At 53.8% G+C, this 116,636-nt stretch overlaps 1 protein-coding gene and 1 long non-coding RNA gene across 6 annotated transcripts; one reads left to right on the top strand and one right to left on the bottom strand.

Moving 5' to 3' along the window:
- The first annotated feature begins 8,418 nt into the window (after positions 1–8,418).
- LOC149125576 (uncharacterized) lies at positions 8,419–9,327 on the top strand. The gene is made up of 2 exons (XR_016210718.1): positions 8,419–8,687; positions 9,211–9,327. It is a non-coding gene; the product is annotated as an uncharacterized LOC149125576 (long non-coding RNA).
- Positions 9,328–47,283: 37,956 nt separating this feature from the next.
- On the bottom strand, positions 47,284–107,756 carry SYT6 (synaptotagmin 6). Of its 5 annotated transcripts, none has more exons than XR_007923500.3 (8): positions 107,438–107,756; positions 96,218–96,569; positions 93,945–94,503; positions 61,181–61,301; positions 56,313–56,484; positions 55,118–55,268; positions 51,449–51,517; positions 47,284–49,925 (listed from the first exon to the last, which is right to left on the bottom strand). XR_007923500.3 is itself a non-coding variant. In XM_051856141.3 (7 exons), exons 1-7 carry the CDS (start codon positions 107,598–107,600, stop codon positions 49,854–49,856), a joined length of 1,569 nt encoding a protein of 522 aa, XP_051712101.1. In that variant the 5' UTR covers positions 107,601–107,756; the 3' UTR covers positions 47,284–49,853. The 5 variants fall into 5 exon arrangements, 3 of the variants coding, with proteins under 3 accessions (XP_051712101.1, XP_051712100.1, XP_089193122.1); XR_007923501.3 differs by having other exon boundaries at positions 55,139–55,268; XM_051856141.3 differs by lacking the exon at positions 51,449–51,517 and having other exon boundaries at positions 55,139–55,268.
- Positions 107,757–116,636: the final 8,880 nt, after the last annotated feature.

Here is a 116,636-nt window from a genome sequence, read left to right as displayed (position 1 = left end):
CAGCCCATCTACCTTGTCTCGTCCTCTCGGGCTGTTCATGCTTCGGTTCATTTTGTCCACCTGGTTAGCATATATGGTTCCCCTCCAGGACTCAGCTCAAGCATTTTTCATGAGAAAGTTCCTGGCCAGCCTGCTCCCTGGGAAACTTGACTGCTCTTCCAGCACTGTCCTTGCCCTTCAGCCCGTCCGCTCAACACCGGGGCCGATGGACTCATTCCCTTGGTTTTTCTCTGTTTGAATTCCCTGGAGTGAGAACCACATTGACCCGTCTGATCCAGTTATGGGTTGGCAGCCAGCCTGAAGTCTGGCTGTCCTTGGGACAGGCACCTGTCCCTCACTCAACCCCCCAAGCACAGGGAGACGGGCAGGAGTGCGAGGTGCGAAGGGAGCCCCGGGAGGGGCAGCTTCAGCAGAGTGTGAGGCAGGGACGGTTTGGGTGGACTGTGAGCTAAGGGGAGTATCTTAGTCCACTGTGCTTCTATCACAGAGTGCCACGGACTGGGTTATTTGCAAACAGCAGGAGCTTATTTGGCCCACGGTCCTGGAGGCTGGGAAGTCCGAGATGGAGGGGCTCTTCTGGCGCGGGCCTTCTTGCTGTGCTGTAATGTAGCAGAAGGCGTTGCAGGTGAGAGTGAGAAGGAAGGGGACCGAACGCACGGCTTTTATCAGGAACTCAGTCCCGTAATACAGCATCCATCTGAATCTGTGAGCAGAGCCCTTGTGACCCCAGTGCCTCTTTTCAAAAAGATATATTTATCTATTTGAAAGGCAGAGTTACAGAATAAGAGAGAGAGAGAGAGAGAGAGAGAGAGAGAGAGAGAGAAAGAGATTGTCCATCTGCTTCCATCTGCTGGTTCCCTCCCCAAATGGCCACTGTGGCCAGGGTTGGGCCAGGAGCTTCCTCCAGGTCTTTCACGTGGGTGCAAGGGCCCAAGCACTTGGGCCATCTTCTGCTGCTTTCTCAGGTCATTAGCAGGGAGCTGGATTGGAAGTGGAGCATCTGGGACTTGAACCAAGGCTCATATGGGATGTCAATGCTAAAGGCAGAAGCTTTATCAGCTATGCCACAGTGCCAGCTGCCTCTCCCACCTCCACCTCTACATTGCTTCTTTTTTTTTTTTTTTAGATTTATTTTATTTATTTGAAAGACAGAATTACAGAGATAGGTAGAGACAGAGAGAGAGAGGTCTTCCATCCGCTGGTTCACTTCCCAGATGGCTGCAACAGCCAGAGCTGTGCCAGTCCGAAGCCAGGAGCCAGGAGCTTCTTCCAGGTCGCCCATGTGGGTGCAGGGACCCAAGCACTTGGGCCATCCTCCACTGCTATCCCAGGCCACAGCAGAGAGCTGGATTGGAAGAGGAGCAGCCAGGACTAGAACCGGTGCCCATATAGGATGCTTGTGCTTCAGGCCAGGGCTTTAACCCGCTGTGCCATAGCGCTGGCCCACTGCGTTGCCTCTTAAAGGACCTAGGAGCAACTGGGACAGAACCAGCGCCCCAACAGGGACTAGAACCCGGGGTGCCGGCGCCACAGGCGGAGGACTAGCCAAGTGAGCCGCGGCACCGGCCGGGGATTAAGTTTCTGACACATGGACTTCAGGGGATACATTCAAGCCACAGCAGAGGACCGATGGCAGACAGATGGCTTTGGACTCTGCGCCGGACAGCTGTGGGTGGCCCGCATCATATCTGCCTCTGATTTCAGTGCCCGTGGTGGTGGAAGGTTCAGTGCCCGAGAGGGTCCAGTCCACGCACACTCTGGCTCCCCTCCGTGGGATCTCGGCCACAGGAAATGCCGTGGGGACAGAGGGGATGGTTGGTGTCCTCCAGGACCACCTCATGCCCAGGAGGGACTGGAGCCGAGGCTGAACGTCCGGGTGACAACTCTGGAAGTGCTCCTGGCAGAGCCGAGCCCCCGCCGACCTCAGCAGTGGGGCCCCGGGGGACCACGCGGTGCTTCTTCTTCTGGCCTCTCTTCCCGCTCCTTGCTCCGGCTTTCTAGAAGACCTCATAAACTCCCTACACAGCGCTTCCAGGCTCTGCCCCTGCTCTCAGGGGAGCTCAGCCGAGATGTCCTCTGATTAAGACACAAACAAACTCTCCTGGACTTGAGGTACTCTGCAGAGCAGAGGGGCTGTTATGAACACGCCGCAGTCCCCGAACCCAGGGCACTTGTCGCCTCCTCCTCTTCCTATAAACTTTCCAGGGTGTTTTCCATCCCCTTATCTCACTTGGCCTTCTCAGGAACCTTTCCAGGGAGGTGGTGCAAACATCGTTATCCTCACCTCGCAGAAAAAGCAAGGGGGACACAGAAAGGTCAAAGCAGTTTACAAGGTCACACAGCGAGCCAGTGGCCTTTTAAGCAATTAAAATCTCTGCCTGAGTGTATGAATGATCTGGGTGACTCTGAGAAAGCCATGCTAAAAGCAATGCATTGGCAGTAATTTAAGTATTCGCTTGCTTTCATTATATTTTCTTTGCGTTCTCTGTTTTTCCTTGACTTTCCAAATATTGTACTGGCTTTTAATCAGTGCTCTATAATTTCTTCTGCGAAACTAGGTCAATGTACAACGTGTTAACATAGCTTTCCTTTCACAGTTTAAACACAATTTTAGTAAAACTGAACTCAGATGAAGGGGAAAAAAAAACCCTCTGCCTGCTATTGCATAATTATAAGCAGTGCGACAAGCGGTAAGATTTGCATTCTAGAATGAGCAGGAGTGTGGAGGAGAGACTGGGAGGGCAAGAGGCTATATCCCTCCCTAGTGTTCTAGTCCTCTTCCCGCCTTGAAATCGCATCCTTATGCGGGTCACTCATGCATTTCTATCTCCAGCCGCAACCTCTGTTCTGAGGTTGACTGGCATTGCCCGTCCCTGATCGACAGCTCCACGTGGGTGTCTCACAGGGCTCACACTTCACGTGGCCAGAATGAAACTCTTAAAAAGCCACATTTATTTATTTTGATTTGAAAGGCACAGCAGGAGAGAGAGAGAGAGAGAGAGAGAGAGAGAGAGAGAGAGAGAGAAACAGAGATTGAGAGAGAAAGAGAGAAATCTCCTGTCTGCTGGTTCACTCCCCAAATGTCTGCAATGGCCAAGGGTGGGCCAGGCTGAAGCCAGGAGCTGGAATCTCTGTCTGGGTCTCCTACATGGGTGACAGGGGTCCGAGGACGTGGGCCATCTTCAGCAGCTCTCCCAGGCGCATCAGCAGGGAGCTGGATTGAAGTGGAGCTCCTAGGACTCACCCAACGCTCCCAAATGGGATGCAGCTGCTGCAGGCAGCAGCGGCTTAACCCGCCTCACCACAAAGCCAGTCCCACAGTTTATGTCTTTCTAACAGGCCTCAGATCCATTGACTTCTGCGCGTCTGGCCAGCTCACAGTCAAACACCGTCATCTTCCTAACAGCACCCCACCCTCTCCTTCCACTCCTATTTCCTGTTGAGGCGGAGGTAGGGCTGAAGGGGCACATCTTACTTCTCTGTGTCTCCATGTTGCATGCGAGGCACCACCACTACATGAATAGCCCTGGCCTCTCTCCATGATGTGAGAGGTGAGGGCAGCAGCGGGAACACCGTGCATGGCTTATTATCCACGCACCTGTCCTCACAGTGGGATGCAGTCACCACACAGCGGCTTCAGACAACAGGCAGCTGTTATATCCCGATTTCTGTGTCAATAGTGCAGGCATGGTTGAGTTAGGAGTGCTGTGCAGTGTCTCACAAAGCTGTCACCAGGAGGCTCAGCTCGGGGAGAATCTGCTTCCAGGTTCCTTCAGGTTGTTGGATGACCGAGAGCCTGGCTTTGCTGGCCTTCAGCTGGGGTCCACCCTTGGGCCTCGGGGAAAGCTTGGAGTTCCTTTCATGTGGGCTTCCTCAAACCTGCTCAGACCCAGTCTGCAATGGCTGAGTCTCACATAAGGAATAGCCACGGGGCCAGCAGGCTGGCATTGTGGCACAGGGGGTGAAGCTACTGCCTGAGATGCCAGCTCCCTGGTAATGCACCCTGGGAAATCAATGGGTGATGGTCCAAATGCTTGGGCCCTGGAACCTATGCGGGAGACCTGGATGGGAGTTACAGCCTCCTGGCTTTGGCCTGGACCAGCCCAGACCACTGCAGCCCTTTGGGGAGTGAACCTACAGATGGAACCTACAGATCTCTCTTTGTCTTTCTGACACTCTGACTTTCAAATAAATACATAAGTTTTTTTTTTTTAAAGATAAGGAAATGTAGCCATGGGAATGATATCTTTTCCGTGTAGCATAACTTAACCAAGAGTGTGACATCCGTATTCGATTGATTAGAAGCAAGTCACAGATTTTGACTGGACTCAGTGGAAAGAAATTACATGAAAACATGGGCTCCGGGAGGTGAGAAGTCACTGGGAGTCCCCTTAGCATCTGATTGCTGCAGAGGCTTGTGCTGGGCTCTGCTCCTCCAGCCAGAGGTTTACAGGAATGCTCCCCCAGAAGGCACCGCTGCCATGCACCTGCTGCCTGTTCCTGTGTGTGTGTGTGTGTGTAACGGGGTGATAACTCTGTCAATTTCTGAGAATAAAGCATTAGAAAGCTCATTGCTGCTACACCTGAACCACATTCTCCCATCTAGCTTTTCTCAGTAATACAGATGCTATTTGTAGGTGTGGCTCCCGAGTCTCTCATAGAATTCTAACCTTGAGCTAATTACATCTATGGAACATAACCCCCACCATCCTTTCTCATCACTTCTATTCAGCACTGCACTGAAAGTTCTGGCCAGCATAATCAGACAAGAAAAAAAAGAAAGAGGTGTACAGATTGGAAAAGAAGTGAAAAATGCCTTTGTTGCCACATGATATGACGTCTGTGTAGCAAGTCGGATGGACTGTATAAAAAAGCTGCCAGAACTAATAAGTGAGTTTAGCAAAGTTGTCGGCTGCAAATATACAGAAATCAACTTTATTTCCATATATTATCAATGTACATTTGGAAAATGAAATTTATAAAAACAACATCATTTATAGTCACAAGAAAACACGGAATAGGGATAAATCTGAGAAGAGAGGTGCGAGCCCTTGTGGTGCTTAATTTCACACGTCAGCTCAACTGGGCTGAGGGGCGCCCAGGCAGCCGGCCGGGCACTCCTTCTAGCTGTGGGTGAGGGCGTTTCACGAGGAGACTAGCACTGAGCCAGGACACTGATCTAGGAGATGGCCCTCCCCAGTGAGAGCCAGCAGCATCCAGCTCACTGAGGGCCCAAGGAGACCCGAAGCGGGAGGGAGGGCCCATTCTCTTGGGTACTGGACCACACCGCCAGCTCTCCTGGTCCTCCAGCCGCAGACGGCGTGTGGTGACCTCCAGACCGTGTGAGCCCACCCCTTAAAAAGTCCCCTCGCACATGTCTGTCTGCTCATGTGTCCTGTTGGTCCGTCACTTTGGAGAGCCACAAGTAAGCACAGACCTGGACAACGGAAATTGCAAAAACGTTGTTGTGAGACGTTAAAGGAGGCCTAAAGAAAAACCTTGTTTGTGGAACAGTAAAAGCAACACCAATGGCCATTAGGAAAATTTAGTTAAAACCACAACAAGATACCGTTACTTGCTCAAGAGAATGACTATAATTAAAAAGACTGCCATACGATGTGTTGGCAAAGACATGGAAGAACTAGGACTTATTAACTACTGATGGGAACGCTAAATGTACAACAATTCTAGAAAAGAAGTTTGAGTTTCTTAGGAAGTAAACCTACACAGAGCACACGACCCAGCCATTCCACTCCTAGGTTTTTATTCAATAGAAGAAAAAGTGTGTGTCTGTGCAAATATGTGTATACGAAAGTTCAATTTTGTTATATAACCCCAAGCTGGGAACAGCCTAGATGTGTGATATAGCCACACAATGGAACAACACTCAGAAATGAAAAGGAATAAAATAGCAATAGTAGGACATGCACGAGTTTCAGAATGATTATGCCGAGTGAAGGAAACCCGGCAACGAGGGAATACATCCCATCTCGTGCCAGGCGTACACAGCTGTAGAGAAAGCAAACTACTTCCCAGCTGCAAGAGGGCAGAGCAGTAGTTGGGGAGGGGCTGTGGAAGGGAGAGTGGGGGAGAGACAGAAAGGAGAAATCGCGGAGTGGCACGAGGAAAACTCTGGGGGTGACAGGTAATTCCTCTATTCAATACTTTGATGGGTATATGCATATGAAAAAGTTATGAAATTGTGTACTGTAAATATGTACACTGAATTATATGCCAATTATTCCTCAATAAAGCTATTAAAAATAATCCTTCAATGGCTTTTCATTTTACTTTGAAAAAAATCCAAGAGGCAGACTCCTCACCATGCCCGTAATTTTCTTCCTATTTCACTCTCTGGCCTCGTCTGCATTTTCCTCCACCTGCCTCTAAGCTTTGGTCGCCCTTGTTCCTGTTGGTTGCTCAACACAGCTGGAGGCCTTGGCGTGGGCTGCATCTTTTCCGTGGACCCTGTGCTGCCCTTTGCCTCTGTCTCCTTTACATGACAGCCTGTGCCCCAGGCCTCTGTGGAGGGGCCTCCTTCGACGGAGAGAGCTCTCTGACCACCTCTTCTGGGTGGGTACCCCACTGCCCTCTTTCAAGAACCTCTGGCTGTCCTTCACGGCACTTACCACGGGGCGCAATTTCTGTCTCTATTTACCTGTTCGTTTTCTTTCTTCCTTGCACAACTTTGGGGGGGCCATGAAGGGAGGGACGGGTCTGATGGGTGGCACCTGCTCTGCACCTGTTGCAGCTGGAGCGTCAAGGCATGGCTTGTAGTTATCCAGGTGACAGCGGCGGTCTAAAGTAAAACCGTCGCAGTGGCAGTGGCGGGAGGCAGGAGGAGGGAGAGCTGTTGCACGAGAGAGCAGCAGTGGGGCCGAGGGTGAGCACGAGACAAAAAGGACTTCCGGTTTCTGAGTGAGGGCCCAGCCCTGGACCTGCAGTGCACGCCTATGCTTGCTTTCTGAGTGTCTTCCATTCCTTCTGGCAAATCTACTTGTATTTAGGAGTTCCTCCCTCACCCATTTTGTTACAAATGACTTTGGCTTAAATCGGAGCTTTATAGTTCCCTGTGAGTGATGGACTCAAGGTTGGGTGGGTGACCTGAGATTGCCAGGACAGAATGAACCTAAGAATTTCTTTCTTTTCTTTTCTTTTCTTTTCTTTTCTTTTCTTTTCTTTTCTTTTCTTTTCTTTTCTTTTCTTTTCTTTTCTTTTCTTTTCTTTTCTTTTCTTTTCTTTCTTTCTTTCTTTTTCTTTCTTTCTTTCTTTCTTTCTTTCTTTCTTTCTTTCTTTCTTTCTATTTATTTACTTGAAAGTCAGAGTTACAGAGAGAGAGAGAGAGAGAGAGAGAGAGAGATCTGAGTCCTAGTGACATCCTTTGAGCTCCTGGACCAGACTCTGGATGCTTCCAAACCACCTATGGTGCCTCCAGCGAATTGCTTTCCATTTCATGCACTGGGAGGGGTGCGCATTTGGCGCAGTGGTTACAGACAGCACATGGGAAGCCCGCATCCCAGATCAGAGAGTCCTGCTCCGAGTTCTGACTCCACTCCTGGTTCCAGCTTTGTGCTAACGTGCACCCTGGGAGTTGTGTCTCTGACACACATCTAGGAGACCCGGATTGAGTTCCTGGCTCCTGGCTTTGGCCTGGTCCAGCCTTGGCTGTTGTAGGCACTTGGAGAGTGAACCAGCGGATAGAAGATCAATCTCTGTCAAAAGCCCCCTTTTAGATCTTCTGTCATTTGTAACCAAACAGTATGTTTGGAGGCAATCTTGGTGGCAGTGTCAGGTGACAACTGGACACTGGATATGGGTCAGAAACTCAGGACGATCTGAGCTGGAGATGTAGACTTAGGAGCCAACAGTGTGTGAGTTGGAGCTGAAGCCAATGAACTGGATGCCCAGCAAGGAAGGGTGTGGCCTAGGAAGATGTGCACCCTGACAGGAGAGGAGAGTGACAGAACGAGTCTGGGTGCAGCAGCAGCCTGTATGAGCTGGGTGAGGAAGACAAACCCATGGAGGGGTGTCGCTCCCCCTCTTCGCAGAGGAACGACACAGGACCCTGCACTGTTCTTTTGTCTGCTCGGCCCTTCCCGGGTTTGCTGCTGGTTCTTCCCGGGTTGGCTACCGACCCTTCCACCTCCGTGGAAGGGCGGCTCCCCCTGCCACTTTCCCCACTTCCGCGGGGGAGCGGCACACTGCCGGCCGGCTCTCTTGGGGGCTGCTCAGATGTTCCCCTTAGATGTTCCTGGTGCATGTTGTCTCTCTCCTCCTTTATAGTCCTCTTCCACCAATCCCAACTCTGCTACCCACACGCCGAGTACGCTGCTCTCCTCCAATCAGGAGCAGGTCCTACAGTTTAGTGGTTGAACTGGAGGCAGCTGTGTAGAAGCTGTTTACTCCTCTCCCAGCGCCATATTGTGGGAGAGCAGATGCATAGAATAAGTCTTAATTCCAGTAACTTAGTCTAGTCCGAGTTGCTCCCCACAGAGGGGAGTAAGTAGTGCCGGCCAGAGAGGCAGGAGGAGGAGTGAGGGCATGGGCCGTGGGCTAAGGGAGCCAAGTGAGGACGGGGTGTTGGGAAGGACAAGAGCAATGGTCTCAGAGCTGCAGAGACTTCGGGGGTGGCAATGGAAGAGTCCATGCAGTTGACAGCTAGGAGGGCAAACGTGATCGTGGCGAAGGTCAGTGTCAGTAGAACGTGGGGACCGAGAGTCACGGGAAAGGAAGGTAGGAGGCCAGCGTGGAAGTGTTTGCAGAACGTTTGGTTGTGAAGTGAAGAGGAGGGCAGGTGGGGGAGGAAGGCAGGGGCTGCTCCCAGGCACACACCTTTGGAGATGGAATTTCTGGTTCTCCCAGAGATGCTGTGAGTTACCTAACAGTGGCAACTGATACTACAGCAGTTTTTCCTAGTTAACCCCCAGGATGTGATCCTTTTCAAACTAGGTTTTATGTCTTTTATTGGGGGGAGGGTACATCTACATCATTCTTTGAGCACTTTCTTACTTTTTGCAAAAATAAGTTGTCCTAGGCTTATCTTGTACATTGCCTTCCCCAGTCTTATGCTATGGACTGACCTGTGTCCCCCAAAATTTGTATGTTGAAGTCTTAACCCTCATGGAGCCTATATTTGGAGATAGGACTTGTAAGGAGATAATTAAATTTAAATGCTCTCTCTCTCTCTCTCTCTCTCTCTCTCTCTCTCAGGACAGTGAGAAGGCAGCTGTCTGCAGCCAAGAAGAGAGCCACTGAATCAGCCAACACCTTGATCTTGGGCTTGTAGCCTCCAGAACTGGGAGCAAGTAAATTGATGCCGTTGAAGCCACCCAGTCTGTGGTATTTTGTCAAGATGGCCTGAACGCCTAAGGCATCATGAAATTAGCCCGCTCTCTAAGGAGTCCTATTCGTTTTTACTTGAGAATGGAATTTAGACTGTCCTGTGTGTGTGCTGCAGGTGAGGCCTTGCTGCTTTCTCAGGGGGCAGAGTGGAGAAAACAGGTCCATGCTCACATGCACACAGGTGTGTGCTCACGCATTTAAGACACAGCTGCTGCTTCTCTATCAACTGTCTTATTTTGAAAACCACAGATGCACACCAGCACCTCCAATTCCAGTCTCAAAGCACAGTGTTCATTTCCGTCTGCCCCTTTTCCTATTTGTAACTCCTGTCTCCAGCAGCGAGAAGCTAGCACGTTATTCTGAATAGTGACTTACTTGCTTGATCCATTTCCTTGTTTGTTGCCATCTCCCATTGCTGCGCCCCCGTCAGGCTTTCTGACTTGAAACCTGCTGCAGCTGCCCTCTGTGGGATGGGCGCTTCACCATGGCCAGGCTCTGCAACTCCTCACTCCTACACCAAAACTGTCCTACCCTTTCACACTCTGATGTCCCCAGCCCCTTGTGAACATCCTTCTCCCTCCTCTACAGCCCCAACACCCTGCTCCTGGTCACCTCCATATGCAAATGCCCTTAGTCCTGCTCAGAGTCCGCCACCTGTGCTGGGCTGTCTCAGCACGGAAGAACATAGACTGGGGGATTTACCAGCAGACATTCATTTCTCACCGTTCCAGAGCCTGTGGAGCCCAAGACCACGGCACCTGCAGATCGGTGTCCAGTGAGAGTGGCCTGGTGTGCAGGTGGCTGTCATCTCACTGTGTCTTCAAGGCAGGCAGGAGGAAAGATAAAGAGAGAGCAGAAGGGGAGTGGGAGAGACAGATAGATGATAGACAAGATAGATAGGTAGATAGGTAGGTAGATAGACGATAGATAGATAGATAGATAAAAAGATCGATAATGCATGGATAGATTTCTGTGTCCTCTTTTTATAAGGTTGCTCACCCCAATAATGAGGTCTCCACCCTTAGGACCTAATTAACTCCTCAGTGCCTCACTTCTGAACACCATCACATGGAGGATCTAAGCTTCAACGTGTGAATGAACCTGGGGCGGATACAGCCATTCAGTTCCTAGCACAGGCCCTACTCCCCTACTCTCGTGCAGATTATGTTCAGACATATGAAGCTCCGAACACTGGACCAAATGAGGCTCTGACTCAAAAGTGAATAATGGGGTGGCCAATGCTGTGGTGCAGCGGGATAACACCCTAGCCTGAAGCACCGGCATCCCATATGGGCGCCGGTTCGAGACGTGGCTGCTCCACTTCTGATCCAGCTCTCTGCTGTGGCCTGGGAAAGCAGTGGAGGATGGCCCAAGTGCTTGGGCCCTGCACCCTTGTGGGATACCCAGAGAAAGCTCCTGACTGCTGGCTTCTGATCGGCACAGCTCCGGCTGTTGCAGCCAATTGGGGAGTGAACCAGCGGATGGAAGACCTCTCTCTCTCTCTTTCTCTCTGCCTCTCCTCTCTCTGTGTAACTCTGACTTTCAAATAAATAAATTGATTTTAAAAAAGTGAATGGTGGTAGAAATCAGAATCTACCTTTTGATGAGTGGAGCTTTTGGTTTTCCAGGGAAAGCAGTGGTGGGACTTCTTTTTAAGATTTATTTGAAAGGCATAGTTACAGGGAGGGGAGAGAGAGAGAGCTTCCATCCTCTGGTTAATTCCCCAAATGGCCCCCAGTGGCTGGGGCCACGCCAGGTTGAAGCCAGGAGCCTGGAACTCCACTGGGGTCTCCCATGTGGGTGCAAAGGGCCCAAGCACTTGGGCCATCTTCTGGTGCTTTCCCAGGTGCATTAGCTGGGAGCTGGATCAGAAGTGAAGCAGTGGGGCCTTGAATCTGTGCTCATATGGGATGCTGGTGTCACAGGTGGTGGCTTAAGCCACTGGGCCATTGCTGCTAATGGTGTAGCCTCTGAACCCATTCTCTGGCTTTACTCGAGACTCTGACTCATCTAATATTCTTTAATGACTTGATTTTCTGCTTAAACCAGCTAGCATAGATTCTGTCATCTGCAACTTAGAATGCTGATTTTACATCACATAGGAACCTATATAAGTATTTGTTTATATGTTACTTCTGAAAAAACTTCACTTTCACAAGGGCCTATATTTCTCTAGGCAATGCAGTAAACAAATACTTGTTAGACAAGGAATGTTTATTAACCAAGTCTGTTTAGTCAAACAAGCAAGCATTTATTTGTTAATGCACCCAACACGCCCACATTTAGAGGTAGGCTATATGAGGCCATCAGCATTGAAATGTTCTTGAAGAATATATCATACTTCAGCTGTGTTTTAAAATCTGGAGAATCTGTCGTTGTCACCAAGGAAGGCCCCTGACTGCCTGCTAAATGGCTGACACTGGGAAATTCACGTCTGGTAGGTTGCAGCTGGGGCTTAAGAAACTGTAAGAGTCGGCCGGCGCCGCGGCTCACTAGGCTAATCATCCGCCTGCAGCGCCGGCACACTGGGTTCTAGTCCCGGCCGGGGCGCCGGATTCTGTCCCGGTTGCCCCGGTTGCCCCTTTTCCAGGCCAGCTCTCTGCTGTGGCCCGGGAGTGCAGTGGAGGATGGCTCAAGTGCTTGGGCTCTGCACCCGCATGGGAGACCAGGAGAAGCTCCTGGCTTCGGATCAGCATGGTGCGCCGGCCTCAGTGCGCCAGCTGCGGCCGCCATTGGAGGATGAACCAACGGCAAAGGAAGACCTTTCTCTCTGTCTCTCTCTCTCACTGTCCACTCTGCCTGTCAAAAACAAACAAACAAAACTATAAGAGTCCCCCAGTTAATTCTGGGTGACCATGTCAGCTGAGCACAAGTGAGCAGCCCTCTGAGAACTTGGAAATGAGGCTGCCCCCCCCCCCCCCCCCCCCCAGTAAACAAACATAAACAGTTCTCAAGGGCTGTGGGTGAACATCTGTAGATATAAACTAAGAGCTTGTCCTCTGCATGCGACTGAACAACTCCGCTCTCGGTGTTCGGGGAGGAATCTCAGGGGACTGGAACCAAGCTGTGATTGTAACTTAGCGGTGACCTAGTGACAGGGCTGTAATCATTGCACCCATTTTTAAGAAAAACCTGTGCACACTGAGGAGGATTGACCAGGCTCAAACCTGAGCCCTGCTGGCCGCTCTGCATACAAGAAAACTCCCTCGAGAGCCTCTTGACTCAGGGAGCTCCCCGCCTAGGATGGCACCTGTCACTCACAGGGCTCTCCTGCTCCTTCCAGAACCCTCGACCCACAAGGCTCCTTCCTCTGCAGTTCTCTCAGCTGCTCTTCCCATCTGAGTCTCTCTCCTTTTCCTTGATTATGTTACCGATTTGATCATTAATAATCTGAAATATTAGTAAGCCTTATTGGTTCTTGCCATGAATCCAGAGAAGAATTCTGAATACTGGTACAAATAAGCCAGGCAGCATGATAAGTTTTTAAGCTTTTTATTCAGTGAGAGAAATGCATAGGGGAACGAGGGCCCTATCTAAGAGAGAAAGGGAAATCTGCATTCATACCAAGCACCAGGAGCAGCCACGGGGAGGAGCGTGCAGGCCGGGAAGCATGGGGCAGGTGGCCCGAAGGCTCAGGGCAGCAAGAAGATTCAGGGCAGCAAGGAAGAAGAAGGGCAAAGGGGGGGAAAAAGGGCAAAATAGGGGCAGGCCCACCGTGTTTCAGGCCTTTCATCCACTTCCAAAGGGGAGTGGTTAATTAGTCTGATTGGCGGGTGTGGTCAGGTAGGGGCGTGGTGAAGGCGTGGTCTCCCAGCTCACAAATCTAATCAATTTCATTCTCTATGCCTGCCTACATCAGTACCACACATTTTGCAGCAGAAGCCTGGTCAGCTTTTACCTTCTTTGTTCCACTCAGCCCCTAATCCCAACACTGAAGAGTAGAGAATTTTCCTGAGAAAGCAGAGGGAGGGGGAAGCCGGAATGCGTGAATCTCTTTGTCCTGATCTAAAATGCAAGGACTTCATTAGTTAAGGGTCTTTTGATACAAGTAGTCAAAACCAAGTCGAGCTAGTTTAGGCCAAAAGGGGGAATTTACTCAACAAACACATGGAATGAAAACAGAGCTGACTAATGGGGTGTCTGAAAGGGTGAGGATCTGGGGCAGCTCTCAGGCTGGGATCAGCTATCTGTGGGTGCTTCCTCCGGGATGGACAAATGTTTCACTGGGACCCACTGGCGAAGGGCAAAAACCCTGACACCTCTCAGTCATTCCCAACCTCCAGGGGCTCAACAACAACAAAGGTCCATGTGGCATGAGTTATCACTGTATTAATAAAATTGAAACGGGGGCCAGCGCCGCGGCTCAATAGGCTAATCCTCTGCCTGCGGCGCCGGCACACCAGGTTCTAGTCCCATTCGGGGCGCCAATTCTGTCCTGGTTGCTCCTCTTCCAGTCCAGCTCTCTGCTGTGGCCCGGCAGTGCAGTGGAGGATGGCCCAAGTGCTTGGGCCCTGCACCCGCATGGGAGACCAGGAGAAATACCTGGCTCCTGGCTTTGGATCAGCGCAGTGCGCCGGCGCAGCATGCAGGCTGCAGTGGCCATTGGGGGGTGAACCAACGGAAAAAGGAAGACCTTCCTCTCTCTCTCTCTCTCTCTCTCTCTCTGTCTCTCTCTCTCTCACTGTCCACTCTGCCTGTCCAAAAAAAAAAAAAAAATTGAAAGGGGGAACATGCACACATAGGCATGGATAGGGGTGTGATGATCCTTGTTTGAACTAATATAAAGATTTATTGATTTATTTGAAAGGCAGAGTTACAGACAGAGGGAGAGGCCCTGAGAGGTCTTCCATCCACTGGTTCACTCCCCAGATGGCTGCCACGGTCCGGCACTCCTTCCCAGGTGTGTTAGCAGGGAGCCTGATGAGAAGTGGAGCAGCTGGGACTCAGATCAGCACTTACATGGGATACCAGTGTCCAAGTCTGAGGCTTAACCCACTGCGCCACAACCCCGGCCTTTATAATGCATAGTTTTAAAGTGTAATTACCGAAAAAGTGTTGGCCCAAAAGATCACTACACACAACAGCCATAACAAACTGAACTGACAATTATAAAGCTAAATTAACTCTGAAGCCAAGTTTACAGAAATTTATAATCAATCAATGACCACTGTAATTAAGCTCTCAAAACCCACATTCAATTGAAGGCTCAGTGAGGAAGCACTGAGCTCCCAGGGCCATTAGGCCGGCTGCAGGAGCCCCGGCTCGCTGAGTGCCTGTGGGCTGAGCTCTGTGTCTCAGCGGTCAGCCTCCTTAGCAGAGCTTCGGATTAGCGTTCCCAGCGCACTTTGATGACGATCCTCTTGGCCTGCATATTCTAAATTTAGTAACCTAAACTGACCATTCAGTAGATGAGTAGAAAATAGGGGCTGTGTTGTGGCGCAGCGGGTTAAGCAGCCGCGTGCAATGTCAGCGTCCCATAGGAGAGCCGGTTCAAGTCCCAGCTGCTCCGCCTCCTATCTAGCTCCCTGCTAACTCACCTGGGAAGGTAGTGGAACATGGCCTCTCTGCTTGGACCCCTGCCACCCATGTGGGAGACCAGATGGTGTTCCGGGCTCCTGGTTTCAGCCTGGCCCAACCCTGGCCACTTGGGGAGTGAACTGCCAGATGGAAGATTCTCTCTCTCTCTCTCTCTGTAAATCTATCTTTCAAATAAATCTTTTTTTTTAAAGAAAATAGTCCTTCATGAAGTATAAATATATACAATATTTTATATTTTTTAAAATATTTTTTAAAAAATAAAAACATAGACATTTTCCAGGCGTGCTATATAAACTTCATTTGCACCGAGGACTTGGGACAGGGAGTTGCTGTCAGACTCCAGGAGTCACTGCTCTCGAAATCGCCAGGAGCCTGTGTCAGCACGCAGCAAGTCCAATCCCATGGTGGATGGAGATGGACCTGGCTTGTGCCAGAGGTTACCCTGGATCGATCACCCGTGAGTGGTGATGGTTTGTTTGCTGGGACTGCCCTGTGTGTGTGTGTGTGTGTGGTGGTGGTGGGGATCCCAAGAGAAGAAGGGCTCCACAGAGCACAGTTTCCACTCAAATAACAATGTCATTAGTACTCTACCAAGTCATACCATTACACCAGACTTTGGAAACCCAGAACTACCTGGAATCTTTATTTTGTCTCCAGTAGCAGGAAGAGAACCCTGGAAGCAGACGACAATGTAAACAGTGCCTCGAGGCAATGCTCGCCTCAGCTGCACCGTCTCCTTCCTCCCGCCCTCCTCCCCTGTACCCTGGAGAGAGGGCATGGTGTCCGGGGCTCTCCAGCTTGTTCCAAGTCCAGGTCACTGCATGCACGCTGAAACCAGCAGCTAGGGGGCCCTGGGACCTGGTGTCGGCTGGGGCTCAAGGCCTTGCTCTCCTCCCCGGCAGATTCTCTGAGGCTTGTCTGTGTCCTCCACCTGCCTCCCCAACCCTGGTAAGCATGATCTTCTAGGTGCTGGGACTCCAGGAAGGGTCTGGAACTGAGGGACAGCAAAGCGCACTAGATTCATTCTGCTTGGCCCCCCACCGTGGCTGTGCTTTGCCACGGGAGGTCTCTGTGGCCTTAGTGCTTTCTATCTTCTGGGTATTGCAGAAGCTCAGTTGCAACCGAGGAGTGTGTGTGTGTGTGTGTGTGTGTGTGTGTTTGGAGTGGGGGAGGGGAGCTTAGAGAGTATGCTATATATGTATGATGCATGTGAGTGTGGGGTGTGGTACTATATGCATGTATGCATATCTGGTATATGGCGTGTTGGTGTGGTAGCTGTGTGTGGTGTGATATATATGTGTATGTATGGTATAGCATGCATGATATATGTATTGGTATGTTGTATGTGATACATGTATGAATGGATAGGGTATGCATGGTGTATGAGATGTGTGTTTGTATGGTATATGGTATAGCTGTGATATGGGTACATGCGATATGTATGGTGTGTGTGTGTGAGAGAGAGAGAGAGGAGGAGAGAGAGAGATGAGGGTGAGTTTTTCTCCCTCTTTTTCTCACCTCCCTTCCCCACAATCCCTCAGCACTGCTGGAAAGGTTTCCTCCCTTGGCTCACAGCCCCATCTCCCACAGAGACAGCCCCACGGCTGCGCTGTTCTTGATGGGCTCCATGGGAAGACGGGAATTTGGAGATGAAAGCCTGATTTCATTGATTACTTCCTGCCTACCTCTGGGTGTTGCAGTGCTTGCTGTGTAGAAGAAATTCAATAAATATTTGTTGAATATATGCTTTCTGTGTATTAGCCTGTTATATAATTCCATAGCAATTCTCTAGGTAGGTGCCTTTATTCCTCCCATTTTACAGATAAGGGGATGAAGTCTTGGAGAAATTCGGTAACTTGCCGAAAGCCGTAGAACAGGTGACTGTCAGAACCTGGCTTCCTGGTGGATAGATACTGAGTCTGTCATTTTAGCCAACAGCCAATTCTGCCTCCCTCAAGATAACAGCCTGAATCTACAGATTCCTGCCTTTCTGAGAAAACTCATTTTAAGTATCAGTAGCAGACTATTAACTCCTTATTTCTTTTTGCATTGTTCTGTAACAACTTAATCTGTCCCTAGGCAGGTGGATGCTTGGAACCAGGTATCCAGCCAGGTTTGGTCGCATCCTCTGAAAGACGAGAGAAAAGCACAGGAATCATTTTTCTAAACACTGCCCTCTTTACAAGAATAGCAACAATAGTCAAATACTAATTGTTAGGTTAGGTAGGAAGCTAGAAGTCAGCCTCTGTGTGTGAGGGGGGCCTGAGGAAGCAGCACCCACAGACGCTCACTTGGAAGCCACCCAGTGTTTTACACTGCAGCCCTGCCCAGACCCTGAGACTTCTCAGGTGGCCTCAGCCCCTCCCCCAGGAAGCGCCCAGGACAGTCCTCCTCCCCAGCACCAAGTGGGTCACCTGGCCTGATAGCACCCAGCAATGCCACCCTCGCAGCCTCCTCCAGGGCGGGCACCCTGGGGCGGCTCCTCTGCCCATTGCCGGGGTGGGGGGGGAGTCTGACAGCACTGAGGAGTGACCCTTGGGAGGAGCTGCACCTGATTCACCCCCAGTGAACCCTTTGTCCTGGGGAGGGGGGGAGGAGGAGGGGGAGGAGAAATGGAGGGAAGAACTGGACCCCTTCCCTTATAAGCCCCGGTCTGAACACAGACCACACGTTCTGCACTCAGCTCTCTGCTGAGCCGCCCGCCTAGCCTGCAAGGTGTATTCTCACCATTTAACCCTGTAACCTTGCCCTCCCCAGTCTGGGTGACTGGGCCCTCTCTCTGGGATTCTGTCCCATGCGTTCTGACGGATGCCCTACCCCAATAAATCTTGCTCCCTTGCTTACCACTGTTTTCTGTCTCATGCCTGAATTCTTTCTCTCATGAAGATAAGAACCCCACTGATCTCTGCCAACATAATGATGTAGAAGCACACATCCAGGAGTGCACCGGGGCGAGCATGGATGGTGCCCAGGGAAGCACTATTCCGGAAGAGGCTGCAGATGTAGCAGGAGGGTCTCCTTGACAAGCCGCTTCCAGTGTGTTGAGAGGTTCCACGCTATTGACAAGACAATTAGAATCCCCTACAATGGCTAGGGGATCCACTGCTCAGTCAGGGACTCTCAGGCCATGTGGCCTCTCAAGTTTCTCATCTACAAGGGGAAGATGCCCTGATTAGACACACCCAGTGCTCTGGTCTATTTGACAGCTGGATTTCTATGGTAACCGAATTGACCGGCATCCTGCGAGCCTAAGCAATGCAAGGTGCCCTGGGAGAGGGCTGCTATTTCAGGGTCTGAACCAGCATGGCTGAGGACTAGACAGGGGGGTGCTGAACTGACCAAGACTAACACCTCTCACAGGAGGCCCCTGGACAGCCAGGCATTCTTCCTGATTTTTAAAATTGTATTTAAATAGAATTTAAAATAGGCAGAGAAACAGAGAGGGAGGAAGACAGACAGTGGGAGACACAGAGATTCCCGCTGCTGATTTACTTCCCAAATACCTGCAACAGCCAGGATGAAGCCAACTCAATCAAGGGCTCCTACATGGGTGGCAAGGACTCAAGTGCCCCGGTCATCACCCACTCCCTCCCAGGGTGCACATTAGCACAAAGCTGGGGTCAGAAACAGTTTGAACTCAACCCAGGCACTGGGATGACAGAGTTCACACTCCTGGGGGGCTTACACCCCAGTGGAGGGCAACAGATAGCAGGCTGACAAGTTAAGGGGTGATTTGTAGCAGCGAAGCATAACTTCCATCTCATTTTTACTGCCCATTTGAAGTATATTCGGTGCTGGTGATCTGCTTCCACCATGGAAACGCGGGCAGATCCCATGAGGGCTCTGTGCACACCTAGGTTATAGACAACCTTGTAGCTTCAAATTGTAAAAACAGCCTCAGTTCGGAAATGGGAATACCTGGTGCATCACCGTCATCCAAAGGCTGACCGAGCTCCTCTGGGGTGAGCCTGTAACTGATGCTTTCCTGACTCCAGGGAGGGTGTAGCTTCTGCCTTCTCTTTGATCTTCTCCCCCAGCTCATCTCTTCCTGGCTGGTATTTGGCATCTTTCACAAGGTGGTGGTTGGCTATGTGTTGGGAGGTGGTGAGAGTACGGGACAGTCCTCAGTAGACTGGGATATTTTGTGATGCTTGGGCCTGGCAGGTGGTTAAAATGGCCTCTTCCTTTGGTCCTGGTGGGAGCATCTGGATGGTGTGGGGTTGTTTGCTGTTCTTCCTCATCCTTTAGGGAGACTAGACCTTTACTTGCTGGGGATGCTGCATCCTCCAGCTGCACCTGCCCTGGGTAAAACTCAAGACGAGTCTTCTCTGTGTTTTCTCACGTGTTCCTCAAAATGCACGTGTTGGAAATTTTATCCCCAATGCATCAGTGTTGGGAGGAGATAGGGTTAATGCCACTGTAGAAAGGGCTTGTGGGACTGGGCTCTCTTTTTTTCTCTTTCTCCTGTGTGAGTAACCACGCCCCTCCCTGCAGAGGATGCAGTGTCCCAGGTGCCACCTTGGAAGCAGAGAATGGGCTTCTACCGGACAGCAGAGCCTGCTGGCGCCTTGATCCTGGACTGCAGAACTACGAGAAATGAATTTCTGCTCTTCATCCATGACCTAGGCTTGGGCATTCTGCTTGGCAGCACAGCCCAGAGCACGACCATCCACAGTGGTTCATGGAAAATACTTGAGCATCTCTCGACACAACAGGCCCCAGGAGTGCAGGCGGAAGCCAACATGGCAGCTTCCCTCCTGTCTTCCTAGTATGCCCCCTTCAGTTTCCTCAGGTGTGAGTCAGGCACAGTACAGTAGCTGACGTCCTCCTCCCGCCTCGCCAGCCTAGGCGGACACACAGCTCTGACCGCTGCTCTGAGGCCCTCTCTCAAGGAGGCAGCTCTCCCCACCTTGCCCCTTCCCTTGCATGGAAGCCATAGCCATTGCATGAGCGCCAACAATTCCTTCCCAAGAAAACTTCTAGAAACCCCTCCTCCTTCATCTCTTACCTCTTGTTTGTAAACTTGACCTTGCTGAAGGGTCCAGGTACCATGGAAAGGCCCCTGGCCATTTACGTCTGTAGATTTTCTGTAAGGTTAGCTGGCTTCGGGATTTCATGTTATCTCTCTGCGTGCTGGTGTGGGCTGCTTAACATCCTGCTGCACAGGCAAACAAATGGCAGAGCAGGCACTTTCGGATTGTGATAAGCTCCATGAAGCAATGCAAGCAGAGTGACTGACCGGGGCGGCCTGCAGGGACGAGCAGCTGCTTTAGCAAATGTGGCCAGGGAAGGAGTCTGTGGCCGAGGAGGTGGCGATCTGAGGAGATGGACCTCAGAGGCGGGACACGGGCTCTGCCAAGATCATCCTGTGTGTGTGTGTGCACACGTGCATGTGTGTGTGCGTGCGCACCTGTGTGTGTGGGGGGGAGTGGCTAAAAATAAAACATCCCAGGGAGTGGGAACAGCCACATGCAGAATCCCACATGGAAACAGGTTTGGGGTGTTTCAGGAAGGCTGCCCGGGCTGGGTTGTGTTGAGCTGGTGGTGATACAAAGTACAGGAGGGGTGGCCAGGGCCTAGGTTGTGTAGGTAATGGGTCTGGCTTTTCTTTCTCCTCCACTTCCTCTTCCACCTCCTTCTTCTTCTTCAGGGTTTTTTTTTTTTTTTTTTTGCTATATTCATTCATTTGTGTATTTATTTGAAAAGCAGAGCAACACAGAGAGAGAGACAAGAAAGAGACAAAGAGAGAGCTCTTCTTCTCTATGCTTGTTGAATCCCCAAATGTTTGCAATAGCCAGGGATGGGCCAGGCTGAAGCCAGGAGCCAGGAGCTCCATCCAGGTGTCCCGCATGGGTGGCAAGGACCCAAGGACCAGAGCCGTCATCTGCTGCCTCCCCGGACACATTAGCAGGAAGCTGGATCCGAAGCAGAGGTGGGCTCCATCCCAGGCACTCCAGATTGGGAGGCAGACATCCCAAGCAGCAGCTTAATCCCCTGTGCTGCAACAAACCTGATGCAGTCAATACTTAAAGGAAAACAATCAGTGTCATAAAAAGAGAGAGAAGACTGTTATAGAATAAAAAGAGCCATAAAGAGACATAATTAAACACTGTTTGGATTTTTATTCAAACAAGCTCCTTATAGAAAGAGATCCTTAGGGCAACCTGGGAAATTTTAATGTGGATTTGGTTTTAGATAATATTAAGTAACAATTCTGTATTTTGTTAAGTGTGATATTAGCATTATTCTCAGGTTAAAGGGTTTGTACAAGAGTACTTCAAAAAGGCTGTAGAAAAATGGAGTTAAAAGATGTTTATTTTGGTACCAAAAACTTGAAACACATGCATAGTATTTTATGATACATATTTCTGTGAACTTTTTAAAGATCCCTTGAATGAGCAAGTTTCACATTTTTGCACCAAAATCAACATCTTTTAATTCCATTTTCCATGAGCCTCTTGAAGCGCCCTTGTATTAGAAATGCATAATGAAGAAGCATTTAGGGGTGATATGTTATGACATCTAAGATTGCCTTGACATGTTCCAGAAAAAAATATTGTAGTATGCTTTCCACTTTGATGTATTTTTTAAAAGAATACCTATTAAAAATTGCAAGGAAAAGAGTCTGGCTGTTGTGTGGAGAAAGGATTGCAGGGAACGGGAATGGAAGCAAAGAGACCACTTAGGAGGGCTTTGCAGTAATCCAAGGAGAGGCAGAAGGAGGTGAGGCTGGCTTAGAGTGGCAGCAGCCGGGCTGGGGATCGAAACAACTAGAGCCACCAGAGCCTGCAGTTTGGTGTGAGCAAGCAGGAGCCGTCTGGATAGACTAACAAGAAAGGGACTTGGGAGACAATGTGGAAGACCCGTTTTCTGCACCAGGCTTTGCATTTTCAAATTAATCCCCACCAGACTGGGCATGAGAAAACATGCAATGTGAGGCTCTTCAAATGATTTATGTTTCAAGTGGAATTTATGTTCTTGCAATTGGGGCTTGGCTAAATTCAAATCAGCAGTGCAACATGGGGGAAGCTAGCTGGGAGGCAGGAGAAGCGGAGGCCTGGCCGAGAAGCCTGGACTAGCTGGCAATTCTGTAATTCTACTAAGTGGACAGCTGGAAGAAGAAATCATGTCCCACTAAAAATTGCCGGTCTCGATCTTCAGCTCCTGGTTTATCAGCTCCTGGAAGTTGTTGGTTCCTCCGCCACACCCACATTGGACTGTCCCCAGGTGCACTCCAGCAGAGTCCAGAAGCGCAGATCTTACATTTACTCTTTGCTAGATCAATTATGCAAACACACATGCAGTTGCTAGCACTGTTACGGCAGAGTTCAAGGGAGCATGGATTCAGCCACAAGTACTGGACCCAGCAAAGGAACTCACAGCTGTCTGATGTCTTTGCCCAGAGGCAAAGCTGTTTGCTGGTAGCTATTTGGTTTTGGTGTCTCTCCTTTCTGTTCCCTTCCCTACAACTGGCAATATAAATGGAGATGTGAATCTGTCCCTGTGGATCCGTCAGTGGGTTAGGTTATTTGAACATAATTGTATTTAATGGAGCTAGGTCTTTATTATTATTGTTGTTGTTAATTTATTTACTTGAGGTAGAGTTATAGACAGATAGAGGGAGAGACAGAGAGAAAGGTCTTCCATCCTCTGATTCACTCCCCAGATGGTTGCAACAGCCAAAGCGGGGCTAATACAAAGCCAGGAACCAGGAGCTTCTTCTGGGTCTCCCATGCGGGTGCAGGGGCCCGAGGACCTGGGCCATCTTCTACTGCTTTCCCAGGCCATAGCAGAGAGCTGGATCAGAAGAGGAACAGCTGGGACATGAACCTACACCCATATGGGATGCCGGCGCCATAGGCAGAGCCTTAACCCACTTTGCCATAGCGCCAGCCCCAATGTCTTTTTTTTTTTTTTTAACCTGAGTCTTTTTCCCCTATGTGTGAAGCATTTTTTAAAAAAGATTCATTTACTTGAAAGGCAGAGTTACAGACAGAGAGAGCAATGTTTCATCTGTTGATTCAGTCCCCAAATGGCCTCAATGGCCAGGGTTGGGCCAGGTTGAAGCCAGGAACCTGGAACTTCACCTGGTCTCCCACGTGAGTGCAGAGGTCCAAGGACTTGGGCCATCTTCCAAAGCTTTCCCAGGTGCAATAGCAGGGAGCTGGATCAGAAGTGGAGCAACTGGGACTTGACCCGGTGCCCAGGTGGGATCCTGGCACTGCAGGTAGTGGCTTAACCTGCTGTGCTACAACACTGGTCCCATTTTTAAGATTTATTTATTTATTTGAGAGAGTTACACAGAGAGAGAAGAGAGAGAGAGAGAGTCTTCCATCTGATGGTTCACTCCCTAGATGACCGCAACGGCCGGAGCTGTGCCAATCTGAAGCCAGGAGCCAGGAGCCTCTTCCAGGTCTCCCACGTGGGTGCAGGGGCCCAAGGAGTTGGGCCATCTTCTACTGCTTTCCCGGGCCATAGCAGAGAGCTGGATTGGAAGTGGAGCAGCCAGGTCTTGAACTGGTGCCCATATGGGATGCTGGTGCTTCAGGCCAGGGCGTTAACCCACTGCGCCACAGCCCCGGCCCCGAAACATTTTTTTTTTTTAATTGCTGAAGTGCTCTGATGTTCTGGCACCATAGTAACAATAACAACAACAATCACAAATTGTGTTCTTACTGATCATTGAGAGAAGAGACTTGGAACACAGCTGGGAGAGTGTCAGCTGGGAGCGTGGACTGCGTCCCTCTGAGGAGCACCTGTTTACCTGGTCCCGTGTTCTGTCATCTTCCTGACCCTTGATTTCCTCCCTCTGCCCGGACTACCTTGTCATGCTGTCCTCTGGAAAATCAGGTCACCCTGTACCTAACTTTTCCCTGGCCAGTGATTTTTAGCCACTTACTGAGCTTGTGTTGTGTCTAATCTTTACTCAGCCCAGCCTTTCGTGCTGTCATTAGGGACCATCGTAAATCACCACTTAAGGACCACAATATCCAGACACAAAGTCACCAGCCCTCCCTCGTGTTCAAGCGGCCGTTGCACACTCCTGGAATAGGTTCCCCATTGTCTTCCCAGCAGCCTCAGTATCTTCTGAGCCAGGGTCTCAACTCTTGCCGCTCACAGCACATTTTTTATTTAGAACATTCTTATTCTTGTGCTTTCTCTGCTACCAGAGACTGGCACCTGCTCCCCAGCTGTCACTTATAGATTTCCTCAACAGGAACCAGCCCTATCCACTTGCCATCAGGCAAGCCACTTAATATATGTAATCACATTCCCTTCTTAAGTAAATAAGACCAACATGCCTCCTGCTTTCTTGGCGTCGTGCCAGGGCTAGGAAGTCTTTGTGCAACGTTTGCTGGGATGCTCCAATGAGCTATGACTTGTGAATATTCTTCACGAAGCAGAAGATCCACACAGAGTTTATGAGTAGCACACACACACACACACACAGGTAAATGTGTCTTTTTTAATCCAACAAACTCATATTGTCATGTGTCAAGCACAACAATCAAAAGGACACAGCCCTTGCCTTGAAGGTACTTAAAATCTTATGCATACAGATAAGGAAATGCAGAGTGAGGAGAACTGTGGCATTGCTCAGTCCCTTATGAAAACAAAAACCCCACATCCAATGTAGAGTAAGGAAGGTCCCAGCAGGCCTCCTCGAGAGGTGTTAGGCTTGAGCAGAGCAAAGCTGAGGCAAAAGAGAGGCTTGGAAGTGTGACTCCTGGGAGCTCTAAGTTACTCAGGGCAGCTCTGTGTGGGTAAGACTGGAGGCTGGAGGCAGAAGCCAGATCAGGGAGGGTTTTGGATGCTGCAGCAACTGTTAAAAGGTTTTAAGCAAACAGTGACCTGATCAGATTTGTCTGAATGCCTTACTGAGAATGCGTTGGAAGGAGGAAAGGGAATGAGGGAGGAAGGTTGGAAGGTTACTGGGATGAACTGGTGATGAGGTTATAATAGCATGATCTAAGATAATGCTGGAGGGCTGAAGAGAAGAGGATGGATTCAAGAGGTATTCGGGAAGTAAAACTTGATGCTTAATTAGATATGGAAAATGGAGTAGAAGAGACAGTGAGAGTAACACCCGCGTTCTAGTTTGTAGAACTATATGGAGGGTGGCAGCATTCACTGAGATCAGAATCAAGGAAGCAGGAGAGAGTTGGGTAAGGAAAGGTGAAAATCTCAGCCTGTGTTATGATTCATTTTCAGGGACCACAGGCTCCATGTAGGGATGTGTGTGGCACTTGGATGTGCTGAGATTTGTGTTTCATGAGGCTTGGCAGCTCACAACTCCAGGAAGGGACAGGATTACAGATACAGGGTTCTCACAGGGTTTCCAGTGCTCACTGGACTAGGAGTAGGGGTCAGATCCGAAGGCAGCAAATACACTGGATGCCCAGTGGTTTTCCATGTGTGGTCTGGCTTGGACAAATGAGCTATGCCAACCAGATTCTGTGTCTGGAGAGTTTCAACCAACCAAACCACTGAGTACTGCCAGCCAGTAACTGACATTGGTGATAAAAGATTTTAATTCTGGGGCTGCCGTAGTCAGCAGGCCCCTGTGTAAGTTGCTAAGAGTGCAGTGATCTGGTGGTCCTCCATTGTGCTTTCAAGGGGCCCGAGAAGAGAACAGAACTGACACAAGTTGATGAGGAGCTGGGAGACTGTGCACCAGCCCTGAGTGAGGATGACACATAGACACAGCGGGGGCCCGTGCTGTGGGTTGAAGCACCACTTGTGATGCTGGCATCCAATTGGAACTCCATTTTGAGTCCTGGCTGCTCTGCTTCCAGAAATCTCTCTGCTGAGGCACCTGGGAAAACAGCTGATGATGTACCAAATAACTGGGCCCCTGCAACCCATGTAGGAGACTCGGATTGAGTTCTAGGCTCCTGGTTTTGGCCTGGTCCAGCTGCAGCTGAAAAAGCCATTTAGGAAGTGAACAGGCAGTTAGAAGATCTCTTTCTGTGTCTCCCTCTCTATATAAATCTGCCTTTCAAATAAATAAATTTTTTTTACAAAAAAGAGACAGAGAAATAAAAGATGTTTTTTGTAAATTCTAACTTTTCATTCCAGTTTCCTTGAGCTTGGCTGGCCTTATGTGCCCCCATGTGAGGGTATTTAGGTGTTAAATATCTAAATTTTTTTAACTGTAGTTCTTTTGAGTATGTAGCCAGAAATAGTGTAATCAGAATAGCAGTTGGCACCAGGAGTGGGATTCAAGTGGTAGAGCCTTAAAATGAGAGACCAGCTCTGGTATCATTGGGATGAGAAGTTTCAGACTGGGATTTTTGGTGGGGAACAACTAGTTCATTGTCACCTGTGATCCCTGGAGATTCAGACCACGTGCAACACAAAGGTGAAACCTTGGGAGGCTTGGTGATGGGATGTAAGCTTATGAAGAAGATTAACTGTTGCTTAGGTAAAGATCAGTAGCAAAGAGACAAATTTCTATCCAGAATGCCTGCTTATTAGCAAATCAGAAAACAGGGTGATTGTGTAACTCCAGTGCCTTCAGCTAGAGCCCTCTGAGTGCTGAGACCCAAGTTCAGAAACCAATGGGCCTTGCATGCTATGGGCTAGTCCTAATTTTCTGTCTCATTGAGTTTCTAGTGCTAAAGCTAAAACTGTGATTGACAGCACCAGACATTCAGGGCACTGTACAGGGATTACTGGAGAAGAGAAGGAGGTCCTGGAGAACATGACGCCCCATCAAGCTCCTCTAAGGCATTTTTGACTCTGCCTCCCCCCCCCCCCCGAAAAACAAGAAGACCCCTTTCCACTGAAGGCGATCCTCATTGCTGGGCTTGAAAGGTGGATAGGAAAGACAGATAACGAAAGATACACCTAGTGCCTTTGGCCACATCCCTTTTGTAAAATATTATATCGGCCGTTAAAAGAAGGACTGGCAGATCGAAGAAGCTGATCGTGGGTGCTAAGCGAAGGGAACTCTTGGGCCCCTCCTCCGGGGTCACTCAGCTATTGAGAACAGGAGGCCTGACAAGCACATTGGCCTAGCAGTGCCAGCCAGGACCCTCTGTAGGTTCAGGGTTTAACATGGACTTGAACAAGGGAGCTCTGATGTGTTCCTTTTTCTGGAGTTTTTTTTTTTTTCCTTCTATTTTCCTAAGTAAAAGATTTTTTCCCCCTGCTGTCTGTGTTTTTGCCCTGTGGTTGGATACTGGGAGCTGTGGTGGGTTAAATTTGCGATTTGGTTCAGAGATCGTAGGAAGGACATAAATCCAGAAGAGGAGTGGATACAGCCTGACCATCACGGGCCCTGACACGGCCTCATGACTCTCACCGACTCTGGATGCGGACTGGGAGATGACCCCAGGTGGTTTCCTCCGCGGAGAAGATGTGTGATGTGTGGTTGTGCAGGTGGCCACGTTAGATGTGAGCTCCTTTGGGAATGTCTGAACAGGGCCCAGGTTATGTAGGTCAGGCAGGTTAAGCAGTGGAAGTAAAAGGCAGCTTTCACCGTGTGTCCTGTCAGAGATGTTGGAGGGACAGCTCTGTACACAATCCCCTCTCTCTAGAGTGCCACAGCCCCCGGACCTGGCAGGGGCAACCAAGGCAGGGCAGCCAGTCCTGCGACTTCTCTCACCTGGGCTGAGTGGAGAGGCTCCATGAGCAAGCAGCAAGGAGACGTGGAGTCTGTTGGCATTTGGAGCGGGCTCTTGAGTCGGGTCCTACGAAGTGGGAGGATGAGTAGGCAGAGGAAGGTGGCAGGCTGCAGGAGAGAATGGAGAGACTGCTGCTCCCCAGGAGGGCGCTGCTTCTTCCCCAGTGGGCTCCCCTGGCTTCCAGTCCTCTGAGATCAGGCAAGACTTTTTTTTTTAAGATTTATTTGTTTATTTAAAAGGCAGACCTACAGAGAGGCAGAGGCAGAGAGATAGAGAGAGAGGTCTTCCATCCGCTGGTTCACTCCCCAAATGGCCACAACAGCCGGAGCTGGGCCAATCTGCAGCCAGGAGCCAGGAGCTTCTTCTGGGTCTCCCACGTGGCTGCAGGGGCCCAAGGACTTGGGCCATCTTCTACTGCTTTCCCAGGCCACAGCAGAGAGCTGGATCGGAAGTGGAGCAGCCGGGACCCGAACCAGCACTCATATGGGATGCTGGCACTGCAGACCACAGCGGCTTTACCCGCTACGCCACAGTGCCGGCACCAGACAAGGTCTTATTTTCCTGTCCTTAGAGCTCATTAGATTCTACTCACTTTGGATAAATCCCGAACTGTCACAGAAATTTGGGGCCCGGGAGAGTGTGTGGGTGGAGGTAAGTTTTCCAGATCCAGCCACGTTTCCATGGAATCATGACCCTGGCCGTGGCTGAAGTCACTCAAGGAAGATGCAGAGGAAAAGAGAAACGTGTTGTTACTCTGATCTTTATCAATGCCTTACACGACACAGTGCAGCACGGAAATGAAGAGTTTGCATATATTATTTTATTCACCCTTGTGAGCAAATCTGTGAGGTAGCTGATGTTATTGTCCTGATATTGCCAAAGGAGGAGATGAGATTTTAAAAAAGGGTTTGGGTCCGCACTGTGGCACAGCAGGTTAAACCACCACTTGGGACACCTATATCCAGTATCAGAATCCCGGCTGCTCTGCTTCTGATCCAGCTCCCTGCTAATGCACCTGGAAAAGCAGCAAAGATAGCCCAAGTGCTTGGGCTCCTGCACCCCTGTGGCAGACCCAAATGGAGTTCCAGACTTTTGGCTTCAGTCCTAGCTGTTCCAGCCATTATGGGAGTGAACAAGCCGGTATTAGATCTCTCTGTCTCTCTGTCTCTCTCTCTCTCTGTCTTCTGTCCCTCTCTCTCCCTCCCTCTCTGTTCATTTCTCAGTGTAACTCTGCCTTTCAACTTTAAATAAGATTTGTTCTTTAAAGAAAAAAAAAAGAGCTAAGTTGCTTTGCCCAGGGCAGCAGCTGTGATGATCTTGTCCATTTTCCAGTTCCATTAGGAACAGAAAGGACTCGGAATCCACAGGGCAGAGCTCCATGCCCTGGATCAGCATCTGGGGCACCACTTAGTCATCAAAAAGACCAGCGTTTTCTGATATTTGCAGAGAAGCCGGCCCAGGAGTAAACAAGTGGAGTAAAAGATGTGTGCCGCAGGGCCCTGCTTCCCTTTGTGGGTTTCCTCCCTGCCCACCCCCACAACTGGCCCTGCTGCTCTCAGCCCCGGGAGGGGGGGCTCCCTGCCCTGACTCCATGCAGACCCCTCCCCCTAGGGCCAATTCCCAGCCTCCGGGCTGTTTTTAATGTCCCCAAATTTCACTATTCAGAGTGGGTAGTAATAAGGGACAGTTAAGTGGCACTTTGTGGAAAGAGGGTTACATGGTTAGATGGTTTGGGAATGAGTTAAACAAACAAAAAGAGGTTTCTTGGTCACTGCTCTCAGGAAATGAACTGTGTTAGCAATAAGCATCTCGTGGATGAGCTTATTATAAGAATTTCCTCATGGGGCCAGCACTGTGGCGTAGTAGGCTAAGCCTCCGCCTCCGGTGCCGGCGTCCCATATGGGCACCAGTTCCTGTCCCAGCTGCTCCTCATCCAATCCAGCTCTTTGCTATGGGCTGGGGAAGCAGCGGAGGATGGCCCAAGTGCTTAGGTCCCTGCACCTGGAAGACCCTCTCGGCTCCTGGCTTCAGATCAGCCCAGCTCTGACTGTTATAGTCATTTGGGGTGTGAACCAATGGATGGAAGACCTCTCTCCCTCCCTCTCTCTGTCTGAAGTTCTACCTCTCAAATAAATAAATAAAATCTTTTAAAAAATGAATTTCCTCAGCTTTCTTGACCACAGAACAACTTCCTAATGTGGTGGTACCAGGCTACTTCAGAAAGTATGAAAAATGGAATTTAAAGATGTTTATTTTAGTGCAAAACATTTTGAAATCCGTGCACAAGTTACATTTTCCATGAACTTTTTGAAGACCTTTCATGTGCATGAGTGTCAATATTTTTTGCACCAAGTAAGCTTATTTTTAAGTTCCATTTCTATCTACTTTCTGATGTACCCTCAGACTTTAAGCTATAGAGGTGGGAAGTCTGAGATGATCTCAAATCCATCTCCAGGGTTAGCTGCCACTTACTCTGGATTCAGGAAGAAGCTGGCCTTGGCTGGGAATCTTACCCAAGTTAGGGTTGTGTGTGTGTGTGTGTGTGTGTGTAGCATGAGCAACTGTGTGTTTGTGTGTTCATGCACCCATGCGTAGAGGCACAATTCCTGGTTATCAGTGCAAAGGTAGGAGCAGGAGTGATTTGCATCACTTGGTTCTTAAGGTTTCTCATCCCCTGTATTTGCCCAGTTTTCTTTGGGGCCCACCTGTGGAGTGTGGCCTCCCCTGCCTCACAGAGGCTTGGGTTGCTTGTTGTGGTGGTGGGCGGTGGCGTGGGTGCTCATCATCACTCTTGCAGGTCTCGGGAGGAGGGAGGCCAGTTAAGAGCAGCTGGCATCCTGACTCCTTTGGAGGCCTCTCTCCCCGGCCTGCCCTGCCCACTGCGGGCACCTCGCAGGAGCCTGTGCACCCCAGTGCTCTCTGCCGAACACCCTCTGTTTATTTTTGCACCCCTAATTACCCTTTCAACTTGCTGTGGTTTATTTTTAGAGGTTTCCATCCACCTCATTAACCGCTAGTAAAGCTCCTGTCTCATATTTCTACCATTTATACCCTTAATTAAACACAGAGGCCTTTGTTATCTCAGCATAGGCCTTGTTAGAATCTAAAGGGGATGATTGGAAGCTGTTGCCTAACTGAGTTTTAAGCATTCCTTCCCGGGCCTCCTCCGATTCTTTTGTCTGCCCTGGGCTTGTCTGGAGCTCTGTTTCCCTGGGGTTGGTGTTGGGTTATTCTTTCGTAATCAAGGGCTGAAGCTGCAGGAGAAGGCTTGGGATTCTGGCTGTTCTGTTACTGGGGTGTCAGGGCTGGGGGTGGAAAGTTTGGGGATGGGGCAGGGCTTGGCCTCTCTCCTCCTCCTCATGGGGGTTTATGAGCCGAGAGGTTGGTTAGGAATGTGCAGGCTTTGTGAACAGAGCTGCGGTGCTGAATGAAACGCATACCAGGGTCAGTTCCCCGACTGACACCTGCTGATCCTCCCACCTAATTATCCGTTCCTGCCTCAGCCCGGTTTGTATTGGAGCCTTCAAAGTGGCTCTGGCCAAGACCTTGAAAGCATCAATCCTGAGGGTCGCCCGAGCCCCGGGACCACCTTGCAGAAGGAGGAAGGCTGGCATGGGGCAGAGGCAGCTTTTCAGTCTGGGGACACTCAGTGGCCTGGGTGCTAGTAATGTGGTGTGGTCTTATCTGTGGCACGATTTATGTCCTGGACACCATCCTAGGCTCTAGACCCCGCCTCCATTGGGAGAAGCCAGGTGACCAGATGGCCTAACCACAGGTGTCAGCTCCAGCCTCACCCTAATGGGAGTCACTGCTCCTACTTCCCTGCCTCTGTGTAACAAGACCTTCTTCCCACACTTCTACTCTCTTTCTCCTTCACCCCTCCCCGCCAGCCTGTCAGATTTCCCCCGTCAATAAACCCTTCCCCTTAACTCTGGCGTTTGGTGTGTTTTGTGCTGGCCTTACACTGGACCCAGGTTTCTAAGGCAGGCTGGGGGAGCCAGTGAGGGAAGCTGCACTTTGGCCAGGGCAGGGCAAGCCTCATCAATGGGCTGCCCTTTGTGGCCTGGGCCTAGTCTGCCTTGTAGGGCTCACAGCCTCCTTGGCAAGAGAGAACCCTGCTGTGTGTGCTGTGGGTTCACACTCAAGGGAACCAGGCTGGGGTGGTGCCCATGCCCACCAGAGACAGGACCAAGCCGTCAGGGCCAGGCTCACAGAGCTTGAATCTTAGTGTCTCCCCCTGGCCTTGGGCAAATTCCTGTACTTCTTTTTTTTTTTTTTTCATTTTCAATTCTCTTTATATACAGAAGATCAGTTTAGCATATAGTAAGTAAAAATTTCAGCAGTTTGCACCCACATAGAAACACAAAGTGAAAAATACTGTTTGAGTACTCGTTACAGCATTAAATCACAATGTACAGCACATTAAGGACAGAGATCCTACATGAGGAGTAAGTGCACAGTGACTCCTGTTGTTGACTTAACAAATTGACACTCTTGTTTATGGCATCAGTAATCACCCTAGGCTCTTGTCATGAGTCGCCAAGGCTATGGAAGCCTTTTGAGTTCACCAACTCTGATCATATTTAGACAAGGTCGTAGTCAAAGTGGAAGTTCTCTCCTCCCTTCAGAGAAAGGTACCTCCTTCTTTGATGACCTGTTCTTTTCACTGGGATCTCACTCGCGGAGATCTTTCATTTATTTTATTTTATTTTATTTTATTTTATTTTATTTTATTTTATTTTATTTTATTTTATTTTTTTGCCAGAGTGTTTTGGCTTTCCATGCCTGAAATACTCTCATGGGCTTTTCAGCCAGATCCACGTGCCTTAAGGGCTGATTCTGAGGCCAGAGTGCTGTTTAGGACATCTGCCATTCAATGGGTCTGCTGTGTATCTCACTTCCCATGTTGGATCGTTCTCTCCCTTTTTTATTCTATCAGCTAGTATTTGCAGACACTAGTCTTGTTTATGTGCTCCCTTTGGCTCTTAGTCCTATCATTATGATCAATTGTGAACAGAAATTGATCACCGGGACTAGTGAGATGGCATTGGTACATGCCACCTTGATGGGATTGAATTGGAATCCCCTGGTATGTTTCTAACTCTACCGTTTAAGGTAAGTCAGCTTAAGCATGTCCCGAATTGCACACCTCTTCCCTCTCTTACTCCCACTCTTATATTTAACAGCGATCACTTTTCAGTTAAGTTTCAACACTTGAGAATAACTGTGTATTGATTACAGTATTCAACCAAAAGTATTAAGTAGAACAAATAAAAAAAATATTAAGAAGGATAATGTATTAAGTTGTTCATCAACAGTCAGGGCAAGGGCTGATCAAGTCACCATTTCTCATAGTGTTCATTTCACTTTAACAGGTTTCCTTTTTGGTGCTCAGTTAGTTGTCACCAATCAGGGAGAACATATGGTATTTGTCCCTTTGGGACTGGCTTATTTCACTCAGCATAATGCTTTCCAGATTCCTAACAGGGATAACTTTTCAGTTTAAATTTAAACACCTAAGTTCCTGTACTTCTTACTTGTTTCCTCATCCATGCAATGAGAGAGTAGATAATATACATATATTGGCATATTGGCTGCCACAGATGATCAGAGTTCAAATATTGGAAGATGTCCTAGGTGGTACTTGGGACCACAGAGGCAGAGGGAGAACTCAGAGAATCTCTCAAAGTTGTATTCTTGTTTGTTTTTTAAAAATATTTTATTTATTTTAAGAGGTAGAGTTATCGACAGAGAGAGGAAGGTTCACTCTCCTAATGGCCACAGTGGCTGGAGCTGGGCCCATCAGAAGCCAGGAGCCAGGAGTTTCTTCCCAGTCTTCCATGTGGGTGCAAGGGCCCAAGGACTTGGGCCATCTTCTACTGTTTTCCTGGGCCATAGAAGAGAGCTGGATTGGAAGAGGAGCAGCCAGGACTCAAACCAGTGCCTATAAGGGATGTTGGCATCACAGACGGAGGCTTTAGCCCACCACGCCACAGTGCCAGCCCCAAAGTTGGATTCTTTCTAGCCAATTTCACCCTGAAATAACCCTGTTCTCTGTGGGAAGGGTAGGATAATCCTGCTGTTGTGATGGTCTTGATTTTAGCCCATAGGAGAGGGCATCTACTCCTTTGTTCACCTTTCTCCTCATCCAACAGACACTCACCATGCACCTAATGAGTGCCAGGCATGAGATGAAGTACCCTGGGGGACATCAACTCTTGTTGCTGGGCCAGAGTGAAGAGGGCCTGAACTAAGGTAGGGGACAGGCATGGCACTTTCTGTGTTGGAATGGACAGAATTGGATGAGTGACAGGGACCAAGGAGAGGGAGGAATAGCAAGGAAATGATTCAGAGGCTCTGGGCCTGGCATGAGAACATGAGTGGTGCCAAAACTAAGAGAAGTGACACTGGGGTGGGGGGGGTGGGGGAGGAGTCTGCAGGGGTGGATGCACTGAGCGTGAGCTCCTGGCAGCCATCTCTGTGAAGTACTCTCCTGGGAAAGTGGGGTTTGGGAGAGCAGTCGCTGCCCTGGGGGCAACTCAAGGCATTTCTTCCCTGGCAAGGAGAACGAGGCTCAGTTAACCTTCCATCCTGAGACCAGTGGTGGGACTAGTGCCCTCCCAGACCCCCTCTCCCCTTCTCTCTCTCCTTTTGCCCCAATCAGCCCTACAGCCTAGAGTCTGCTTCCCAAAATTCTGCATCTGCCCTCCAGAGCCTGGGCATTGCTCGGCGACTACCAAAGAAAAAGACTGGGTTAGGGTGAGGGCTGGGTAGAGGGGATCTGGGTGGAGGGCACGGCCTCCTGTCTCTGCTTGTCACCAGCCTGTGGCCAGCCTGGTTATAGCACAAGCTCTCAGTCACTGTCAGCTGTCTGCTTCTGCTTTTGCTCCGTGGAGTCAGAGGCAAGGCTGTGGTCACGGGAAGCAGATGGCTGGTCCTGCAGCCTGGGGGAGGGCATTACAATAGCACAGGCGGGGTGACTTCCAGGGCACTGGGCAGAGCTTCCAGGATGGGTGCTGACATCGCTGCTGTTCAAGCCAGCAGGGTGCTGCCCATGGAGCTCCCAGCCAGGTGCTTAGGGGAGCATAATCACACCGCAAGACCGTCTGTCATCAGACTGGGATAGACCTACGCTCCCTGGGACTGCCCTGCCAGGTGGAACTCAGAGCGCAATCCTGTGAGCTGGGTCTCAGTCAGGGTGAACTATCCCACTCCAGGGAAAGCCAGATCTCTGATCCTGAGACCCGATGGTCTTTAAAGTGTGGCCTAGACTTTCGGGTATCTCAATCCCCCGGCACCGGCTTGTTGAAATGCAGATTTCCGGGCTCCTGCTTGGATCTGGTGCATCGGTGTCTCTGTGGGTAGCATTCTATTCTTACCAAGCTTTCCAGGCGGTTGGAGCACACAGGCAAGCGGAGGCTGCTCTCAGTGACCTTGACGTTTGGTTTTCTAGAAACTTTTCTGAACCCCTGGTCTGATATTCTGAGTCTGCTTACCTGACCTTGGTCTCCACTCATGAATCCTCCCTCTCCCCTCCCACAGCAGGTGTCTCCTCTCTGACTGGCTCACCACCAGGGGGCACCTGCATGGGCAGAGCCTGGATTTTTTTTCTAAAGAAAAGAAGTTGGCAACTTAATCCACCCCTGGTATTTAGAGGTGACGCATCTAGGAAGAGATTAGGGTGGAAGTCCTTGGAGTGGCACCCCTGTGACAGAGTCCTGGGTCAGCTTCTGAGCAGAGGGAGAGGGACTCACAGCCACGCACTCACCCTCTCTCCCTCCCTGTGCCGCCCAGGAGCCTGCCAGCAGGAATGGAGGAAACCAGACAAGAAGACCAGTCTTGCTCAGTGATGGGGGATGGGAGAAATAACAAGACCTAAGCATCTAATAAGGGAGTGTGTCCAGCGCTGGGCCCAGGGGGTGGAAGAACTCATCCCCTGCAGGATTTGGGGATGCTTTTCAGGAAGAGGCCAGAGCTAGGCCCTAAGGAAGGAATGGGACTATGTTTCCTGAGGCCCAAGAAGGCATCCCGAGGGTGGAATCAGCAAATCAGAGCACAGTGAGAGGAAGGGATTGGGTTTGGTCCTAGATCTGGGTGGTAGAGATCCGTCAGGTGTATCTTGAACACCTGATGCATGCGTTGTCTGTTTCATACGAGACAGAGTCCTTGGTAAATTTTAAAGCTCTGTGTAAAGATCAGTCATTGCCGTCCCCTCTTGTGGCAAAAGCAAATGAGGAGTCATGGATGACACGCAAGGGAACAAGGCTGTGGAAAGCCCAGACGCCAAGGGAGCTGCTCTGAGAGAGGCCCCTTTTGGATAGGTTGGGTTGCATTTGCACAGACGCCTAGGGGCCTATGGACCACTGGCAGTTTGGGCCTGGTGCTCAGAGAGTAATGGAGCTGGGAACGGTGGCTCAGTATTGTCCTGAGGGCATGGGTGATGTGGAGGGGCAGGTGAGAGTACTTGCAGAGGTGGGGAGAGTTGGGCAGAGGCCAAGGACAGGGCCACATCCTCCTTCTTCTAGGCGGGTGTGTGAAAGTTGGGGTGGTAACCAAACTGGGAAGGAGGGAGAGGCTGAGCGCCTGTCAGAGGACCCATGGGAGTGCACTAGTCCAGTGTTGGCACTGTAACAAAATACCTGAGGCAGGCTACGCTAGAGAGAAAAGAGGCATAGTTGGGTTCATGGTTCTGGAGGTGCAAGGTCTAGGGGCCTCTCTGACAATGGTCTTCTTGCTGGCAGGCTCCTGGGCGGCACAGGGAGGGAGAGAGGGTGAGTGCGTGGCTGTGAGTCCCTCTCCCTCTGCTGAGAAGCTGACTCAGGACTCTGTCACAGGGGTGCCACTCCAAGGACTTCCACCCTAATCTCTTCCTAGATGTGTCACCTCTAAATACCAGGGGTGGATTAAGTTGCCAACTTCTTTAAAAAAATTGTTTATTTATTTAAAAGGCAGAGTGACAGAGAGAGAGAGAGAGAGGGAGAGAGACAGAGACAGAGAGACAGAGAGAGAGGTATCATCCATCCGTTGGTTCACCGTCCAAATGGCTGCAAAAGCCAGGGCTGAGACAGACCAAAGCCAGGAACCTGGAACTCCATCTGGGTCTCAAACATGAGTGCAGGGGCCCAAGCACTCAGGCCATCTTCTGCTGCTTTCCCAGGCACATTCTCAGGGCACAAGATTGGAAGTGGAGCAGCCTGGACTTAAACCAATGCTCATATGGGATGCTGGTGTTGCAGGCAGTGGCTTAACCCACTGCACCACAGCACCGGCCCAAAGTTTTAATATTGCACAGTGGGATTCAATTTCTTTTTTTAAGAGTTTGTTTACTCATACCAGGGGATTCCAATTCAATCCCATCAAGGTGGCATGTACCAATGCCATCTCACTAGTCCAAGTGATCAATTTCAGTTCACAATTGATCATAATGAAAGGACTAAGAGTCAAAGGGAGCACATAAACAAGTCTAGTACCTGCTAACACTAACCGATAGAATAAATAAAGGGGAGGAGAGTGATCCAACATGGGAAGCGAGATACTCAGCAGACTCATAGAATGGCAGATGTCCTAAACAGCACTCTGGCCTCAGAATCAGCCCTAAAGCCATTCGGATCTGGCTGAAAAGCCCATGAGAGTATTTCAGGCATAGAAAGCCAAGGCACTCTGACAAAACAAACAAACAAACAAAAAAAAACCAAAAAACAAAAAAAAAACAAAAACCTAAATGAAAGATCCCTGTGAGTGAGATCCCAGTGGAAAGAATAGGTCTTCAAAGAAGGAGGTACCTTTCTCTGAAGGGAGGAGAGAACCTCCACTTTGACTATGACCTTGTCTAAACAAAATAAGAGTTGGAGAACTCAGAGGGCTTCCATAGCCTTGGAAACTCATGACTGGAGCATAGGGAGATTACTGATGCCATAGACAGGAGTGTCAATTTGTAAAGTCAACAACAGGAGTCACTGTGCACTTACTCCTCATGTAGGATCTCTGTCCTTAATGTGCTGTACATTGAGATTTAATGCTATAACGAGTACTCAAACAGTATATTTCACTTTGTGTTCTATGGGGGTGCAAACTGTTAAAATCTTTACTTAATGTATACTAAACTGATCTTCTGTAAAAAAAAAAAAAAAGAAATTATCAATTCCCAACTTGACTCTCACTGGGATTAAACATGACAATAGGTCTGATCTGATTTCATCATCATTTAAAAAATTATCTATTTAAAAAAAAAGAGTTTGTTTACTTATTTTGTTTGAAAGACAAAGAGAAGGGAGGGAGGGAGGGAGAGAGAGAGAGAGAAATGGAGAGAGATCTCCTGTCTGCCTATTTACTTCTGCATGCTCACAACAGCCAGGACTGGGTCAGGCTGCAGCTGTGCCTGGAACTTTATTCGGGTCTCCCACATGGGTGGTGGGGGCCCAGGCACTTAAGCCGCCATCTGCTGCCTCCCAGGGAGTGCGTTAGCAGAAAACTGGACCAGAAGCAGAGGAGTCAGGACTGGGCCCAGGCACTCCAGTACAGCTGCAGGCAATCCAAAAGGCAACCATTGTGTCACAAGCCTGCCACAGGCCTCCATTTCAACATGTGAAGCCTTGGGGAGCACTCAAACCACATCCAGACCACAGCAGGGAGCCATGAAGGACATGGGCTGGGAATGCTGTCTTTGATAAGCCACTGGCTTTGCGTGCTTGTGAGAGGCAGTGGGACCGAGGGTCCCTGTGGTTTGGCTCTGTCTCCAAATACAATCATGTGCCTTTGGCTTGGCCCAAGGGGCTGGCATGGGCTTCCTGCACACCTGGCTGTAAACCGGACGGTGGCAGGGTGGCCTGCCCCCTGACATGTCACTGTGTACCCCTGGAGCAGCTGTGTGTGGCCAAGGCTGAGCTGTTAACAATTGTCCCCAGCTGCCTCTCCCTGCCCTTTCCCCAGGTGGCCAGGAACACCACGGCCCTTCTCTGTGCCTCAAGCCAGAAGTTGGGCTCTGGTAAATGAGCCGGCATAGGCGGGACTTTGAAATCAGCTGGGGCCACTTATGGCTCCATGCTGATTGAACAGCAGCCAGGTTTCTGTGTGGGCTGTAAGCCGTTTCCACCCTTGCAAGATTGAAGAGACCAGCAGCTCACTGGGGGCCGGAAGTGGCAAAGTGGGGTTGGGGGCATTTGGGGAGAAAGCCGTTCAGGGCTGCTTGGCTTCACATTCCCCCCCGGAGTGAGAAAGCAGCTGGTTTGTCCCCTGGTTTGCCTCCGAAGCAGTTTCTGGTATTTATAGAGGGCTGAACTAAGGGCCAATCAGCTCAGAATGGAAATTCCTGAGCCTGGAGTCTCTGGAACAGCCATCTCCCCACTTGCTTGCTCCTTGGAGTTCAGCTAAGGTTTTCTCTGGGAAACGCTTGAAGCTCCGAGAAGTTCAAAGAGGCACAAAAGGGGGCGTCACCACTGAGTCAGGGACTCTTCCTCTGGTGGCTGACGCCTTCTGTGCTTTGTAGAGCTGGTGGCAAGATGGGAGGAGACGGGCTCAGCGGGGCCCCAGGAGCAGCCGCAGCCGGGCACTGTCCCCCGCTCCTGCGTCTGGAATCCCGCACCTGCGCTGACCCGGCGGGCAGGAACCAGAGGTGCTGGTGGTGGTTAGCACAAACCTTCCAACTCCGAGGAAAAGGGTTTGTAAGATATCTGACATTTAAAACGACTACTGGAATGAGTGAGATATCGACTGACATTCATTAAATGTCACCACTTTTGTTTCTCTTCACTGCTCACTGCTTAAGTTATCCTAAATTAATTACACAGCCACTCAATTTATTCCTCCTCTCCTGCTCCCTGCTCCCTCCCACCCCCTCCAGCCTTCTTCCCTTTGTCCTGTAGTTACCTGGTAGTAAAAGGGGACCAGGGACTTCAGAGACAGAGACGACTGTCCAGTGCCTGCCCACCGTGTGTCTGACCATTGCCATCAGAGCCGCTCAGTGAAGCCAAACAAGCCAGCCAGGGTCCAGCTGAGGTCTAGGCCTGGGACCTGCAGCTGGGACAGATCACCAGGACTGGGTACACGATGAGCAAGGGAAGCTTATTTGGCTCACAGTTTTGGAGGCTGGGAACTGCAAGGACACAGGGCTGGCTGCTGGCAAGGGCTTTGTGCTGCATCAGAACATGGTGGAGAGAGAACTGTGTGTGTGTGTGTGTGTGTGTGTGAGAGAGAGAGAGAGAGAGAGAGAGAGAGAGAGAGAGAGAGAGAGAGAGAGAGAGAGGAAGAGAGGGAGAGAGGGAGGGAATCCATCCACTGCTTCATTCCCCAGATGGTCGCAATAGCCAGGGCTGGACCATGCCGAAGCCAAGCTTCGGGAGCTTCATCCAGGTCTCCCACGTGGGTTCAGGGGCCTGAGTACTGAGACCATCTTCCACAGCTTTTCCACGTTTATTAGCAAGCAGCTGGATCAGAAGTGAAGTAGCCGGAACTGGAACTGGTGCCCACATGGGATGCCGGCATCACAGGCAGTGGCTTTACCTGCTACACCACAATGCTGGCCCCTCAACATGGCTTTGGAGGGGGCATTCAAACTAAAGCAAGTGGAAAAGCTTAAGAGCCAGGAGTTGACCAAGCTCTGTCTCCGGGCTCCTGAGTCTACCAAATGTATTGGCGTCAAAGAGAGGACTCCATCTCCACGTGGCAACTCTGGTGAGACGGAGCATTGACCGTCAGCAGCCTCGGGGATGCAGCAGGCTGCAGAAGGGGTGAATTCCATGCCCAGCCTCACTGCAGCGGGAGGAGGTCCAGCTGTTTGATTTCACAATGCACTGTGTCCCGCAGGGGCTCGCTTCTCCAGGGAGATGACAGACGCGGGCACAAGGGGCCAAAGCCCTTGCAATTCTCAGGGATTCAAATTGTTCAAACGCGGAGCCCCAAGTTTTCCTTCCTTGGTGCCCCAGCCTGCAGGCTCTCCACTGCCAGGAGACGGCACAGCGGGAAGACACGCGCGCCTCTCAGGAGCGCCTGAGGCACCTGCCCACGCCGGCGCTCCTTGTCTCAGTGGATAGTCCTGATGTGTCACCACACTTCCCCAACCCGTGTGGAAAAAAGGACCACCTCAGGGAACAGAGCCACAGATTCCCGCCCCCATCTTCCCCCGGCACTAATTTACTGCGAGTGAGCAGTCCTCAGCCGTGATCCCCCGCAGGAGGAGGCGCACAGCTCCGCCCCTGAGAGCCCATGAGAGCCTAGAGGCGCGGGAAGACGGAGCCCGCGGGCCCCCTGGGAGCGTGCGTGGCTGCTGAGGTTCTCCGAGGCCTGTCTCTTGCCTGCCTCTCCCGGGACAGCACCCCAGTCTATGGGCTCAGCTTTTGCTTAGAGCTGCAGGTCATAGAGGGATGCGCGCTCTCGCCTTCACTGAGCTCAGCGCTGCTTTCTGGTCGAGTTACAGCCAGGCTTCCTCCTCTTGCGTTGCTCCTCGTCCCCTATGTTTGTGGGGTGACTGGCTGGGATTGGGTGGGGTGGGCGGATCCCACAACTCCTCAGCCGTTCCTGGAGGAGCAACCATGTGCGAGGATCAAATCAGTAAGCATAACTGATGGTGTTTAAAGAGGCCACGGCAGGGTCTTCGCACAAGAAGGGGTGAGGCTGGGTTTCAGGGGTACGCTTAGGGGTGCACCAAGAAGGGTGCATGCATAGATGTTGGGGCTAGGAAGTCCTTCTCTAGGATGTCTTCGATCTGTCTTTTGCATTGCTCCTGCCATGTTGTGGAACAATTTTCTATGGATGTGTCCGTTTCCTCTTCCTTGAAGAGCTGTGTTCTGTTAGGAGGCAGCTTGGCATCAGGCTTAATCATGTGAACTCTGGGATTACAGCCGCCTGTGTTCACTTGTGTGCACTTGGGCAAGTTCCTTGACCCCTGAGGGTTGGAGGGAGAATTAAATGAGATTATGTATGTAAGGCACTGAGAACAGTGCCTGGCAGAGAGCAGGTGTTTGCTGTATGTTAGTTATTATTCATTTGCAGGTTCTCGGCCCAGCATATTACCTGATGCATGTTAGTTATTCAATACATGTCTGATGAGGGAGTGAATGGGCAGAGTGTCCTGGGACAGAGATGAACCACAGTGGGAGTAAATCCTACTGACAGTCTGGAGCATTCTGGGGCTGTGTAGGAGAGAGGAGACGGGCTGCAGGCTGAGTTTTATTGGCCGTATGGGAGTCAAGCCAAGGTGTTTGCAGTCATGGAAGCTGATTTCCACTGGAAATTGGCAAGAGTTGAGTTTAGTGTAGAAGATTTGCAGGCCTGGGTTTGACCTCCATCACTGTGCCTGGCCTTGCCCTAAGGATCACAACTTGTGCATGTCAGAAGGGTCCCTGGGGTGAGGTGGATTTTTGGATAGGATGTTGGCAAATGCCACTTTGTGAGATGATTACAGTGTCAAGAATTGGGTCCCTGCCAATACTACCCAAAGTGACCCACAGATTCAATATAATCCCCATAAAAATCTCAATTATGTTGCCTTTTTTTTTTTTTTTTGAATAAGGGCTGATGCTGTGGCACAGTGGGCCAAGCCTCTGTCTGTGGACCCGGCATCCTCTATGGGCACCGGTTCTGGTCCTGGCTGCTCCTCTTCCAATCCAGCTCTCTGCTGTGGCCTGGGAAAGCAGTAGAAGATGGCCCAACTCCTTGGGCCCCTGCACCCACATGTGAAACCCAGAAGAATCTCCTGGCTTTGGATCGGTGGAGCTCTGGCCATTTCGGCCATTTGGGGAGTGAACTAGAGGATGGAAGCTAGTTCTCTCTCTCTCTCTCTCTCTCTCTCTCTGCCTCTCTGTAACTCTGCCTTCAAATAAATAATCTTAAAAAAAAAAAAAAACTTGCTACAAAACTGCAGTCATACAAACACCGTGGTACTGATATAAGGGCAGACACACAGAGCAATGAAATAGGGGGACCATCAACAAACCCTTAGAGGTATGGGCCAATGATTTTCAACAAGGGTACCAAAATGATTCAATGGAGAAGGAAGTCTTTTCAAAAAATGATGATGGGAAAACTAGATACACTTACATTACAGCATATTCAAAAACTTACTCAAAATGCATCAAAGAGCTAAATGTAAGGAGTTAAAACTATAAAATGCTTAGAAGAAAACGGGGAATTTTCATGACTTTGGATTTGACAATGATTTCTTGAATATGATATTAAAGGTAAAAGCAGTGAAAGAAAAAATAAGCAAGTTGGACTTTATCAAAATTAAAAATTTTTTTGCATCAAAGGACATGATCAGCAGCATTAAAAGGCCACTCATAGTATGGGAGATAAGATTTGAAAATCATGTATCTGATAAAGGTTTAATAGCTATGATATTAACAACATGATATACATGTTATCAACATCAACAAAGCAACCAATCCAATTCTAAATGGGCAAAGGAAGGGCCAGTGCTGTGGTGCAGCAGGTTAAAGCCCCAGCCTACAACATCAGCATCTCATATGGGTGCCGGTTTGAGTCTCGGCTACTCCACTTCTGATCCAGTTCTCTGCTAATGCGCCTGGGAAAGCAGTAGAAAATGGCCCAAGTCCTTGGGCCCCTGAACCCACATGGGAGATCCAGAAGGAGTTCCTGGCTCCTGGCTTAGGATGGGCCTAACTCTGGCCTTTGCGGCCATTTAGGGAGTGAATCAGTAGATGGAAGACCTCTCTCTCTCTCTTTGTCTCTACCTCTCCCTGTAATTCTTTCAAAATAAATAAAATAAATCTTTAAAAAATTTTAAAAAAATGGGCAAAGGACTTGAACAGATGTTTCTCCAAAGAGAATATCCAGTAAGCACATGAGAAGATGCTCAACATCATGAATCATCAGGAAAAGGCAAGTCAAAACTACCATGAGATACCACTCTATACCCATTAGGATGGCTACCATCAACAAACACATATTGATGAAGATATGGAGAAAATGGGACTCCTGCAGTTTGCTAACAGGATTGCAAAAATGGGGCCAATGTTGGAAAATAGTATGGTGGCTCTTCAAACAATTGAAAATGATCACACGATCCAGCAATCTCATCTCTGGGTATATACACAAAAGAACTGAAAGCAGGAAATTGAAGAGAAATTGTACACCCGTATTCATGGCAGTATTATTTATAACAGCCAACCAAGTTCCACAGAAAGACGAATGGACAAACAAAATGTGAAACATATGTACACACACACCACACACACACACACACACACACACACACATATATATATATATATATGATTCAGCCCCTAAAAAGGAAAGAAATTCTGGCATACGCTGTCACATGGGTGAAATTTGAAGAATCATTATACTAAGTGGAATAAACCAGTCACAGAAGGGCGAGCAGCATGGGATTGCACTCAGAGGTGGTACTTAGAGTGGTCTGATTCATAGCCACAGAAAGCAGATGGTGGCTGCCGCGGGCAAGGGGGAGAGGGGATGGGTGTTACTGTCTAGTGGACAGAGTTTCAGGTCTGCAAGGTGAAAAAGTTCAGGTGGATGCTGGTGATGGTTGTACAGCAATGTGGATGCCACTAACCTTTCTATCTAGAAATGGTTAACAAGGTAAAACATTTTTTAAAAGATTTATTTATTTATTTGAAAGGCAGAGATACGGAGAGGCAGAGGCAGAGAGAGAGAGAGAGAGAGAGATCGATCTTCCACCTGCTGGTTCACTCCCCAAATGGCTGCAATGGAATCCAATACAATGGAATGCAATCCAATGGCCGGAGCTGCACCAATCTGAAGCCAGGAGCCAGGAGTTTCTTCCCGGTCTTCCACGCGGGTACAGGGGCCCAAGGACTTGGGCCATCTTCCACTGCTTTCCCCGGCCATAGCAGAGAGCTGGATCAGAAGTAGAGCAGCCAGGACTTGAACCGGGGCTCATATGGGATGCCAGCCCTGCAGGCAGACAGTGGCTTCACCTGCTATGCCACAGCACCGGCCCCAATAACATTTTATGTTTATGTGTACTTTACTTCAATTTAAAAAGTTTTTTAAAATTACTACTTTCAAATGTATTTGAGAGAGACAGACAGCGAGAGAGGGACAGAGACAGAAAATGCTCCCACCCCTTGGTCCAGTCTCCAGAAACCTACAACAGCTTTGGTAGGGCCAGGGCTGAAGCCAAGAGACAGGAACTCAGTCCAGGCGTCCCCCATGGGTGGCAGGAACTCAATTGCTTGACCCATCACCGCTGCCTCCCAGGGTCTGCATTAGCAGGGAACTGGATCCAGGAGCCAGAACTGGGAATTGAAACCAGGCACTCAGATGTGGGATGTGGGCATCTTCACTAGTGGGCTAGACACCACTCTTATATTTTACCTTAATTGAGTAAATGGATAAAGTCAAGGGTAGAGCTGAGGGGAAGACAAGAGTTGGGTCCTGCAAATGTGGGCACCAGTGGACTTGTGCGAACGGAGCTAAACAGCGAAGAGGAGCTTGCTGTGGAAAATCACTCTCGGAGCCCTTGATTGATCTGTTTTTGTTCACCAGCATTTGCATTGATCAGCTTTGCTTGGGTGCCTCTCCGGTATCAATCACATCACCTTCCTTTTTCCTTGACCTCTAAATATTGACAGCTCCCAGAGAACCTTAGTTTTGAGGCTCTCCTGGTCTATTGCACCTGCTTCTCAGAGTCAGCCCCCTGCTTCCCTTCTCATTTTGGTGCGTGAGTTTCCTGTGCATTCACGTCTCACGCCCAAGCCTCGTGGACGCCAGCTGTCTGCTAGTCCTTCCCCCAGCACCTCAAACTCACTTTGTCTCAACTGGACTCACGGTTTTCCCTTGCTCTTCTGCATTTCTGGTTTCTATGGGAGGCACAGAGCACTTGGTTGCCAGGTGTACAAAGGTACCCGTCAGTCCACCTTCCTGCTCCCTGTTTTCAGATCAGCTGAGCATTTTCTCACTGCGACCACATCTGGAGCTTCCCTGTGCACTGTCTGAGCCAGCTCAGCCCACAGTCCTTCCTGAGTGGGATTGACGCCGTGAACTGGGGCCAGAGGAAAGCCAGGGAGACGCTTGTCCCGTTCCTTCTGCTAGGGAACCAGACGGCTGGAAAAGCACTCACCTCGAAGCAGAGCAGAGCAGGAGACCACACAGTGCCTAACACCCTGGGGGGGTCTTCAGGTTGAACACCAGCCCAGGAAGGGGAGGCTGGGAGAGTGGAGGTGAGTGACAGCTCAATTCTCAAGGCCAGGCAGGTCTCATGGGTCCGGGTGAGGGGCAGCCCTGGAGGCAGCTGGGACAGGGGCAGGGCTAAAGCAGGTGGTGGTGGGTTCAGGGCCACATGGGACAGGAGCGCTCCTTGGGCACAAGTCCTACACTTTGCCTGGGCTGGCCTGGATAAGCAAGCGGCAGTTGGAAGCAGGGGGTTCTTTGTCTCCTTTGGGATCCAGGGAGCTTGGCAGCTCTGGGAATCCCTGTATGGAGCCTGCAGCCCGGGACAAGCTCCTCCTCCCAACTTCCACATCTGAGAACCGCAGATCGGATACCACCTCTTTCCTCGAAGCCAGCCTTTATTTTTTTCCTGTGGGGCTGTGCTGTTCTTTCTAGGACTTCTGTAGCTTTTGGATTTTGCGGAACATTCACATGCTACTTGGTCTGCTGTAACTTAGCGCCATTTTTCTAGACTAAAAGCTTTCTGCGGGCAAAAGTCATTCAACAATGAAGAGAACGCACTGTTTCCCTTCACTACTGTCTCTGAGTCAGCCCTTCTCAGCTGTCACCCCCACAGGCCTATTGAGCTCACTGGGATCTTCCCAGTGCTGCTCTCCAGGTATTTCCTGTCCTTCCTGCCCTGGGAACTTGAACTCTTTGTGTCTGTGGCGATCACGGGAGGAGCTCTGGCAGTGGGCAGTGGAGGGAAGTGACTTGCGTTCCTTCTGGGCCAGGAGACCCTTCCCAGTGTTCTGTAGCCTTGGGCCTGGCAACTGGCAGTGTGTGCGATGCTGGCACTCATCCTGCGTGCCCACGAACACACGTGAGGGGCAGGGCCCCCTTGTGACACTGTGATGGGACAGGAATGAAGGAGAAATAAGCTTTTGTGGTTTCCAGCCACTGAAATCTGTAGGTTGTTATTGCAGCGTAGCGCGGCCTATACGAGCCGACATAGTTATCCTGTGGGTTTCTCGGCTCTGGACCCGACCAGGGCATCACCAACCCCTGCTGGGAAGGCAGCAGCGTGAGGGAGTGGCCTCTTTAGGCAATGGAGCACCTCCCCCAGCAGCTCACTTCCCTGAGCGGCAGTCATTTAGAGGCAGATGTGCAGGACTGAATGCTGCCTTCCACTCTCCTCTCCACAGGCTGCCTTCTAAATTAATTAAAAACTGGGGGGTGAGCAGAGAAGATAGTCTACGGAGCAGAATGTTCTTTTTATATGTTCACGCCTGCAATTGTATTTTCCCTTGGCTTTGCCAAGTTTTGCGTTTTATGGGAGTTAGCAGGATCGCTCGCCTGGTGGGCAAAAGCATTGTACTTTCCAAATATGCTGTGACCCACTTCCCTAGAGACGTCGGGGCCTCTGGAGGGGCTGCTTGTGCAGCTGAATAGCTGAGGGTGCAGCTGAGGCCCACGCACCAAATGCTGTATGAGCCTCTGCCTGAAGCAGCGCAGGTGCACGAAGCCAACAGGAAGGTGCACAGGTATTCCTCGGGCAGGGTGGAAAGCAAAGGGCCCCTTCGGCTCTCCTATTGTGCAGGAAGGTCAAAAAGGCAAGCTTTGCTGTGGTCTGAGTGCGTGTTGACTGCTCACCCTCAGACATGCAGAATGACGAGAGAGAGATGGGCAAGAGACAGAGATTTAATTGAGTAAAAACTCCAGGCTGTGACGGGGTGGAACGCACAAGGCAGTAATTAACAACATAACTTTGTGAATGATGATACAATTCATCAGGATCCCAGGTAAGCGCAGAGAGGGAGGGGGCATCTCTCAGCCCCGAAACACTGCAAAACAAAGGAGAAGGAAACTTTTTTGTGTTTTTTTTTTTTCTTTTTTTAAATCTCTGTGCAAATGGCCCCAGTCGTGGCAACGTCAGCAAAGCACACACAGCGACCCCAGAGGTGTCTTACGTCAGAGGAAGCCAACAACGCATCAACTTTATGTTTCACTTTGTCCCGGCGCTGGTGTCTCTTTTTATTCTTGTCTCGGAGCGGGAGAGACTGGGCCGGATGAGGAAGTTGGCAGACATTCGGGATTCATTCATGCTGCAGATTGAGGACCGACTGGCTCCCCTGAGGCACTGGTTGGGGGCGCCGTGAGGCTCCAGGAGCCAAAGGCCTTCCTGGGGTGGGTGGTAGCAGTTGGTTCCAGTGGTATGGGGTCACACTCCGCCCAAACAGCTGGGAGATAGCTGCTCAGATACAAGCAGAACCTCCCGACCAGGGAAATTCTTTCGTGATTTGCACAGACCGTGCACCCTCCCCACAGAGGTGCCAACGGCTCATCCTCACCTGCCCAAGGGTTTCAAGATGATGACTGGGTATGCACTTTGAGCTCACTTCTGGAAGCGCCCTCTTGTGCTAATTTGTGGGTTCCTTGTGACCCGGGGAAACTCCATTGTCCCCTTTCTAGTGTCAGTACCCCCAGCGCCTGCCCGCCTGCCCAGGGAACAAGGTGCCATCTGAAAGGGGTCAGTCTAGGGTCAAGAAACAAAGTGAAGTTTGTCACCCGCCAGGAGTCCTGCTGTGACCTTGGGTTTTCCCCTCACTCTCAAGAGGAGAAGATATATTCATCACGAGACTTGGGGAGAAAAGCTATCTTTACACAGTGGTGCCTAGCCCAGGGCTCAGTACAGGGGGGCGTCCAGGTTTCTCTCCATTGACTTCTTGGACCACAGAAGACAATGCCCCTCAGCAGAGACACCTGTCAGTCTGATGTGGAAGAAAGGTAACTGGCAAGCCGTGGCTCCTACAGCACGCGACGTGTAGAAACAGTAAGATGCCAGGTGCGTGAGTGATTGATGTTCTTGGCCTTCCAAGTCTTCAGCAGGCTTGCTTCTTGTAAGCCACGCACACAGCTCTGGCAACGACACGGTGCAGTCACACGCGGAAGTGGGACCTCCCCTTCTGTGTGGTTAGCAGGGCTATCCCCACTGAGGCTGGGCAAACCAACCGAGCTACCACAGGTGGCATGCAGGCCACCACGGACTCAACAGAACCGGGCCGGGACAATACGCAGTGGTTCAAATATTTTTTTTTTTTTTTTTTGCTAAACTGAAGTTGGCCTAAGGTAGAGATCAAAAGGAAACAAAACCAAAACAAACCCCTCACAACCACTGAAACAAACAACAAGGAAGTTCTTAGGAATTTAAAGAACTAAAGTTTAAGACGACTATTGTCCCAAAGTCAACAGGGCTGAAATAGGCTTGTACTGCTTTCGTCTCAACCAGGAACACCCTTGCCACAGAAAGGCAAACTCGAACTGGTACTTGGATTTCAAAACTCCCCATTCTAGCTAATTGTTTCTTTGATCTGCAGAGGTATTTGAGACAGCAGCATGTTATTTCACGGAATGACAAAGCTATGTATAATGCAGAGATCATTCCAGAATATATGTGTCCCTCTTTCTTCACAATGAAGGCTCTTTTCGAGAACAAAGACCCAATTTTCAAACAAATGTGATCATTAGCCATGGCACATCAGAAAACATGGCGAATTGCCTTTCAGTAGAATCATTTCTAAAGAGAGTCGGTTCCCAAGGGGAATCCAGACGGTTGGCAGTTCACGAGGAAAGACAACGAGATTGGGGAGCAAGGGACCCTGCACGTACCTGCTGGCAGGTCACACACACCTCGGGGGTCTTGCCATTTCCACACAGGACCAGGAGTCCCAGTCTTGGTTTATGTCACGCCAGAGAAGAGCTTCGAAGACCAGTAATCGGCCTTTAAAGGCTCTTCCATCCGTCCGGACCGGGCTCGCCAGGTGCTGCAGGTGCAGGCATAGCTCCTCCCACTTCCTCCTTTCTCCATGCCTGTGGAGCTCGGTGGAGACGCAGACCTTCAGGAATCCCATGCACCTCTCTGGGAAACACTGCTATTTTACACTGTGTTTTATAGAAGCCACTCCTGGGCTCTCTACCTTTCGTTTCGTCCTGCTTCTGTTTTCCCGCCCTTGCTCCACAGCAGATCCATAAAAAGTGAAATAAAGAATCACAGAAACATCACCTTGGGAGACAGAAAGACTAAGACAGATCTGACCACACGACAAGGATCTCGGCCCTGGCCTACGCGGGAGCAGTCAAGACTCTGGAGTGAAGCGGGCCGCCGCCGCCGCCGTGAGCGCACAGCTCTGTGCTCAGACGGCAGGACAGGTGCAACATCGCTGAGTCCCGTCCGTCCGTGTGGCCGGGCCGGGCAGCTCACGGCGTCGGAGGCGGTTTCGGAGACGGGCACGAGCTCTCGCTGTCGAAGCTGGCGGCTCGGCCCTGCCACTGCGGAGAGGAGAAGAAGGGGGTTATTGGCGGCCCGAGGAAGCTACACTGCCACCTGCACAGCTTAACCGGCCCATGCACTGGATTCACCTCCTCTCCCGGCTTCTCCGTAAGCTTTCTTGAATTTCGCCGTGAGCCATGCAAAAACAGAAGGAAAACAGCTTAGAGCTTCTAGTTTGGAATTCCCGATTTCTCAGAACAAGACCTACGGCAGCGATAATTAAAGCCTTCTTCACTCTACAGAGCGTGCGCATCTGTGTTGTAATGAGACGCTAAGACCGGCCCAGTCCTGAGTGCTTCAGCCACTTCCACACCGGCAGTCGGATTATGTTAGCAGTGAAAGAGGCAGTAGGCAGAGCGTGCCCTTGCTGGCAAGAACCCACCATCATGAATTATTACCATTTGTCTGGGAGCTGTTAGACAGCTGAAAACCCACATTGCTTTAGCTTTGGGCTCTCAGTGTGGCCCAGGGCATATCTGTGAAGAGGTAGGAGGTGGGAGGAGGAAGCAGTCCCTCCCCCTGTCAGGTATCCCTGGCCCCTTGATCCCCCACAGCTCTCTTGTCTTGCAGATGCCTTCCCTTGGCCCTTGGGGAAATATGGTGGGGTAAGGAGGCATAATGGAGCAAAGGTGAGGTCTGGGGATGGAGGGACCTGTGGCCTGAGCCGTTCAACCCCCTTTAAATGGAAAAGGCAGCCGCCACTGCAGTAGTGGATCCAACCCGTGACCATTCTTGACCTGCTTGGGGGCTGCACACCTGAAAGTATGCAGTGAAACAGCGATAATGCTTACTAATTCTGCCCTGGATTGTAGAGACCCAGTAATCCCCTAGGTGCCTGGCAGACAGGGCTCTGGAGAGACAGGGTACACAGGTGGTGGAAATGGCCTTCCTAAACCCGCAAGTGCAGCCCCTTCTGTTTCTCATTAGCTGCTGGGGTCTCCACGGTGGAGGGATGGGGCCGAGTAGAGCCTGCGACCATGCACTGTGCACGTGATGGGGTGGATGGGGAGGGTACGGTTCCCCTGACACAGCCATTTCTAGACAGAGCTGAGCCACCTGTGGCAAACAGACCATTTGCCATCCAGCATCACCTACAGAGTAGACGGGAAACCCACAGAACCGAGGGGAGCCAGACCTACTGAGCAGACAGAAGCTCCCGTTCTAAGGAATGCCTCTGCGGTTCCTCTTTGAGGCTCCACATGCCCCAGGCTGGCCAATCTGAAGATCTTTACAACTAACCGAAGGCCGGGCCATCAGGTAGCAGCCACCACGGTGTGGTATGGACCTGGGCTATCTCGGCAGTGCCATGACTGGAGGAGGCGGGCTTGGGAGATCATCCTTTGAAACCACAAGAGAACAAAGACACAGAGAAGTCAAGTGCAGCCGGTCTCCTCTCACTCCCAGCGTGCTGCTCTTTCCACTCCGTCCTGCCGCGGCCTTAGCACGGGCCACACCACGGGAAGAAGGAGACACAAAATGTAACAAGAAACCTAACCTCTTGGGGTCCACACCAGATACTTACTCCTAACTCCGGGTGGCAGTCTCTCTGCTGGCAGCCTCCACGGGACTGAAATCACAACCGGGGAGTTCCCTGGTGAAATATTTTAGATAAATAAATGCCTGGTTGTCGAGCCCACTGCGACTTCTGATTTGAGTGTTACTTAACCAGACGGTGACACACGGTGATTACTGATGCTGTCATCTAACAGCCCTGCAGGGCAAGAATTCCACTTTTCCCGTTCCAACCTCTGAGATCTGGGAAATGGACACTGTGAGTCCTGGCTTCTCCCTTGCGTGCTCAAGACACTTAAACAACCTGATGGATGGGCCGGGGCAGAGGAGACGGCGTGAAATGGTTACACTCAGTACTTCTGTGCTTTTACATAACAGTCCAAAGAGTAGTCCCACAGAGCAGGGTTGGTTATCCGGAACAAATGAAGAAGGAACACTGGCTCCCTCGCTCGTCCCTGACTTTCCCTATGAAGATAAACGAAGAGAGGAGATGGGGCTCGTGCAGCGTGGCGGGGGTGGGTGGGGGTGGGGGTGGGTAAATGATTCCGGGCTTCTCGGCTTCTCAGGGTGGCTCCTGGGAGAACCGCCCTGTAGCTTATGGTTCCTGGGTTGGGGGTGGGAGGCGGGGGCTGGGGGCTGTGTTCCAAGAAGGTCTCTGTCCCTTAAAGGCACGTTCCTCCAGAGATCTGAAATCTCTGGCAGGTGACCTGAACTTGGCCCTGGGTGGTGACAATGATGACACGAGGCTCTAGGCAGGAGTGCTGAGAAGACAAGGGGGCTGGCGCCCGTGAGGGCTTCTTCACGGGTCTTTATTCGCTTAAGAATCCCAGCAGGGAAAAATATCTTTTCAGTTAATTTGTTTCCTTCAACCTTATTTTAAACCCCACACAGGCGAGCAGGTATGGTGCCCTCTGTTCTCATTAATAAAAAAGAAATGATCACAGCACTTGAAGCTCCACGAAGAACGGTGCAAGATAAATACAGACTGCTTGCCAGATAGGATGCCATTTATCTTCCTGGGAGCTCAGAGGAAGACTTTATGCACTAAACAAATGGGAGATTCAGGTTTCAGGAGCCAGGCTCTTGCTCAACGTCTAGAACAGGACTAAGGGGAGGCAGGGCATGAACTGTGAGCATGACCGGAGGGCCGTCTCACGGTCAAGTCTCACGGGACCACAGGCCGCCTTTCCTTCCTCCTAGCCGGGTGGGGTTTCAGACGCATTTTTATAAAGCTATCTATGCTGCAGGTGCTAAAAGTGCTGGCAAGAATTGTATGCAACCGGGTGCTGCTGAGATCCTAACCTCCAAGGCTAATGTATTTTTCAGCTTCTTCGCACAGAGGCACAGGCTGAGCGCACGGGGAGGACGGGCTGGGAGCTCAGGGTGGAAGGTCACGGACAAGGGAAGCCCCAAGGGTTCGAGTCAGTTTCTTCTCTTTCCCTTTTCCGCATACTGCTACTTTTCCCCTTCTCTGTCTCATCAAACATTCATGTTCAAGGGCCTCATTCTACATTATCTTTCTTTCCTTTGCAGTCAGGACTAGTGAGTCAGAGTGCTCAAAGCAACAGGACCTGGAATCAATTATTTGGCTTAATTGGGTCGCATCCGTCGTGAAGGAGGGCGATTCCGGAGCCTTGTCACAGCACCTCCGTGGTACCCTGCAGCCCCATTTCTAGCCGCTGCTCTGCCAGCGGCTTCCACTTTGCCGTGGACAGCCACAGTGGAAGTTGTGGGCTCATGGGCTCAGCAGTCACAGAAAAGCAGATGGGAGGGGCCCAATTTACCAAGCAGGAAACCAAACACCAGAGCTGTAGCAGATAACGCCTCTGCCTGTGATGCCAGCATCCCAGATAGGCACTGGTTTGAGTCCTGGCTGCTCCACTTCCCATCCAGCTCCCTGCTAATGTGCCCAGAAAAGCAGCAGAAGATGGCCCAAGTGCTTGGGCCCCTGCACCCACATGGGAGGCCTGGATGAAGCTCCTGGCTTCGGCCTGATCAGCCCTGGACTTTGTGGCCACCTGGGGAGTGAACAAGCAGATGAAGAGTCTCTCTCTCTCTTTCTCTTTCTCTCTCTGTCTCTTCCCCTCTCTCTGTAACTCTTTCAAGTAAATAAATGAAAAAAATTTTTTAAAGAAACAAGGTCAGAGCTGGCAGTGAGTTGCCAGCCCACCAGAGGCCTCTCAGCTCCCAGTCCATGCCCTAGACCTAAGCACTTCAGGGTACTCTCACTCACTCTGGAATCTCTCCAGAGGCTTAGGCAGGGTGGCAGCTGTCACAGTTGCCCCTGGTTGGGGCAGCATTGCATGCAGTGAGCTGCCAGATGTTGCCTGGGGATCTGCGCAGCAGTACCTCCTGTCTAGGTGGGGGCTGGCCAGGGCACCTCACCTACACTGCCCCAAGGGCCTTCGTCACAAGGTGGGGAGAGGCGGACACGCCCCCCGGGGGGCCCGAGAGCCAGGGACTGGCCTTCCTTATGACACCATCACAGAAATGCCCAGCCGCACCTGGCAGGGGTTTGCCCTGCTGCCCTATTCCTTGATGCCACCAAAAAAGGCCGTGGGGCAGGAGCCTCACACAGCTCTCACCTACCTGGGCAGGTGAACCAGACAGCCTGGCTCCCTGGAAGCCACGGTTCCCCCATGTCCGCTCCCCTCAGCCCTCCGTCTCTCTGGGGACACTTCCCACTGTCAGAAACCGGCCCATCCACCCCGAGAGGGCAGGGCACCAGTAGCTCCATTGGGATTGCTGCTCGTTCCTGCATCAGTGATCTGTCCTGGGGGCAGGGACTCGTGGTCAAGGTGGCTTTGGGGCCACGTGATGGAAGGGAGAAAGCTGTTTTGCTTTCGTGGGTCCTCCTCTCTCACACTCTGCAGACTCATAGGTGTGGAGCCTGTTAGAATGAGGGGGTGATCCCCCAGCTGTGCAGGATACAGACTGGGGTCTGACATGCTGAAAATGAGGCTTACGGCTCGTCCGGCCACCCTGAGCCCCAACCCACTTGAGAAAGAGCAGGCCTGGGGACGACAGAGGTGACAGATCCCAGGATCTGACCTTGGCAGGGTGCAGTAGGGGCTGAGGCAGGCTAGGTCACCCAGAGGGACATCTCCTTTGCAGCTGAGAGAGAAGTGACAGGCTCCAGCTATAAGCACGCCAACAGGATCAAGACTGGAGCCCAAGTCTCAGGACTCCCGCCCAGTGCTCTTTCTCCATGACGTCTCTGCCAGGGGTTAGCCAGAAAGCCAGACACTCTGGGGCCATGGAGAGAAATCTGCTCCTGGGTGCTCTCCATGCACGCCGTGAGAACTGCCAAGTGTCGGCCTGGCTTGAGCCTCAGGGAACTTCCTGTTCTCACGGGCACAGAACTTCTTACCCCTTCTGGGAGAGCACAGACCGGGCCCAGGGGCTTAGTGAAAGCAAGGGGCAGGCTCCTTGGAAGCTCTTGTTTTCCACTAAAAACTCAGAGTTGCTTTCAGCTGCCCAGCAGCGGGGGGCTTTTTCTGGCGGCAGCCTCTGCCTTCCTCCTCCATTCCCTTCATGCCTGTGACACAGCGGGTGAGAAGCACGTGGCCCCCACGACCTCTTCCCACCAAAGGCCGGGGGTCTCGCAGCAGCCGACTGCCATTCTCCAGCCCACGTCGCCATGCAGCACACGTGCCCAGGGCCAGGCGACCACACCCACCTCTTTGAAGGATTTCTTTACCTCCACCAAGGAGTGCCAGTGTGCGATGGGCTTGCGTGGGTACGCCAGCATCTCGTTCCAGTGGTCCCTGCCCAGGCCTTCGGCGCTGATCCCCACGCGGCACACTCCTATGATCTCGTTGTGGCCCACTCTGAGGGAGAAACCAAGGTCCCCGCGTTGGCTACCACATGAGCTGTGATAGAGGGAGGCCCCGGGGCGGGCCTCTGCCCCGCGGGCTCTGAACACAACGGCTCAGTAGCAGGGTGTCAGCAGCAGTGACACCTTGCCTAGCCTCCTGGAGGGGGCCACTGGACGCACACAGCACAGCCAGATGTTAGAAACTCGTCTGGACTCTTGGGAGATGGTGGGCAGATGGCCTGACTCTGGGGAGTGGGAGAGTTTGCGTCTTCACTCTTTTCCCTCGACCGACTCATGACAGCCTCCCTGGAGACATCAGCATTTGGAAATAGATCAACCTGCTCAGAGCGCCGTGGCCCCCAGCAGCTGGGAGTGATTGATTCCCTCACAGAGAGCATCAGTCGCCACTCGAGGATGCTCGTCAAGCACCGACTATGCCTGGACACTTAGGCGAAGAACCCCGGACCGAGGCTGTGTTGCTTGGTTTCTCTCTCTTTTAGCTACGGGGACAACTACAGCAAAGGGGCCAAAGGGGGCTGAGTGGTTGGAAAATGGTTTTGAGCCAGGCTTGATGGAAGAACAGGATGAGTGGAAGAGAAGAAATGTATCTGAGGAAGGGAGAATTAGGTTCTTGAGCAGGGCAGGTGCAGAGAGCAAGTGGTCCTTTAGAAGGTGGGTCTTTGCTGGCTAAACCGGGGCGGGGGGCGATCGGTGGCTGCACAGCCATGCTGGAGTGAGGGTGGTGACAGCAGCAGGAACAGAGAGGATGGAGAGGCACTTTAAAGGGACTCAGAGCCAGAGGGAAGAAGGGAAGTCAGGGAATGGAAAGGTGGACCTGTCTGTCCCTGATGGACATGAGCCAGAGAGGAAGGAACGCTCGGGCCCACTGCCAAGGTAGAATCCATGCCTTTCTTCAACTTCCTGGGCCTGGCTTTGGAGGAGGCGGATCTGAGGCCAAAGGGCACGTGAACCCTGAGCTACAAGGTTCAAGGTCAAGGAGCCCTAAGGGGTGGGGGTGAGGGCCGGGGAATCGTGTCCCTGCGGGAGCTGTACCCACCGATCATAATCCATCACCGAGATGAGCAGGCTGACTTGATCCATGTTTTCGGGGGGAATGTCAAAGATGATGGCCTCGTTGTAGACAGGATTGAGCGTGTTCTTCTTTATGGTGGTCTTCTTCTTCTTCAGTCTCCGCCCGTCACAGAGCAGGGACACTTTGACATACGGGTCTGTGCCAACGGGGACCGTGCAAAGGGAAGGTAGCATGTCAAACAGATGTCCCCAAACCCCATTTGCAGCTGTGGGCCTGAAGCCCCACGCCTACCACTGCTCCTCAGACGGGATCAGGGGGCTGGTAAGATAATTAAGTCACCTGGAATTTATGTAGCACACCTGTCTCCAAGGACAGTCTGTGCTTAATAAACAGTCTTTAGCTACCTCGGTTTTCTTGGGAGAGTGCCTAATGGACTTTTGCTAATAGGAAAGCTAGCCCTGAATGAGACAGCGCACCTGCTTACAGGTACTCAGCTCGAAGTCCTAAATCCTAGCCCCACAGAGGCTGGCTGGCTGGCTCCACAGGGCCACGAAGCTGAACGCCCACACTGCTTTTCTTTCCCCCATGTAGAGTCTCCTTTTCTCAGGAGGACTTTGCCAGCACTATTAACCAGAGGATAAGGGGCGTAAAAATAGAACTCAGCAATGCCCAGGGAGTAGCGACGTGTCAGAGTGAAGTGAGCAGCAACAATCCCCGCCCCACCTGACTCTGGGTCCCATTGTAACCTCATTTCCATTCGGCACCAGCAAGGGGGGACGTGGCCCTGCCCACTCCCCAGCAGGGGGGCGGAGGGAGCTGGGGCCCCGGGGAGTCTCAGGGCAGCTGGTTGGCATTCCATTTCTCAGTGGGATCTTGGATTCTTTCCACCCTGCCCTGAGCTATCTTTTTATTGAACTTCCACGTGCCTCCTGATCTCATCTCTTCTTTAGATATCTGAATGAGTGCTTCACGGTCATCTTTCCACCCTGAAATTTTCTACTCAACCAAATGAAGTGGCACCTATTGTATCTCACAGCACAGGTGCCGTGGTCACCATCATCACTGTTATTTATGCTGCCAGCTCAGGAAAGGGGGGTGCAGCTCACAGGTAATAATAGCTCTGGAGACGCTGATGTGCAGAGACACTTTTTGTTCAGAAGCCAGGGCTCAGGGGAAGCTGTCAGAGGCGCTGGCCCAGGCAGCTGCTCCCACAGCTCTGAATCACAGGTGCTCGGATCCTCCTCCTGGACACGAGAGCACCTGCTAAGCACTCCTACGCCCATGGCGCAGGCTACAGAAACTGCACCCCCCTGGCAGAAACTGAGCCTTGAGGACATTCCTGCAGACGGCTCATGCGCCCCGATCAACCAGTGTGACAGCAGCGGCTGCATGTTAGCCACCGGGACACGTGGGTTTACGTATGGGGAAACTGGGGAGCCCACAAGGTGTTTAGGCAACCTGCTGTCTCTGCCAGCTCATGTCCCTGTGTCAGGGCCCCTTCTCTTTCAGGGAAGAAGCAGCTTTTGCGAGCTGGTGGAAGACAGCTTTCTGGCTCCCACCGGCTGTGCTCCCTATACGTATGCTTCAGCACGCAGTGCAGGTGGCGAGAGCCAGCCCCAAGACCCGTCTGTAACACGGAGGCTTCTAAACTCGCTGAAGGTGCACACTGCCGCCAGAAACATCTTCAGCCTCGAGGGTTATTTTCCTGCTCGCCCTATTTCCATGACTCCCACATGGAGCACATTTCTATGTCATGAGGCTCATGGAGATACAGGCAGAGCTGCTGGTGCCACGAGCCACTGGCAAACGCAAATTCCCTGGGCATATTTTCCTTGTTGGAACAGTCTCTCTTCCCAGCAGCCTTGAGGCAGAGCGATGACTGTCCCCTAAGGATCGCAGGAGCAGAAGTTGGTGGCGTCCAGCGAAATGTTGGCCCCACAAGGTCTTGGGGTCCTTTTCCCTCCTTGATACTCTGGCGGCCGAGGGAGGGGCACAAAGACCAGCAGTGTATTTCGGCCTCATTGTCACAGGAACTATCAAACCCCAGCATTTAATATGTGCCAGGCACCCTGCTATGAGATGGACATACATCAGGTCACCTGAACTCCACATCGACCCTGTAAAATATTTCTCATTACACCCCCATTTTATGGATAAGGAAATTGAAGCTTAGAAGCATTAAGGAACTTGCCCAAGATTTGGATGCAGGGCTGTGTGCCTGCAAAGCTCCCATTTCTGGCCATTTGGCTCAAAGCTGTGCAGACCAGCTGTGGCAGAGATGAGCAGGCTGACTCACGCCCACTCCTCTGTGGCATACTGGTCCTCCTTACTGTTTCGCACTACCTAAATTTCCATGATTCTAGCAGATAGGCTTAGAGAATTGATTTGGGGCTGGCTTAGCTTAGATGAGAGACTTTACAGGTCAATGCCTGTAAGCTCCATTTACTCCCCAGTTTATTCCCACATTAAGCTAGTCAGAGCTAAAAACAATCTCACTCATCTTCAAAAACAGGAGCTCTTGGGGCTGGAGTTGTGGCACTAGCATCCCATATGGGTACCAGTTCATGTCCCGGCTTCTCCACGTCTAATCCAGCATTGCTGCTAGTGGCCTGGGAAAAGCAGCAGAAGTTGGCTCAAGTTCCTGGGTCCCTGCCACCCTATAGGAGACCCTGATGAAGCTCTTGGTTCCTGGCTTCAGTCTGGCCCATCCCTGGCTGTTGCAGCCACTTGGGGAGTGAACCAGCAGAAGGAGGATTCTCTCTCTCTAACTCTGACTTTCAAATGAATAAACAAACAAATCTTTAAAAAACAAAAGCAGGAGATCTAGCTTGAGAGGCTGCTGACATGTGCACACACACACACCCCCACCCCCCATCACCCTGGGGGCAGCTTCCTCATGCTGTCAGTTCATTCATTCACTTGTTCAATCATTCAATTTCCCAAACGCAAGTGTTCCACGTGCTGTGCCAGATACTTGCTTGCAACAGACAGAAAGCTGGAAGCAAAGAGGACCCCAGCTGAGACTGAATACCAGGTTTCCAGCCCAGGTAGCCGAGAGGGGCAGCTGTGAGGGGGACGTCACAGCCCAAGCCCTCTGGTTTGGGGTAGCCTGCGCGATGACCTCCGTCGCCTCCCTGCAAGCTCTCTTCTCTGGCACACCCGTTGAATGGCACCAGAGCATGCAGGGTGGGCACTTGGGCAGCCTGCAGAGACCTCAGTGAATTTCCATCCCCAGCACGCACTTACTTTGCTGTGAAAATGAAATTGACTTTGCTGTATTTTGGGAGAAGCCAGCTTACTGCTGCCTAAGAGCTTTTCACAGTTCAGGCACAGGTCTGGTGACCACCCTGCTGCGTGCCGGGAGCTTCTGGGGGAGGAGGAGCTCGCTGGCCTGGGAGGAGAGCGGCAGAACCGTGGGGACCAGCCGCACGTTCCAGCCTCATTGTCGCAGGAAGCTGCAAAGCCTCGACCTCAGGGTTTCCCCGCAACTTTTCCCTCGTGTCCTCTCCTCTACACCGGGCTGCCCCTGGGCCTGGGTGTTTTCAGCTGCATCGTGGTCTCTCTGTGGTAACTGGGATTATATCAAGGCGTCTATCAGGAAATGAATAATTAATAAATACAAAGGAAATACAAGGGAAATCTTCAATATACTTGCATTTCCAGCCAAGTTCAGAGGCACCTCCCAAGTGGTAACAGAGGCTTCCAAGTGGTAACAGGAATCATCAGAGGATCTTGGGCAGGGGCCTGGGGGTTAGAATGAGCCTCCCCATCCTTGCTCTTCTGAGTGCAGCCCAAACTGCTCTCTGTGTACAGGGACGGGAGGTGGGGGGTGTTCAGGACTCAAGCAGCAAGCCACTCCTTTGCTATTTTGAACTGATTTTGTTTTAAATTTATTTGAGAGGGAGGGAGAGAGCGAGCGAGGCGAGAGAAACACTCTTGCGCACTAGTTCACAACAAAATGCCCACAATGGCCTGGGAACGCCAGGAGCTGGGAACTCTGTCCAGGTCTCCCATGTGAGTGGCAGGACCCCAATCACGAGAACATCACGGCTGCCTTGCAGGGCGCACACAGGCAGGAAGCTAGAGTCTGGAGCGGAGCTGGGTGTCAAACCCAGGCACTCTGATGTGGTACAAGTGGGCGTCGCTGAAGCGCCAGGCCAAACGCCTGCCCCTCTATTATTCCCCTACTCAACTGTCTTCCCCTACACCGACCTGCGGAATCGTGGCCGAGGGACTGAACCTCTGACCCCATGTCCAGCCTGCAGGGCGCTGCAGGTGCACCTGAGCGAGCCTTTCCTTTGTTGTAAAAACAAGGCTACATCTCCGGCCTTGCTCTTTGAGTGCTGAGGCAGAGGCCAGCAGCCCTGCAGGAGAAACTCATGCAGAAATGCACTGTGCTTGCCAGGGCATTTGCTCCTTGACCCAGGACACAGGCTGCCGCCCCAGGCCTGGGTGCACCTGTGGACATCTACGCTCCCACTCCACGGAGCCCTTCTGTGAGTCCTGGGGCCCCTCATATACCTCAAAGACTGTCCCCACTTTTTTTTTCTTTTGCTCCTATGGATTTCTTTCTTATCATCTCCTTCCTCTAAGAGAATGATTGAGAGCAACAGCTAATCTCTACCAAGTGCTTATTATAATGCAGTCAGGTACAATTCTAAATATTTACATGGCTTAATTTGTTCATCCAGGCAAGGTATCATCATTCCTGCTCTTCAGACTCAGAAACCGAGGCATCTACACAGCGGGGAGGTGGTGGGAGCGGAGCTGCTGCCCACGCCGCTGCCCCGCTGCTGGTGCCCAGCTCTGAGACACTGGCAGGTCTTAGCCAGCCTCCTCAAACCCCCTTCTGCACGCTAAGGTCTGGCCGGTGGGGAGGGGCGGGGAGGCACCTGAGTAGCCTGTGATGTCCATCGCCTTGAGGTTCCGGCACTTGATCACGGTGAGCGTGAGCCTGCCCGCAGTGGGCAGGTAGCACAGGGAGAACATGATCTCCCCCAGGTCCACGCTCTCCTGCAAGGAAGCACACGAGAAGGCGGGTGAGGGGCGTGCGGCAGCTGCCGGAGGAGAGCCCAGGGTCCTGGCAGGAGATTCTTGGGGTACGGTGCCATGTGTGTAAGACCCTAGAGGTGGCCACCATGCTGGGAGTAACTGGGGAGAGAAGGCAGAGATCACAGTGTCACCCCCACCACCAGAGTTTGCCCCCTGCGTGGACACCCGCTCTTGCTCTGACCAGATTCTGGGCTCAGAGCTGGCCAGCGCCCTGCCCGACGTGCGCCCCTTGCCTGAAGCCTGCAGCCGCCGACATCTTGGGGGGCCCCAGTCCTGTTCTGCAGCTCACTGAGCCCCTGGATTTCCCGCCCACCCAGGTATGTATGTGTGGTCCTGGCAGTGTCCCCAACAAGATCCAGGCTGCAGCCCACAGGGGTCCCCTCTGCGGCCCTCCTGCTTCTGTCCCCCAGCCCAGCGGCTCGTCATCAATCCCTCTGCTTTGGCAGCGTCCACGCCAAGGGCTCTAACGTGCAATCTCGGCGTGAGAGCGCAAGGCAGCGGTGCCTGCCCGGGGCGCGCTGCTCATGGGGGAGGCCCACAGCCCCCACCCCACACTGGACATCACGTCCTGGACCCCTAGGAGTTCTTCAGGAGCAGACACGGCAGGGGCCATGCGCTCTGCTGCCTCTCCTTCCCCGCGCAGCGCCAGGAGCAAGGTTCCCTGGGCGATTCCGAGAGGACACAAAAACTCCTTAGCGAGCCTGTGCATGGGTCGTATGGAGCAGCGCCTTCCAGAGCCCGTCCTCTCTGCTCCCCATGACGAGTGGGGGAGGGGCGCTGTCACTGAGCATCCTCCCCCCGCAGATTCGAGGTCCTCGGGGCTCTGGGATGGTGGAGCCAGGCTGGACGCCAGGGTTTGGGTGGCTCTGACTTCAGGCGGGGCCACCTAGTCATCTGTTCATTCATTTACCCAGTGATCACTAAGCACCTGTGATGTACTAGGTGCTGAGAGGGGAGACAACGAAACAGACACAAATCCTTGCCTTCATGGGCTTTCCTTTCATCAGGGCCGAGCAGGACAAGAGAGCTACATAAGTACGTGGGACAGGCAAGAGCATCAAGAAGAAAAAAGGCAGAGAACGCCAGGGAGGCTACACTTGCTGAATCTTCAGGCAGGGAAGGCCTCCCGGAGGAGGTGTCTTCTCAGAAAGAGAGGAGTCAAAGGTGACTTTACGTTTCTTGTCCACACCTCACAAAGAGCCAGTCTCTACTGAAGACTCGCTGGAGTCCTGAGCTGGAGTCCTCACCAAGCCCTCTCCCACCTCCTTCCAGAGCATGTAGTCCCAAGGTTCTCCTCTAGATGGCATTAAACCCACCGTTTCCACCCCACCCGGAACAGATCCAGCAGGAGCACAAGGTGAATGAATACCCCAGTTCCCCAGGAGAGGGTCTGGCTGCTGCCGCCACCTCCAGCACACAGGACCCTGCAGCCTCCACAGCACCTGCGATCAAGACCAGCACCCACGGAGCTCTTCCACGGTTACGTTCCCACCTCGGAGGCTCGCTGGGGCCCTGCGTGGCAGGCATTGTGTCTGCTACTCCCTGGGCTTCGTGCACTCGGTTTAAACACTCTGCCCCGCCAAGGGAACTCCCCTGGGAGTCCCTTGGGCGAGTGTTCATGCCCTCCACCTGTGAGCTCCCCTTCCCGCTCACCCAGGAAGCGTCTCCAGGTAACCCTGGCTCCTCTACCCCTTGGGTGCCGCTTCAGCCACCTGATCCATCTGTGTGCACTCCCGCGCTCTGTGGTGAGAGTACAGTCCCCACGCCTCTCACACGCAGTGTAGCCTAGTGGGGTGCAACCAGTTCAAGAAGACGCCAGGGTCCCCAGTCTCCCCAGTCCCCAAATGAGGGAGACACAAACTGCCCCGTGCCCCAGCCTCGCAGGAAGGTGACAGTTCCTGTGCCATGCAGGAAACAAATCCTTGTCCACCTGGCCGAATGGTCCTTTTCCTGAGGAAGAAGGAGAAGCTCTGGCCCCTGCCTTTCCCTTAGCAACCCCCCAAGGCCCGCTCCTGCCCCGAGTCACAGAAACGCTTTCAGACTCAGTAAGCCGGAAACCGGCACCAGCACTTACTACAGCCCGCGGTGCGCAGGCGTCCTGCCTGGTCCTTGGCTGAATTCCCTGGTGAGCCCACGAGGTAGGTGCTCTCACCACCCCTGCTGCACACAGAGCAAGTGACTGATTCCTGAGGTCAAGAACTTGGCCACGGCTGCATAATTCTGAGTGCTGCAGTGCCAGACGGCCACACACCCGTGCCATGCCCAGGCCCAGCTTGCCCTGGGGCTCTCAGCAGATGGGGTCCTGTCTCACTTCCTCTCCCGGTTCTCTGTGCACCTCTGCTCTCGCTCCGGTCCCGTTTGGCCCCAATTCTTCTCTTTCTCCTCCTTCACTTGGACAATCCCAAACCTGCTGCAGAACCCAGGGTTGAGTCTCCCCAGGGACCCTTACCCAGGGCCCATCTCACACTGAGCATCGCTCCCCCAGCATCCCGCAGGGCTTCCCACCCTGGAACAGCTCACGTCATCAAAGCCCCTTCCCCAGCATCTTGAGACGAGAGGCCCAGTGGTGCTGGTCCTTGCCCGGCCCCGACAGGGGCTTCGGAGGAGCCTGCAGCACGTGGGGTCCCAGGAAAGCCCGTGGAAAGGGACGATTTCAGCCAACGGAGCCCAGGGGAAGCAGCTCCCCGTGTCTGTGCCTGATGCAGCCAGGGCCTGGGCAGAGGGCTGGCACCTCCTACTGGCTCCTGAGGGGCAGTGAGTCCTGCTATTGCTGCCCCCCAGTCCCCCGCAGATGCCATCCTGCAGGGATGGAGCTGTGCCCCCACTGGCTGTCTCTTTTGGGCGGGTCTGATTCGTTTATGGCCCTGGGAGACTTGCCGGAGGATATGAGGCATCTGAGTGTGGAGGAAGCCACAAAGAGCTCTGGGAGCTGTTCTTGGGGGCAGCTCCTTGAAGGGCAGGAGCCCCTCTGTGTTCAGGGCTGCTCTTAAAGGGCCAAGGCAGAGGCGGGCCTGAGGATGCTCAGGCTGCAGCACAGTGTGCAGCCCCCCAACTCTGCAGCCAGCAGTGACTCCACCCTCTCCACGGGCGGGTCCAGACTGCACAGGGACTAGCCCAAGATCCCACTGTGCCTTGGAGGCAGAGAGGAAACAGGGGCCAAGGCACACGATCCGGGGACTTGAGCCATGGAACCTGCCAGAAAATTGGCAGCTCCTGGCTCAGTGGATGACTCCCCTGCATGCGCGGGCAGGAGAGGACTGGCTTATTCGATAAAGAAAAATAAATAAGTTAATTTTGAGTCAATAGAGATGTGGGAGCTAAGCAAACACAGAGAGCTGGCATCTCCCCATAGCCAGCCTCACGCTCTGGGAGCCGGGCCCCAGCTCAGCCCGCAGCCGTCCTGGTTGGGTCTTTCCTCGGCACCGTAGCCCGTGCACCTCAGCAGCCTTCCATCCTCATCAGGGGTGGCTGAGACTTTGGACTTTAATAAAGCCAGCGGCGACCAGGGCTGCAGAAGAGCCCGCGCATTATTGCTTTCATCTCCACCTGCTGTCACGAGAGGACGCCTCAGGGCCCCTGGCAGGTAATGAGCTCCCCAGCAAGCCAAGAGGTCGCCGTCGTCCTGAACGCAGCTTAGCCCTCTTGACTCCTAATATGGGGGCTGATAGGGTACATCTGAGCTTGGTATCAGTAAGCTGCAAGACTTGGCTGGTGCTTGGAGGGGATGCACCTCCTGCCAGGACACTGGCTCCTGGAGAAATCTGCCCTTAAGCACAACATGTCCACTTGAGGTCGCTGCCCCTAATATCAGCAGTATCCCTGGCTGCACTGCCCACGGCACCCATGAGATCTGCGGGCCCCGGCCATCGCACAATATTGCTCTCGCCAGCCCCATGTAGTCTACCTGCAACACCTCCTTAAAGCCCTCGTCTTTCCTGGATGCACTCACATTGCCCTGGGCATGAAGCAAAGCATCTCTCTGTGGGCTGCCGGCAACAGCAGGGACTCCCAAGTCAATAGACCACTGCCACTCAGGAGCCGTGAGACCGTGAACAAGTCACTTCCTGTCTCTGTGTGCACAATGAAGGGATGGTACTGGATCCTTGGAGGTCCTGCCAGCCACAAGAGCTGAGGGCTCACCCTGGAAGATCTATCATCAGCCACTACCAGTGGAGATGGCTTAAGGATGCGTAACCTCAAGGGACCGGCGGTCTCACTGTGAAATGCAAACGCTGCCCCAGACATGCTTCCCCCTAAACAGGCACTGAGTGCTGCCAACGTCTGCACTTGGGACTCCAGGCTGGGCAGAGCCAGCGCGATGCTTCCCCACTCTCAGAGAACACTCCTGGTCTCTCAACCATTAAGTGCTCGTCTGGATCTCTCCCCATCAGCAGAGATGCATCGGGTACACTTTCAGGAAAGCCACAGGAGACCGAGAACAGATCTCAGAGGCACTGGGCAGGAAGGGCTCTCATTATCCTGGAGTGCAGATGGAGTGGAAGCCAATTTGGTCAAGAAACAACCAGTGAGCAGCCCCTCTGCGTAGGCCCGAGACTCGGCATTGCGGTACAGAGAGCCGGAGGTGGAGGCCAGTAGGTGGAGCCAGGCCTGCCCCCATTTGCACAGAGCCCCTCTTTTTGGCACATGCTACAACTGCAGGTTTATGCGGATTTGGGGATGACACACAAATGCCTGTGTTCTTTGCCAGTGTGTAGGCTCCTTGAGGGCAGGGATGGGCCCGATTTCATCGATCACTTTACCACTCGTGTCTGGTCCAGTGCCTGGTATATAATAGGTGCTCAGGAAGTACTGGCCTACAAGCAAATGCTGGAAAATATGAATTTGGGGACAGGCATCCCTGGGTCCCAGTTTGAGCTCTGACACCATAAGTAGTGTCCCTTAACCTTTCACAGTCCTAGTATCCTAACCTAAACACTGGGGCTAACGCAGGACACACCTGTTAAGGTTGCTGCAAAGGTTAAAGGAGGGAATCTGTGTGAAGTGCTGGGCACTCAGGAGGCACTGGGTGCTGTCAGAATTATTACTGAGATTACCAGGAGCTCTTGGGTGGGAGCAGGTGAGGGGAAGGCATTTAAGTTATATGGTTTGGTTTGATCAGTGCCATAACAGAGATGTGAACACATGTGGAGACGAGAGGAGGGGACGATAAACTCTACCAGGGTGTCGGAGTAGCTGTCCCAGAGGCAAAGGATATAGACAGGATGGTGAAGGGAGTTTGCCAGCAGAGAACAAGCAGGTGGACGAATCAGCACAACGTCCAGGTGGACGAATTAGAGGTGCATAAAGACAAGGGGATGGGTGATGGGCGTGCAGGGGACATGAGAGGCTCCAGGCAGCTGGAAGCAAGGGTGGGCATGAGACGAGCACAGAGCGCAGCCAGGTGCGTCAGGAACAGGCACAGGGCCCTGCCTGGCCTCCCTGGCTGCCTGTACGGAGGCATCTGCTCTCGGCTCTGCAGGCCGTGGGAGACTGTCTCTGTCTCTGCACCTGCTCTTCCTTCTCTGTCGCCTCCCCAGTCCATGCTATCACCTTCCGCCCAGACACCGACCCAGAGACCACTTCCAGGTGTGCCATCCATTCCTTACACAGCTGGATCTGGGAGGGCCAAGTTCCGGCCCTCCAGGCGCTTGCTTTCTAGGGGAGGGAGACAAAAACGAATGAAGCAAGATAGCCCGGGAGGGTGGTGAGGGGACCAGTGACTCCACAGAGGACGCAGAGAGGGGCGAGCGGCTGCTCCGGGCAAGTGGTGCTGGAAAGACAGCAGCCGAGAGTGGGGGAGCACGCTGCGGAGGGCCTCCTCGTGGAGGCGGTGGGGCTGTGCTCTTGGGTGCGGCGAGGACTGTAGCAAGGGCAGGATAAGAGGGAGGTAGGAGGAAGCCTTGAGGGTCCTTGGATTGCACTCCCTGAGAAGAGCAGAGCTGCCGCGGGGACAGGAGCCGTTAGGAGACCCCAGGGCCAGGAGGGCAAGTGAGAACGCCCCAGAACCCTCGCCCTCCCGCAGCCCCACACCTGCTCCCACCGAGCCATGCTGGGCCTCCCTTCCAAGTGTCCCCAACCCCGAGGCAGACCCGCACCACCTCACACCCCCAAGCACCCTCCCCGCCAGTCACAGCTCTCAGGGTCTTCCAGTGAATGCTGCCACACACTTGCGTTATAGCTGGACGACCCGTTCTCCAAGCCAAGTCTTTTCCAAAAGCCCAAGCAGGTCCAAGTGGCTCGGAGCCAGGGCGCCCAGAGGCCCACCCGCATCCCCTGGGCCTCCGGGAGTCAGCCTGAACACCACAGTCCACAGCATCCAGCGGCTCCCAGCCTTCCTGCCAGCCTTGCCTTGTGCCATTCTGCCCCAGGTGCGCTTCACCCCACCTGGAGCAGCTGTTACCGCTTACACAGTGTTCAGCATATGCCATCCTGTCACCAGGGTTTACCCATGCTGAGCTGTATAATCTTCACAGAAGTCTTATGAAATGGGTACTGTTACCATCCTACCCTTCACATGGGGCCACAGAAGCACAGAGAGGGTATGCAATGGGCCCAAGGATGCACAGCCACTACATGGCAGAGCTGGGATGTGACCCAGGCTTTGAGAATCCACGCTTCCAGCTGCCACTCTGTGTCTTCTCCTTCCTGAACTCTCCAGGTCTGTCGCACCTCCGCGCCTTCATCCCGCTCTGCCTGCCGCCTGACAGCCCCTCCTTCCTTCTGCTGACCTGGACAACATGTGTCTTTCCAGCCCAGCTGTCCTGTCGCCTCCCAGGATCACCCCTGCTGGCTCCGTGGTGTGCTCATACAGCTCTTGGGTCTTACAGGCCCAGACACACATGTGACAAATGCCCTAATGCAAAGACACCTCCGAGACAACTGGCAGGACCTGGTGTCCCCCTGAGCGAGGGGACTGATGCTGTGCTGTGAGCGGGGAGCCCCGGGGGTGGGCGCTCCTTCTGCTGAGGGGCCTCCTGCTGTGAGCTCCAGGCCTGGGTCACCCTTGCCTCAGTTCCCTGCTCCTCCCCAGCCCTGGGCTCCCGGCGCTCCGGCAGGAATGCTGTGGGCGGCAGAGGTGGAAAGGCGACCGTGTGTGTGTGTGATGCTACCAGCCCAGGGCTTCCTACTGGGTGCTGGGGCAGCTTCTGTTTGTTCCACGCCTGCTTTTGCTCTCAACTGCTTTTCTGCCTCAAGGGCCTGGCAGCGTTATGAATAAATCATCCACAGAACGGAGGCGCCTTAAACGAACTCAACACGCTGCCACTTCAGCCTACAGTGTGGACACAGAGCTGTGCGCACACACACGGGGCAGCTGGGGTGCAGCGGGGGGGGGGGCCGGGAGGAAGCGGGGGAGATGGTTGAGGCTGGGCGGGTCCGATGTCGCTGTGTCCAAGCATCTTCAGGGAAATGGGTTCTTCCCCCGCCTCCCCTTCGGGAGCCTGCTCTGGCCAAGAGGGTTGGTGTCTCACACACGCATCACTTCGGGGTGAAAATCCAGGAGTTAGAATCACACTGGGGGCTGCAGCTCTCTCCCTAATGGTTTTGAAGGTGAGTGGAGAGGGAGAGGGGCTACTACGAGTGGGTAGAAGATAGTAGTTTGGAGAATTTCTAGAAGGGATGGAAGTAGAGGGTTTGGGCCACCACCATTTGGAAAGACACAACGGCCCCCAGTGTTGACACTGCCTGCTATCTATCTTCAGGGCCCGGGCACGCCGGAAAGACTACACCGCAGGCTACTTGTCCAGGGGAGGGGAGGCTGGGGCAGAGGCCCTTACCTCAGATCTGGTCCTTCTGCTCGGTCTTCCTTAGTGATGGGCTGGGGGCAGGGCAGGGGTGGGAGGAAGCAGCAAGCAAAGGATGTTCCTGGCCTCTGCCTTGGGTTCTTGCCTCAGGCTGTCTCCACCGAGTGGCTGTCCGACAGCTGTCAGTCTTCCCAGGAACACGCCCAACAGGCACCTCTGTGGGGGACGGATCTGCCCCCTGCTCTCCATGGGTCCTGGTGCAGGGGCTCGCAGCAGGAGGGGAGGTGTCCTGGTCTCCACAGGGTGGGCTCTTGCGGCAGCTGACAGCTGTTTCTGCTAACAGGAGCCTGGGGTTGTCGAGCAGGGAGGCTGTGGTCTCGGCCGGATGCACACGCTTGAGTGGCAGTGACCGTGGCTCTGGCCTGGTGGTCTCTTTGGAGACACCCTGAAGGTGCGGCTCTCACCCCTCCTGCCTCAGTCTTGCCGGGTTGGCTGCTCTGGGCAGAGCCTCCTTCCAGCTTTCCACGGAGTTGGTCATCCCGTCTGGACGCCTCTTCTTCCTTGGGGACCTCGTCTGCCCTCTGCACGTCTCCTGCCGACGGGCTCCGCGGCCACTCCCTGTGTGGCCTCTGTGTGGGCCTGGTGCTCTCTTCTCCTCACCCACACACAATGCTGACACCCATCTGCTTGCTCAGGATGTACCTGCTGATGACCCCTCAGCACACCTCCCCCCAGGCCCCTGACCATCCGCCCACCGTGACATCTCCGTGTGACCATCACACAGACACCCGCGACCTCTGAGAAGCTCTCGGGTGCCCGTCTCATTGTCTCCGACTCAGTAAACGGCCTGTCCACCCACGCCTGTGTTCAAGCCAGACATGAGCCACCCTCTCCGACCCTGCGCCCCTTCTTTGCATCACGTCATCACCCGGCCTTACCAATTCCATCTGCCAATTCCATTCTGGGTCTGCCACCCGCCTCCATCTCTCGTGTCACGCGGAGGTCAAGGCATGTGGACCCGCCCATGGGCAATGCCTCCCAGTGGCCACCCTGCTTCCTGGGCTCATCTGTTCCTTTCTCCACACCGCTGCCACCGTGCTCTTTCCAAACTTTTAGACAGGTGGTGTCACCTCTGCTCAGAACCCTCCCGTGAGAGGTGGGCATCCAGTCTAGTGGTTAAGACACCACCCGGGGGACCAGGGCTGTGGCACAGCAGACAAGCCACTGCTTGCAATGCCAGCATCCCATATGGGGGCCGGTTTGAGTCCTGGCTGCTTCACTTCTGTCCATCTCCCTGCTAATGCGCCTGGGAGAGCAGCGGAGGACGGCTCAAGTGCTTGGGCCCCTGTACCCGCATAATCCGTGCTGACAAATCCCTGTTGAATTAATCAGCAGCTCAGCTTTGTCGGGCTTGTGGTTACGAGGATGGTGGAACCCACTGGTGATAGAAGTGGGTCCTTGCTTAACTTCCGCTCTGGTCTGCCCAGGGGTGTCAGTCAGGGGTGGCCTTAGGAGCTCTCGCACTATACCAAAGAGGTGAGGACTTGATTCCTGGCTGTCCCCAAGATCCACTGACTCACAACCTCTGCAGTTGGGGCCTGGATGTCCGAATCATTGACAAGCTGCCCGGTGAGTCTTGGGTAGCCTCGGCTTATAACAGAAGGCCAATGAGGAGGTTCTGTGTCTGCCCGGCTCAGATCCTGTTATAATCTCGAAGACATGGAACATGTCCTACTGCAGCCAGTCACTGAAACCACACCTGTCATGAAAAAGGAGGGACCATCACAGCTTCTCTTCTTTGCTGGGCACAAACAAGAGTCTGGATGGACTGAAGCTTTGTGGGTGCTGGCTAGTCCTGGCCTCCTGGACGGTGCCTCATTCTCAACCTTTGCCTTTTCCCTTTGTGCATTAAGGCACACTGGATGGCTACATTTTAGCCAGCGCTCAGGCCTTGTCCAGCTTCAGCAGGCTTAGGAATCACGACAGTGTTTCACGACGCCCAAGACCACCCCCACCCCCTGCACACACACCAGACTGTAGATGTTGTTTAGCGCCATAGCTGTACAGCAGCATAAACAGCACTAGGAATTCCTGTGGCCCTCCCTCCACAGGGGGCGGGGCCAACACCTGTGAACATACTCTGGAGGCAGAAGGACTGACTGAGTGCACACACGCTAGCCAGGATTCTGAGGTCTTTAACCTACTTATTTTGGCAATCAAAGCACAATCACTAGGGGCCAGCGCTGTGGCGCAGTAGGTTAAAGCCTTGGCCTGCAGTGCCAGCATCCCATATGGATGCCGGTTTGAGACCTGGCTGCTCCACTTCTGATCCAGCTCTCTACTATGGCCTGGGAAAGCAGTAGAAGATGGCCCAAACCTTGGGCCCCTGCACCTGCATGGGAGACCCACAAGAAGCTCCTGGTTCCTGGCTTCAGATCGGCACAGCTCCAACCATTGTGGCCATCTGGGGAGTGAACCAGCAGAGGGAAGACCTCTCTCTCTCTCTCTCTCTCTCTCTCTCTGTCTGCCTCTCCTCTCTCTGTATAACTCTGACTTTCAAATAAATAAATAAATCTTAAAAAAAAAACAACAAAACCCAACAATTGCTTCTGGATTTTGTAACAACAAAAGCAGCACAGTTGCCAGGCCTGGGAGGTGGGGGATAGCCGTAAGGGAGCACCTACGTTTTGTAGGCCCTATGCTGGCCCTATGCTGGGAACTTAATACATATTAGATTTATTACACTCTCACTACGTCCAGCAGAAGAACTCACAATGATCACCAAATTGTACTGCGAGTTGTAGGAGCAGAGTAATCTGCCTAAGGCTTCCTGGTGGTGAGTGTGGATTGGACTCAGGTGTGTTGGCTGGGAAGGCCTGGCTGCTCCCCATCACCCCATTTAGCTGTCTCTGGGACGGCTCATGCTCCCCTGCCCACGCCCTAGTCCACTGCTGCCGCTGGTTATCCAGGCTCAGGAGTGCTGAGGGTCCTGGGATTCCAAAGGTAAAATGTCCTGGTGTTCCGGCAGTGGGAACCCTGGAGAGGAGACTCTAAGCCTTAAAGCATCGACCTCCCCTCTGCTGCCCCTGCCTGCCTCCTTTTGGAAGGAGACAGAGGGGCGGTGCCACCTGGCATCACAGATTGCAAGAGGATCCATCTCCTGCTCGCTCAAACCCAGCCAGTGTGGCCCCTGACTGCGGCCTGTCATTTCTCGATGCTACGTCGCTGTCTTTCTAAGTGCTAACCTGCTCCCGGGGGACGTTGCGTCGTGGCAGAGCGGGCAGAGCAGGAAGCTGGGAAGCTGGGCCAGCTGGGGGCAGAACCCCTGGGCCAGAGCCCTGTCCTCAGGCAGCAGCAGCTCAGTGGCAGCACCCTGAGCCCTCTGCACACATCTTTCCTCCCAACACTGCAGGGCACAGTCACCAGCACTGGGAGGAGGCACCTGGCCTGGTGTTTGCAAAGTGCAGGTGCTGGAAACCAAATCCTCAAATCCAATGTCAATAGCATCTGGGAGGTAATCAGGATTGCCTGCAGTCAGGAGCATGCGGCCCCCAGGGTGTCTGAGTGGCCTTACAAGATGAGAGACCTGAGCTAGCTCACTTGCTCCGTCTCGCCTTGTTACGTACGATCTGGCAGGAAGGCCCTCACTGGATACAGAGGAGATGCTGGCGCTGGGTTCCTGGATTTCCCAGCCCCTAGTACCATGAGCTCCATAGACCTCTATTCTATATCAATGAACCAGCCTGGCATATTTGGTAATCACCGCAGAAAATGAGCTGAGACAGGACCATACGTGGAGAAGTACCGAGCGAACAGGTGGAGGTACTTCCCTCACCTATTCCCTTGCTTCCATAGGTCCTGAGGGTGGTTGAGGACACGGCCTGCAGCCCCTACAGGATTCTCCAGAGAACTCAACATGTCAAATCGCAAGATTCAGTCCCTCGGTCAGTGTGGGATCCTAGGGATCTTTGGGGATCACAGCAGGGCAACGCCCATGAGCCCCTAGGCAGCAAGAGGGCACGGTGACGGCCCACCTCCCAGTCCCAGCGCCCAAGTGGGGCCACACGAAACAATGAATGCCACTTTGCAAACATTCACTGCACTCTTCCAAGTGTTCTGCATCCTGGAACCCCAGCACTTCTCCGTGATGTCCCACCCACACCTCCTGGGGCGTTAGGCCCTCGGCCTGCCCCTTCCTTCCTGCCAGGTCCCGCCCACGGTTTCACCATAACTAACACGAAACCTCTAAAGACTGCATCAATTTGATGCCATCTCCTCTTCTCCAAAACCAAGGAGCTCAGTTTCCTTGGTCTTCTAAGTTGTGTCAGTAAACACCACAAAAGAACTCCCAACTGAGGATCTGGTGGCAGGCCGCGGCCTTGGTCTTTCCTCCCCTCAGCTGGGGAGGAGTGTGCTGTGAGGGTGAGTTTGTGCAAGCATTCCCAATTGGGCACGCATGGGGTTTGTTCCAATCCCCTCCTTCCCAGGAAGAAAAACACTGCCTGATCTCACTCCCACGTGATCTCCCCGAGGGTGACAGCTGAGCGGCAGTTATGAGAGGCTGGGGAGGGAAGGGGGACGGGTGGGGAAGGTTATCCACAGGCACCACGCTATAGTCAGGAGAAAAACACAATACCGCACGGTACACAGAAATAGGTGTAATTTTTACCTGTCAGTGAAGTAACGGCCCTCCCCGCCCACTGCTCCCCAGCCGTGTGACTGCGACAGTCGCGCACGTCTTGGACACCCCCCCCCAATAGGGGCAGCACTGCCAGGCCCGAGGCAGCTCCCCGTTGGGCCCTAAGTCCCCAATTTGGTGGCATCTGAGAAAACCACAGGGAGAGCATGGCAGCTGCCAGTCGCAGACCCAAGATGGATATGCAGCAAACCCCTCGTTCCCCTGCTGTCTTGTCTGGGCCTGCTGGTGCACCAGCCCAGGTGCACCCCGTGGGTGTCTGAGTCCACCAGAAGAGGAGGAAGGGGCAGCTGGCTTGGGGGCAGCCCTGGGTGGACGGGAGGGTGGGAGTGGGCACATCCCTAGCCTGGGTGTCAGAGGCCACGGCGCCTGGCTTCAGGACGCTACAGGAAGCTGTGCTCATTGCAGGTTTGCTTTCCTCCTAGCCCTGGGGCTTCCCTGCCCCACAACCCCTGTGGGGAGGGCATCCTGTAGGCTTTCTCAGGCCCCAGGTTCCAGCTCGGGAGTTCCTGGCAAAGAATGGACTTCGAGGGAACATTAAGCCGAGAGCCGGGGGCCTGGTTCAGATCCTGACGCTGCAGCTGGCCAGCCGACTGATGAACTCAGCAGCAAGCTGAAAGCATGGACCAGTTGGCTTCGTCTCCTCCTCCAGGAGGCAAGGTTAACCATGAGCACTTGCGTTGCGAGTGTGTGCGTTGCAATGTGTGCACTTTACATACCGTGCCCGGTGCCCAGCGCACAGCAGACTCTTCCCACCTCAGCCCCCTTCCTGCTCTGTCCTGTGGGGAACCTCTACCATCCCCGAGTGCATTCTCACCATGCTGCGCCTGAAGGAGCAGCTAGCAGTGTGGGAGAGAACGCGGCGGGGCTCCGGAACCCCAAAATGCCACAGAAGCACAGAGCTCTCTGCTGGGAGGCTGTTCTGGCCCAGGCCCCAGGCCTCCACTCCCTCTCTGCTCCCCCCGAGCCACAGTGATGAAACCCATTGGCTCCTTCACTGTAGCACCGACAAAAGTGACAGGTCGTGTGTTCAGCCAGAGCCCGCTCATGGCTTCCACTGGGGAGCAGGTGCCGCTGGTGGCTGGTTCCTCCTTCCCCGGCACCAGTGCAGAGCGGAAGAGCGGTGAGAGATGGAGATTCAGGCTGGGGGGCAGTCCTGGGGGTAGGGAGGAGAGGGATCCATGGAGCTCTAGTCCCAGCCTGCGCTCCACAGCCGAGGACTGCAGGTCTTTCCTCCCATCTGGTAGAAGACACCGTGTCTGCACTGAATGGGCTGGAGAAGCCCCCAGCTCAGGAGTAGCCCCCCGGCCCACCTCACAGGCCATTCCCCTTGCCCTCCGGAAGGTATCCTGGCTCCCGCTACTTCCTGGCTACCCCAGCCATGGGCACCACCATCTCCAATGCCTGCCCAGCATTTCCTGCCCTCCCACACAGCAGCCAGCATCCTCTCACCTCTTCCTCCCTCCTCCGTCCCCATCTGCCTCTCCTCTCACACCGGGTGTGTCTGTGGCAGCCTAGGCGACTGTTTCAAGGCAGTAGACCCTGAATGTTGAGGGAATGGCATGTTCCCAACAGACTCAGGCCGCCTCCCACCAGGCCTGGCATGGGAAACCCTGATCCCCTGGCCCTGGTTGGGGGTGCTCTGTGTACCTGGGGTCCCTGCCACGTACACCCGCCATGGTTCTGTGGGGCAGCCAGCACCTGGCAGTGGGAGGTCCCGGGTCTCCCACCGCCACTCTTTGAGGAGGTGCCCCCAGTGCCCCTTGGGCAGGCGACTGCTTCCCAGTACTCAGCCCCCTGGCAAGCAGTGAGAAAGACCCGCTCACGTTCTACAGATCAGAAAGCGGAGGCTCCGAAGGGCTGTGTGGCCCAGTGGGTGCCAGGTGGAGCTTTCCAGCCCCCAGACCACACCGGAGGCCCTGTCCCTGACTTCCCAAGTCCATCTCACGTGTGTAAGGTGAGTCCCCGCCAGATGCAAGGCTCAGAGCTATAGTGGACGTGCAAGTGAACAAGACTGAGTGGGGAGTGACGGGCAGGGTGTGCCTGCCGCTGACACGTAAGGACAATGAGGAGAATGACCCTCACCGTAAAGACACTCTCACTCTAGCCATCACTCAGCACTGCTGTGCGCCGGGCACTGGCGTGCTCGGTGTCTGTGCCCTCCTGTTAATCCTCAGAACAACCTCATGGAGCAGGAATGCGTGGCACCCACATGACACGGAGGAGCAGACAGGCTCAGACTATTAGGTTAACCAGCCCACACAGCTCCACAGGAAGCAGGTGGCGCTCGAACCCTGGCAGCCAGACCCCGGGGGCCCACGCTCTTGACAATCCAGCCTGGTGCCCTGCAAGGCTGTCGCTGAGACTCGCTGCACTCACCGCCCCAGGCTGTGGTTTCTGTAGATGCTTCTGGAGCTGGGCGGTGTGTGGCCGGGCTTCACCTCCGTTCTCTCAGTTACTCATTCTCAGAAAGTCCCCTGAGGGGCTGGCGCTGGGGCACACAGGGTTAAGTCGACACCTGCTACGCTGGCGTCCCATATGGGAGCACTGGTTCGAGTCCTGGCTACTCTGCTTCCAATCTGGCTCCCTGTTAATGCTCCTGGGAAGGCAGGTGATGATGACCCAAGTGCCTGGGCCCCTGCCACCCACATGGAAGACCCAGATGGAGTTCAGGGCTCCTGGCTTCAACCTGGCCAAGGCCTGGCTGTTGTAGTCACTTGGGGAGTGAACCAGTGGATGGAAGATCTTTGTCTTTCCCTCTCGCTCCATCACTCTGCTTTTCAAATAAATTTTTAAAAAACTATTTTTTTTTAAAAAAGAATCTCATTGATTTATTACAACAAATGTGTGAGCTAGGTTTTATGATCACCCTCACGTTACAGATGGAAAAATTGAGGCTCGGAGGCGTCAATAAGGATGTTAGAATTCAGAGACCCCATGATGTGACTCCTTATGTGATGGTTTCTCTGTAGAAAATTCTCTCCTGGGGGCTGGAGCTAGGTCACAGCGGGTTAAAGCTCCAGCCTGCAGTGCCAACATCCCATATGGGCGCTGGTTCAAGTCTGGCTGCTCCACTTCTGGTCCAACTCCCTTATAATGCACCTGGGAAAGCAGCAGGGGATGGTCCAAGTCCTTGGGCCCCTGCACAAATGTAGGAGACCCAGAGGAGCCTCCTGGACTCTGGCTTCGGTTCAGCTCAGCTCTGGCCAATGTGGCCATTTGGCGAGTGAACCAATGGATGCGAGACCTCTCTGTCTCTACTTCTCTCTGTTACTCTGTCTTTAAAAAAAATAATAAAATTCTCTGCTGTCTTGGTCCCAGGAACAGCTTTGTTTTGTTTTGTTTTTACTGAGCATCTGGTTTGTTTTATTCACTGGGCACTGGATTCCGTGACCGCACTGCCCTTTGTATCTTAGCCGCAAGCACCATAAATCCGACCTGTGGGTCCCCCCGGGGACAGCAGGCTGCCCGTGTCCCATAGGGGCCTCTGAGTACCCCAGCCACTATTCTTGTACTTACCCTGTTGCTACTTTTGTAAGATGTGTCAGACTTATTTTAAAGCTTGCTGTGTGTCTTGAGAGCTAACTAAATCCTTTGTGGAGCAACACAAAATGATGGACAAGAAAAACCAAAGCTTTCATTTCTTGCTGTCAACCCCAGGCTACTCACTGAGTCTCTTAGCTCGAGTTTCTCTATCAGGAGCATCAGGGTCATTCCTCCTGCCCCAGCTTGCTGAGGTGACACTGTACGAAAATCATCTGTGTTCCAGAAAGGCAAGGGGGCCTTGTGACAAGACGCAGCCCCTGCTCCCGAGAGGAGCGCCTGACCCAGGCATTGGTGAGGAGGGCCTGGCTGGCTGAGACCAGCCCTGCATCCCTGGAAAGACCCTCCAGAATTGGGAGGCAGAGAGGGGCCACCGCAGCTGCCCTGGCTGGAGGAGGGGAGAGGGGGACACAGGACAGTGACCGACCTCACACGGCCTTCCCAAGCCTGGAGGCGGGGCCTTGGCTGGCGCTGTCCCTCTGCCCCGCCCACTGTGGAGCGGATTAGATGAGCAGGGTCGGGTAGTGTGTGGTCTCTGAACTCCCAGGGCCCCCCGGGGGGGGGGGGGTCTGCGGTTGGCGCTGAGGTTGTGTGGCTCCCAGAGAGTCTGGGAAGAGGAGACCAGCGGCTCCTCCCACTCCTGATGAGAGATGAGCAGTGGCCGGGGGCCATGGTGAGGGGCTGGCCTGGGGCCACCAGATCTCTGAGCCTGTCCTCACTCCTGGGCTCCGGGCTTTGGCCCTGCATACCTCACCGTCTCCCTCCCTCTGCTCTCCACACCACATCCTTCCCTTCTTTCCAGAACCACTTACCCCACCCAGCCACTGCAGCAACCCCTCTCCTAGGCCGGAGCCCCTCACTGCCTGCAAGTGACTGCCTAAGCAGTGGCCGGGTTCTGGGTTTTGCCAAAACTGTTCATTGTGGTTATCTCTGAGAATGGGCTCACAATGAAATCTACTTCTTCCTTCCTTCCTTCTTTTCTTCCTTTCTTTTTTCTTTTCTTTTCTTTTTTTTTTTTTAGGCTGTGTGTATCCTCCAAAGTACCTAAAACAAAAACTGGATACTTTGCCCGGAGGCAGGGAAAGGTGTAACATTAGTTACATCATGTTTAAAGATAACTCTCTGTTATCACTTTAAACCTGTGCCACTCCAGGGACTTTCCTCACTGATGAAATGGGAGTTTGGATATCTTCCTGCATTGAGAACGTTCGTTACTGGAAAGCTCTTTATAGACACATTAGGCATTCTTGTTCCTAGCTTCAGGAGTAACTGACTGTGGCAAGAAGCTAGGCAGGTGGCTGGTGTCCTTGCACCTTTATCAGTACAGCCTCATCACAAGCAAACAGAGGGGCTGAGGTTGGTCTGAGGCCACACAGCAGACTTGGGTCTCCTGACTCTAAATTTGGGGTCCCCAAGGCTTCCTGAAGGCTGGCACCAAATCGGTGCTTCGACTCAGGGCCCTCGCAGAGCCGCTGTGTGGCCTCGGACACTTCTGCACCCTCAACCTCCCCGAGAGTAAAACCCAGAGGCAACAAGCTTCATCCTTGCCCAACACATAAGCGACACAGCTGCAGCAGGGGCGTGAAGTTATAGGCACAGAGTCCTCGGGACACAAGGTCTCCGGGAACCCCTTCTCTGCCAAAGGCCCCTTCCTTATGGGTACCCTGGGGAGGGAGGGGTGACAAAAAGACAGCCAAATGGGACAGAGTGGGAGACAGCCCCGGATGCTTCCCCAGGGTGGAGTGCGTGCGTGTGTGCATGCGCACAGCTGCCTGGGGCTGGCCCAGGGAGACCAGGCTGGCTCCAGCTGGGGGCACTCGAGGGGGTGGCAGGGTCTCTGCGAGATGCCCCTTCCCTATCTCACGCGAGAGAGCACAGGAGGTTTTCTGGTTAAAACTCCCCAAAGTGAGTGGGAGCGCTTATCTCCTCACGGACCACTCACTCCTAAAGAGCTGGATGTCTGTCCAGTCCTGAATGCAATTTATTAGGAAAAAAAAAAAAAAAAAAAAAAGCCCTGTCAGCAGGACTTGGAATTACAAAGGCCTTCACTGCCCCCTTCTTCCCTGGCCTCTTTTTCTCCCTACATTATCCAAAAGGCACAGAAATAACAGAAAGGTTGGTTCTCACGATTTCCCCCTAAAAGCCACCGCAGGGCTCTGACTGACTTCAGAGTGCCTGCCCAAGGCCTGCCCGCTAGGAGGGACGAGGGCTGCACCCCAGCTCCAGAACCCACCTGTACCACCTGAATTACCACGCACCTGCAGGGCTCACACACCCCTCCCCGTTCTGCGCACCTGCTCCTGCCTTTCTACTTCCCAGTAAACTCTGGGCCTCTTAACCAGCGGCACTGGCCCTGGGAGGTGCCATGGCTGTCACAGGGCCCTTCCAGAGTGACTTGGCAGGAGACGGGTTGAGAGTGCTGGGGAGGCATTTCCAGACAAGCGCCTGGAGCCACAGAGCCAGCCCTGTCCCCACCTTCTCAAGAAGGGAGCTGCGCACCTGAGACACCACCAGGGCGGTTTTCCTGTGCCTGGAAGTTGCACTGTTCCCAGCACACGGCCCAGTGTGGCACTAGAGGGATGGGTCCACCCGAGGCTTAGGGAGGCGTGACTATTTCACATCTCCCTTTCTGGACAAAGTCCCCGAGGCCTTGAGGGTCTCCCTAGGACTTCGCTGAAACCTGGCATGGAGAGCTCTCCATGGTATCCACTTAACCTTGGAGGAGGGGAGTAGTCAGGAACTGTGAACTCCCCAGCACTGAGCCCCACAGGGACGGCGCCCCAGGGCCAGGGCTGTTCTAGGGAGCAGAGGAACAGCTCCCCTGCTCCCCGGTCCTCCCTACAGAGGTGGCCTCCCAGGTTCACAGTAGGGAGCCTTCCTGGGGGCATGGGAGAGGGGCTCCAGGAGGGCTCGCCAGGTGGGAGACAGCTGTGGCCCTCTGCCTTTACCCCTGAGGGGTCCCCTGTTTCCCTTTGGGTCTTCTCCTTGCTTCCAGCTGCTCAGCCGGGTTCTGCCCCTGCACTCTCTTTCATGTTCTAAGCCAAGGGTAGACACAGACCCAAGCCTGGTTCCCGCAGCATCCCTGCAATGGGCTGCTAATGTCAACCAGACATCCAAATACTCAAGGTGACCACAAGCAGATGGCCACAGACAGGGCAAATGACAACACCTCCAGAGTCTTCAGCCACGGGCCTCTGGCCCCAAAAGGCTGGGACCCCGGGTCTGTCCCTGTAGCTTTTCACCTGCCTCTGCAGAGGGGCATCTCCCTTAGCTCGGCATTTGTCTGTGGGCTCTAACATCTTGTCATCTTCGTGGGTGAGACCCTCTGGCCGGGGCCTCTCTCTTGGTCTGATGTCAAGGACTTGTTCATTCTCTACTGACTGGCGGAACCGGGAGGGCCGAGAAGGAAGGCCAGTCTCAGGCCACGCTCCACACACCCCTGAGAAGGAGCTCCTCCCTGCTGCTCTTATCGAGGGGATGGGCCCTACCAGCCCCACAGAATGCCCATGGCCATAGTGGGAGAAAATAGAAGCCATTTGGAACCACAACGGCCTTTCTGCAGAGGGTGGGGCCGGGGAATCGCACTGTAGCCATCACACTGCCCCTGCTGCTCCTGGGGAAGGTGGCTGCTTACTTATCTGAATAAATAACCAGATGTTGGATGCTGCAGGAAGGGACAAGAGCAGTGCCTGGGTTGGGGCTGGTGGGAACCGAATTGCCCTGGGGTGATCTAAACAGAGGCCTTGCGTGTGTGTTTGGCTGTGAGGCCTGGAACTCGGGAAAGGTGGAGAGGGGTCAGTGGGCTGATGGCAGGAGTCCTGGGCCCAGGTGGCCACTGCAGCCTCCTGGACCCCTGGGAGGATGAGAGCTGAGAGCGTGCTTCGTGCCACAGTGGACCGCCGCAGCGCCGTGGCTCACTCGGTGCTGCTTGGTGTGGTGGAGCTGGCTCACGGGCCATGATTGTCCTGGTGAGGGTAGAACCACTGGAGGCCGACACTTCTAGAAGAGGCAGCTGATTGCAGTCAGGAGGGACCGTGGACATAAACACGATCTTCAAAAGGTTCATGCAAAACAAGTATTCTGAAAAAATTGTGCGTGGGTTTCCAATTTTTTGCACCAAAATCAAACAATCTTTCTATTCATTTTTTTTCCTGAGAACTTTTTTTTTTTTTTTTTTTTTTTTGACAGGCAGAGTTAGTGAGAGAGGGAGAACCTTCCCTTGGTTCACCCTCTAAATGGCCACCACAGCTGGTGCACTGCACCAATCCGAAGCCAGGAGCCAGGTGCTTCCTCCTGGTCTCCCCATGCCAGGAAGAGGCAGGGATCTTGGGGGAGATCCCCTTGCAGTCAGCTCCTGCGAGGCAGTGCAGAGGAGGGTTTGCGGCACATACGGTGGGGCCATCTCGCCCGGGTTTCATTCTTGCTACTCGCTGAGCTTGTGACTTATACAGGTTGCCTCATCTGGAAACTGGGGCTAATGCCAGCACCTGGCCTGCAGGGTGGGAGCGAGGGTTCAATGTAAGCTAAGGCCTTTAGAGCCTGGGGCACAGGAGGCCACGAACCCCAGTGGACACCCCACTTTAGGCTACAACTGACCCTTAACAACCATCTGAGTCTTGTTCTCCCGCCCCCTCCTGATCTCACTTCTTCCCTCCCTTCCCCCATATAAAGTACCTCCTGGAGAAACCAACCCCATGGTGAGGAATTGGTGAACTCCAAGCCGGGGGAAGTCTAGACCATTAGCTGACAGAAGTCTCCCCCAGTAGTCACTGGCGTTTCTCAGGCCATCAGGGCTGAGGGCACCACCAGCCTGGGCCGGCCAGAGAGGGGTGACTGAACAGCTCGCCCCGGCACCCACAGCCCAGGGCCTGTCTCTCTACTCCCCTCCTCCAAGGCCAAGTGCATGCCATGAAGAGCTCTCATGCCAGGTTTCAGCGAAGCCCCCGAGAGACCCTCAAGGCCTCCGAGACTTTGTCCAGAAAGGAAGATGTGAAATATTCATGGAGAATGGGTAGATGCCAGTTCAGATGTGCGAGGAGCACGTGGCAGCCCAGCACAACTGATGCAGAGGGGTGAGGGCCAGATGGACACGGGTTGGTGGGGGAATCGGGCCGAGGGGGAGGCTGGCTGTACACCACATTTTTCAGTATTGCTGCTGACACTAAAACACCATAGAAAATGCTGCTGGACAAGGCTGACCTAGACTCTGAGCTGGCTTGTCGTTTTCCTCCTTCAAGGTCTGGATATTTATGTAAAACTGGGTGGGTGGGTGGGGGCGTCAGTGGGCTCCATGTCAAGGCACTCTGATGAACGGCCTCTTTCCCCCTTGGTTTTCCTGCTGATGTTGCCTGTTGGGTGGCCCATTTCGAACCTTAGCAGATGGCCCTTGCAAGGAAGAGACTAACTTGGCAGATGTGGCCTTTGCGCCATGCCCTTTGGCACTTCATGTCTTGGGCCCCAGGTGTGCCCTTTGCCTCTGCCTGGCAGGTTGCAGAGGTTCATGGGCACAGATGAAGGCAGTGAATGGTAAGGAGGAGAGGAGGGAGTGAGCAGAGCAAAATCAGAAAACAGAACATGTGGATTCCCTCTGACAACCTCGAGACAAGGCAGGCAGGTGGAAGGGGACCACCTGGGGCTCAGGAGACCCGGGTTCAGGGCCCAGATTTGCATCAGTTCCCTGAGCCACCCTGGGTAAGCTGTGTGACTTCTCTGGTCTTAACGTGCTCATCTGTGGCAGGCAGAGGTTGGGCTGGATCTTCTCCAGGGCTCTTTCCTGCTCTACTGTCATCCCTCAAGACCATAAGAACAGAGAGTTGAAATGCATGGCCATCAGAAACCCTACAGGGACTGCCTCAGTTCTCCCGAGACGGTTGCTATTCTGGGCACAGCTACACCCCTGACCCCAGTCTCTCTGAATTACTGCTGATCTAGGACACAGCGCAGTCCCTTCTTCCTGAATGGATTCTGGAGTTCGAACATCCATGACAGGGTCCAGAGGGGATGCTTGGCTGTTGTTCCCCCGTGACCACATAATCTGTCTCCAGGAGAAAGTGTCCCTGTGTGTTACCAGGTGATGAAAGCATCAGACAAATGCATTGCTCTTCACAGTGAGCAGGGGGGAGGCCCAGAAAGCACCCCCGCGATGTGGAACAGATTTCTGTTGATGCATGAGCTTGTAGCCTAATGACTTCCCATTCATTCTGTTGTAAGGGAAAGATGAGCTATTTAAACATCGGGAGGCACAGCATACTAATGGGGGCTGTGTTGGGCCGGGGGCAGGGCAGGGTTGGCTTGCTCTGCCAGCTCTGGGCTAGAGCCAGCTGCAAGGTTTGGAAGGAGGTAAGCCAGGGCTGCGGTCTGGCTGCCAGTGGGAGCCGGGCTCTGCAGCAGCTAGCCCGGGAGGGCAGTGCGGCTGTCTGCATCTAGATGCTTATCCAGGGAGAGAGGGGAACTGTCTGCTCTGTTCCCTCCGGCAGCTTCATAAGGCCATTTCCCTTGGTGCTGCAGGCAAGGACCCACTGTGAAAGGCTAAGTTAAAAACGACTCAAATAAGAACACCCGTGGCCAGCAGAGCGATTATTGAGCATCTACGCTTAAGGCCAGGTCACAGCCTTGTCTAGACCAATTAGCTTTGTTCTCCAGCACCACATGGGCAACTTTTAACCCCATGTCCCCAAGAACAGCCATTGATCCCAAATGGCCCAAGTGAGAAGGTGTGGCTGGGAGGGTGGGTGCACAGGTGGCACCCCGGAGTCGTCCTGTCACCCTGCTCCAGTGGTGCGTCCCCCTACACCCACACCCCATCTCCTGGACCGACCATGGCCCCGCCCTACTCTTCCTTCCCGTTCCAGGTCCTCTGGGACATGTCGGCAATCCTTCTCCGGGGCAGCCTTAGCTCTCGGGCAGCCCCACGGCTACAGAAGCTGGGGTGGACGCAGCGAGCCACGTTCTCGGGACCTGAGCCCTGAGTGTGCAGAGATCCCTTGCTGCACCCCCACCCCACAGCCCCCGAGTCGCTGCAGGACACGCGAGCATGGCTGCTGCTCCCGTTGCTCTGCAGCGGGAGAAGCTGGGCCTGGCTTCAGCGCTCCCATCTGACCAGGCCCTTCCCCCTTCAGTGAGAGGAGCCAAAGGAAGGTCCCATCCAGCTGCCCGGACATTGCCAGGCATGCAGGCATACCTCAGGGAGGGGGCATGTCCACCCAAGGCTGGAGGGGAGCACAGTGACGCAGAGGACAGGGAAGCGGGCTCAGCACCAGCAGGGGCACTCTTCTGAGCAGCGAGCAGACAAGGGGGTCTTGCAGCCCTACTGCTGACCCCCAGGGGCCTCTGATTCAAATGGGTAGGGGCCAGGCAGCGAAGCGGGCCACAGCCCGGCTCACTCGGCTGCTCCAAGAGCAGGGCAGGGCTGGCCATCTTCATGCATTATTCAGTGGACTCCAGCTGCCGGGCTGGGCCTCGGGGAGCAGTCTTGGTGGGTTTGGGCAGGCCGCCCAGGCAGCCTTGCTCCCTTCACACCTCCTGGGGCTTCCACGTGGCCTGCCCTGCAGGCCTCTTTCTGAAAGCTCTCCCTCCCTGCTGCAGGCCTGGCTCGGGCCTGCGTGCCAGAGTCCAGAGTCTCAAACATTCCAGGCAGAATGCTAGGGACACGGGCCCTTGCCCCAGCTTCCTGATGGGAGTGGGTCGTCTTGGCCTGGGTGGCTCCGAGTGGCTTTACGCAGTCACCCCACTCCACTCCCCTCCCCGCAGCCACCCCAGCTTTCCCCCAGGGTGGGGCCCCTGCAGGGAACCCGCCCGGCTGGTAAGACTGCACAACCAGTCTTCCTTTAAGTCTCCGTTCAGAGCCTACCCCCCTCCGGAATGTCCTCCTAAATTAACACAAGGCATGTCCCAGGCCTCTACAGATGATCTTTCCCAATCAGGCTCCACCAAAACAGCTCTCGTCGAGACTGATGAGCGCCTCTTCCTGCTGAGCGGAACAGTTAGCTTTCCAACCGCATCGGACTCGCTGGGTGGCAGCAGCCAATAGAGCCGAGCCTCCTCTGCCTCGCCCTGGTTTCCCCTGGCGCTGCGGTCCCTCGACTTTCTCCCCGCTCCCCTGGCTGCTGGTTTGCAGTCCCCTGTGCTGCTTTTGCCTCGTGATTCTCTCATCAAACATGTGAGTGCCCAATAGCTCCATCCCGGGTCTTTGGCTCTTATCTAAACCTACTCCCGCTGACAGCACAAACAGTCTGGTGGCTTTTTAAAGATTATTGCTATGGGGCCGGCGCTGTGGCATAGTGGGCTAAGCCTCTGCCTGCAATGCCAGAATCCCATGTGGGTGCCGGTTTGTGTCCTGGCTGGTTCCCTTCCAATCCAGCTCTCTGCCAGGAGCCAGGATCTCCCTCCAGGTCTCCCGTGAGGGTGGCTGGAGCTCAGGCACTTGGGTCATCAGCCTCTGCCCCCTGCTGCATTAGCAGGAAGCTGGATCAGAAGTGTAGAGCAGCCGGGTTCCAACAAGGCACTCCGGTATAGGTGAAACAGTGGCTTCACCTGCCACCCCCCTCCCCCATGCCTGTTCCAGTCTGGTGCTTTTAACACCATTTAAACGCGGACATCTCCAAAAATGTATTTGTTTAGCCAAGGTCTCTCTCCTGGACTCTCGGCTCCACATCCAACTTCCTGCTCAACTTCACCACTTGGATTTCCAAAAGCTTTCTCGGCATCACCCGTCTGAACCTGACCTCCTGATCTGTCTCCCCAGATGGGTCCTTCCCCCAGGTTCCCCAGCTCAACGAGTGGCGATTCCATCCTGAGTTGTTCAAACCAAACAATCTTGATTCTTTTTCTGTACAGCTTGGACCCCACACCCAATCTCTCAGCTAATACCGCTGGTTCTACTTTCAAAATATACCCAGCAATTAGCCACATCTCACATCTCCATCAGCACCTTTGTCCAAGCCACTGTCATCTCATTTTTTATGGAAAGAGCCTGCCAGCCGACTTCCTGCCTTTGTCCTGACTGCACAGCCTATTTCCAACTTGCGGCTGGAGTGACTCCTTTATGTGTTGGCTTGTAGCACCTTAATAACCTCTCCTGGGGTCCGGCTCTGTGGCCTAGTGGGTAAAGCCGCTGCCTGCAGTGCCAGCATCCCATATGGGCACTGGTTTGAGTCCCGGCCGCTCTACTTCTGATCCAGCTCTCTGCTGTGGCCTGGAAAAGCAGTAGAAGTTGGCCCAAGTCCTTGGACCCCTGCACCTGCGTGGGAGACCTGGAAGAGGCTCTGAGTTCCTGGCTTTGGATCAGTGCAGCTCTGGCCATTGCAATCATCTGGGGAGTGAACCAACGGATGGAAGACCTCTCTCTCTCTCTCTCTCTCTCTGCCTCTCCTCTGTCTCTCTGTAACTCTGCTTTTCAAATAAATAGATCTTAAACAAACAAACAAACCTCTCCCGCTCCCACGGCTCTGGCCTCAACTTTGACTCTCCTCCTTCCCCAGCCCCATGTCTGCCGAAGCCTCACTGACCTCTCCCTTTCCCTTGGCTGTTCTTTAACAAAGCAGGTGCTCTCCTACCTTGGGGTCTTAGAATCTTTCTTTCACTCGGCCCGGATACTCTCTCCTCCCCACCTTTCAGGTCTGCTCAAACGGCTCCCTCTCCAGGAGGTTCCCTGGGCCCCTGGAGTTTCACCCGGTAACCCTCCCTTTAGCCCACCCTCCCGACCCCAGCATTCCCTATCACACTTCCCTGCTTCCGTTTCTCCACGGCACTGTCACTCCTGTATACACTCCTGTATACAGTGCCAAGGCCTGGGCTTGCAACTGGAAGACGCTCAGACACATCGTGGCAGTATGGGTGACGGCTCTGCGTCCTCCTTCAGCTTCCTCGGATCCCCTTCCTTGGATCTCCTCCCACCAGCTACTCTTTGCTGCTGGCCTTGCTTCCTTTCTCCCTAAGTGTCAGGTTCCCAAAGCTCAGGTCTCCTTCCACCCTCTGATCCACCGTCCCACTCACCCACTCTCTCAGCCGCAACAGATATCCTAAGTATCTGGTCCTTGGCTTGCATTTTTACTCACTCTGAACCCTCTGTCTCTTCCGCCCCCAGTTGTCCGAGTCTGTGGTGTTCCCTTGGAGGCCCACTGAGGACACACTGAGTGGATGGAGACCCATTACACACCCCTGATGCTCCCACCCACCTCCTGCTCAGCCTGGGCCTGGGCCACAAGGTGCGCCCCTTGCATCGAGCTGGGCTGCCCACAGAAGTTGGGAGGCTGTGGCCCAGGCTGAGTGGTGAGTCACAGTGGATCAATGAGCTGCCTCTTTGGCCCTATTTGAAAATGGGTTTTGGTGATCACTCTTGGATTTCACCAGATTTCAACATGTGGATGTGAGAATAAACAAGGAAGGAAATTCCATTCCGGAGGCCCATCTTCCCTCAACACTGGGCCAGCGAGGAGCTGCCTGTCCCCAGAGGCACAGAGCTGCCTTCCTGCCTCCCCCATCAGGCTGTGAGGCCCTGAGGACAGGACTGGAGCTGCAGACACCGCATTCCCAGCCGGGTGCCTGGCACACAGTAATGACACTGCAAGAAGTTATTACACACAAGGCAAAGCACCCCAAGCCTAGGCGACAGATGTTCTCTCCAGATCCCTTAGTCCGGACGAAATAGAGAAACATATCCCCTATCTTTCATTCACTTTTTTTTTTTTTTAAATTACTCTCTGGCTTCTGCTGTCATCAAAGCCTGGCCTAAACCTTTCTCTTTCCAGAAATGTTTCCACACCAATTCCACCCGACTCTGATTTCTTTCCTCCCCACCTCCTCAATACTTCTGCACACGGCTTCTACTGTAGTTTGCATAATTCTGCGCAAGCATCCCATCGGCAGGTGTGTGTACGAGGGGCTCAGGGTCCTGGGGGCCCCCGGGCTTTCTCTACAGCACCTGTCAGCCTGGGTGCTCTGAGCCAGAGGCGCATTCTTTGTCACCCTTTCCACCGCCCAGCCCCAGGTTTCTGTATCCTACAAGTGCTAAGTGAGACAACTGGCCAGCACACAGTTGGCACCCAGTGAATGCTTGTTACATGAAAAAGAAAAGAATGTCAAACGCAGCGTCCACAGGACGGATACCGGGGAGCAGGTGCATTAGCCCAAGTGTCAGCACGGAAGATACCTCCCCAAATGAACAGAGTTTGAGATGCCTGAAATAAGCAAAGCAGCCTGCCTAGAAAAATGAGGCAGAACAGCCTTCTGAGTTCCTCATGGGCTATGAGTTTAGTAGCGACCGTCTGGGACGAGGCATGGAATGGCCACACTCACCCTTGACCGCACAAGGACCAGGGGTTAGGCTCTCGGCCCTTCTCCTTCCCCTCAGGGAGACACCGGACAAGCCACTGAGCCTGGAGCCTTGGCTTCTTCATCACCCATGGGGGTGATCGCAGGGTGGGGCGGGGACAAAATGTGTTAGAGGACAGAAGCACGGCGAACCCACAGTGAGTGGGATCTGAACGGGGCCAGGAGGAGGAGGAAAACCTGTTGATGGGGCCTCCCCTCCCCCAGCAGGAACCTCCCAGAGGACATTCCTGAGGGCCGGGGGAGAGAGAGGACCACTGTCACTGCAGGAGAGGGCACTTCTGGAGATCCTATCCAGTGGCCGAATCACCAGCCTGGGGTTCAGGCCTCTTCTGAGTAGAGCACACTCCCGGGCCCCTGGCCGCTCTGCTCTGTGCAAGAGCCGGAGCTAAGAAGCTGAGGATCTCAGAACTGTGCCGATGGTTTAGTACTAGGAAACGCAGCCTGGAGAGGGGATGTCACTTTCCCAAAGTCACACGGAAAACACACGACACAGCTAAGACCAGCAATAAGACAGGAATGGCGACATCCACCAACCAGTCGGAACAGGTGGCCTGGACCGGAGAGGATGGCCAGCCACAGAGCGGTATGAAAGTGGCCCACAGGCCGAGCCAGCAGGAAACACAGTGGCAGGGTGGGCAAGGCTGCCCCGGGTGTCTGGGACGCTTCATTTGTTGATCACGTGTAACACCACGATGACCCCAATGCATTATGACCCGCATTTTCCTGCCACTGAGGCACACTTTGGCTAATGGTCTCAAAGCAAGGAAGTGGGGCAGCCGGAACACAGCACAGCTCTGCTCATCCCCAGGCTAGAGGCTGCTGCACCACTTAAGGCGGCCGTTCCTCTCTGCAGATCCCGGGAGTAGGACACAGAACACTCTGTCACCCCCAAACAACACACATGCATCCACACGCGTGTGCACACACACAGGCGCACTCTCACCCAGCACAGCCCTGGTGAGGCAGGACGACACCCAAGTCCACTGGCACTGCCAAGCACAACACGTCTTTACAGCCCCAGTTACAGCCCACAGCTCCCACTGCAGCACAGGAGCGGGAACAGCGGCAGGAACAGCTGTGTGCGCTGGGCTCTGGGGCCTGGGTAGCAATAACCACAAGACCACAGAGCTGTTAGCAAACCTCCGTGTCGGCAGCTCCAGTACAATGATGAATCTCCAGCTTTATACAGAAATAATGAGACTGGGGGAGAAGCAGCGCGGGAAGAAGAGCGAAGTTCTGGGTGGAGGGAGAGGCACCGAGTGGAGCCAGGTGGCGGGAGGGCCTGGGCAGCGCCAGGGGCAGCAGTGCCCACGGCTGCAATGGGTGCCATGGGCTCTCCTGGTTTCTTTCCCAGGCCTGAGCTTTGTGATTCTGCAGACAGAAAGCCAGGGGCCCCCAAGCACCTCGGCGGTCAGGTCTGTCCACGTCTTGGCCCCCAGCTCCTGGTGCATATTAGCACCGGGGTGGGCGCACGAGGGTCCCTGGTGGTTTAAGATTTGCAACTGAGAAAGAGCTAGACTCGTGAGATGTTTACCCTCCTCTCACTTGCCCAGGAGCTCCAGGGTCAGTGCCTGCAAGAAAATCGCACAAACCCTCGGGTTTTGCTGCTTTAGACTCCAGCACTGGAACAGGGGCTCGCCCGGTGCCACCTGCTACGGCTGATCCCGACTCCTATACAAGCTCCAGGAGCCACAGGGGCAGCACGCAGGACCTGTGACCACAGAGCAGCCTACCCGACCCCTTCCTCACGGTGCCTCGCCTTCTGATCCCCCATCCTCTGCTTCAATCCAGACCACCTGACCTCATTGTCTCATCTCTTTGCCACCCCAGACACAACCCTTCTCCTTGAACCATACCTCTGAATCTCTCTACCTGCTTTCAAAATACTTCCTGGCCTCCTCTTCCAGGAAGCCTTCCCGGTTGAACCCCACTTGGCTCCAATTACTTCTTTAATAATCCTCCCTTGTGCCCCAACAGATAGTTGGATTAAACAAGCCATCGGTCATTTGACAGGAATGTGCTGGGTCTTAGGCTCAGCCCTGTGGGAGAGCACAGGAGAAGAGGAAGTGTGGGTCACAGCCATCCCCGGGTCTGCTGTCGGGAGGACTCGACAGGACAGACTCTGGATCAGGACGAAGCTGAGGGATACAGAGGATGCATCAGAGCGGTGGCTGCTGGGAGAACAGCAGGCCGCGTGGAGGAGGATTCAGGTGGGCGCTGAGCGGTGGACTGTCTGGGGCTGGGCAGAGAGGCAGGGGCCAGGCCTGCCAAGCCGAGGGGGACCTTACAAGCAAAGGCAAGAAGCAGGGACTCCAGGCACACTCAGGGGCCTGTGGGGCTGGGGCAGAGGCGCAGCCAGGGGCAGAGACACAGCCTGGGTCCCCGGGCTCAGGTCTAACGTGCAGCTGGGAATGGAATTGGGCCCAGGACAGCAATGGGAAAAGGACATGCCCATCTGCGCCCTCCGTGCTGGCTGCAGGAAGTCAGGTCCACCGAGGGCTCAGTTATTGCCAGTGGCTCTCACCTGGGCATCCTTGTCCTGGATTTACACTTTCACAGCCAGCACTGTGCAGCAGGTAAAGGCACGGGGCTTCCTGGGTCCTGGCCTGCCAGGGTGGGGAGCCCAATCTGAGAACTCTGCCTGCTGGTGGCGCTATTGGGCTGGAGGGCCCAGGGCACTCACCTGAGGCCGCACACAGAGCTCAGACAGGCTGCACGCAAGACAAGGGGTGCGGGTGCCACCCCAGCCCTGCAGCTGGGAACCACCAGGCCTGGGCTTCTATTGGGGGGGGGGTTCCCTCCCTCTTGGCCTGGGAAGTTCCCGGTTCCAGTCCTGCCCTACCTGGGTTAGCTGCCCTGGTCCAGGCCTTCCCAGGCAGTGTTGGTGCACACAGTGTGCAGGAGCACTTGGCCGGCATCGCTGGCCTGCTGGATGGTCCCCCTCTCTGCCAGCCCAGTCCCGCCCTCACCCCCAGTGCCCGGCATGGCGTCCTTAAGAGCAGGAGGTGGAGGCGGACTCTGGTGGCACTGCCTGAGGAAGTGAACATGGGGACAGTCTGGGGACGAGGTCAGGGACAGCTACAGAGCCCTAGGATCAGGGCAGCTCCATCTGGGGGAGAGGTTCCTGCACACCTGAGGCTCGCACTCCTGCTGGGGCCGAAGGTACAGGGGAGGGAGGGGGCCTCTGGGGCGGGCAGAGCTCTGCCCCCACAGCCCTGCGTCCTCATCCTCTCCCGGGGGCGGTGGCCTCGCTGTAAGGAGGATGGAGCTGCCTCTCTCCACCTGCACAGTCCCCGCCATGAAGCTGCTGCCTTAGGAGACCACAGGGAAGAGCCGCACCAGATGCGCGCTTCAGATCGTGATTTATAGGCACAGCTCCTGGGCCTGGGCTGGTGCACAGCTGCCGCTCCAGCCCGCCCCGTCTGGCTGCCACCTGGCTGCCTGCGCCGTTCTGGGCGGCGGGGGGTGGCATCTCAGGAAAGCAAAGGTGAGGAGGCCCTGGGACATCAGCCTGGACTTGCCAAAGTCAGCATCAGAGAATGGGGTCCTGGAGACACTGCCTGGAAGCAGAGCCCGCCGAGGTTTCTCCTTGAAGAAATCGAGGCGCGTACGCTCTACCCACCACGGCGCGGCTGGGTTTCCCAACCTCTCTCCTGACATTCTGCACAGACGTACTGAGTATCAGCTGCCCGAAGGGAGGAGCCTCAGGCAGATTGGGATCCTCCCTCCTCAGAGATAATGGTGCAAGAAATATGCAAAGAGGGGCTGGCGTTGTGGTGCACTGGGTGAAGCCGCTTGCAATGCCAGCATCACATACTGGAGAGCTGTTTCCGCACTGGCTGCTCTACTTCTGATCCAGCTCCCTGCTAATGTGCCTGGGAAGGCAGCAGAAGATGGCCCAAGTGTTTGGGGCCCTGTTACTCATATGGGAGACCCCAATGGAGTTCCAGGCTCCTGGATCCAGCCTGGCTCACCAGCCCTGACTGTTGCAGCCATTTGGAGAGTGAACCAGTGGACAGATCTCCACCCCTCCCCACCCTCAGCCCCTCCTGCTGCTTGACTTTCAAATAAATCTTAAAATAAAAATATCCAGGGAGACACTCAGCCAGTTAGCACTCAGGACACCAGATGAGAGGCCACGTGCTTGGTGGGAACACCCTTGCTGGGCTCTCAGCGCCCGGGTCAGAGAGAGGTACAGCAGCTGCACCTGCAGGATGCACCACACAGCTCCTCAGGCCAGTGGAATGGAGTACCCTGTCCACACCAGCCCAGGGGGCTCCGGGTGTGCCCCTCTAGTTCTCTGTGCCAAAGCTGCCCTCCCTTGTGAGTCAACGTGAATCTCAGCACCTTGAAGCCTCGGTTAGCTCCAGCTGGCTGCGAATGGCCCAGTATCTGCCTCTGGTGTGGGCATTAGCCAGGTCTCCTTGCAGGCTGCCTGCCCCGCCCCCGCCCCCCCCCCAACTCCCAGACAGTACTGGGAATATGGTGCTAAGACAAGGGACTCAGCGGTGTGTGGTCCTTAGTGCGTTCATTCAGTTCTGCAGTTCTGCCTTCTGGGCGTGTGGTAGGAGTGTTTTGCCTCTGCCTCTCTGAGAGTAGGAGTTGCCGTGTGTTTTGCTCTGGCTAATGGAATGTGAGTGGAAGTGACACATGGAACTTGTGCATGGAAGCTTTGAGAAATACTGCATGATTTGCACATCGTCTTCCTCCTGAGGTTTAACTACGGGAGCTCAAGCTGAGCTGGAGCCTCCGTGGGCTCGGGTCCCTGGGCAACAAGGTCAAGCTGAGCCCCCAGCTACGCTGCAAAGAACGTGTGACGTGAATGAGAAACAGACCTTGGTTATCTGAAGCCACAAAATCCTGAGATTGCTTCTTGCTGAAGTACAGTCTGATTAACACAGCCCACTCTTGCTGCTTATCCCAAGCTTCTAATACATACCAATACACTCAGCAGACACTCAGTCTGTGGCCTGGCCCAGCAGTCACCCATGATCATAGGGGACATAGCACATGTTTTAGAGTTGCCAAACCTTGGGTCCCGCAGGTAGAGAGACCCACCCTGGAAGGTGCGATGAGAAGCAACAGACAAAAATTCCTTCCCTTCCCCTGCCTCCGAGGGTGCTACTGGCTCCCACCCCAACCTGGGGAGAGAGCAAGGACCGCCCCAGGGTGGGCGGGCCATGGACAGTTTCACACCCTGTGTCTGGAGGCGGTGAGGGGGGTAGGGGACGTGTCCCGCCCGGCCCAGAGCTGCTCATCCTAGAGCAGCCCATTGAGCAGCGCTGTACTCACACTCGTGGCGTACTGGATGTCCCTCCAGATGGAGGTCTCCCGGGACAGGTCGGAGGCTTCAAAGAGGTTGTCCAGGATGACCTCCCCGATCATGTCGTGGCGGGAGAAGCGGTCAAAGTCAAAGACGCTGAGATGCAGCTTGCGGTCGGCCAGCTCCTCGTAGGGCACGGGGAAGTGGAAGTTCTCGTCGAAGGTGGGGTTCAGGGTCTTGCGGTGCACCCGGGTCTGCAGCTTGCATTTGCGGTCAGGCAGGAGGTAGATCTTGACGTAAGGGTCAGAGCTTCCGCAGAAGTCCTTGGCAGGGAGGTCAAAGGCCTTCAGGATGCGCACGATCAGGGTCTCACTCTCGTAGTCGTAGCGGAGGCTGAAGTTGATCTTCCCGCAGCTCTTGGCTGCCCCGGACTTGGCCTCGTCCCCGTCCACCGACTTCTGCTTGTAGAGCTCGGGCTTGATGCGGCCGATGCTGGTGGGCTGCTCGGCCGCCGGCGGCAGCTCACTGCCGTAGTCCACGCTGGAGACGTGCATCTGCCGCGGCAGGTGGCGCTTGAAAGACGTGTGCCTGGCGGCGACAGGAGGGGCAAAGAGCGCGTGTGTGGTCAGGGCGGACCTGGCTCCCTCTGCCCCACGTGGAGCACCCTCTCCCTCTTGCTGACCCCACGTGTCCTCTGCACACACTTGGTGCACAAGCAGCTGGAGCGGCGCCAGGTCTATATTAAGCTCAGCAAATGTTGGCCATTGCTATCGCAATCACTCTCCCTGCTTCTCTGATATCTGCTTCCCAGGGTTCTCTCCTCGCAGACGGCACTCTGTTCCCTTCTCTGAACCATGCACTCCCTTGGGAGATGGGCCACCCTTCCTCACCCTCCATGGGCTCTCCCACCATCATTTACTGAGCGCTCAATACAGGGTAGGAATGGGAGTGGTTGAAAGCATGTGTGTTGGGGTCGGCGCCGTGGCACATTGGGTTAAAGCCCTGGCCTGAAGCATCGGCATCCCATATGGGCGCCAGTTCAAGTCCTGGTTGCTCCTCTTCTGATCCAGCTCTCTGCTATGGCCTGGGAAAGCAGTAGAAGATGGCCCAAGTCTTTGGGCCCCTGCATCCACGTGGGAGACCCAGAAGAAGCTCCCAGATCCCAGCTTCAGATCGGATCGGCTCAGCTCCGGCTGTTGCAGCCGTCTGGGGAGTGAGCCAGTGGATGGAAGACCTCTCTCTCTGTCTCTACCCCTTTTGGTAACTCTGTCTTTTAAATAAATAAAAAAAAAATAAAAGAAAGTATGGGTGCTGGAGTCACATCGTGTAGCTTCATTTCAGCTTTGTTACTTTGTTGAGTGTAACTTTGGGCAAGATATTTAACCTCTCTGTGTTATAAAAACAAAGATAATAAAAATAGCAATTGCATAAGATGGCTGTGAAGGTGAAGTAAAATAATACAACTAAAGTGCTTAGAACAGGGCCAGGTATCCACGAAGTGATGCATGCCTTAGAGTTCACTGTCACCTGGCCTCCTCTGCCGGCCCCTCACGACCACCTGGGAGGACTCCGTTTGGGAAAAGTGAGGCCTAGGAAGGTGAACCACTTGCTCAAGGCCGCAGGACAAGCTCTGGCAACATGGCCCGGCACGCTCATCGCTGCCTGCGGTCTGAACACCAGGCCTCGTGCGCCGCCGTGGGTCCCCTGGGGGCCAGGAGACACACGGCAGGGATCCAGGCATCCACAAGAGCCCTTGGTTTTGGGCAAACACAATTCCTCCTACACACATGCACCCCACCTTTTAAAAGTGGGCCTGAGTGTAGACGAGGTTTTTACCATCGTGTATTCGTTTTTGTCATTGTTTTCAGTGAACGGATGTCACACAGACAACTGCTGTCACACGGGGAACAATGAGAGGTTTTCAAGATCTTTTGACGAACCCTGGCTGTGAGCCTGCCGGCGCGCTCTTGCCTTGTCTTCCATGCACTGCCAGCCTAGCTTTACTGCCTGGAAACAAATCCTGAACTTCAGCCCCTGTGGGCCTTTGCATGTCTCTTTCCTTAGACCAATGTCTTTCCCTTTCTCCAAATACCCGACACCCACCCCCTACTCGCTGTGCTGTTCCCCTCAGGCCCACACAAACCCTAAGTGCACAGCGCGTGCATAGCCCCTTGCCTCAGTTTCCCCTTTCACCAGGTGTCCCCTTCCGAGGAGACACCCCTGGACACAGTCCTTTCTCAGAGGGCCGGCTGGGCTCTCACTCACCCGCGGGCAGGGTTGGGCAGCCGGGGTGCCCCCTCACCTGGTGGACGAGGCTGGCTCCGTGGTCTGTCGCTGCAGCCGCGTGTGACGCATGATATGCTCCTTGACTGACATCTGCACCTCGGCCGGGATGTCCGGGGACGTGTGGCTGATCTTCACGGCCGTTTCCAGGAAGCCCAGGCTGCTGGGGTCCTTCAGCTTGTCCGCCATGTTGCCTTGGGAGCTGGGGCTCTGGAGAGCCTCCTCGGTGGGGTCAGCAGCGGACGAGGGGCTGGAGGTCTCCTTGCTCCTCCAGGGTCTCCAACACAGCTTCCAAAAGAGAAAGAGAAAAACTGCCACCAGGGCCACGCCAGACACGATAACCACCACAGCGAGGAGGTAGACAGAGGTGCCTGCCCGCGACATGCGCCGGGCAGGGTGGGGCAGAGACAGACAGAGGCAGGGAGGGGGGTGGACAGTGTAGGGAGAGGGGGCACACAGAGGGGACAAAGACGGAAGAAGAGAAAAGAGTGGTCATGAGAAAACCCGCCAAGGCAGGGGGAGACACGGTCTCAGGCTGACCCGCGATTGTCCGTTCGGTGCTGTCGCCGCAGCCTGGTGTCACCCTCAGCCCGATCTCCCCAGCATCCCCTGCCCCCATGCCCTGCCAGCTTGGGGAGAACCTGGGCTGCTCCCCTACTGCCTGCTGCTATGTGCAGGGGGAAAGCAAAGCAATTTCAGTCGCAGCAGCCTTAGCAAATGTGCAAACTTGTGAAGCGTTCCTGTTTGGATGCTGTTTGCATTTCTATTAGTGCTGTTACTATGGCCAGACTTCAAGCAGAGTCATCTCTATTCCCGGCTCTCTCCCTGAACAGGCTGTGAGGCTTCAGGGGGCAGAGGCTGGCGCGCGTGCCCATCCTCTTCCCTGCCCTGTCCCACCACCCCAAGATCAGGGCAGGGGCAGAATGAACATGGAGTTGACTTCAAGGGGCCGAGGGGGCCGAGCACATCCCTTGAGGTTAGGGCTCAGCTGCTCCTGCACTCTCAGAACCCTGCACATTGTAGGGGGCAAGAAACACCTGCATGAAGGAACACGACATCTGATTCCCACCGTGTATTTCAAAGCCAATACAGACAACCCCCAGAGCTGTCCCTATCCGCCCCAGCAGCTATGCCAGAGCTCTGCTGGGGCTTTGGTGTCACCGTAGGTTTGGAGGCACGCACTCACTGCCCCAGCCCCAGGCCACCCCCAGGTGCCCATTATCCCCAGGAGAGCTCGAGCGAATGCCTCCCTTTCAGAAAAATTATTAAAAGAAGGCTTTCGCCTGTCATCCATCCCCAGATCTAGCAATGAACCTTCAAGTCAAGGCTTCTTCCAGCTTTGAGGGGAGAAGTCAGAAGGCTCTGAAGCACTGGTTTCCCTGGCAGGTCCCCCAAAAGGTCACCTGTGGACAGGCCAGCAGGAGAGCTCAGTTAGGCTGTCTGCACAGTGACTGAAACACTGAGAGACCACACAGGCATCACGCTTACTGATCCAGGCTTCTGCAGCAAAGGCTGTGATGTGGGACCTGTTCTGAGCTCCTGCCTGGGGTGGGGGTGGGAGAGGTTGGGTGGAGAAGGGGGGACAGGCTGGAGGATGGGGGGACTGGTCACACCCTCCAGAGGGGGCATCCTCTCTGGCTCATCCCTCCTTCTCTGTCCCCTGCCAAGTGTGTGGGTTTGCATCCTTTGCATGAACCTGTCCCAATACCTAAAAAATGTTTAGGAATGAGAGTGAGAAATGGCCCCCCAAGTGCTGAGGGCAGGCTGGGCTTCTCAGGTAGCCATGACAGCCCAGAGGAGGGTCCTGCCTGCAGGCATCAGCTGGTCAGACTCAGAGCCTGGACCTGGGTCCAGATGTCCACGGGCCAGCCTGGCACTCTCTCTACTGTCTCAGCCTGTTTGTCCCTGATTAAACTGTGGGCTGCTGTGACCCTCTGTTACTCCTGTTTGTCTGACTCATGGCCTGGAATGGAAACTGGCATATGGGAATGAATGAGTGAAGGAATGAATGAGTGGCATACAGAAGAGCTGCAATTATCTCTCATCTCGATGAAGTTCAACCAGGACTTCCTAAGCATTTGCCATGTGCCAGGCTTTGAATTAGACCTGGGGTGTTAAGAAGCCCAGGCCCCTGTGGGGGCATGCTGGGGGCTCTCACAAGCCCCGGGGGCCCTGTCCCACCTCCAGGGGCAGCTGAGAAGGCGGTGGGAGCATCAGCCATGCTCTCCGGGGAGCCAGCACTGCCTCCCAACTCCCTTGTTGCAGGTTATTTTCCCAGGGTCAAGCTACACCTCCATGAACAGGGAATAATGGCAAAGAATCCTCAAGCCCTCACCTCCTAGGCCACTGTCCACTGTCCCCTTCCTCCTGCCCAGAGACACTAGAGCCTTTCCCGGGCCAAAGGGGCTGCGGCCAGTCCTTCCCCGACACTAACTGCCAAGACCAGGAGCCCCAATCCTAAGTTAACTTGCAGACTAACGGTCTCCAGGCTTGGTGTGCATGCACTTGGCGGCCACAAGAGGAAAAGATACAGCTTATTTTCATGTTCCTTTATTATCTTAAATATAAGAAATCAAAATTTTAATATCCAGGTTGGTAATAATAATGACATTTTATTGTTGGACTCGGCCAATTTACCCCACATTAGTATGTGCAAGATTCCAAGTGCCTTTTCCATATTCACTCATTTACTCCTTTCCAAACTGAGAAGTGCAATACTATCCTCACTGTACAGACATGGAGCTGAGACCCAGAGGGTGAAAGAGACTGCCCGGGTCACAGAGCCAGGAAGAGGTAGAACCAGGGGCTACCCTAGCCAGTCTGGCTCCAGTTGGCCCTACATGGTCACCCCTTGAAGAACACAAAAGAACATACATTGGAGGTGCAAAAGCCATTTTGTTTATTGTTGCTATAAGTTCACACTCCACATGGTTTGGGGACTATTTCTTCAGGGTCCTGTCCCATTGGGATCACCAGGAAAGCCACAAAAGACACACATGCCCTTATTCTAAGTATCTGGCTGTCTCCAGACTCCTTACATCTGTTCTGTAACAGCCGGTTCTGGATGCATTCTCTGAAACATGAGTCACCTTAAAACAAAAGGTATTTCTAGGCTTTGCTTTCCTTTGATCATACATCTTACTTGCTCTGGTAATAATTAGAATTTTAATGAGGGGGGAGGGGCATCCAGAGAGCGTAGGGTGCATTTAAATGTTCAGCCTTACAAAAAACTGAATCCATAAATAAAAAGAGGGGTGGGGGAAGGGAGCAGGTCCTTGGCATGTCTGCTGTTTCCATCACATCTCCACGGGACGCCCAGCTATTGCTCCCTCCAGGCTGAGGCTAGGAAGGCAGGGGGTATGGACTATCAGGAATCAGCGCCAGTGCTCAACACTGCTTATGCAAGACCACAGAGCCCTTCCTAGGCCTGGAGAATCTCCTTCCAGGACTAGGAGAGCCTGGGCTTCCGACACCTCACAGGCAGGCAATGTAGGAAGAATCAGTTCTGAGCACACAGTGCATCACCCCCAGGGGGGTGCAAGGTGATGACAAGGCTGGTAAGAGAAGAATCAGGTGGCGGTGGGGGGATCACTGCTGAGAATTTAGCCCCTTCACCATCACGACAAGTGTCTTTGAACTCAGACAGCCCTCATCCCCTGGCCAAAGATGCACTGAGGCTGGGAAGGGCTGCAGGTTCCCATATATGACCTAAGGGCTGTGCAAAGGCCCAGATGGCCCAAGACGTGTGCCCTCCTACCCTGGCCTCGCTAGGGCCAGCCCACCAGGACACGCTGTCTCCTAGGAAGTCAAAACACCTTCCTTGTTTGCACCTTGACCCTGGGGAAGGAGGCAGCCATAACTTTGGTGGGCAACTCCACCACCTTTCTGAGTCCCGATCTGCTCCTCTTCCTACTTATACCATGCACTTGCTTCCGGACAAGGCGCAGGTAAGCCTCAAGGTGCATCGAAAAAGAGAAGGGACTTCCCGATCATTAGTATTCTCTCTCTCCTTTCTTCCGTCTTTATTTCTCCGTCTGCCTCACAACAGAAAGCAGTGTGGCCCTGAAGTCCGACTGGGCTCATTCAGTATCCACCTGCGCTGTTCTAAATCGTGTGCCTTAGTTTCCTAAAATGGAGATAATTATAATATCTGCCTCATAAGGTCACTGTGAGGTTTAAGTGAGACCAAAAGTGTATCCGAAGTGCTGAGGACAGGGCCTAGAATATAATAAGCAATGTAGTAAATATTAGGTATTTTAATTAGAATTACCTGTGCCAACTCTGGGTTTGAACATCTCTTAGTTTTGAAATTTTTTAGCAGGCAGATCAACTGCAAGGCAGGAGCACTCACAGAGAGATTTAGCTCTATTATTACAAACCAAGAGCAATCTCACCGGCAGAGATAATAGTAGCCAAGGCTCTGTGCATTTCAGGGCATAATAGTGCTCTATTAAAGATCACACATCTGCCAGTTTTCTGTTAACCCTCATTTGTTCGCTACTTTCTCAGTTGTTTTGTTGTTACCACCAGCCAGCTAGTGAGTTCCAAAGGAATGAGAAGAAACCTAGGGAAGAAACACCTGCACTTGAGAATATCCTATTCTCTTGCAAAATATTCCTGGAAATCGGGGGTGGGGGCGGGGGAAGATGTGTCCATCACTCAGTGTTAGCTGTGACACATCTCCTTTCAGCTCTCAGCGGGACTTCGGTATTCGTGGACACCTGGTTTGGGAAGCCATCGTAGCCAAGTGTCCGGTGGTCTCTGGGAAAGGAAAAAGTCAGGGAGGCAGGCTTTGGATGTGGTGCGGTGTACAGAAGCATGTGGCTCCTATCCCTGGCTGGGGAACTGGACTTTCCCGTGGTGCTCAGAAACAGGGCGGGCGTCCCAGGTGGGCACCAGCAGCAAGACGACCACAGAGCACGCTCCATCCGCACTGCTCTCTGACTGTGACCTTGAACGAGTTGCTTAACCTCTGCACACCTTAGTTTCCCCCTATTATGCAGTGAGGGGTCTAATTATTCCTGCCTTACAGAATCATTGAGAATATTAAAGAAGCTGAAACTTAGAGCACAGTTCCTGGAACACAGTGAATGCCCCCAAAACGTGAGCTGCTACTGTTCTTGGTGTGTCGCTTTGGTGGATGGTAATGTGCAGTTTCCTGTGTGCAGAACAGCCCCAAAGCTAGGCCCTTGGTGCAGGGAAGGTCAGACCCCAGATTGGAGGTAAAACATCTGAGGCTGCCCAGGTGCTTCTCTCCTGGGGAGTTATGAGCCCCTGAAGCCCATCAGGGCAGCACCAGCTTGGCACCTGAAATGAGACTTCCTGGCAGGGTGGGTGACATGCCAGGGCCTCCTTCCTCCCTAGAAGATGTAGGGTTATTAATTAGCAGCCCTGGGCTTTCTTATCTCCCTCGTGCCCCCTCCTGACGCTCCCACCCATAGTGTTACGGTCCATCAGCAGTTCTTATTGCTGGCTATTGTTCCCATGTTTCTAATGGGCTCCCATGTCAGGAAAAATCCATTTTCTAACAGTCACCAGCATTCTCACTAACAGGTTGTGATTGAAAAGATAAACTGGGGAGAGGAAGACAAAAGAGAGAATCATTTTCCCTGCTCATCCCAAAGCCAGAGAAGGCTGGCTTCAGGGCCTGGGGCTGCTGGTGGCCCCTTAGAAATGGAGAAGGCTCAGGCTGTGCCCAGCAGGGGCTGCCTGGCTGAGCTCTTGTTCAGACACTGATGGAGACACAGACAAAGCATAGCCGAGACCGGCAAGCAAGCAGCACAGAGGGCCAGGAGCCTGGGGGCAAAGAGACTGGACAGAACCATTAATATCAGGGCCGGCGCTGTGGTGCGGTAGGCGAAGCCTCTGCCTGTGGCAACGGCATCCCATATAGGCGCCAGTTCGAGTCCCGGCTGCACCTCTCCCAATCCAGCTCTCTGCTATGGCCTGGGAAAGCAGTGGAAGATGGCCCATGTCCTTGGGCCCCTGCACCCACGTGGGAGACCCGGAAGAAGCTCCTGGCTTTGGTTTCAGATTGGTCCAGCTCTGGCTGTTGTGGCCATTTGGGGAGTGAACCAGCAGATGGAAGACCCTTCTCTCTCTCCCTCTTGCTCTCTGTAACTCTACCTTTCAAAACAAACAAACAAACAAACAACAAAGAACCACTAACATCAATAGTGCTATATTATTTGTTGTTTATTTCTACCCAGTAAGCATCGTGCCCCTTATGTTATCTCACTGCAACCGTAAGAAACGTACTCACCTCTCTGGGACAAAGAAATCAAGTGCATGAATGTTAACTAAGTAATAATTACTGCAAGGGTACAGAGCATTAAGTATTTAGGCCTTTCGAGGCCAAAGTCCAGGCTCTTGAACCAGGTATCCATGGGGACGGGTGGTTGAGGTTTTGGTTAGCTGTACTCTGCAGAGGGCGGGGGCCTCCACCACTCTTCGGCCTGACCCTCTGAACCTGGAGACTCAACCCCTCTGTCCCATCTTTCTTCTCTGGAAAGTGCAGACCCAGCAGGTTCCCCGCCAGCCACCCAGCAAACAACTGGGGGCCCACGGAAAAGTTCCACCAGAGATGTACCTGGGGAGCCCTTGTGTGAGTGTGTGTGTACATGCGTGTGTTGGGAGAACAAGGGTTGTGTGGAGTGAGGCTCACAGACATGGTCAATTAACAGCAAGCTCTGCCATGGCTTGGAAATTCATTAGGAGAGCTGGGTGTAATTAAATTTCAGGGGTGGGGGGAGGGGGGGCCTTTGCTGCCTCTGCCTCTTTCAGATATCCAGGCTGAGCTACCGATGAGGCTAATTAACAGAGCCCAAACAGAGAAGGCATTAATGCTCCTGGAAAGGCCGTGATGAAGAGAGACAATGCCGCGCTAATGACGGCCGCACCAAGCTTTACGACTTCGGCCCGCTTCTGCCGTCATTAGGGGACTCGGAGATAAATGGGACACTAATGTGGGGTGTTATAGCTCACAGGGCCTTGGCACTAATTTCGCAATTATTAATATTATGATTTAGGCAGATGGTAGCTGTACCTTTCTGTCTGATTGGCCAGGGCACGTGGGCCTGTGCATGTGGGATGGAGGCCGGAGCAGTGGAGGAGAGGAGCAGACAGGAAGCCAGAAAGAGCCTTTGCCTTCTGTGCTCCTCTTCCTGTTCACCCCTGCAACTAGTGACAGGACCAACAGGCAGAGAGAGACCCCTTCGCCCCCAGAAGACAGAAGGGAATGCCATGCAGAGTCACCATGACCCACGGCACCCAGCTGTGGCTGCCCTGCTCACACCTACTGCCAAGACCCTCTGGGTGCAGCTCCCGGGTGTGGCCAGGACCTTAGAGGTGTCCCTTCCTAAGCAGGACTAGCAGAGGTGCCAGCTAGCTGGGCCAGGACTTTCTCTTACTCTGCTCCCCCAGCACCCGCCCCACTCCTACACAGACCCCAGAGAAACCTGGCCTGACCCATGTGCCTCACGGCCAGTCCTAATCATTTGGAGGGTATGGTTCACCCCCAACTCTGCAGACAAGGCAGGCAAAGCACAGTTAGAACCCTTAGAAGACCCCGGCGCCATGGCTCAATAGGCTAATCCTCCACCTGCGGCACCGGCACACCGGGTTCTAGTCCCGGTCAGGGTGCCAGATTCTGTCCCAGCTGCTCCTCTTCCAGTCCAGCTCTCTGCTGTGGCCCGGGAGTGCAGTGGAGGATGGCCCAAGTGCTTGGGCCCTGCACCCACATGGGAGACCAGGAGAAGCACCTGGCTCCTGGCTTCGGATCAGCGCGGTGCACCAGCCGCAGCGGCCATTGTGGGGTGAACCAACGGAAAAAGGAAGACCTTTCTCTCTGTCTCTCTCTCTCACTATCCACTCTGCCTATCAAACAAACAAACAAACAAAAAACAACAACAAAAAAACACAAAAAACAAAACAACAACAACAAAAAAACCCTTAGAAGAGAACATATCTTCGCTGTAGAGTTTGGAGGGATAGAGGAGACCAGAGGGCTCACCTCACTCTAAGCCCCCTTACAGGGTGAAGAGGACTTCCAACTCCTAGGTACTAGACTTTGTGTCTAGAATCCTAACGCTCAGAACACACTAGAGTCGGAACATCAGCTCTATGGCTGCTAACGCCACAAAGAAGGCGAAAAGGAGTAGCTGATTGTTCAGCTATGGAAGCTTTGTATTTTAAGAAAACCTTGTACACTTAATTTGCCAACTCAAGCAAGTAAAAAAAAACTCATCTCTGTTGCAAAAAGCCAACTTCCCAAGCCAGATAGCTGAACCACAAAACAGAGTCATGGGCGAAGCCCACAAACATCACATCTCCTGGCAATGGGTCAGCTGGAAGGTGAGCATGGGAGGGGCCGGGCTGCGTGGTATCACCCATCAGGTTCCTGCATTTTCTGGAACACCTCTGGACCTCTGCTTACTACCCTGTAAGCCCAGACCACACACCAGCCACACCTAAGTCGATGCAACTTGACCTACGGAAAAAGTTCATTCACCTCCAGGGCCAATGCCTCAAAGAAAGGTGGCAAACTGACAGTATCCACTTGCGGGGCTGAGGGGGAGGTTATTAAATAGAGGAAAGCGGACCCTTTTGCTTTACAGTTTTTGAAGCACAAGGCAGCTCGCTTTTAGTTGGGACAGTTTGTGTGTACAGCTCTTTCCAAGTCTGGGTCCGATTAACTGATATTTCTGGTGCAATTCCTAGCACAGACCCTGCCAGGTAGGGAGGGCTCAGTAAACAACAGTGCAGTCTGGATCTTGATCAAGACTCTCAGCGTTACTAGAGACTTGGAGCAGGAAGAAGGCAGGGGGAACGAAAGGGCCAAGGCACCTGGATATTTTTCAGGAAACAAGGATCTGGGATGCCAACGAGCAGGCTGGGAAGTGGGAAAATCCTGAACCCCACAGCATCTCTCCAGACCCTGTGCTCACGCAGATTCTCAAGGTCCCAAAGCCACCCTCAACCACTTTCTTCTGCTGTGATTAAGAATCTCCTTCTGTCTCTCCTATCCCTTTCAGTCTTCCAGCCTGGCCCCAAGGCTTCCTGGGGCTTGTGACTCAGCAGCCAAAGTTAAAGTTCCCCAGGGCTGACAACTCAAACTTGCCTCGGAAAGCAGCCTGTAGGGCAGGCATACTGATTCATCAGGGCCGGCTGGCTCTCGCCCCTCAGGCTTCTCTCACCCTCCGCCTGGCCATCCAAGCCTGTGGTGGAGGGGAAGGGGCATGCCGCTGGCCAGCGCCGCCCCCATGCCCCCATCAGGATGTGCTACACACATACTAACCCGCAACACTCTCCAGCAACACCCCCACCCCCGACACCTCTGCCCTGGGCAGACAGGAGAGGCAGCTTCTCACCCAGGTGAAACTCCACAGGTGTGTCTCACCTGTCTCACCTTCTAAGCTCTGAGGGATCCAGACCAGCACTGGTGATGTTTTGTTGGAGGAAAAGACAGAAGGGAGCAGGAGAGTCGGGGGAAACAGGAGGTGACTCTCTCTTGGGGAAGCTGTGACTGGTGGGTACGGGGAATTGGGTGGTGTCCAGAGGACCAGTCTGATAATATTTGCTGGGCCTGACGTGCGCTGACAATCTCTACGAGGGAAAATCAAGCTCCACAACCTCCATTACAGTACTGCCCCTTGAAAGTTCTTTTTTATGTCTACCCTCAGTCTCTTCTGCTGCAGTAATCAACCCACTGACAGATGAAACGCTGTCAGGGCCGGAGAGAAAGCAGCGCGCCCTACACCCACCGGGCAGGGCAGGACACGGCCCCTCACACAGGCAAGCATCATCTGGACCCTCTGCCCCTTCCCTAACCCAGAATCCACCTCTACCTCTGACCTTTAACCTCCTGTGACAACAGGGCCCTAGAATCTGCCGACGCTGGGGCGCTTACCCTACCTGTACCTGCTCCGGTAACCGCCTCCCTTGTCCCCTGGCTGCTGGCCCCTGGGGAACCCCGTAGGGACCGAATTCCCGCCTCTCGCAGCCCCCTCCTCCCCTTCCCGCTCCAGCGGTGCGAAACCGCGGGGCGACTCCCGGAGACCCCTAAGCCCAGCAAGGCTGGAGGGACAAGGAGGGGTGCAGCCTGCGGAGCCTCCAGGAGCCCCGGCGCCTTGGTCCCGGCGGGACCTCCCCACCCCCACGCCGCATTCTCTCCAGGCCTCTCAGTGCCCCCAGGCCCTTCCCCCACCCCCGGCCCCCGGAGGGGACGCGACCCCCTACTCTCTCCTGCCCAGGTCCCTCCAGACACCAGGACAAAGGAGCCGCGCTGCGGCCGGCGAGCGTGGTGCAGCAGGTATACGCCCGGGGCCGGCCGGCCGCCACGCCGCCGACCCTCCGCAGCTCCCGCCGCCAGGGCGCGACACGCCATTGCCGCTGTCGCGACTCCCTGGAGACGTCGCAGCTGCGCGCCGGGCCCCGGCCCCACGGGGCTCGGGCTCGGGCTCGGGCTCGGGACTCACCGGCTCCGGCGAGCTCGACCCGGCTCGGGCTCCCGCCTAGACCCGGCGGCCGCTGTGGGCTGCGCCCGGCGCAGGGTCCGCCCGGCTCGAGCAGGAGGCGCCTTCTTGGCAAAGTCGGCGAGAGGCACCGGCTCAGTCGCGCACCGGCCTCGAGTCCGAGTGAGTCAGAGACGCGGGAGCGAGTTATAGGGGCGCGGGGGGTGGGGGAGGACGCCGCGACACCCTCCCCCACCCCGCCCCCCGCCGCCCCCGGCGGAGACGCCAGAGACTGGCCGGGCACAAAGACCGCGTGCGCGCCGCAGACCCAAGTTTCTCCCGAGGAGACCCGGGGGGCCCGGCCCGTGACCACCACCGGGACCGACCGGCCGATAAACCCAGGACCGAGGCACCCCGAGGACACACGCGTTCTTTAGCTCGGGATGGACTCGGTGCGCCGACCCTTCCCCGGACAGGTCGCCGGCGGAGAGAAGCGAGGGAGGGAAACTGAGGCTCAGGGGGCACCGCGTCCCCGGAGCTCAGCTTTGCGGGGGAGTTCGGCAGGGGTCCCACGAGAGGGACCGCGAGCTGTGTCACCTAGGTCCCCTTCGCATCACCCCTTGCTTTGCGGGCTACTGGCCAAAGGGCTGGCTGAGGAGGGTTCCGCGAATCCAGAATCCCGAGCCGGAGTTCCTTCTAGGTCCCGGGGTCCTCGGGGCCGGTGCTTTAGGGGTCGGAGGCTCCAGGGTAAGGATCCAGGAAGGGGAGGGTCCCGGGTCCCTCGGTACCTGCGTCGGCCGCGCTCGGACTGCGCTCCGGGGGCTGCAGCTCGAAGCTCCGACAAGTCTCCACGTCCAGCCCGAGAGGGGGCGGCCGGGCCCGGCACAGCGAAGCCAGCACCGCGAGCGCCGCCTGGCACCGGGGCCCCCCGGCCTCCCACACGCCGGTCATGCCCGGGACACCCAGGCCTGCCCCGCAGCCGTTTGAACCCGCGCCGCGGCCGGACTGGGGCGGGGCAAGGCGGCCGGGTGAAGACCCTGCCCACAGCGGCCCCCTGCGGCTCTGTGCTGCTTTTAATCACTTCTCCGCAGGGTCCCCGCCCCTCACGTGGCATCCCGCGGCAGCTGGCTTGTCTGGCGCCTCCCGGCCGCCCCCCACCCCCGCTCAGGGACCGGCCCGAGGCTTGGCGGATTAGAAGCGGGGACCGAGGAGCAGGGAGGTCTGGGGGTCGGAGGGTGCTGCCCCACATCTTGGAAAGTACGAGGCAGAGGGAGGAACCGGGGTCCGGCTCCGTAAACCCTGCCTGGTGCGGCCTTGGGCATCGCCGAGCCTCTCCAGAAAAGAGGTATGATTATGAGCGCTTCTCCGGCTCCCTCGAGTTACCCAGGCAGTGTTTAGGAAGACACTGGGTGAACTGTCTCCTGCCACACGAGTGGCGCAAAAACACAGGAACCCGCCCCCCCCCCCCAGGCGAATGAGGGGGATCCCGGCTGGGAGTGGGAGGACCAGACCGAGGTCCTCAACGGGAGGAGTTGGTCAGAGGTGTCCTGAGTCTCGGATTCCTGAGTGGAAGACCCCCAGGTCTTCTGGGCCCTGCAAACTGTGCAAGGACTTTCTGAGCCCCGCAATTCTGCGGTCCGTGGTACCCGCACGTTGCCATGGAGACAGGAGGCCGCGGCCGTCTCTCTCCATGGCAACAGGAGGGCGAAAGTTTCTAGTAGGAATGGGGGGCATTTGAAGAGGGCGCTCAGTTCCCGTCCGATCCACCTCTCCGCATCAGTGCCACACCTCTGGAGATCCTTGGGCACCACAAGGGCCAGTAGGCCTGAAGCCAAACAGAAGGCTTGAGGCTAGACTTGAAGATGAGCCTCCCCCCAACACCATGGCCCTGGGATGTGGGGCCCAGGAGCATAGGTCGGGGGAGGGTCTTTGGGCTCTGCCCTCCCTCCTGGAAATCTGTGAGCCACTGCTGGCACTAGCACTGTCAGGTACTCCACCTGTCCTCTGTGAAGCCCCTCCTTCCATGGGCTCACCTGAAGCTCCCAGAGACAAGAGGGGAACTTCAGCAGGAAGCCCCAGAAGCTGCAGAGCTCCTGTGTGCCCAGGTGGCTGGTGGGGGAAGGAGGGTCTTTCCTCCTAATTAACGCACTAAGTGGAAGTGGCTTGGGCAGTGACTCACATTCTGAGTGGAGGAGATTCCGGGTCCCAGCTCCCGGCAGTCTCCACAGGGTGCCATCTGTGCCAGCTGCACCTGCCAGCCCTTGGACTTACAAGCCCCGGGCAGAGAGTGCTCTGGGCGCCAAAGGCTAAGCCGAGACACCATAGGACCCTGGCTTAGCCGGCTGGGCTTTCCTCCTGGGATGGGTGCCCTGGATCTGTCCGTGGTGCTGAAGATCCAGTTGGCGCAACTATCACGTGGACACCTGGTTGGGCTAGGAGACTGCCCAATTATGCAGGTTCATAGCCTCCACCCAGACCCCTGGCACCTGCCTTTTGTGAGGTCTGAAAATTCAGGTGGGCAGGACTGAGCAGGTATTACCCAGTGACAGGATGCAATCCAGGCCACCTTCCTGAGAGTGGCTCTGGGTTGCAGTTCCAAGATCAGATGAGGTTCTGGCATCTCCACTTGCCTAAAAATCCACCTGAGGAGTCCAGGGGCCCCCTCACTCCCCATCCACCATCCACTGCAGCGAGACAAGAACCTGGAGGCCCCTGGCCACATGCTGATTAGCAGTTTTGGAAGCCACGGGATCATGTTTATGTAAAATAGAAATGGAGACGAACTGCTCTCTGCCCGTGTTTATGGCAACTCTGTCACTCCGCGGCGATTTCTCCCTCCCCCTCTCGAGTTCCTGGGGAAATTCACAGAACAAAGCGCCTTGTTTTGCCTTTGCAGAGTATGAAAAAAAAAAAACACGGGACTGTTCCAATGGCCCAGGCCTGTGATGCAGGGAAATCAATATTTTGCTTACATCGAGTGGGGGAATTTGCATTTAAACTGAAGGCAAAGGAGCCTGTTCGGAGCAGAGCAGGTGGCAGGAGCCGAGAATTAACAGATAATTTCTCATTGTTCCCGGATTCAACCTCCACACTCGGCAGGCGGTTCTGCAGCATCTCTGATGCTCCAGCAGCAGCTCTGGACCTGGTGTTTCTCAATCTAACAGGGCAAAGGATGTTCCGCCTTGACAGGGCTGCAGGAAGGGGCCCCAGATCAGTCAGTGGCTGTTGGATTTGGAGTGTGGGAGTGAGGGTGTGTGTGAGAGAGGCAGAGATGAGAGAGACAAAGAAACAGAGTCAGAGATAAGAGAAATAGAAAAATGCAAACACAGAGGCAGAGGATGAGACAGAGATACAACTGTAGGAGATGCAGGGAGAGATGCAGCGGCAGATCTGTGAAGGCACATGCATTCCCAGAGAGACACAAAGAAGTACTTTTTTCTTACATGGAGACAAGGTCTCAGCCTAGTTGTCCTCTCCATTTCTACCCCTGCCTCCAGGAACCATTATGATCATATAACCAGTCATGACATAGAAAAAATCCTCACGTCAAGATGGAAGTTTTCCTCTCCAGACCTTACAAGCCCACCCGCAAAACACATACATCCTTCTTTCCTTGGGAAAACATCAAATTCAGGCTCCAGGGACTGGCCAGACCCAGAGGGAGGAGGTAGGAAGAAGGAGAATTCTTCTTCTTCAAACCTGTCTTTCAAACACCATTCCGAGTCTGGGGTTGGGGTTGGGAGGAGAGAAAGGGGAGCAGAGATGGTCAGTATGGAGTGATGGCGAACAAGGGCATTGGACAGGGCACCAGGAAGCCTGGCTTCCAGACCTGGTGCACCAAAGCACTTGCCCTCTCTGGGCTCCACTGTCCTTATCTGAAGTTGGAGCAGGAGCTGCCTGTGGCTTCTCCCAGCAACAACCCTTGAGGATTTTAAATGAAGCTGGAGGAGAAGGGGAGACAGGAGGCACTCAAAGAGCAGACGTTGTGGTTCTGAAGAAGGGGGTAGTTTTCCAGATGCCCCACTCTGTTGTCTCCCCCCCCCCATTGCCCTCATTGTATCCACAGCCCAGGGCTGGAGCATCCCGAATCTTTGGCCCCCAGGGCAGACTGCTTTGAAGCAGGGAGAGGGAATGGAGGTGGAGTGGGAGGCAGAATGAGAGGGGGTTTGAGGCAGACACCAGGGACCTCCCACTCCTATGCCCTCCTTTCATGAGAAATAGCCAAAGTGCACACCCTGTGCTCCCCACCCCGAGTCTCTGTCCTTAGGGAGGAACCCACCCTGCTCTGAGCAGTTATGTCCTGTTGAATTATGCTTCAAATAAAATAAATGAAAAGCAAATAATTTTTTTAAAAAAATTGTGAACCTTGGTAGGAAATTGCTAATGCTGTAGGCGGGAAGAATGAGCTCTTTTGACATGAGCTGATGTGTCATATTGTCTTTCCATCTCAATGCCATTTCTAAATAGGGAGCCCTTTCCCCATCCCTCCTCCCTGCAAGCCCCTAGCAGAGATGTGAAGGGAGCAGCCTGACGTTCGTAGCCAGATTGTCTGACGTGCAGGGAGAGACACAGCACAGGCACAGGGAGACCCACTGCTTTGCTAAGCAGATCACAGCCAAGGGGGCTCTGTCCTAACCTTGAGGACCCCTGTTCCCTTTTCCCACCCCCACTCACTAGCCGCTGCATATTGATGCATGTGGCCACTTTCCTCAAAGGTTTTCGTTTATTCTAAGAAAATGGACAACAGGTGAACCTGATCTTCTGCTGGTGGAGAATTGAGTTGAGGCCCAATATTTAGGGCTGAGGACTAACTCTGCACCATTGTTGCGACAACTGTGCTATGGAATCCCTATGGAGTTGCAGCCAGAACAGCTTGGTCAGTATTTCCGGAAGGTACTACCTCTGCTTCCTACTCCCAAGAGCAACATAGCAACTGTAAACAATGCTGGGTGCCTTCTGCAAGCCATGTCATTCCCATGCACCATCAGAGTTCTCAGGGACTCCTCCTGGCCAGGGAAGGTGCAGAAGATATCACAGAGCCCCATGTCAATGCCCTGGTGCTTTTTGAGAGTTTAGTCTTGCTTTCATGGCGGGGAAGATGCTTGACAGTTCTATCCTCCTGAATCAGAGGTGTATTAAGTTGGTGTCCCATTCCTCCTCCATTTCAGAATTTTCATCTCTGTTCTGAGCTCTGCTCAAGTGCACAGCATTCTAGATCAGACTCAGGGAAATTGGACAGGTTTGCTGCTTCCAGCCTGACTTTGTGAGTTGGGGTCCAGGAGAGTAGATATAGGTTCAAGGTCACAAGTCATTATCCCTGGAACAGTTTTAGAGCTGGACCTAATTATGATGGGTCAAGGGCTCTCCCTGCATGATCTGAGAAGTGAGGATGATGTTGGAAGAGAAGGAGTAGGAAGGAGCCAAGGGAGAAGAAAGACCACAGATTTTGGAGTCAGAAAACCGGTGTTTAAATCTGCAGTTGTCCAAACATCAACTTCCTCATCTCTGGATTAGGACTTAACGAAGCTTAATCTGCACTGTACAAGGACTCTAGGGGTTAGGCTGGGTGCTGCATATACTGCAACTGACGCTTGGCAGGTGTTACTAGGCCAATCCTCCACCTGTGGCGCTGGTACTCCGGGTTCTAGTCCTGGTTGGGGTGCCGGACTCTGTCCCGGTTGCTCCTCTTCCAGTCCAGCTCTCTGCTGTGGCCCAGGAAGGCAGTGGAGGATGGCCCAAGTGCTTGGGCCCTGCACCCACATGGGAGACCAGGAGGAAGCACCTGGCTCCTGGCTTCGGATTGGCACAGTGCCCCAGCCGCAACGTGCCAGCAGTAGCGGCCACTTAGGGAGTGAACCAAAAGCAAAAGGAAGACCTTTCTCTCTGTCTCTCCCTCTCACTAACTCTGCCTGTCAAAAAAAAAAAAAAGACAGTTCCTACTCCCTTTCTTCCTTCCCTCAGGTCCTGGATGGACATCCACAGGCACACCAGCCAGGGGTAACCTGTACTCTTTCACGGGGCAGGTCCCTGAAAATTGCCAGGAAGGCCTGTGTCTCCTTTAATTCTTTACTACAACCATGGGAGGTAGAGTAGGTGGTGGCCAGTGGCCCACTTGGTAGTTGAGGAGCCCTTCTCAGATGTGACTGGGCCCTGGTCACACAAGGCAGGAGGTGGCAGACAACCAGAACCCAAACCCCTCATCCCAGACCAGTGCCCTTCCTCGCTCACCACGCTGGGGGAGGGTGCTGGGCATGTGAATCATGCTTCCTCTTATCTTCAAAAAAAAAGGAGCCATATGTTGAAACTGGCTTTCTAATAAACAAAAATGTTTGGAAATACATTGCGAAGCAGTGGAAGAGGGATTCCTTTGTCGCCCTTGCAAAGCTCTTGGCTGTCTGACCTCAACCATCCCAACTGCCCCTTGGTCCCAGTTGCTGGTCTATAGAAAAAGACAGTGTCGTTGATAAAAGCAGGGCTGGGGCCAGACAGCTCCAGGGCTCGGGACATGCTTGGCGGCTTCACTTGCAGAGAGAGGACGGCCCGGAGAGCAGCTTGGGGAGCCGCTGCCGTGCCTGGGTTGTGTCCTGTGTCAGAGCCCGACTTCCAGGAAAGGGCGAGACTGAGCTTCTTGTAAGGCCAGGACCCCAGACGCTGGAACTCTCCCCAAGCAGCCTGGAGAGAGTTTGCAATCTCAGGACTCTGACTGTTCCACTAATGAAAGGAAACCAGACAAAATGCCACAACTAATTAAAGTGACAAATCCGAAGAGGCCCTGTCGGAACGGGGAAGTCTTAATCCTTGATTTCGACTCAGTTCAGGTGGGAAGAGTCAATAGAGCATGCTCTGGGTCAGGAGCGTACAGCCCCCTGTGGACTTGCGGGGCTGCCCCCCCACCCCCGGAGAATACAAATCCGCTCACCAAATCCTAGTTTCCATCCATTCGGAAGCACAGAAATAGCCCCCGAGCCTTCTCTAACATTCCTACTGTTCGCTGGAGGCCCACTAAATGGCTTTAGTGAGTCAGCCCCCAAGCTTTATTAATACTTCGTTGCATCTGAAAAGCATGGCACAGTTTACACAACACTCTCACATATGTTATCACATTTCCTACAACAACCCCGAGAGGTGGATTTTATTATTCTCATTTCACTGGTGAGGTCCCAGAGGGGCTAAAAATAACTGGCTCAGGATTTACAGCTCGCAAGTGGCACAGCCAGAACTTGAGCCCATCGTGTCATTGTCATCCATTCATGCGGCATTTACTGAGGTCCTGCCAGGACCCAGTCTGTGACGGGCACCTGGGACACAGTCTGGTGTTGCTTCCTGTGCACACTGGCCTTTTATCCCACAGCCTGCAGAGCCCTGAGTGCCCGGGCTCTGTCCTGAGGGAGTGTGCTGTGTCTGGGCCGTGGAGAGAGGCCACATGTGAAATTGATTTCAAATAAGTTCTTTGACCTCCCGGTTGCATAGCTGCCCAGCCCACATCAACTGTGAAATTATTTTGTGTGACATGATTGCCTCTGCACAGCCCTCCCTTCTTCATTCTTTCACTCTGTTTTCTCCAGGGCTCAGCTCTGATCCTTTCCTTCTCCTGTCTCTGAACATTCGGAGTGAGCTCAGAGAGCTGCTCGGAGGGCTTACAATACTAAATGCTCATTTTAACAGTGGTAGTAAAATTCACGGGGCGCTTACTCTAGTCCAAGCTCTATGCTGCTTGTTGAGCATGGATCATATCATTTAATTTTCCCAGTGGCATTGTTATTTTCTGCTTTTAACAGATACGGAGTGGTAGAGCCAGCAGTCCTGGCCTCACCCTAAGATTTCCACTTCTGTATCCCTCCGGATGGAGGTGACATTCTCCAGCATGGTGTGCAATGCCCCAGTGTTCCCTGTGGGCTGTCTGTGCTGTGGTCACTGACCCCTAAGGGGTCATTCCTGTCCCTCCTCCTCCTCCCTCTCCATCCCACCCTTCTGCTTTCACTAGGTTTTCTCTTGCAGTTCCTCTTCTCCATCTGAGCCTGCTCTGGATCCCGGAACTCCACAACTGCTTGTCCTCTTCCTTGAACGGTGTTCCTCCTTTCCTCATTGCCCAGCTGCCGCCTACAGCATGACGAGGGGCACAGGGGTTACGAGGGCACACTTTGGAGCCAGGCTGCCTGGGTTCAGATGAACTGTGTGGCCCTGAGCAGGTCCTGAGTGTCTCTGTGCCTCTGTCTTCATGGCTGTGAGATGGAGGTGACATGAGTAGTTAGCATCAGTTTACTAGGGCCTTAAAGGAACCGATGTGCATGAAGTCCCCCTCGCCAACCCCCAGAGCTGACCCAGCTGTCCACTGTCTGGTCTGCCCTGGCCTTCACTGCTCTCCTTTGTCACAGAGTTTAGCAATTTGCACTGCTGACTTGCTAGCCTGTGAGATCCTTGCGCCAGGGTCTGCCTCTTGTTCTTCTTTATACCCTGAGTGCTTCATCAAACCCACATGCAGCAAGTGTCTGTCACTTGGAAGAGAGGTGAATGGGTGTGATATATTGCAAAGTGTATGTGTGTGGGGTGGGGGGTGAGAGTGGAGGAATCCCAGAGCTAAATGGGCCAAATCAGAGAAGGCTTGTGGAAGAGTAGAGTTTTGTGGGTGTTTTTCTTTTTAAGGATTATTTACATATTTGACAAGCAGAGTTCTCTACTGGCTCACTCCCCAAATGGCTGCAATGACTGGGGCTGCACCAGGCCAAACCAGGAGCCAAGAATTTCATCTGGGTCTCCCCTGTGGGTGGCAGGGGCTCAAGTACTTAGGTCACCTTCTACTGCTTTCCCAGGTGCATTAGCAGGGATCCGGATTGGAACTGGAGCAGCAGGGACTCCAATTAGAGCCCATATGAGATGCCAGTGTTACAGGAGGCAGCTTAGCCTGCTGTGCCACAACGCAGGCCCCTGGCTGGTTTGGTTTTTGCTAGATGAGACTTGTGCTGGAAGGAATGGGGACTGTATTCACGATGCTCCAAGGTTTTCAGGCATGATCAGGGCTTCCCATGAAGGAAGAGGGCACAGACCTTCTCATCTGGAGCCGCGATGAAGCGCAAGGGAGCGAGTAGACCTCTCCCACGCCCAAGCCCACAGCTCTGCTGCTCAGGCTCACTCAGCTGGTTGCATATCAAGGACCCAGGGTGCCCCAGCCAGACAGGAAGCGAAATGGAGGGTGGCCCAGTGCCTGCCCACGAGAAGGCTATGATGAGGCATAGGAAGCTGGGAGGCACCAGCTCAGAACTCCCTTGCAGACCTGAGGGAGTTTGGGTCTTGAGAAGTCTCTGCAGAGCCTGCTTGCTTTTCCCCCGTGTCAAGGCTGTGAAGCGAGCATGTGTGTGCTGTGGCAGCTGACTGTTTTCGAGGATAAATTTCTGAGAATAACACAAAGTCATTACTGTGCAATTAGCGCTGCTAATGAGGAATGCAAAGTTCTCTTCCCACTCCTTCCCTCCCTCCTTTTTTTACCTCTTTCAGCTGGTTCCTCTCCCACTACACACATTCTTCTCAGACCCCTACCTCCTTGCCACGAAGCTGCTCAGGGTGGGGCTCTCAGGAATCCGTTTCTCAAGCTTCCCAAGTTAGCCTAGCACCCTGGAAGCTGGGAGTGGGGAAGAGAACAGTGGTGAGGATAAATAAGAAGGTGAGTTTGGCCTTGGACTTGAACATCGGTAACCTTAGGAAGGGAGGCAGCCCCCTCGCTCTTCGGGGAGTGTCACTGTGTGCCCTGGTGAAGGGGGCATTGGCCCGGCAGTGGGGAGACAGCTCGGTGCAAGGCCAGATAACAGGACTGTGGGGTGATGCTGTGATTTGTTTTTGACAGGCAGAGTGGACAGTGAGAGAGAACAGAGAGAAAGGTCTTCCTTTTGCTATTGGTTCACCCTCCAATGGCCGCAGCGGCCGGCGCGCTGCGGCCAGCACACTGCGCTGATCCGATGGCAGGAGCCAGGTGCTTCTCCTGGTCTCCCATGG

Source organism: Oryctolagus cuniculus, chromosome 7 (assembly GCF_051225735.1).
Source record: "Oryctolagus cuniculus isolate XC-2025 breed Fujian yellow rabbit chromosome 7, ASM5122573v1, whole genome shotgun sequence".
NCBI classification, from domain to species: Eukaryota; Metazoa; Chordata; class Mammalia; order Lagomorpha; family Leporidae; genus Oryctolagus; species Oryctolagus cuniculus.
Note: the sequence above shows the minus strand (reverse complement) of the source record. Positions and strands in the feature narration are given on the sequence as shown.

Excerpts from the sequence above, each read along its gene's own strand:
- SYT6 (XM_051856140.3), bottom strand. The coding sequence starts at position 107,600 with ATGACCGGCGTGTGGGAGGCCGGGGGGCCCCGGTGCCAGGCGGCGCTC. Across the intron at positions 56,485-61,180 it reads GGACATCACAGGCTACTCAG|ACCCGTATGTCAAAGTGTCC; the intron begins GTGCCTCCCCGC and ends CCGTTGGCACAG. Across the intron at positions 49,926-55,117 it reads TAAAGAAATCCTTCAAAGAG|TGGCAGGGCCGAGCCGCCAG; the intron begins GTGGGTGTGGTC and ends TCCTCTCCGCAG.